This window comes from Passer montanus, unplaced genomic scaffold (assembly GCF_014805655.1).
Source record: "Passer montanus isolate IOZ18808 unplaced genomic scaffold, ASM1480565v1 scaffold1, whole genome shotgun sequence".
Lineage (NCBI taxonomy): Eukaryota > Metazoa > Chordata > Aves > Passeriformes > Passeridae > Passer > Passer montanus.
The window spans coordinates 14132615-14274947 of NW_024356504.1; the positions used below are offsets into that span (position 1 = coordinate 14132615).

Below are 142333 nucleotides of genomic sequence, written 5' to 3' on the forward strand. Positions count from 1 at the left end.
TGCCAAATATGTTGCATAAGGTTCAACTCTGTGGGTTTCCTCCAGAACAAGAATACAAAGATCTTCTGTGGCAGCAGAAACTATTTTCTCTCTCATGGTGCACTAGACATGGGCTTTGGCCTCTTTATTTCCAAGTGAAAACAGAGTTTAAACTTGAGCAGGATTCTGGAACAGGAGAAAGGTGCTTAGAAATGCCTGAAAGTACTAAAAGGGGATTATTTTAGTACTAAGTTCTGAGCTAAAAGCCAGTGTATGCCTGGAGATACTGCCAGCAGTTTCTTCTAGCTGCCACTCCAACAATATCCCAGATGAGGGGCTCCTGACCCTTTCTTGGTGCAGGTCAGTTTTCCCATCACCCAACACCTAAAATCCCTGCTGTGTCCCCCGACTGTTCTCCCTGTACCTTTGGCCATCCCAGCAGTGCCTCTGCACAGCAGTGACAGGTCCAATAAATGAGCCAGGGTAAGCTTATTCATTTTTGTCTTGCTCCACACCTTCTGTGAAGCAGGAGGCTCTGGATTAGACACAGCTGACTGGACAATGGACACATCTAGTCTGGTGGGAGCAAACTACCAAAAAGGTACTGAGGCCGTGCAGTCACAGAGTGCCATGAAGTTTGCAGCTGTACACACTTTGCACATGAGGAACCAAGGGAGAGCATTTAGCTCTCATGGTTACGTGTGTTCCCCCAGTGTGTTTAAGAAACAATGTTTTGTGGACAACATCTTGGCTTATCACTGAGCAACATTTCTCCCCCTCGTTCTGTTAATGGCTACCAAGAGGGAAATATTTGGTATTCTCCATGAGTACTCGTGGCAGTTCCAAGAAGGGCATACTTAAGGTCTGTGGCCTACCCCAGGCATTGTTCAGCTTAAAGCAGCTGCCAATGAGCTAGAAGATTGTATGAGAACATTTGGCAGCTGGGCTGGGTCTGAACACATCTGGCCGGGCAACCTGGGGAAAGTAAGAACAGGATAAGTAAATATGCTGTTTCCCCCATGTTATCTAAACATCTTACCCTCTGCAAATAATTATTAATCCTAGGGAATTTTTTCTTCATTTTTTCTTCAACTCTTCCAGAGTTCCCTAGAAGCTCTTCTCCATCCATGTCTCTCTGACAGATCAACTACATACCACAGGAGGAACTGCCTACTTTGATTCTGACATGGCCCTCCAAGCTTCATTGGTGTGCACCTCACAAGTGTCTTCCTCTGTTCTCCTGCATCCTCATGGATGGCTCTGCATCCCCCTGCACCTCACATATGATAGCTGTGACCAGTGAGCAGGGACCTGTGCCGTGAAAGAGTTAAAGTTCAGCTCCTTGTCCACCCTGCTCCAGTGCTCCAGCCCCTCTTTTGCAGAGTTAATGCTCCACACATGGTCTGTACCAGACAGGTATTTGAGACAAGATAGCAATCAGCTGACGCATTTGGAAGTCACAAATGGGCTGGGAGTGCTGTTCCCTGAGCTCCCCTCCAGTGCACCAGGAGAAAAGGCACCGAGCGTGAAGGAAGGAGACGGCTCAGCATGTCGGAGCATGACGTCTGGTCCTGCTGCTGCTCGGCACCAGTCAGCAGGAAGTAAGAAAGCTTTCTTCAGGCTTTCCTAAATCAAAAGTGTGTGAAGAGCTGAGGCAGGGGAAGAACTTGACCCCTGCCAACAAATATTTACATACACGATCGCTTCTTCCATCCATATCTCCTCAGAGCAACTGAGTTTCTGGTTGAGCCCAGTGCTGAGTCACTGAGGTATAAATTCAATGAATATAAAAACCTTCCTCTGTGACAGCAATCCAAGAAAGCACAAATGAGCAGAAGAGATGGGAAGAAATAATCCCCTGCCAACAAATATTTACACACACCATATCTTCCATATTTCTTCCATCCATATCTCCTCAGGGCAACTGAGTTTCTGGTTGAGCCCAGTGCTGAGTCACTGAGGTATAAATTCAATGAATATAAAAACCTTCCTCTGTGACAGCAATCCAAGAAAGCACAAATGAGCAGAAGAGATGGGAAGAAATAAGAAAACTAAGAATGTATCAGGGCTGACAGCCCCAGAGAAAGTCCTACAGAAGGTATCTCAGCACCCTCTCTCTGCAACAGCTTGCCCCAGCAGCTCAGAGCCATCCCTTTCCTGAAATCCCCACACAAACAAATCCAAAAGATTAATGCTTTTTCCAGAGTGGTGCCAAGGAGCCTTCCTACTTATATCAGGAGACTGGAGAGAGCTTTGCACCTGGCAGGATGAGGGCTTTCGGGTCTTGGAGGGGAGATCCCACTTTATGGCTGGAGGTGAATCACAGCCATCTGAGCCCTCATCCCATGCTGTGAAGGGTGGCAGGGCTGCTGTCTGAGCTGCTCTGGCCAATTTTTACAATGGTACCATTATCCATCAGCCATCTGGCAGGCGTAGCCTTTATTTTTTCTGCATCCAGCCCTGTGTTGGCAGATGTTAGGTGGAAAGGAAGGTTGGCAGGGGGAGATTTTGACATCTTGTCCTTTCTCCCTTTTGCTAACATTCCTTTGGCTTGTAAGTCTGATAGACCAGTGATGGGAGAAGATTGTTATCAGATAAGTTCTTTGCAAGGACACAGTTTTTCATTTCATTTAAGACTTCAATGGCAACATACAAGCACATTTCCCAGGAATCAGCAAGGAAAAGCCTGGCTGGAAAAGCAACCCAGGGAAAACCCTGAGTTTAGGGGTTTTGTTCATTAGGTAGGAATTTCACATCCTCCAAAATATCCTTGAGGGTCACTGATGCTCTTGGTTATTAAAAAACCTCTGACAAGTGTCAAGGGCAATGCAGGGGTTGTAGTGAAGAGGGAGGATGAAGGCCTTCAACAAATTACTGTCACACAGGTTTCACGACCAGTGTGCTGACAGGGGCTAACCTGCTCCACAGACTCATTTCCTGGAAGAAAAGAGTGCATCCTTCCCAAATATGGCTTGACTGCCTCAGCTGAAGATGCTGTTATTCATTACTTCAAGACCCAAAGCAGGGACTGAGGTCCCATTGTTCTCAGCACTGTATTAACACAACAAGGAGGAGACGGGCTCTGGTAACCAAACCCAGCAGGAGAGGGGCTCCATCACACCCAGCCCCACCACGGGGTGGTCTCAGCAGAGCTTCTGCTCTTCTGGGGAGACTGGACTTGAGTGGCCAACATTTCTCTGAGTGGCTCAGTACTAAAAGTGAAGACAGAAGTAAAAACCAGCAGGCAGAGGAGCTGCCCAAGGCAGTTGCCTGCACCACAGAGCAGTGCTCCTCTCCAAACGGGCTCAGTGGCTTCTGCCAAGGGCAGACTCATCGAGAAACTTGTCCAAAGACAGCGTGTCTCGCTCTCTGAGTTTAACGTGATGCCTTTTGGTCTCTGCAATTCCCCTAGCACCTCTCAAAGGCGAATGGATTTGATTTTGGCAGCTGTTCAGTGGGCCACATGTTCAGCTGATCTGGATGATGTGATTGTTTTTGGGAGGACTTTCCAGGAACATTAAAATTGCCTGGAGGATGTGTGTAGCTGGCTGGAGCAGGCTGGTCTGAAAGCAGGAACCCATCCAACTGTGACGAGTTAGGTCCCAGGTGCAGTTGGTCGGTCCTATCGTGTCTTCAGCAGGGTGTGCCTCCACCTCCAGCCAGGACAGACACCCTGGACACACACAGCCCCTGGGAATGGCAGCTGAAAGGAGACACTATGGCCCTGCATGAGCTGTGTGAGTCCTGACTTTGCTCCACATTAATGGCTGAAAGAGAAGGAGCAGGGCTCGGCTTTCAGATTTGGGAAGGAAAGGCAAGCTGTGTCCCTGCTGGAGCAGTTTCAGAGAGGTGGCACAGAGCTGCACACCCTGCACTCAAAAGAGCCCAGAGGAACAAAATATGAGGATTTTTTTTTTGAGTTAGCTGATGTTGAGGAAAATGAAGTGTTGCTCTTTGGAGTGAGATGCAGGGCACTTTTCCAGCAGAAGGATTTTGAGCCTGAACCTCAGCCCAAGGATCTGTCATGAGTAATGGTTGGGTGTCACACTGGCTACCAGCAACCAGAAGCACTGAGACCCCTGGCCTGGCAGGAGCACATTCAGATCAGACTCTGCTCCTTGCAGCAGAGACTAAAGTAGATAATGCAACATAGAGATTTCCACTGTCATACTTATCTGATAACACACCAAAAATAGGTCTTCCTGTCAGGATACCTTTTTGTCCTCAGAAAAAATAAAAAGCAGACAGTACTACTCCAGCTTCTCTAGACAGTATGGAAAAACGAATTTTAAAACCTTCACATTTGACTTGTGAAATTTAAAATGACCAGCAAGTGGAGAATTTCTAAGTAAGGACATCTGAGTAAAATGAGCACAGTCCCAACTGCCTGATCCTTCGTCTCTCAGTCAAGTCCTTCCTTCAGGAGTCATTTTCGCAGAAAGCTCCCTCTTGTCCATCTCTCAGCACCCACCTACAGAACTGTTCAACTGGCCACCTCACAGGAGAGGGCACAGACAGACCTTTCACAGAGGGACACTGAGCTCACATGAGGATACCTTTTACGGGAGTCTTTGGTAATGCAAACCTCACACAAACACTCAACACTTCATTGCAGCCTCATCACATTTCTTCCTTATTTGTAATGGGCTTCAGCAAAACTCACTGTCCATCAAATCCATGTGTCCAAGATCATGTAGTAGGAATCCTGGAGTGTGTGTGTGTGTGAAAGCAATTGCATTTTGCTGCTGGATGTCTTAGCTAAAATGCAAATTAGCTGTCACTCTTCAGTAAATTATGTGGTACTAGGCTTTACTCTGCTTCCCTCTTTTCCCTTGTGTTACAAATAAACATGAGGGAAGGATGGACTCTCCTACACATCCAGAGATGCTGATAGCTCCGTCAGCAGTGCAAAATTTGGCTGGGCCTTTCTGTTTATAATAGCTTACAAATCTTGCAGCTTAAAAACTACAAACCACATGAACATGCAGCTTAATCACTCAGCTCCACATGACTAAGGGAACCCACCAAACCTAAGCACAGCAGAGGAACCCAACAGGAAATGGATGTCAGGTGGGATATGAAAACAGGACTGACAGTCTGGGAGAATCTGACCCCTCTACAGCTAGAAATCTATTCAAAACTGCCTCAGGTAGGAGCCATAGACCATTTCCTTAAAAGTCTGCCAGAGAGATGTCAACTGTCCTCTTTCTTTGTTATCATGTGCTGGTTTTAGCACCCTCAAGTCCAGGGGCACTTGAATCTCAAATACTATGTTCTTCTCTGATGGGTTGCCACAACTGCTACAAAGACTGCTTGCGTCTTGCCCTGTGACCTGCTGATGAGTGGAAATAATGTTTTACTACCAGCAATTACAGCAAGAGAAAACGAATTACTCGTCACAAGTTTGAGCTACAATAAAGCAGTTGATGCTGGGTCTCTCGAGACAATTAATACAGCTCAGCTTGGAGAACAACATGACTGTGAAAGCTCAAAGCCAGCTGGAAGACTGCAAACAGACTAGCAAAATGGCAAAGTCAGCACTTACTACCTTTTCCTGGCTAGTTGCACATCTCATGCCAAAGAGAGGTGACAACCTGCGGTCACTTTACGGGCTTTAATCACAAACAGTGCTCTCAGCAAGAGAACCCAACATCCCACAGCTTCCCTGCTGCAGTCCCATAAAGCACCAACCCAACACGGACAGCCTGCCAGCACCCCGGCTGCACTAAGTGGGTGTATCAAAAATCAGCTCAACACTGTTTCTGTGCACAACAGGACATTTGTTCCTAGGTTCAGTCACCTCTATAGCTTGATCCAGCCTTTGAAAAACATGTGAATGTGGTATTATCACTTGGGCTTGAGCATGACCTCAGGCATGAGAGAATCTGACTGCTGGAAGGAAGACCTGGAGCCAGCACCAAAATCAACGAGTGGAAATGGCTGCAACAGGCCAAAACTACACACAGACACTGGAAACAAAAAGCATCAAAATCTCAGGCTGGTTCATGCAATCAGCCAGCAATTGGTGGGCAAAGCACCATTTTCCAAGGCTGCTGCTTCCTCTCTTTGTCCCTCAGTCTATGTGTGACTAAGTGCTTGCTGAGGAGCTCTGCTCCTGGGGTCAAAACCTGAGATATAATGCAAGGCAGAAACATAACACACTGCACAACTGTCTACCAGGCACATCTGGATGCAGTGTAAACCTCACCTCTTTGTCATTTATTGCTCCCTCTGGGAAGTTCAGATCTGTGCAACAACAACAAAAACCAAAACAAAATTGTGATTAGTGATGTGGAAGTGTTGCTGCAGGTTGAGACCCTGCAAAATATGGACTGGTTTAGATAATGCAGGTGAAATGCCCAACTCTCTCCAACAAAAAGCCCCTTCAAGCATGTTTTCCTTCCTCCAGGGGAAGGAAAAGACACGCAATGAACTGTGAGACTTTTCTCAATGGAGATTACCCCACCTGCTCCCTCCTGGATAAAACCCTGGAAGTTACTGTCTTCTACGGTTTCAATGGACTTTCCATTCTCCTCTCTCCCATCCTTGTCACCTATGATGTCAACTGTGACAGCTTCTCCAGGTCTCAGCTTAGCAAATATTCCATATTCCCAACAATACATCTTCTAAATTTCCCCACTGTGTCCTTTCCCAGCTGTTTTGCTGGACATGATGTCACTCACATGACACTATCCACTCTCATCCTGCCATAAGCATCCCAAAAGTTTATCCTGCTGTCCTGCCATCACAGCAGGTTTCACAAGAAGCTGACACAAGGCTCTCCTCTCCTCACGTGGCCCATATCTAGCAGATTATGTATAAGCACAGATGGCTCTGCACCAGCTGCTAATTAGGGATTGTTCCTTTTCATCTGGTCACTGGGGCTTGTCATGGGCTGGGGCTGCCTGACTCCTTCCTCTTTGATTTCAGAGGGTTTTGTAAGAAGTTACCAGGCAGAACTGACAGTGGATGAGGTTTTCATGAATGCCTCAATTTACATGGCCTGCAGGGTGATCTGTAGCTGTGCAAACACACCCATCTCTCTTCAAGGATCCTGTCCTATTTACACCAGGCAGCAGGGCTAAGCAGAATACACAGAAATGTGACTAAGTCTCCAATCCCCAGGACAAGGATGGAAGTGGATTTAGAGTAGGGATGGCTATGATTCTCCTACCAGCTTACTGGCTCTGTCAAGTCCCTGAGTACAGCAGGTGAATAAGCTCAGCACGTGACACCAGCCAGTGCATAATGAGCCATTTTTATCACCCCCTTCTCAGAGGTACATAATATCCAGGCACCACTCTGCCTGCTGGGGATGATGCACAGGAAAAGTTCAGCACAGAGCAGCTTATGCCTCCATATAGGCACTTTCTCCATCACTGCCTGCCTGTGGCTGTAGAGCATGGGCCAGAATGGTGCTCACAGATCCCTTCTGGGTGCCTTTGAACAGCCTTTCCAAGCCACTACAACTTCTGTCTCACTGCTCTGCTTCCCTCCCTCCCCCACTTGGCCTCTGTGGTTGAGGTAGCCTTGGCCACAGAGATGGGGCAAACAGTGGGCAGCAGGAAAATATATCGGACACCATCTAGACGAACAGAAAGACAAGAGTGTACATTGCACTAGAAAAGCTGTTTTGGAAGTGTGGGGAGGGCAAAGAGAGTGCCCCAAAACCCATCAGTGTCACAGTGATGGAGCAGTGCCTCCCATAGCAACAGAGATGGGAGAAGGAGATGATTTCAAAGGAACGTCAAGCTCCAGCTCCACGGGAGGACCAGCTACAGGATGAGCAGTCTCCTCATGCATGTTAACCCTGTAGCAAAGAACAGGCTTCACAAACTCCTCAGCACATCTGGTCACACTCTGTAATCTGGCGTGGCTCATCCCACTGCCTCCGTTCCCCTTGGGAACATGGTCTGCCGGCAGTTCATGGGAGGGCTGAGCTGATGGTGTGATTCTTTCCTACGTTACCTTTTAAGAGGGAAAATAACCCTCAACTAGGACATCCAACACCTAATAAAAATTACCCTAAAGAGACTTCTGACAATATTCTTTAGACCTTACATTTTAGTTACAAGTTTATTTATTTCTGGTGGCAGGGGCAATTCCTGTGCAAGTGCGGCATTTTCCAATCTGGAAACATCTCTGTGGGCAGAGGAATGAACTGTCTGGTTACAATATCTCACACACATACTCCTAAGATGGCCATGACCAAACCCCTGCCGACTTGGAATAAATGAGACAAGCAAACAGACCTTCAACTCTGCTGTGGAGTAGCATCTCAGCAGGCGAGTGCTCCTTCACCCTTCCCGTGAGCATCCTGGCATCATCAGCATCCCTGGCGTGCAGAAATTCTTCCTCATCAAGAACGTGACCTCATTGCTTCAGCGGCTGCACAAATGCAGCAAGGAGATGGCCTCTGCCCCCAGAGAGTCTATAATCATGTGTAAAATGCTGGACAGGGAACACAGTTTGATTGAAAGAGAGTGTGAAGGAATAATAAGATAATACTGTAACATGTCCTTGGCCTGACTCCCTTTCCTCAGTGTGTTACTCGCTCAACCCTGATGATGTGGTGTCTCATTTACAATTCTGGAAATGCAGGCCATACATATCCTTGTAACTAAAAGATCAAGTACCATATTTTGGAGTCTGCCTGGCACAAGTCAGTCCAGCTTGTCTTATAACTAAATTCCCTTCCCTCCTCCATGCTGTGGTAGTCACCTCCAGAATCCTTACTGGGAATGAGACATGCTATTCCCCAGGCCAAGCTTCAGAAACAGAGGTATGAGCTGGCCAACTAAAAGGCCATGTTTATCATGCCTAGTGTCTAAGACTAAGGAAGTAGAAGCTAACACTTGCCTATGACTGTGGGGAAACTCAGTGTCAGAGACTAGGCCTTCCTATCCAGGGACCACGCCAGGAGATAAAAAGAAGTGTTTTTTTCCAGGTTAGGATTAGTCCTTATTGTATACCTGTTACATTTTTTAGCACATCATTCAGAATTAGTTGTCACCTAAGGCTCAGCTTTGTGAGAGTGTGCAGGCACATACATAATAATGTCCTGTGCTCTGTGCACTTGTGAGTCTTGACGAGGTGTGAGGCGCGTTGGCTGCACATGCAAACAGCCACCTCACGCACAGGGGAAGCCTTTCCAACAAACATAAATGTTCTTTTTCAACCAGTGCATGGCTGGTGCTGCATACAGTGCCCTGGCAAAAATGACCAGTAGAAAATCACTGCAGTGTTCAGCAGAGGGCTTCTGGCACTGTGTGCTTGAGGCGGATCAAGCTGGCTCCCGCTGAGCTGCAGATGTTCAGCCACAGCTTCTGATCCTACACTCACTACCAAGATGGAGAGAAGTTGATACCAAATCTTCACCAGTGGTGTCTTTGACCACTTTGGAGTTACAGCTTGAAGTTAATGCACTGGAGGCCTTTATCTTCAGTGCCATGGCTTGTAGCCTGAGGAACTTGGATCTGGGAGGCCTGGATAGCCCAGGGTTCCTGTGAGTCACTTCTCCTCTGAATTAGGAGGTAGCAATTATAATTAGCAACTTCCAGTTACATGATCACATTGCCCAGACATGTCTTTACTGTGTGTGGCTGCAATGGCAGAAATGTCACGTTTGTTTGCTTGCTTCTGTCCTTCCCCTCTGCTGCCGTGGGGTAACTGCAGTGAGAGAAGGGAAGGGGGTTTATTTTTTTTGGGTGATATAAAGTGAGTGGGGAACAATGAGACCAGAACTGCAGATTTGACCTTGAGTGCTGGGAGAAAACATAACACACGGTCTGTATAAAGTTTCCTCTTGAAGAAAAATAATAATAATAATAAAAATCTTTTTGTTCCTCCACCAGAGAAGACTGTAAAAATTTGCTCCTGCAAAGCTGAAGTGGATTTCACAGCCAGAGCGAGGTCATTCAGAAACTGTTGCCAGGTCAAGTTTTCACTTTGAACATTTTCACAGTTAAAGGAGGATCCAGAACGTGTGAGAAAACACAGCCCCAGATTTTCAACTTTAAACTGCTTGTTGCTTTAACTATAAGATGCAAAGAAGAGAGGAGGACTGGGGACACTGGAGTGGCAGGGCTTGGATGATTTGTTTATCTAGAAAATTTGTGCATCTGATCTTTTGAGTGAAGTTCTCATTGGCTTTTTTTTTTTTTTTTCTTTACTCAATTTTCCAGCTGTGTAGCACAAAGCACGGGCAGGTCAACAGCTTTGCTGAAGATCACAGAGTGAGTCAGTGGCTCTGGAGAGATCAGAGCCAGGACCCCACTGTGTGCCAGCTCTTTGTGCTTCCCTCTGCTTTTAAAATTCATTTCATCTCCAGGTGCTAAAACAAGGTGAAACAGGACAAATTCCAGACTCTGACTTTGGCAGAAGCCTATGAAGGACACAGTGAAAATGCCACCACAATGCTGTGACACCAGACACCACAGACTGAATGGTGCACAGTTATATTTATGCTTAAGGGTATGGGCATTTCCATGTCCCCATGACTTTACAGTAGCTTTTCAACCCACTGGTCCATTTCAACTCAATCTGACAGCACTGCAGGGTGCTCCAAGATGCAACATTTCTACAGTTTTCCTGAAAACTGGCAACCAGATAAAGAAGAGAGCTGGATATTAACTACCCACTACAGGAAAGAGTGACTCATTCACAGCATTGGCCACCAGCAAACCATGCCAGAAAGAGCAGGGAGGGTGCAGGGGGCACAGACCAGAGGTTTGTTGCACTTGGAAGTTAAAGAGGGCTGGGGCTCAAGCATGGCATGCAAATATGCTATGGAACTGTGAGCACACTCCCCAGCACAGCTGTCACAGCATCTCCTAAGCCTTTGGATAGGGACCTCAGGCAAGAGACAGGCCCAGGTACAAGATGGGCTACATCCTCCTCTTCTGGGGTGGGGACATACATTCTGCAGTTCCATAAATGTGATCTGTGACTTGGATCCTCCAGAGTGACATTGAGTGTTCCTTCTTTTTCCTGACTGGACAATTAACCTATTAAAAGCAATCTCTGCCTTTTCCTCCAAATTACTATTTCTTTGTGCTCCAGTTGAACCTTTTAATTTCTGAAACGGATAGGGAAAAAATTATTTAGAGAGCTGTTTTGAGGTATTTGGGGGGAAAAAAAAAAGCCAAGCTTGACTATTTTGCCAGCAGTGGATCTCAATTTGTTATTGTAGGGTCACTCGAAAGTAATGGCTGGCAAGGGTGAAAGTAATTTGCAAGCCCAGAGCTACGCTGATTAATTGTGGCCAAGCTGCGCAGCAATAGTAGGGTCTTTTATTGGGAGGTCACCAAAGGGTACAGGGCTGAACAGAATGGATCATTACTGGAGGGCTGCTGGTTAATAGGAACTATAGAGCTGTTTATGAACAGGGGGCTCGGCTGGTCTGAACAGGATATTCATGAAGACTGTGCTACAAAATGGTTCGTTGTTGTGGTCATGCGCTCTGGGCTGCTCATATTCGTGGGTGCACTTGTGTGGGCATGTTCGGTTTATTTAGAAAATAAGGGCATTGAAGCACTTGTTTTCTGAGGAGAGAAAAAAAAGTACAGAGTAAGAATTACTCCAACTGTGCAAATATTGAAGAGAAAGAAAGGAGAATGTCTCATTGTCCTTTTTACAAGTCTTTAAATGACAAAGCAAAGATGTGAAACGCTGGGCAGAGCTGTACTTGCCATCGCCTGGGGTCCCCAGCACAGCAGAAGGCTGCTAAACCAATAATCTTGCTTTCCTGACCTTGCAGCCTTCTAACAAATCTTTTCTACTTTAGAAGAATTGGTTTCAGAGAACTAGGCTGGGTCATTTGGTACTCTGGTAATGTCCCATTTAACAGATGCAAGGCCAAATCCCGCTCATGCCTTTACTGGCAGAGTCCCATCACTTTTGATGAGACTGCTCTGGCTGAGAGGAGACCATGACACCTTTCCCATTAATTTCACTCCCCCTTCCTACTGTGTTTGATTTTACAGTGCCCTGGAAACTGAGAAACCTGTATGTCCTCAGACATTTGATGTACAGGAAATGTAGTCTCTTAACTAATCTTTTCCCTCAACAGAGAGGTTTTTTTGGGTGGTTTGTTTTGTTGAGTTTTTTTGTAGGTCTTGCCTTTCAGTGCTTATGGAAACTGATTATGGCAGAGAGGAAAAAGACTAGTGATTGTAACGCAGCAGTCAAACACCATGCTTGGTTAAAACTGTAGCCAGGCAGCTCCAGGAACAGAATTCCCAAGCCCAAACTTTATTTAAGGCCACTCTCCAGCAACCTCTTCAGCCAGAAGTGGCTCTTCTGGCTCATCCACCAGCTGGAACAGACGCAGGTATGACTGAGCCTAAGACATCCTGGGCAGGCTGCAGCTGTACCAGGGTGACTGCAGCCTGGGCCCTGGAAGCTGAGCAGCCATCAGCCAAAGCTGATGGAAAAGCTGTGGACTCCAAGGCACAAAAGCCAGGCTGTTTTAGAAGAACACTGCGAACACTGAAGCAGTCACCACTTGGTCAAGTGACCCTGGAAAGGACAGGATTTCTCAACATCCACATCGCTCAGATCTGGGAACATCTCAGATCTTCCACACCTAACTTTAACCATTAAATAGCTCCACAACTACTTTCAACCAGACAGTCAACTTTTAAACATATAAGGACAGATAGGATGGAATCTGCAAGGATAGGCTATTACATGCATTTGGAAGAGCTGTTTTCATTTCTTCACATGGAGGGGGTAAGGCACTGGAACAGGTTGCCCAGAAAAGTGGTGGCTACCTCACCTCTGGAAGTGTTGAAGGCCAGGATGGGGTTTGAACAACCTGGTCGAGTGGAACATATCCCTGCCCATGGCAGGAGGTTGGAATGAGATAACCTTTAATGCCTCTTTCAATCCCAACAGTTTTCCTGTGCTATGACTCTATGAGCGTCAGTAAAGTTGAGGATGAGGTGAACAATTCTAATTGTGATCTCCTCCAAAATCTTTCACCATTAGACTTGAAATATGTTTGGATTTTGGAAGGTTTCAACAGAGAGTGTGACATACAAGATCTGAAAACTCTGGCCATGCTTTGGAAAGATGAGATTTTAAGAGGCAGACAAGAAGGACATCAAGGAAGAGATGGGAAATCAGGCAATGTGCTATTCACAGACTTGGAGACCTCAGAAAAGCATCAAGGATCTGGCAACAAGTAGTGACTTCAGGCAGAGCTAGAGCACAAAGAATAGCTACAGGAGCCAGTCACCTGGGAAAGCTGCTACAGTAAAGTTTATGTTGGATCAGACTGTCCTCAGGGATTTCTGCAGGAAGATTGAAGAGGCTGCTGAAAACTCCGGAAAAAGAGTGCAAATGGGCCATAAAAATGAAGGCACGTGGGAGGAATTATTTTTTTCCTTTGGCCGAAACTTACGCAGAGACTTTTGTTCACAGATGAAGTTCTTGTCCTGAGGAACAATCCATCACTCTGGTATATGAATGCTGGCAGAGATGGCATCATTGCTAGAATGCTTGTTAATTGTGGTCCTTCCAAATGTGACCAAGAAAGGGTTCTCCAGCTTCCTTATGTGACAGGAGAGGGAGATCCCTGCTCCTCTTCCTAACTGCTGTAAATTGCCTGCTCTTCATGGCACTGCCCACTGAGTGTACCCTGTCAAGCTGGTCTACATTTGACTTGAGCCCTCAACCACCTGTTGCCCATTTTGCACTCACTTGTTCAACCTCACGTTCCCATCTGAAATGTAAAAATTAACTGCTCTAGAGGAAGCCAAATATTTTAAGGCATAATTTATACCAGACTTGTTTCAGACAGAGGGATGGTGACCAAAGGTCCATGGATCCCAGTGGAATGTGCAGCTCACAGCTATGGAGCAGCTCTCCTGGAATTTTCTTTTGTAGGAGGGCTGTGCTTTCTTGCCCTGTTGCCATTACTGTCCTCTTGCCAAACAGCACAGAGCAGGCTGGCATTTTCCTGGGACCATTGCGAGAAGTGTCCTCAAAGACGCGATGTCACGTGTGCTGGAGCATGCCTTCCGTCTGAGTGAGTTCCTGTCAGCCTGATATGCAGGGGGAATTCTGAATTAATTCCTGACACCGACACATGCATCCCAACACAAAAATGTCACCCACTGGCACAAGTGTGTTGAGTCACTGCATTCCCCCAGGCTGCAAAAGCACAAGACTCACATGCTCATCTGCTGTTTCCCAGCAAAGATCCATGAGGGTGCTGGCTCCTGCTGTGAGACCCATGTGCTTCACTCAACCTCCCAGTGACTCTTCTGAGGAGTTAGGACCAATTCAAGGCATTAGTGGCTCTGACTCTCCCTCTCCCTCTCTCTTAGCCTACCACAGCACAGCTGTGAAAGGAAAATAGGAAGACTGCAGAGAAAGCCCCATGCCCCAGGTTGTGAAACTTGGTTCACAGGAGGCTGTGGAGATTCCCTCCTCAAGAAAAGAAAAAGGGAGGAGTGCAGGGGGAAAAGAATAGAAATGATGGCTTGGACCAAGTTCAGGCTTTTGATGTGTGCTCTGAGTCTGGGAGTCCAAGAGACACTTGTATGTTGAAGGCCTCACTATTTCTGTGCTGGGCACAGACTCTGCTTTCCCTCAACTCCTTCCTGGATTGTTGCATCTGCTCTAATTTCAACTGCCTTTTTTAGGCATGTGCTCTAATACTACTTTTTATGCATTTAGTTTAATACTACTTGTTATTTCCTTTAATATTGAGTGAAACAATCCTTAGGGCCAGTCTCAACCCTATGGACCGGTGTGTCCCATGGCTGTACATCAGATGGTGGCAAGGATTCTTGCTGGGGTATGCACGAGCAATGCCAGGCAGCAAGCAGGGCAGAAAAGGGAAAGCAAGGGGAAAGGATGTGTTGTTCAAAGGGTGAAAATGCCTCCCCTCACCAAGGAGGTAAGGTGGCAGACTGGCAGTGAGGCTCTTCAGCTCTTGCTCTGTGTACTTTTGCAATTACTGCACAAGTGAGAGAACAAGGGGACCACCGCTGCAAGCCATCTGTCAGGAGTGCCAGGGAGATCTGTCCCTGGCTCACAAACACCACCTGTGTGTCTTTGCTGTGATGTCCATGCCTGTCTGTCTTAAGGGAGCCAGCAACTGGAAACAGAGGAGGAAGAGGGAAAAGGGAAGGTAAAAAAGCTGTTGGTCCTGGATGGGCAGACAGACAGAAAATTATTGCCTTTAGAATCCTGTGGGACAGGTAAATTGCAGGGGAAGCTATAATATGCCATAAAATTAATATCTCTAGTTGAGGCTGTGATTTGACACAGGCAGGAGAGTTATGAATTTTAGTTCAAGAGTCAGTATTATTTTAGTTGACCCTTGAGGATCAGGATTCACAGGCAGGAGGCTAAGTGGATGTTGTATAAAAATGTTTCCCTGCTAGTAAGAGGGTGTTTCTGTTCACCACTGTGTAATACACAGTTTTAGGAAGGGCATTTGGTAGAAGACATAAAATGTATCACATTACAGGTGAGAATGTGTGGGATCCAAAGTTTTGATGTGTCTGAAGTAAGACAGCTCTGAAAATGGAGATAACTGGGTCAATGACAAAATGTGTTTAATGCCTTTGAGGTTTTGCTTCTGATGAGTATTTGGGTCCTCACCCCTCTGACTTTGGATAGGAGAGGGTGTGCCAAGCAGGAAATGTCAAGCAAAGGCAATGAGAGCAGAGAATAACCTCTTCTGCAGTGCAAGGGAGACACTTGTCAGGGATTTCAGCGCTGCAGGAGACTGGGGAGGACAGTGGCCTCAGAAAGAGGCACCAGAAGAAGGAGCTGTTTGGAGAAAAGCCAAGTGCCTTTTGACATCTCTGTTCTCTTCCCCAATTGCTACACCCATTTAAATAAATAAATAAATATCCTCTGACACGTGAGGAACAGTCTGACTTGTGAGAGCTACTCCCAATTGCTCTGTTTATCCACTAGATCCACCCGTGCAAGAGCACGCTCCCAGGAGATCAGAAGGAGGCACAGCTCAGTCCAGAGCCACAAGAAAGCACCCCTTAATACTTCTTTGCCTTGAGCAACAGCTTTAAACAATTACCCCCAGTCCTGTGTCCTGCACCCCACCTCTGCTGTGCTCCAGACCATCAGGATTAACAAAACAAGGCACTCAATTTCAGCCTCAGAGGGGTGGCAAATTGGCAAGCCAAGCTGGGACCTGTTTGTGGGAGCAAGCTCTGTCATTGAGGGAGTGAAGCCATCCACGCTCCCTGCACATGCATGTTGTCCTCTCCATCACACTGGGGACAAAGGTGTCCCAGCAGCAGCTGCAAGTCACAAAGCATTTGTTGTAGAGGAAAAGCAAAGGCCAAAATACACACACAGGTTGCCCTGCAAGAGCTGATCCTCCTACTTTGTCAGCAGTGTAACCGTCTGGAAAAGTATAATTATTATAAATGTAATTAATAGTGATCTGGGAAGATTATAACTTTCTCTCCCCATTCTTCTTTCTCCCTCCCCCCACCCCTTCCAAACTTTCTGGTTGTGCTTATTTTGGCAACCCTAAAATAGTAATTTGATGCAAACTCTGGCCACAAATCCAATGGAGTTTGATAGGCTTTAAATGAGGGGAGGGGGGATAAGCAGGGGTGATGGCTTTAATAACTGTTCTTGGAGAAAGGCCATTGATGTGTTTTCATTACTCGGAAGAAAAAGAAAGCCAGAAAGAAAACAAGTGGTAGGACAGGCATTAGAAAATAACTATGAATAATTATAGAGTGGGGGTAAGGAGAAGTCCAGGGAATTACTTCAGGGATATAATCATGAGCCCACATCCAGGCCAGTTACTGGTGGCTGAGAAGAGGATGTATCCAAGCAGGGTTTGAGGGCCTCTCTGGTTTGGGACCATCTCCATCCAGTCTTGCATGAGCCCGCACACCCATCACAGAACCTGCTGTCCCCAGAGTCTCAGCAGGACCCTGAAATGCTTCATGCATTTCTGACCTTACAGCACACTGCAGACCTTCAGGGATGAGGCTCCATGCATGTGTCTGGGATGGGACAGAGACAGGATATTTTCCTTTCCCATCACGGAAGCTGAGGCTCTAAGCTGCAGCCTGGATTAATTCGGTGAGGAACCTTAATTGTCCTTTGAACAATACAACTGCTCACTGTGGGTATTTAATGAAGGCAGCTGCACACAGGTATCCCACCAACAGCAAGAAATCAAGGTGTGATAGTCACAGGCAGGAGAGTTCTCCTTATTTAAAAGGACTATAAATGGTAACAGCCAGCACTTGTTATCCACAGATCCCAGAGTAGTTTGGATTTCCCTGGAAACTTCAGCAGCACCTCAGCAAAAGAGACAGGATGGTTTCTGAGAACTCTTCAGAATCAGGCTATAGGGATTATGTTTCCTTAACCCTAGAAAGCCTCCTAACAATCCATACCCACTCCTGTCAGTGGTGCAGCCAGACACCCGTCCATGGGACTCTCCATGACAATTACACCTCCCTGCCCTTTGGACAGGGGTTTTGGTGTGTTCCTGGTGGTAACACTGATTCAGGCAAGAACATTTTCAGGCACATGGCATCACAAAAAGAGATGAAAAGCCTATATCCATCTTGGCTCATGCACAGAGCAGAAGGGAATCCAGAGTGGTTGAAAGATGAAAAAAGAAAAAATGAAATCAGCAGGGCTCCAAGAGGGTATTTTCATGCCAGCTCCTCAGGCACTATGCAAAGGTTCAGGAATGAACGTGCACAGAGCAGGCTTGGAGGGAGGTCACAGTCAGGAGTCATCTCCTTGAGGTAAAGTACTCCTCAGTGCTGTTCATGGGGCCAGCAGCAGCTACATGACCACAGAGACAAAGGACAGCCCACCTCCACCCAACACACCCTGTAAGGGACTTCAAGATTCTCACTCAACTCCAAACACATTTTCTACCTTGAATCGTTATCCAAGTACTCAGAACATGTAAAACCTTACACAGGCAGAAAGGAGTATCCTTCTTAGAACAACTCCTTCTTCTAGAAGATGCCCCTCTCCTGCCACAGCAACAATCTATTGTATTTCTATGTCACCCATCACCATGGCACCCACACGCACAGCAAGGTTTCTAGAGCACCTGAGTCCACGCTAGAGAGACAAGGCAAGCCCCTGTATTTTATTTCACTACAAGGTAAATAATTAGCCAATACCTCCAGAAGACAGCAGGCTAGGGCATCTGTTCAAGTTTCCCAGAGACCATCTGAATTTATGCTCTTTCTTTATTTACACTACTTTTTCTGCTAGTTATTGATGATGTTTCTCATTTGTTTTTATTAGATGCAGGTGTTTTCTGCACTTCAGCTGGGAGCACTTTCCCTTTTCAGCCAATTTCAGATCTACTTTGTGTCTCAGTCACCTTTTGACTGTGATACTGGAGAGGCAGAAAAAGAGAGAAGGAGATACCGAGTTTTGCTGCCTCAGCAGATGTGTGTTAAAGTGTTTTAGTGATTCAGCCAGTGTGTCTGCCTGAGGCCAAAGGAGAGGCATTGTCTGAATCTAAAACAATTAATAACAAAAAAACAATGTGGGCAGCATGAAGCGGGGGAAGGTGGAGGTGGAAAGCGAGTGAATCACATGGATATTTCCAGCTTGCAGAGCACCTTGACAAGATCTCCAGCCACTTACAAAGACAGCCCTTTAAATTCATCCTGTCCCCTCTGAGACACAGAAGCCTCAGCAGCCCTGTTGCACAGATAAGGGAAATTGAAGCTTCTTTTGCAACTCATGCCCAGTCATCAAGCACTCTCCCCAGAGCCAGACTGCACTTTTCCAATGCCCCAGGGAAGCAGGTACATTTGTGGTGCCGTGGCCATGGCATGCATGGCCAGTGGGGCAGGGGACTCACAACCCTACTTGTTGCTGGGCCATGCACGGTGCTGCAAGGGGCACCGAACTGCTCGCCCCACACTCAGGTCCTTGAGAGCCACCAGCAACACAATGACCTCTGCTCCGGCCAGGAAGGTGCAAAGGGGAACCTCTGTTGTCTGCTCATGATAAAACATCTGTCTTTTCCCTGTTAGCAGAAGAAATTAATTTTGTCTGTGCTCAGGCAAGAGGAATTTGTCCCCTGAGCTATTTCTGCCTCTATCATTTAAACATCCAGTATAGCCTTTATGCTTCAGTCCTCGTGAGTGTCTCTGAGGAAGGACCTCCCGATGCCCAGGATCTGATGTCCCTCGCTTACTGAATCCCCCCACTTTGCACCCCAAGCTGACCCGTGTGGGCCGTTGGGAGATGGAGGCACCCCAGTCACCCGTCACCACTGGAAATCTTGGCAGCTGAGCCCTGGTAATGTGAAACACAGCCAACACGGCCCCGCAGAACACCCAGGCGCTGATCTGGTGGGGGGAGACTCCATTTCTACATGCGGTTTAAAATTGATACCCCCATGAGGCATGTTAGAAAGCAAAACATTGATGCTGTCTTCACTGGAAGCATCGGTTGCTTTGTTTTTTTAATGACACAGAAAGCTGCTTGCAAAGAGATAATTTCATTCAGCCTAGCCCTTGCTGGATGTGGAAGGAAGTCCTTAGAGGTGACTCTCCAACGTATCCAGTATGCCACCTAGCCCTCGCTAGCTCTACTACATCCACTGCTGCGGGATGGGCTGCGGGATCCTGCTGGAAAGGGGCTCCCAGCACAAAGTTGTGAACACGTGTTGGGGTTATCATCGCAAGCAGGAAGGCACTGTCCAAGGGAAGAACAAATATCTTGGGAAGAAATCACATTTTACTTTTGACACTCAGCGCAGTCTCCATGCAAAGTGAAATACTGTGTCAATATCTGCACCTCCTGCTGGTGTTCATCCCTCCTTTCCACACTTCTGTCTCAGACTTGTCCCATCAGTTCTACTTCTGTTGCTTGTCGTTTTTGCCTCCAAGCTTTGTAGAAGTACTGTTTTTTTCTTTTTTTCAGAACGATGCTTCAGGCACCTGATTTCACAACTATTCAGTGCTTTTTAATGCTTGCTCATGAAAAAAAATTATACATTCTCCTGTATAAGCATTATTTTGCTAATGAGTTTCAGATCTACAAAAATCGGACAGTGGTTTTGGAGGGAGAAGAAAAAAGTATCTTACTTTTGTATCTGCCATTCAGCTCCTAATCCTTCTAGATTGCCTGAACTTTTTTTTATATTCTAAGTGCTTCCAAAACTCACAGATTAGCCCAAACTGATTAAAGTATGTGTTCCATCCTCTTTATCATACCCAGGAAAGTCAGTGCTTTTGCATATTACTGAGATTATCATAATGAAGTGTAACATATCTGATATGTTAAGAACACTAACTGCTTTCCAAATAATTATTTCTCTTTTTGCAGCAGAGCTATATCTAACACACAGAGCCTATAGCAGTGAAATACACTAGAAGACACTAACAGAAACGTTGGTTTCCTCTGAACGCTCTCTGTTCACTCCCTCGAAATAAGAGAGCATGTCTTATAAACATAAAACATGATTGTGATCTCCCCTGGAAGAGCACAAGCCAGGAGAAATGTGATCTTTGTTAGCTGCAGGCTCTCCTACAGCTCGTGGCCAGCCATACACTGCACACTGTCCTGTGGCTGCCTTATGTTGCCAGGGTAGTGGGCGTTTTTTGGTGTCAGCAGAAGATGCCATAAAGACAGACCTGGAGAAGAGCATGGAGAGAGCACAGACCAGGGGTCATCTGCAACTCCATCCCAACTGCTGGCCTCAGTGGTTCAGTACAGGCGGCAGCCCTAAGAACCCCATAGCTGAGACTACTTTCATAAAATGGGGGAAAACCTGCCAAGAGGGTACCTCTCAAGGCTAAAATATTGTCCTTTTCTGGCTGAGGATACAACTCAGTTTCCAGGCAAGCCTTTGTGGATGAGTGTCCTCACAGCACAGGAGTGAAATGAGGGTGGCTGCAAGACAACTTCACGTGACCTGGGTTTTAGCCCAAGAGAAATTTCCCGGACAGCCCTAAGTTAGAGCAGCTTCCCCTGGGATCCCTCGCAGGATCTCTGCCCCGTGGCAATCCAGCCGTGCCCAAGCCTCCCATGCCAGGGCTTGCAGCTGGGCTTGATGGAGGCAGTTCTCTACATGCCTCACCATTTTGTGTCTCGCAGGTAGGAGTGGGAGTGAAACCTCTCCTCCACCCCTCAGACACTCTCACTGTCTCTGTACCAGCTATTAATATGGGGCACTCTGTTTCTTACAGGGCAGATGAGAGAACGAGGAAAGCCATTTTTCTCCTGCCCCAAGCCCTCTCACAAAGTGTTTCCAGATCTCCAGGTGAACAGTGCTCACTCTCTGCCTGGTGGTATTTTCCGCAAAGCACCCAATGAGACCAGTGGCAGATTCTCATAAAAAACAGTGGCAGGATGCAATTAATATGCTGTAAAAGCCCTAAGTGTCAACTGGAGAAACCATTTTAAAGCACTTCAAGATAAAACCCCTGGGGAGTGCTTTTCTTACCTTAAAGGTGCCTTTTTTTTTTCCTTTTTTATTTTTTTTTCATTTAACTGTGATCTAAGCAGAGATTCAGATAGTAATAAATAAAACCTCTGGGAAAAAAACTCTTGGTAGAAAGAAAAGAAAAAAAAACACCCAAACAAGCTTAGAAATGTTGTTTTCTTTTTTTGAAGGGCAATAGGTAACAACAGGAGGAATTTGATCTTTACTACTGAGTCCACATGGGTTAGAAAGGCAGTAAAACAAGGAATACCTGAGAGGTGCAAAGAAAGCCGTAAACTGGAAATTTTGGAGAAGAAGGAGTTAATGCTTTTAAGCAACCATCCGTCCTCTTACCATAGATAAGGGTGCATTCTAGTGGCAAAATCCATGCAATGCAGCTGCACAGATGACTGATCTAAAAAGAAACCTGGGGAATATGAAGCTTTGGAGGAGTGTGTGCCTGTGTGGAAGGGGGGTTGACTTGAATCGCACATAAACCTCAGCCAGAATTAGCTGATCCCTTTGAATTTCCCACTGCCCCGGTAGATGCCCCCGTGCTTGAGCTTCTGAGCAGACTCCCACCCCTGGTTCTGCTCAGCGCCCTGCTCCAGTGTAACCCCTGAGCACAGCTGCGGGGGCTGCACACCCCGCTTTTGGAGATTCCCTCCCCTGCGCTTGCAGCTTCCTCGCTCCTAGAGATGAATGAGAACTGAGGGAGGCAAGTGAGAAGGACCAGGGCCGGGAGAACTGTAACCCTGAGGAATGCAGCGGTGGAACAAAAGACAACAAACCCCAAGCTGCCCAGGACAGGGGATGAGCACTGCAAAGCGCGCTTTTTTTTTTTCCCCTTTCTTCTCCCTCCCCATTTTGTGAGGGCAAGAGGCAGAAGAATGAGCTAAAACGTGCAAATTGGACTTCACATGGCAAAATTCCCCTTCTTTTCTGGCATGCCCTAAGCAACAGCGAACTTTTCCAAAGAGGAATCTAACACAGTGCTTACAAGCAGCCCAGCCCTCCCTCTGCTCACTGTCCGGCCGTGTTAACCCTTGCTGTTTGGAGGTGTCAGGGGCGCACCCCGACACAGGGCAAAGCCTCACTGCGGTTTTAAACCTCGCCCAGGGGCAGAGGGAACGGGAGAGGAGGGCTGGGCACCCTGCACACACAAAGGCTCCTTCCTGGGCCCGGGCGGGCGACAGTAGCTGGCTGGCAGGCACCCAGCCATCTCCTCGGGCGCTCACCTTTGGAGCGCACGGGCGCTGCGCGGGTCCCAGCGCCGCTCCCCGGCACCGCCCGGGGTCCGCACCCCGCCAGCCCCGGGCACAGCCACAGCACCTCACATCGGCCCTGCTAACTCCATCTCCCACCTCCTCCCCAAGCTCAGAGCCCTGACCTCTCCCATCCAGACTCCAGGCTGCCCTGCAACCCAACGGCAACCACTTTGCTTTCTTTTTTTTTTTTTTTTTCTTAAACCGTGAAGATCCCTTGTCTCTCCTCATAATATTATCCTTGATCACTGCCCGGGGTTTGAAGCCCAGAAGTCAGGAGCTGCGCACCCCACCCCCACGGCCCGAGCGCGCACTGATAGGGCCCTCGCTGCTGGCACCTAGTCAAGCTGAGGTGTCATTGGGATCTCAAATTGCAGCGAGGGGCTGGCAGGCAGCCAGAGGCAGTCTATTTAAAAGACAGCCTGTTCTGCAGTATTCAGTCTCTTTAGAAACTTCTCCAGGGGAAAAGTGTTGGGAGATCTACAAAGTGGATTTTTTTTCCTCTTTTTTTTTTCCTTTCCCCCTGATTTTTTACCGCTCCTCTGCCGACTTTGCAACAAAACATTCGAACTTTGCAGAAAACTTTTTTTTTTGTTTTTACTCTTTTGGTCTTTTTTTTTTTTCTTTGCAAATCTTGGAAGAGGAAAGCGGGAGAGTTGAACAGAGCCGATCGAAACACAACTTTGCTTCATACCAAGCTTCCCAGCAGCTCGCTGCGTCGGGAGAGACTTTTCCTCCTGCAGAAGAAGAGGGAGGGGAGGGGAGCTTTGCATCCCCTCTTCCTTCTCCTGCGTTTTCTTTTTTTTTTTTTTTCTTCTCCTCTTGACTGCTTTGATGCATTATTAGCAGGACACTGGTTTTCAAGGAACTTTGCTCCCTTCCCAACCTGCCTCCTCCCAGCCCTTTGGGAAGAGTGTGTGTGTGCGCGTGAGTGAGCGAGTGTGTGAAATCGCCGTCCCACCTCCCCAAACACCCCTGCTCCCCCACGCCTCCCCCTGCAACCTGTAGGCTCTGCAACCCCTGCAGGCTTCGCTCCCTTTCCCCCCTCCTTCCCTCCCTCTTTTTTGCGCTCCCGCGGATCGCGGTGCGAATTCCCTCTTTCGAGGCGAGAAAAAGCTGAAAGGAGAAACGGGGAGGGGGGGAAAAAGGACAGAAAAAGAGGAAACCTAGACGTCCCCCCTCTCCCAACGCCAAAAGGAAAGCAGGAGGGTCTCGCACCCCGAAATAACCCCCAGAGTGGGGCGCCTGCAAGCAGGGGCTGCTCTTTCTTTTTTGAATTTTATTTTTTAAAATTCTTTAATTTTTTTCTTTAATTTTTTTCCTTTTATTTGTTTTTTTTTTGGCCCCCCGAAGGGGCAAACGGAAAGCCAGCGCCGCCCGCTCCCGGCAGCCCCCCGCGCCCCGTCCCGCAGCATCCCCGCCGCGATGCTGCTGCGGCTCCTGGTGCTGCTGGGCGCCTGCCCGGGGCTGTCGCGGTGCCTGGGCTCCTTCGTGCAGTGCGAGCCCTGCGATGCCAAGGCGCTGTCGCTCTGCCCGCCGTCGCCGCTGGGCTGCGAGCTGGTGAAGGAGCCGGGCTGCGGCTGCTGCCTCACCTGCGCCCTGCCCGCCGGGCAGCCCTGCGGCGTCTACACCGAGCGCTGCGCCCGCGGGCTGCGCTGCCTGCCGCGCCAGGGCGAGGAGAAGCCGCTGCACGCCCTGCTCCACGGCACCGCCGTCTGCCTCAGCGAGAAGAGCTACCGCGAGCAAGCCAAGGCCGGTGAGTGATCCCCGATCCTCCATCCGCGGCTCCCCCGGATGCTCAATCGCCTCGCCGGCTCCTTTTCCATCTTTCCGCCTGCTTTTTCCACCCCACCGCCAGCTCCCGGCTGCTTTTTCCCTCGTTCCGGGTGCTCTTCCATGACCCTCCGCTTGCTTTTCCGTCTTTCCGGCTCCCTTTCCATCTTTCCGCTTGCTTTTCTGCTCCCTCCCACTGGCTGCTCTTCCCTGCCCCCGCCGCTGCCTTCCCATTCCGCCGGCTGCTTTTCCATCTTCCCAGGTGCTGTTCCATGCCCCCACTTACTTTGCCGCCTTCCCGGCTACTTTTCCATCTTTCCGCCCGGTTTTCCATCCCCCCCTCCCCCCCTCCCCCGCCGTGTGCTTTTTCGCCTTCCCGGCTCCTCCATTCCCCTGCACCACCACCAGCTGCTTTTCCATCTTTGTGGCTACTTTTCTGCCTTTCTGTCTGACTTTTCTCTTTCTCTCACACAATTACACACCCTGGCTGCTGTTCCATCTTTCTAGCTGTTTCTTCATTCTCTCTCCTCCCCTCCCCCTCCAAGAGCAACTTTTCCAAGCACCCGGTTGCTTTTCCATCTTTTCTGTCTGCTTCTTCACCACCAGCACTTCTCCCGCTGCTCTTTCACCCCCCCTATTGCTTTTCCACCTTTCCAGCTACTTTCCCATCTTTCTAGATGTTCTTCCACCCACACCCACAGTTGCTTTTCCATCTCTGTGGGTACTTTTCCAGCCCCCTAGCTGTTCTTCCATGCCCCCTGCTACTTTCCCCATCCTTCTTTCCATCTGTGCTCTGGTCAAACCTCCTGTTGCATCATTTCACAGCCCCCACCCTGCCTTCCATCATCTCCTCTTGATTGTCCCATCTCCAGTAGAAGGGTTTTCTTTCCCCACTTCCCAGATGCACCCTTTTAGTCACAACTGCATCCCAGTCCTTCCCCAGTCGCATCCTTTACATCTTTCCTGCATCCCTGTCTTCAACCCTCTCCCTGACAACTTTCTATCACCACATCCTCCACCTTGCTCTGGGGCCCGAGCTGATCTCTGCAGATTGAAGTACAGAGGAGAGCAGGGCATCTCCTTTCAACCCGTTCCCAAAGTCCTCAGCCACCCCCAGGTTTGTGTCTGGCCTCACACTTCCTCCTTGGAATCACTACAGCGCGCTCTTTCTGTCTGCCAGCTCTGGACATCTTTGTTGGGCGATGGGCTTTAGCTCAGGGAGATGAAGAGAGCAGGTGCATTAGGGACAGGATATGCGTTTGCACAAAATAATGGTGGTGTGGCTAATAACAGGCAAGAACAGGTTAAAAGCAAATATGAAGGCGAGCATGGCAGCACCAGTGCAAGGCCAAGCTTCTGAAATGTTTGCACCTTGCACGTGACGAAAGCATGAAAGAAAGCGCTCCTTCATTTTGACACTCATTTGACTCCCATTTTTCGATCCTGTAGCTCATGTGAGGACAGATTCCCTGTGTTCCTCCAAATATATCTGTATTTCTGCCATGGTGTGAAGGGGTGGTAGGGAGGGTGTCTTTATGTCCGGGGGACCACTTGGCAAAAAAAAAAAAAAAAACAACAACCAGAAACTCTCACTTTTTTTTGGTCCATTAAACAGTCATTTCTACTTGTTAGCAAGCGTCTGCTTATACCCATGCAATGGGAATCAGTTTCTCCTTTCTAGCACCTAATAAATTGTGATGCTTTTATTATTTTTCCCCTTTGCTGCTTGCAGGCAGTGGTTGCGTTGCTACGCACCATCCTTCAGAGCAAAACCAAATTCTGTGTGTAATAACTTCCCCCCTCCCTCAAATGACATCAGATGTCCAAACTCCCTTTAATCAACTAGAAACAGCAAAGCTGAGCTTGGTTTTTTGAAGGGCAGCTGTAAGATACGAGGGTTGTGAGCCGACCTGCACAGGGAGCAGAGGGTGAGGCCAGGAGCCACGTTCCTGCTGGGGAGCCCAGGAAGCTGGGCAGTAACCGCTGTCAGCAGAGATAGGCCAAGTATCCCGGAGTGCGTCATCCTGGTGTTTATTTACTCTGCACGTGTGTGTGCGTGGCCAGGGGCAGGCAGTGTGGTCGGGAAGGCAAAGCCATGCAGCTGAATCCCAGCAGGAGAGTGGGGCCCGTCCCTGCGCCTGTGTTGAGAGGTGCCCATACAGGCACCTGAAAAAGCTTTGGCACTTGGCTCCCAGCATGAATATCCTTCCGTTTCACCTGCCTCGCACATCCCAAGGAAACTGGTCCTTTAGCAGGTGCTTTGTGTGAAAACTTGAGCCAGGGCCCTTGTAATTCTTCTGCTTTTGATTTTCTTGGGATTCAACACCCATTGAATGGACAAGGAGAGGGACAGGAAAGCGGTGGCAGGTTTGTCGTGCAAACCAATCCTGTGGCACTACCTGTGCTTCCAGTTTGGACTCCCCAAGTGCCGCAGGGGCCTCTTTTCGACAGGTTTTGTTTGCAGCAGATGAGCCTGGATTGGAAAGGCTGCTGCAAGAAGCCACAGGAGACCAGCAGGCTCCTCTTGAGATTTATGCAATTGCAAATAGAAATAAAAAATAAATCAGGAATTCCTGAGGATGGGAGAGGGGAAAAAAAAGTCACTTGGCATTCGACTGGTAGTGTGTGAGAACAAAGTATATTTTCATAGGCATGTTTCTAAGCAACGGGGCAAGAAAAGAAATTAAGTTTGACTTGAACTTTCTGGCCTCTGCCAGTTTGGCCAGCAGCACAGGGACCGTGCACTGGGGAAGCTGGCCTGGCCCTCCCATCTATCAATGACCAAAATTGGCCCTGAGCTGCAAACCACTGAGAAAAAATCAGCACTCTGCAAAATAAACTATGTGACAGTGGTGAGGACTAGATCAAACTGCATTTCTATCTATTTCTGCCCTTGTGCTGGCCAAGTTTAAAATTGCAGATGCTTTCCTCCTTATGGACAAGGTAGAAATGCATTGAGCAGCACTGCAAGAGCCAGAGCCTGGGAGGCCAGGCTTAGCTCTCCTGCAGAGCAGATGTCTTGCCTGGGGACATGCAGGTAGCATGCCTCAGTTTCTTCATATGTATGCTGGGCAGTGGTACTGAGGAATGCTAGAGGTAATGAGCAGAATGTCCTCCTGGTTTGTTCAGAGGTCTGAAATGAAAGTAAGTGTGGGATTAAAGAGCCTTAGTAGGACTTGTTTTAAGTAGATGGGTATGTAGGTACTGACAGGATGGTCCCTGTAGTCCTTCCTCCCACAACAGTCAGACACTGTCCTTTACTGAAAGCCAAACATCACGTCTGCAATTGACTGTTCCTGGTTAAAAAAACATGAATGAGCTTCATTTATGGCACGGGCTGCAGGATTCTGGGTTTTCTCTGTTTTGTTTAGGTTTCCTTTGAAATATACCATGTCTTTCCATTTTTCTCTCCTGTGCTCCTGCCAGACTTCCTCCTGCTGAGACAGCAAGGTCAGGCTGAGCACCAGGGAGCGGAGGGCACAGATTGGAGCCTGCTGCCCTAAAAACGCTCATGGAAAAACAAAGGTTGTCAAATATTTCCTTCTCTCTCATTCCTGCTCTCTTTCTAGAAAGCGAGCAAGACTTGGCAAGTTTCCTTATGAAACCGTGAGCCAACGATAACCAGGAGGGGAAAGGGGAGGGTTTGCAGAATTAGCCCTAAGAAAATCATCTTTGCAGCGTCAGCTGAAAGGTGGAGGAGGAGGAGTGCTGCCGAGCCCAGATTTCCTGCAGCTTGTGTTTGGTGCTGTCCTTTGTTGCTCCCCAACATATTTTCCCCCACCCCATTCCCCCTTCCCGTAGTCGCCTGCTCTGCATCTGGGGATGCTGGTTTCAGGGGTGAGCAGAGGGGATGTGGCGAGGCAGGAGGGCAGCTCCATGCCGAGCTCCGGGGTGAGGGTGAGGGCAGGGGTCATGGGAGCAGGGTGCTCGGGATGCGCTGGCTTCTTGTGCACATGTCACTCCAGGAGGGACCCGGCTGGTGCGAGCGGCAGGTCCATTGTGCAAAGCAGCTCCGAGCTGTCAAGGTGAAAGCTAATATCAACAGGCCTGCAAAACCTCAGACACAAAACAGGAAAATCTCCATTTTTCTTTTGATCTGGAGTTTCAATAACAATATATTAAAAAAAAAAATAGAGACAGAGTGAAATCCATAAGGTGCCAGCAAGAGAGCTGGGTTTCTGCGGTGTGTGTGTTACGGGGGAGGAAGGGATGGGGTGGTTCAAACAGGAAAGGAGGGGCCTTGGCTGGAAGGATTTTTCAGCAGCCTGGTTTCTAAGGAAGGAGAGAGAATATTAAGTAGTTGATCCAAATGAAATTCCTGCCGAGTGCCAGCAGAGTTCACCGGAGAAAAGACGTGGCTCTGTGCGTGCGTGCGTGCATGAGTGATAGAGCTGGCCCTGAGCTTCCACACAGCCCTGGACGCACTCCAGGTCAGTGCAGGGAGAGCTTGCACCACCACAGCGGAGAGCAGGGGCTGCTCTCAAACGGGAGCCTCTGCAAACGTGAGGGATGCTGGAGGAGGCCATTGTGCCTCCTTGTGTCATACTTAAGCAGCAGCAGCAGCAGCAGCATCCTGAGCCCAGATGATCGTCGCGGCTTTGGCACGTCAGTGACTTGAGCACAGTCATGTGCGACGCTTCACTGCGGGGTGTCCCCTCAGGCTTGACAAAAGGGGGCAGGAAAGACTGGGTACCTTCTGTGCCAGCTTCAAGGCATCCCCCAGTGTCTCCTGTCGCTCAGTTCGTCACACGTGTCAGGGCAGGGGGGGAGGAAGAGGAGGAGAGGCGGCACCCGGCGCTGCCGCACCCGGAGCGCGGTGCTCTGCTTCCTCCTAACGACGGCGGGAAGCGCTGCTCGCCCGGCCTGGCAGCCGCAGGAGCAGGAGCAGTTGCGGGAGCTGCTACAGCAGCAGCGTTTCCCTAAACTCTCCATGCAAACTGAAAATCCTGGGAGCAGCCTGGGAAGGGTGGCGGGAACCTCCATCCCCTCCGGGCTTGCCGTGCTCCTCTCAGCTGGGTGAGCCACTAAGAACAGTTGTAGCTCCTTTCCCTGTGCCAACTCACAGGGCAGATAAAAGCGCCCATGGCACAGCAAATCCTGTCCCCCCCCCCTTTTTTTTTTCTTATTTTCTTTTTTAACCCAAGCACTTAGTAGTGCAAATTGCAGATGTAAGTGAAGAATTTGGCTGCAACACACCTGCCCCTCTGTGGGCTGCAGTGCAGCAGGATTAATATGCACAAGGAAGATATGTGTGTGAGCATATGCACACACGTACCCGTGTTCACACGCCCACACACGCCTGCATAAACATTTAATGTGTGCAAGCACACACACGGAGCATTCTTGTCTCTGGAGGCAGAATGGTTTCCAGGCAGCACACACAAACCTCTCTTAGATGCAGGGGTTCTGGTTATGACTGGCACATCGTATTTTGCCGTGAAGATCAGATACTGGGGTGCAGATCAGCCTACCCTGTCCTCCCACTGAGGGCTTGGAAATGAGATGCACCAGGTGAGCATATCAAACAATGGGAGGTGAGGAAGGAGATAGATGCAAGATCTATCCTCCTCTCAGCCAGCTGTGTGGATCCAAACTCACCCCCTCTGTTTGGAGGTGGCTTGTGTTTTCTGGCTAGACTAAGATAATGCTCTGAGAGATTTCTTGAGGGCAAATTTTCCCATGTCAAACAAGCAAATTCTTCCCAGTGAAGGTGTGAAGTCGTGCCTTGCAAAGGACAGCCAGTCCACCTGCCAGGGCAGTGGTCCCTGGTGTCATAGGTGGAAGGAGATGGTGCCAGGGGCACTGAGGTCTCTGGGATCCTGCAACTTTCTCCATGCCCAGGCAGCAACAACTGGCCTCCAGGAAGGTGTGAAAGAAGAACTGAATTGGGAAAAGATGGCACATTTGCTGAAATGCAGCAGTTGAGAGCAGGAGAAACAGCCTCCAGCACTGAGCAGAGGAAGCTACAGGACCCAAAGACATGATGCATGTAGAGGTCAGAGATGATCCAAAGATCATCTTTAACCTGTGTGAGTTCACTAGCAGCCAGCCTGATAACCACCTAGTTGTTTATAAGGAGGTTTTTTATGGGGAAAAAGTCGATATTGTCTGTTTATCATCAGCTCAGGAATAGCCAAAAGTATGAGGAGGCTCTGCTCGTGAGAAGGAGAGGGATACTTGACCCCCCCATGAGGGAATCCTCTAAGTCCTGGCCCACTTGGTCCAGTGAGCATGAGCCTCCACACTGGGTCTCCCCAGGGCAGGGACACAGAGTGGGGGAACAGCTGTGCTGCTCAGCACTCCAGCATCCTGGGGCTGCTCATTTAAGAACACTGGGCACAGTTCATGATTCATGCCTCAGGTCATCCTGGAAGGGTCCCGTCATATCTGGTGACATCCCCCATCCCCTTACCACTCAACCCCCACAAGACACTGTGTTCCTTCAGCTGTGTAGCCAAGGCAACTCTCAGCAAGATGTTGTTTTTGAGGTAGCTCTTTGATGCTAGTGATCTGAGAGGACCCCTTAGCGTTCATGTCAATCCATTGCTTGAAGTTAATCTCAGCAGGAGCCAGCATAATGTGTTTGCAGAAATGTGGGACTCTTGGTGATTGCTGTGAGCAAATTTGCTTTCAAGGAATCCATTTCTCAGCATGTTTTGGTAAGTCTTCTGTCTATGATGTTTCCAGGACAAGTGTGAGAGAGACACTCTGGTCAACAGATAAACTTTCAGAAGGCATGTTAAATTTATCCTTGTGAAGTTAGTGGGCATTTCTTGCGTGCATGTGCACAAGGCCTTGCTGTCACTATTGCCCTCATTCTCCAGACCCCTCTGATATTCCCATCATTTTTCATTGTAACTCCAGCCCAGTGGTACTGTCTCTTCCATGCAGAATGTGGGAATGGGGGGGTCAAACAAACTGGGACAGCATTCCCTCTTAGCCTGGCAGACCTTGATCCTGCAGGATGCTGAGCACCTTTCCTCTAGGGCCAAAGAATCAAAGGCTTTTGGGCACCTCTCCCCTCAGTGGGAACCAGCTGCCTCAGTCCTGGAAGGACTGTGGGGCCAAAGCAAAGGCTGTGGGCTCTGGTGGAGCTGGAGAGCTCTTTGCAGCTTTGAGCCTGGAGGGCTGTTGTTGCAGTTTGGTTTGTTTGCTTGTTGGATGGACACAGCTGGCTTGATGATGGAGATAATTGTTATGTTGATGGAGATGACTTGTCTGGTTGCTATTTAAGGGCAAGAAAGTAATCCTCACAGATACTTAGGGAAAGGATTGCCTAGCTAAACAGAAGAAGGAATGTTTCTTAAAGGTAACTTTGGGGGCAAAGTTGGCTAATATTCATAATTCTTTTTTGTAGAAAAACAGTAGAAATATTTTGTTTTTCCAAATACAGATGGGATTCACCAGAGGACAGTTAAATCAGCAGAGCCATTTATTATTCATGCTTAAGAAATCAGATGTTATGTGTTAGACTAATGATGAAAATCTGTAATTAAATAAGCCAGTGAAAACTATGGAACCTGGCTTTCACTTCCTAATTTAAAGAACATGCCGGAAAAGAAGAAAAGTTTTACTAGGGAAGAATTGCAGAATTGTCTTATATCTGTTCTATACTTGCCCAGCAGTCAATTACGCTGCTGCCACAGCTACATGTCTTACGATATTATTACATGTCTTAAGATGTTTTATTTAAATACAAAGTCACATACAGTCATTGCTCTTACTTGTATGCCCCTCTTTCCTGATAAAATAGTAGATGTGGGTGAAATTTTACTGCATCATTTATTAACCAGTTCAGTGCCCAGTTATTTGGTTTTGTAAAAGCAGCAGTGGCCTGAGGTTGCAGGAGAAACAATAAAGTGCAACAAGGATTTTATCATTCCAGAAAGGCAGATCTTGATCAGTTGTCTTTCATGGAATTTCAGACCCCAAAATGGAGATTTATACCCTTTTGTCCATCAAGAGACCCATGAGGATTTTTTAACATTCAAAAGCATCTTTTCATTGGGTTGGACCAAAAGAAATTGCTAATGAAAAATTAGCAATGAGAAATTGCACTGAGTATGCAGTGGTACAGGGTGGAAAATGGCTAAGAGAGGCAAGATTCATTCATTAGGATCAAGCTTGGGAAAATTTCTCCTTATCAATACTGTCTGAGTGTGAAAGTCAAGCTTCTGGTACTTTTTTGTAGTCCTACTTAGGTGGACTGAGAGATTAAATAACATCCAGGCCTACTGCAGGCAAAGGCTTTCTGAGAGAAGGAGCTATTAAGAAAGGAGTCCTGAGGGCAGAGGTTGGAAATTTCATCCCTCAGAGGTGGTAATAGTCAGGATGGACGGTACATGTGATGATGTGTCATCTGGTGCTGACACAGAGATGAGCAATGGATGATCTCACACAGCTTTTCCATCTGGTTTAAGGCAAAACTGTGAAAGTGAGGCTGAAGACCTGGAAGTTAATACAGGCTAGGCTGGAACTTGCAATCACAGCTGCACACCTGAAATACTTTGGTTTTGAAATACTTTTGGTGTTGTAACAGTTCTTGTCCAACACCTCATGCAGGTGCATCTCTACCTCCACCTTGCTGGGCCTTTTCCTGTCTCTGTGGTGAGCAAGGGCAAGCATCCTGGCAGCACCTGCTTTTAAGTCCAGATTTCTTGATGTCTCACGTATACTGATACCACTTTTCACCACAGTTTTAAAGAGAAGCCCCACAGAGTCCAGGAGGGCAAATTACTTATTCCTTCTCCCTAGTTACACTTCCTCTACTGCTGATGTTGAGCTACCTGCATCCAAAAAGTCCCTGTTCCTGCTTTTTTCTCATGCAATAATGACAGCTGATGGACACATCACACCTCCTTCATTACTGTGGGCACAGGAAGATTTTTTCCAAGTCATCTCGGGTGGTCAGATGATCAAACAACCTTTGGTTTTCATTCAGAAAAGCTTAAAGCATGTGTATTCTCATATTTTTGTCACAAATAAGCCCCATGCAGAAACTGCTGGTAAACAATTCAGTGATGCCTTGCAGGAGATAAACCAGATTTTCCTCACCCTTAGTTAGGCGGAGACTGTCATGCAGTCTCCTCTGAGTTTTTCTTTTTTAATCTTTCCTGCTCTTATTTTCTTGGCAGCTTGGTATGGGTTTTGCCTCCTTTATTGCAACCAATGAAATCTGCTGCTTGGGTGGATTTATTGGAAAAGATGTGAGACTAAGAAAGGCTGAACTACTTCATCCTTTCCAGGAAGGAAGACTATGTCTTGGTCACTCTGATATTGAAAGATGATTTATTTAGCTTTCTGTGGGTCATAATTCAGCTCTCAGCTTCTTCTGCAGTTTCAACATATGGAATGGTGAACATCTGCAGTCTCCAGATGATGTGACCGAAATACGTTTTATCTTCCTATCATCAGTGCATCAGCAACAGGAGCTTCTTGATATAAATCTAGTCCTGCAATACTTCCTTCCTCTCCACTTGCCAGTTCAGTTCTCTGGAAGATAACTTTGTTCAGGAAATGTCAGACTGATATAAGCAGCTATCGAGCAACAGAGTGTCTGCAGTTTTGCAAGATGGTGCACATCAGCATCATTTAATTGAAATTGATGGAAGTTTGCTCATCATCTTACTGGAGGGTGAAACTCTGGAAATTTTCCCAATTCTTTTATTGGTTAGACATTTTTGGCTCTCTCTTGGACAGAAATCATTGTCATGAGAACCCAAAGTCTCTGGCTATGCCACCTGTTGACTCAGACCGTCACCGGGTCTTGGTGTGTCCTGTATGTGCATTGCAAACTCCCACACCTACATGGAGAACTGATTGTAAACAGATTTGGGAAGTCCTTGGAAAGAGACAAAGACAACACCTGTTCAGCCACAGTCTTTATTGTTACATCTCAAGGCAGCTGGTGCCCAAGCTTGGCTCTTCCAGCACAGCATGGGTGCTTGGAGACTGGTGAACTAACAGCTAGCAATGTGTAGGGAAGGAGCTTCCATCATGAAGCTCCCCATATCCAAACCTGCTTTTCTCCTTGCTCTACAGTTACTCTCAGAGAGTTTTATTTTGTGACTGCAGTAAAGAAGTGCAAGTCAGGCAAGCTGCTATGTGCACATAGAAACACAGATCCTTCCTTAAGCTTCCAGTTCCCATAGCTGTACCTCTCCCACCTCCGTGGCATTTGCTGGCACTGCGAAGTCGTGCTGACCCAGAGATCCACTCCTACAGATAGGTCCTGCACTTCCAGAGCAGACCAAAACATGAGCTGGTTCCCTTGAGAGCTCCTTTCCCACATGCTGAGCTGCATTTCTCCCCCATCCAGCTCTCTATGAGGACACAGAGGTCATCAGGATTATGATCTCCCTTTCCCATGAATCCTGTGTGAACCTGGGGGCAGCCCAAGCACCTGATATTCACGCTCTGCAGGTGAGCCCTGGCTGATACAGCAGAATCTGTATCCACAGGTTTCTGCTGAGGAGACATTAATCACCTGAGAAGGAGCTGGTCTTCCAGGCTAGTTCAGCAAAGCCCAAACAATTACTTAAAAAAAAAAAAAAGCCATGGAATAGCACACCCCTCTGCCATCAGTGCTTGTTCTCTGAGGCTCTTCAGGTATTCTTGAGCTGTTCCCAAGCATCCTCCTGGCTCTTGGCTTAATGAAATGGAGATCAGTCCTAGCCTTCCAAGCCAACTCTCTGAATGCTTTTCCATCTCTTCTCTGAGCTTGGCCTTACTGATCCATATCCTTCCCTTAAAAGGTGTCTCAGTGGAACAAGGGAGTGAGGTCTCATCAACTTCCACCATGTTGTCACAGGGGTATAAGATACTGGAATACCCTGGAGCCCCTCTTCCAAAAGCTTGTGTGGCTTTTGAGCCATGGACTGATTGGATTCTCATCATCTGTCTTTGGTAGGTGACTGGGAATGGTGGGGCAGAGTGGGTGTTTCTGGGAGCACTTCACGCTGCTTTGACTGCTAAGGACTTCCTTCCACACTCTGCTAATCACAAGTGTTCTGCTGCCTTTGGCAGCTATTGAAGTTCCTAATTCCCAGAAAATGAAATAGGGTCTGTGTTTTCTTACTACTGCTCCTGTGTCTGTAAAACAGCTTGGCCCATGGGAACATCACAGGTTTCAAGGGGACCAAGACTGAAGAGGTGGTGGGAGTTAACTTTCTTAACTTCAGACCTTTGGAGGACTAAGTGTGATCACTGGTGTCACAGGAGAGGAGACTGGACTTTCATTCCACCCTAAAATCATAACCCAAGCCAGATGATGGGGCTGGTCACAATTTGGAGGGTGCAGCGTCTCTGCAATGACTTACACATGGAGTTTGGCCATCCAGAACACCTCAGTGTTAGCATTTGGGTGTTATGTGACATTGATTTAAGTGTCTGTTGCACGTTGCTGAGACTTGTGAGAGGTGGGGTGGCAGTCCCAGCAGGGCTGTTGTTATTCTGTCCTTCTTGGTGTGTGGTGTCTCCTTTGAGCCTCTCATCACCTGCAAGCATTACCAGCATGCTCCCTTGCCAGTTCCCTGCCAGACGAACTGCACCGGCTTGATGCCAAGACCCCACCAAAGCACAAAAGTTCGTTCAAAGTCCAAGGCACATTGCAGCTGGCTCTCCAGCAGACAACACCCTGGGCTAGTGGAGGAACTGGCTGGAGCCTCCATCCTCAGCCCTGGCTGCTCCGCCTCCAGTGGGTGCCAGATGGCCTGGGGCTGGGCGGCTGCCTGAGCTCACTGCCTGACCTCACCAGGGCGGTGGTCTCAGCAGTGACCCCAGCACAGGCACAGCGCCTGGGCCGCTCCGCTGACCACCCCAGCGGGGCTGGGGGTCGGTCACCACCACGCTGGGGGCTGCGCCTGGGACAGGAATGTACGAGCTGTTCTTCATTAGGCGGGTGAAAGCTCCTGGGCTTCTGCCTGGGCTGAGTCTGGTGGCCTCTGGGGAGCTCAGGAATGCTTTTGCTCAGTTGTACTCTCCAGCTGCCAAAGGGTGCAAGATGAGATGACTCTTCTCTCTTTGCATCTCTTCCCTGCCTGCATTATCCCTTCCCTGCCTGCATCTTGAGAATGCAAACAACAGTGCCTGTCTCTGTGTGCTGACCAGGAAGGAGGCATTTCTGTTTTCTCATCATGGCCACAGGTGCAAGTGCCGGTCAGGGACAAATTTGCCTGCCAGTAACAGGAAGTTTTGATGTAGGTCGAGCATGTCCCCTCCTCCGGAGTGGGCAACAAATGGGAAAGGCAGCTGGGGAAAATACTCAGGGCTTTTTCTAGCCAGGTACCTAAGAACGGAATTCTTGTATAAGCCCCACATGCAATGAGCATCTCTGAACAGAGATGGCCGAGTTTGGGGCAGAGGAAGGACAGGACAAATTCTCAAAGTCTCCACGAGTGACATTTGTATTGTTCCTGTGCTAGAGGTTTAACTGAGATCCCCATTAAGTCTTTCTCCAACACCTTCCTGCTTAAGTGGTGTATTATGTTAGTACCTATGCTGTAAATAATAATGATCATGATAATAATCAAGAGGGCTGTTTAGCAGGGTTGTGCTGTGGTTGTGCATGTACTTCTTCGGTGCATGTGGCTTTTGGGGGTGGTGTTGAACAGGACAGCAAGTCCTCTAGCAGTGGGCTGTGGCTGTAACGAGCACGGTTCATTAGGAGCAGCGGTCAATAGATCCTTTCTGCCAGAAACCAATGAAAATGTGTTACAAAAATTTGAGCCTCCCAGCCATGTGGAAAAAGTTTTGTGTTCCACTCTGTAATGTCAGCAGGCAGCGATGCAGTGTTCCCACACACTCTGCTCCCCTATGTGACTGCACCCACCACCTCACTGGGACCTCACATGGGTCCAAAGCATCTGAAGCCCAGGAGCGCCAGGCTGGGTTTTGATGCAGGGCAGAATCATGTGTAGTCTGCTCTGGGTGGTATCTCTTAAAGACAGCAGCCAGCCAGACAGGAGCAATTTGTGGCTTCCCAGAAACAGTGCCTGGTATTTTGCTACTCCCCTTCCCTTCTGCAGGGAATGGTTGGAAATGGTTCCTGTTAGGGAGTTTCCTCTGGCTAGCCTGGAGAGGGGAGAAGACACTGTGCCTCAGCCCAGGGCATAGGACAGCCTGTGCTCTGCTGTGGGTATTTTCTGCATCCCAGGGCTCATCAACAGCACAGTCCTTTTGGCCTGGCCTGGGTCAAGAGCTTTTCCAGATGCTTTCCCCTCTTTCCCTGGGCAGCAGTGGATCAGACTAGACATGAAGCCATGGAGTGGCTCTGAGTTGAGTTCAGTCTCCTGCCTTGGCTGTAAGGTCAACATCCCTTTGAGGTGACTACAGCCCAGGTGTCACTTCCAAGCTAGCCAGGCATCCTCAGCTTGGCTAGCAATGTCCTTCTTTTGTGTCATTTTTCTGTGCCAGTAAGCTTGGGACCTCTACTGGGAAGTGATCCCCTCCTGAGTTGTGGGGAGAAGGAATGGAGCTGTGTAAGCCACCCACCTTCTGTTTCCCACTGTCCCTCATCTGAGGACACTGTGAGTAGGGTCCTCCTGCCCATGCCCTAAGCCCACAGGGATGCAGCATGCTTTGCCCATGCCTTGTGTCCCCTGACAGGCAGCTCTGCCTCTGCAGGTGGCCACCAGGCTGGCAGGCAGATGGGAGTAGGCGGGAAGGGGCTGTGTGGCAGGCCAGAACCTGACAGTGAGGGAGGAGGAACTCCAGCCTGAGCTCCTTCCCAAGTCTTCAACACGATTAGGGCTTCTCTGGGGAAACAGGGCGTTGCTCCTGCCAGCATCTCCTCAGGCATGGAGGCACAGCAGTGCCAAATCCTGCCTGCCATGAGCCCGCCTGGGGCACACGGAGGGTAATGAATGAGCTGGTGAGTGAGGGTGGGCAGGTGGGTGCAGGAGCTCTGGGGATGCTGATGTGAGTGTCTGGTCTGGCAGCAGTGGGCAGCTGCAGGCTAAGGTGGATGGGCCAGCCAGGAAGAGAAGGGAGGGGCTGCATGGGTGCTGCATGCCCCGGCTCTGCCTTTACCTCTCCTCTTGGCACTGGGAAGGCCCCATAGCCGCTGGCCAGAGCTTGTCAGGAGCTTCTGTCAGAGACCTTTGCCCTTCAGTTTGCCAAAATTGGCTTGTTAGAAGAAGGAGTTGTATCAGCCTTGTTGTTGAAGGAAATTAGGTTATAAAAAACATAAGAGGATGGAGGAAAGGGATCCCTTCAAGGCATCCATGGAGTTATCACTGAGCTATAAAGACCCAAACTAGACACCACTGCTGAGTCACAGGTGAAGGAGTCCCATCACTTCTAACCCTTGTTGTGTGACATCCCAAGCATATGCTCCCACTTGAGGAGGAACACATGCATTCCACTGAGAGTGAAGGGGGGGTCAGTTCCAGGTGCCTGCAGAAAAAAACAGACATGGGTTCGGATCTGGACAGCTTTTAGTGCACATCTGCAAGAGCACAGGGCTCCTGTGGCTCCCATCTGTCCTTGCTGAAAGGGCTCCATGTTAGTCCCCAGCTCACTCTGGCTTGCTGGCAGCTTGCAGGGAGAGGAGGGATAAGGTGCTTGCAGGAGGGTAAAGCTACTGACCATGTGAGCAGTCTGAGCTGCTGCAGACACCCAGTATACGCTGAGTTCTGGGGACTGGACACCCTGTACTGTTTTCCTGACTGAATCCTCACTGCCTTGTATCCTTTATTTGTTACTTGTTTTTATTTGTTTGGATTGCCCTAGGAAGCTGTGCCTCGCTTATTTGTTATTGAGGAGGTAATGAGTTGTGGCCCTCCTGTGTTACTGGGGGGTTGCCAGCACCAGTGTGAAACTTCCCTTTATTACTGTAGGGCAGCCCAGGGAGGTACTCTGGCAGCACCTTCTCCAGCCCCGGACTTGGGTGCCAGAGGGGATTCCTGGGACAGAGCACTGAGTGTTTCACTGCTATAAGAAGGGCTTAGTCACTGCAGATGCCTCCGTTCTTTTTTGCAGACCTTGAGTTGCCAGAATATCTTTTGAGGCAAAGGATGCACTTCAGCTGCACCTTGTATTGTTCCACTCTCTGGGGAGTAATTCCCAGTTTACTCAGTTTCTTCTCTATCCCCTGTCTGTTATCCTTTTAGAGTAGATGAGCCCTGATCTGTGCAGGCAGTTGAGTCCTGCAGCAAGGAATAAACCCCCAACCATATAAGCATTATGGGGCAAAATGGCAAAATTATCCCATCCTGGGGAGCCACATGAGTCCTGGGGATGGTGCAGGGGATTTTTTATGTTGCTCTTGGCAGTTAGGAGGGTGTAGAGTTGGGGATGTTCATCCAGTGCTGTTTTTGTGGAAACAGAAAAAACAAAGGGCCACATTAATAAATAGGTGGCCATGAGAAACTTCCAAATTTTTGCTGGGAGAGTGCAAGGTCCCCTTGGCAAGGAGGAATAGGAGACTTGTACCTGTGGTTGGCTTGAGCACCCAGTGACCCAGTGACACTCGGTCACCTCCGAACCCCCCAGCTGAGGTGTGTGTGACAGTCTGGTACTGCCATCTGCCACTAAGCATCTCATCTGTCCCCCCCACTGGGCATCCTCAGGCATCCCTGGGCAGCAGTGGCATCCTCCCTGTCTCCCTCCTGGTGCTGCATCTGGGCTCCAGGAAGCAGTTGGTCTGCAGAAAGAATCCTGCTTGCCTTGTTGGGGGCGTATATCTGCTTTTATTTTAATCCTGAGCCTTTTTCCCTCCTGTAGGAGGGGATGATCTGGGTTCACTGGCATAGAAATTGCAAGAAAGGCTTTTTAGGGACAGATTTCAGCTACTCTGATGCTTTCCTTCTGCTGCAGTTAGTTTCCTCATAGTCACTTGCTGGTGACCAGCAAGTGATTTGTCATCAACACCAGACAGCTGGGGACCCAGGGGTCAGAAGACCAGGAACCTCAGGACCTTTAAACTGTATTCAGATTTAGTTGAGAAATAACCCTTTTTCACTCTGCTGGTTGTACTAAATGTCACAAGTCATCTAAGTTTAGACTGTCACCAGCTTGCTCCTATATATAACTGCTCAGGGCTCCTGACTGCATCCTGCCAGCAGAGGTTGTGCTGGAGGTCTACAGGGAGATGGGTGCTATGGACAGCACCTAAACATGGTCCCCCTTTGTTGTCAGCACCATCAGTGGCAGTCAGGCAGCATGACTTGGCAGTGTTACCCTTGGCTTTGCTGGCTGGTTCGTGTGTGCCAGCAGATGGGAGCTGGTTTGATCCCATGAGTGGGGCTGCAAGCTGAGGACCCTGGAGATCGTAGCACTTGTCAGCCACATCTTTGGTATCACTGCTGAAATGTCTGCCCAGCCACATGGTGGCTGTGCTGTGTGATTGACCTTGGCTTTGGAATTGTATCATCTTCAAGCATTCCTGGCTTGTGCTCTTGCCTTCTTAAGGCAGGGTGAAGCATGAACTCGTCACTTAATCCTCTCGGCATGGATAAACAGGGGCTTCTCTGCCTCATTTATGTGTCACCTGGCCCTGGAGGTAGGATGAGAGGTAGGATGACTCTCATATTGGTCTTTTTCCACAAAATGATGGCCCTTGTATGTAGAAATGCATCCTAGACCTCTGACTCCTCCATGCTCTCTAGGTACCTTCCTGTCCCAAGCTCAGAGGTCACACAAAAACCTTGTGAAGTCCCACACAGTGGGATAAAGCCAGGGCTGTAGGCAGCAGCTGGGAAAGGGGTTCCTTTGGTTATTCTCATCCTGCTTGGTCCAAAGATCTCCTCTGGGGCTGGGCATGAGGGTCTCTGTGCAAAAGCAAGCCCCACTCATCTCACAGGGACATGACAGTTTGGTACCCCATCCATTGCAGAACGGGAATCCCGGGAGCATGAGGAGCCGACCACGTCGGAGATGACAGAGGAGACCTACCCACCCAAGGCCTACCGGCCCAAGCACGGGCGCCTCTCTGAGCTCAAGGCTGAAGCCCTGAAGAAGGACCGCCGGAAGAAGCTGACCCTGGCAAAGTTCGTGGGCATGGCTGAGAACACAGCTCACCCTCGTGTTGTCATCCCTGAGCTCCGGCAGGAGTTTGAGCTGGTGGGTGCCTTCACCTTCCCTCCATGAGGCTCCCATGGGAAGGTGACTGTGGAGGGCTTTTACCCCAGGGAAATGGGTACTAGTGTGGGGGGACATGGGGGCTTTTGCAGCTGGAGGGTTCTGTGAGGTGCTTCCCTTCTCACGTTTGATCTCCCTGCGTGCAGGGCCCATGCCGCAGGCACATGGAGGCGTCCCTGCAGGAGCTGAAGAGCAGCCAGCGGATGGTCCCCCGCGCTGTCCACCTCCCCAACTGTGACCGCAAGGGCTTCTACAAGAGGAAGCAGGTAAGATCTTCCCCACTCAGGAAGGCTTTTCTCTGCCAATGCCCTGGTGGGAAGGAAGGAGGTTTTTCCTTTGCTGGGTTAGTCTGTGTGTTGCTGCAAGCATCTCCAGACACATTTGGTGGTGGGTGGCCTTGCTGATGGCTCCAAGTGCCATCTGGCCTGAAGCAAGCATCCTGAAGGAGCTGGTGAGGGAGGGGGAAAAATCAGAGAACCCTGGGCTGGGGTAGCAGCAGGGACAGGGATGTGCTGAAAGCAGAGAGCAGGAGCCAGATCCTTCCATGGGGATTGCTGGTGTGAAAGGGCCGAGGCCTGATCCCCAGGGAGGGAGCCACACAGCGTCTGCTGGCTAGCTTCTGATCTCTGCCCTTGGGTGTCTCCCCAGTGCAAGCCCTCCCGGGGCCGGAAGCGTGGGCTGTGTTGGTGTGTGGACAAGTATGGCATGAAGCTGCCGGGGACTGACTTCCTGAGCGGAGACCTGCAGTGCCACGCGTTTGACAGCAGCAATGTGGAGTGAAGCCACCTCCCCTCCCTCTGCCCCATCACTATCTATCCAGACTCCCTTCCACCCTCCCCTCTGCACCTCCCCACGCCCCGGGACTCCGATTCCTTTCATCTCATGTAAGACGAAAAAAGAAAGGAAAAGAAAAAAGAGAAAGGAAGAAAAATGAAAAAAAACGGAAAGGGAAAGAAAGAAAGAAAGGAGAGAAGTAAGGAAAGGAAAAGTAAAAAGAGAGAAAAGAAAGAAAAAAGAGAAAAGAAAAACGAAAATTAAAAAAGAGAAGAAAAGAGAAAAGAAAGAAGAGAAAAGGAAAAAAAGAGAAGAGAGAAAAATAAACCCTGAAGAAACTGAGGACTCGGAATCTACAACAGCCTTTTGACAACAAGGACTCAGCAAGGAAAGGATAGAGCCAGAGACAAACCAGCCATGGCCACTCTGCCATCCTGCACCTCTCCCCAACGCTGCCTGCACCCCTCTGCCACAAGCAGAGGTCACCCTGATGTAGGAAGCTCTCCAAGTTGCTGATTCTCCAGTACGGGTTTTGGGCAGGTTCATTTTTATTTTTATAATTTTTTGTGTGTTAGCTAGTTGATTTCTGAAGGGTCTTGAGAGAAAATCTTGTGGCCACCAGTGTACCCCTTGCAGTCCTCCAGAGTGTCCTCCCCATGTTGCTGGGACTCACTTGAGTTGATTTCCATCTCAAATGACTGCCCCCAATCCAGGCAGATTTCAGCAAGGGAGGAGATGTGGGACTGTTAACTTTGTGTCTGGAGACAAGCTGGGGAGGGAAACACAGATCCTGCAACAGCACAAATACCCCCAGAAAGTATCTGTGGTCTTCAAAAAAAAATTATCACAAAAGGAAATACAGTCTCCCCTGTCCAGTTCATCTTGATTGGAGGGTCTGAAATTTTCTTGGACAAGCAGAACTGACCATTGTCCATCCAAGTGAGAAAGTGTTCATCACCTGCATGCACTTGTGTGTGCATTGATGTGGCTTTCCCTCCTTGCAACGCTTCACCTTGAAATTCGGAGGTTTCAATGTAATATGAAATTAGGGGATATGCTGCCCCTCCAAAAACAAATAATAACCTGCTGGATTAAGCACAGAAGCAGTTATGGAGGAGCACTGGTGCCTGTGGAATCAGGGCCTCATCAACACTGAGGACTGCATCACTGTTCAGACTGAAGTAGCCCTACATGGGGACAGGGGAATCAGGGCCAAAACTCTTCACCACCCTCTGCCACCACGAAGACGACCAACTATGGAGATTTATTTTTTTTTTACACAGCCGAAAATGTGGTTTGCTCCAGGGGCAAAAAACCCCCAAACCTCCACTTTGTTTCATCTTGGTTTTTTGTTAAGGCTGGTTTATAGCTTTCCCTGTGGGTAGGAAAACGCCATCCTTTTGCATTGAGGATACTGCTCATGTTGCCACGGCTGATTCCCACGACCCTGCAGTAAGATCCTGTGATGGGCCCTTGCCTTTAACCTGGGGCCCAGCTCCTTGTTGAGTGACAGCAGCCACTGCTCCATGGAGACCCACTGCCTTGGGCATGCTGGGACAGCCCTCAGCTGCCTTCCTAACTCATTTCTTGTTTTTAACATTTGCATTTGATTTTGGGACTCTCACCTCTTGCTTATCCCTGACAAGGGTCTCCACAATGTTGGTGCTGGGAGGAGATCCTGCAGCGAATGGAAGGAAAGAAAGGAAAGGGAGCTGTGGGGTCTGGGTGCTGTGGTGGGGAAACACACCCGCTGGGAACCACATCCGACTGCCACAGCTGGAGGTGGCAGCCAGCACTGGCCAAAGGACACAGCTGATCTCAGGTGGAAGGTTCCTGAACCCCCATATCCCTTTCAGCTTCCTGGACCTGGGCAGAGAAAAATGGAGGTCCATAGCACCACTGGGGCCCCACCAGTGAGGATGGGACAAAGGGGTTCTGGTGAAGGCTTCTTGCCATCACAGACTGGGAGCCCTCACAGCCTCTCATGAGATGACATTACTCTCCTAAGCATCCCATGGGCTCCCCACCAGGACGTTACCCTGATGGAGGGCAGGACTGGACACCTGTGGTTATTTCCCTCCAAATGACAGTGGGGGCGAGTTTTGCCTGTGGACTTCCACAGAGACCCAGCAGAACACATTTCGTCCTGGGGACAAAGCACCTTCCTATGTTGAAAAGAAGGAAGTGTGCTACCAGTGTGGATGTGCCCCAAAAAAAGCCTGTTGTAGTGGGGTAATTCCATGTTATTGGAGGGGAGCATGGTGGGGGCTGAGAGTCAGACCCCTCCAGGCTCTGCAGGGCTGATGGAGCAGGGTTGGTTTAACCATAGAGGTGGATTAATGCTGGGGTGCAAGTGGAGTGAAGAATGGGGTGAAGACAGCAGGAAGAGGAGCTTGTGCTAACCCCAAGGGCCACTGGACACCATTTTTGACACTGTCCGCTTGCTGATCCCTGTGCAAAACCTCCTGACTGTCATAGGCCAGTACCACCTTTCCCAGGACCCTTCCTTCCTTCTCTCTTCCTCTTTCTTGCTTTTTTTTTGTTTGTTTTTTTTTTTTTTTTTTTAATTTCCCAAAACTTGAAAGCCTTTGGCTGCAGAGAAAGGAGACGTGCCCCGGGATGGGATGGGAAGGGCATCAGACCCCCATGGAACTTGCCTTTTGGCGAGGATACTTTTGCAGGGTGAGGGTTGGCTCACAGGGCCCCATGGTGGTGTCACAATGAGGCCACCACAGATACTGGGAAGGAGCACAGGGCAATGCTCTGTCCTCTCCCTACCAAGCAAATCTACGTGGCCCTGGGAGCCCAGAGTACCAAAATCCATCCCACACAGCCTCCCTCACCCCTGCGCACCCCATGCTGGGATGGCATTGCCTGTCCTGTCCCCACAAACCTGGGGGAAAGGATGATGGACATTTGGGGTGCACCACCCTCACCCCCCAGATCACCTCAGCTCCCAGGATGGGGCACCAAGTGACCCCCCCAGCTGCCCACTCCCTTAAGGATCCCCAGCAGGACGAGGCTGTTCACAGGCTGCACTAATATTTAGGACCGGGGTTGGAGCCTGGGTTGGGCTGGGATTGAGAGTGACTTCAGGAGGACTTGGTCACCCTCTGAGGTGGCAGTGATGAGGTGCTCCCATTCTCAACACCCAGCAGCACCCCTCTGCATTTAGGATGAGAGAACCAGAAGGGGCAGATTTGGAAGCTGGGGAGGGTTGAGGCACACCAGGAGATGCCAGCAATTTGTGCATCGGGGGGTCGTGAGGCTCAGGGGTCTCTGGCTGCGGTATTTGTGCTGAGCCCATGTTGGTACCTAGGATGTGAGCTGGGAAGGAGAGGACAAGGATGGCTCAGGACAGCCCTTCCACCACATCTGCCCAGGGAGCGGCGCTCAGTGGCTGGGCTACCCCTTGTCTGTACTGCAGTGGACTTCGAAAACCACTAGTACAAGAGCATTTTGCACTATTTCTCCGCTCTCTCCCCCCTTCCCCTTTTCTCCACCTTCCCCATGAAAATTCTTCGCTGTTGGTTTTCTTTTTTTTTTTTTTTTTGTTTTGTTGTCATTGTTGATTTTTTTTCCCCCCAAATGGAGCATTGTATATTTAAAGAACTGTCAGTTCACCTCGCTTCCAGACCGCTGTCCTGGCCCTGGCTAGGAGCCCTGCCTGCTGTGGCCCCCTCCCCAGCCCCACCAGCCACCGCCACTGCCACCGGGACAGACGTCACCACGCACGTTACCCACCGTTGTAACACAGTTGTTAAAACACACCAGATTCCGAGTTTCCTGCCTGGTTTTTATCTTTAAGCAATACTCACTACACATTTTACGGTAGCTTTTTATAGCTTTACATACATACGGTAGCTCTGTTGTTTCGTTTTGGTTTTGTTGTTTTGTTTTTTTTTTCCAGTAAACAAGAAATACTCATAATCTTACTGGTGGGAAAAAAAAAAAGCAGTTTGTGAAAAACTGACAATGGAAGAAGAGCTTAATGCTCTGTTTAGCATTTTGTACTTAAAAAAAAAATCTCACATTTTATTAAAAAGTGAAGATTGCTGTATACTATTTATTCAACTTATAATTTATGTTACTCTTTGATCTTTGTCTTTTCTCATGACAAAGCATTTATTTAATAAAGTTATGCATTCAGTTAGCTCGTGCCTGACCCTCGTGGAGCATCTGTGTGCCAGGGCCTGCCAGTGAGCTGCTCCAGCCCCGAGCATCCCACGGCTGCCTGTGTTGGGTCCCTTGGGGGGCTTAGCCAGCTCCACAGGGGTGCTCAGGGAGGTGCAGGGCATGGGGTGGCAATGCTTTAGTGGAGCTTTTCATACTAGAACAATCTGCTAGGTGACTGGTAAAAGTTGCAAGCCTAACTTCCTGCAAGCAGAGCTACAATTTTTTATCTTTTTTTTTTTTTTTTTTTTTTTAGAATTTTATTTGCATGGATGTGGCAGTGCACATTCAACCAGTTTACCAGGGCAAAGTACCGAGCAACCAGTGACATTAAGCCCCTAAATGCTATCTCAAACTGAGCTCCACAGCTTGGGAGCAGACGTGCTGTCTCAGACCTCTTGGGGCTGCTGGAAGACTTGCCCCGATGTCCCAGCGGCAGGAACATCCCTGGAGCTGCTCAGCCCAGCCAGGCCGTGGTCCTCAAACACTCTCTGGCAGCTCTTGGTGGCTCATCCCACTGCCCTTCCCGGTGCTGGATCTGACCCTGCCCCACCGCCCAGGCAACCATCACCCTTCATTCTCCCACTCCCCCCGATCTCCCTCCTCCTGTGCCCCTCTTCCCCTCCATTCACCTGCCAGCATCACCAGAGCTGGGCGGCCAGACCGGGGCCGGAGGCGAAATCATCCCCTTTGCCCCTGCACTGAGGACCGCGGGTTGCCAGGGCTGCGCTAACAATGCATCCCGCAGCTATCTTGCAGCACGTGGAGCTGGCACATCACCCCGTCCCCGATGGACACCCCGTCCCTGATGGACACCCCGTCCCCGATGGACACCCCGTTCCCCCGGACACCCCACACGGCCGAGCCCGGCCCCCTCAGGCAGCACAGGGGGCAGGAGCCGCGCGGCGCCGCAGCCGCCACCAGGCGGCGCCAGGGCCCGCCCGCCTCACCCTCAGGAGGGGCCCGGGCGCGGGGCTGCCGCCTGCAGCCGCGGAGGCGCTGGAATGGGGCTTTCCACGCAAAAAGTTAGCGCTGCCTTCAGCCACGGGCTGAAAAATCACATCCCTAAGGACAGCTGGAGCTGTATACACGTGTAAAAGTAGCTACAGCTATACACAGACACATTTTTACACTAAGGATGTTCTTTATATTAAATATCCTTGTTTATATTGTACAGGTTTTTATACTAAAAATTTTAGGAAGTTCTTTGCTATGAGGATGATGAGGCATTGGACCAAGTTGGGCAGAGAAGCTGTGGATACCCCAGCTGTGGGAGTGTTCAAGGCCAGGTTGGATGGGGCCTGGAGCAGCCTGGCCTAGTGGAAGGTGTCACATAGAGCTCGTGCTTGTTCCCCTTGTTTCAAGGGTTTGTCCCAGCCCTTGAACAGGATGGTGGCCCCAGACACTGCTGGGCTCTGGGCACCTCTGTCACCTCCAGCCCTCTTTGGGCAGCACCTGGCTTGGAGCACCCTTGTGTCCCACCCTGCTACTCAGCATTCCCCCATGGCATCACCTGAGCCACCTCCAGTTCACCCCAGAGGCACCAAACAGGACGGTAATTTTGCTTTTCCCATGTTCTTCAGCCTCCATCCCACCCCCCATAATGCCTGTCCTCTTTCCCCTCCCCTGCAGCCCCCTGCACTCACTGCCTCCTGCCCCCATACAGTTTCCAGGTGCTCCTCAGCATTGGCAAGTCCCTCAACATGTGTCAGTCTGAAATTCATGGCAGGAGACAGAAGAAAACAGAAGGGGAACAAGTCCAGTGGTGCTGCCTCCCTTTGGGAAGTCCAAAGGGAAAACACAGCCAGCTGGATGCAGGAAATTAAAGCCAGCAAAGAGTCTCTCTTTCAATGCTGCAATTTTAATTCAATTTAGTGTGGACTATTTTTTTAATTTTTATTATTATTTGCGTCTCTGTGATGCCCAAACACCAAGCTCTGCTGTCACACTCCCTTTGGCAGCACTTGTCACTCTGGGAGAAGGTGCAGGACCTCTCCACAGCCACAGGGGTGGAGCAGCTGTGGTCACACACAGAGCCTGTAGCTTCCTGCAATTCCCAAGAGATTCACAAGGACCCATGTATAGCAGGAATACAGCCAGGCAAAGGAGTAGTAACACAGTTCCTCCCTGCCCACATAACCAGGGCCATAACAATGAAAAGCTCAGCTCCCATTACTGCCTGTCAGTCATGGACAAAGGATGAAGAGGGACAAATCTGTGTGTGATGCATCAGGCAAAGAAACATCCTGTGAGCAGTGTGGAGGGGAAAGACAACAGTTTTCTGGAATCCTATTTAATTTATTCCAACCTTATGTAGCTTGGCTTTCTTAAAATGGAAGAAGGCAAACAAATAACAGAACTTCCCTATTCCTAAACAAAACAAAGTACAAACTGCAGGTGAGAGCCAGCATGTGCAAGTTTTATATGAAAAAGCAGAACACCCTCAGATGTTAACAGAAAACAGGTAGCATCATTTTTACAGTTACTTGGTTTTGCATGGAGGTGTGTTTTCTTCTTTCATTTGCTCCCATTCATACACATCCACATATGCCCATCCCCGACTTTCCAGAGGGGTTTTTTCCCCAGTCTCCTCCACTGCCACGTCCAAACCCCTGCAAAGGCACGAGGGCCCTAATTTAACAAAGGCCACCTGTGCCCTTTACACTTTGGATCTGAAATGTGGGTCCAAGAAGGGGGACAAGAAACAACAAACCATTTAAGAAAAGCCCGAGACGTTTACTCCAAGGACAGGGCTTTTACAATTGCTATAATAAGGACATCCATATTAAAAAAAAAAAAAAGAAAATAATAAAACCTCCTTGCTTAGGCAATGGGGAAGTTATTTATTCTCAGCATCAGTGTGTTCTGTACAGAAAGAAATCAACAGGTGAATTAACAGCAGAGACACATCTCTCCTCAGCATGTCCAGCACAAAACCTCTCAGAGCACCTGGAATCACTTGGATTTCATCTATACAAATGTGTATGTGGGCAGAGAAGTGTGAGAGTGTGTGTGTGTCTGTGTGTGTGTTTGCATGTGTGTGTGTGTGAGGGCCTTTACAAAGCAAGATATATACTGTAATTTACTTACAAAAAGAAAAAGGTATGTGCTGAATAACAGATGCTCACTTCAGTCCCAGGCAAAAATGGAGGGACAAGGGCAGCTGCTTGGGAACGCAGGTTTTAGATGTTTTGTTTTGTTTTTTCCTATCTAGAAATAAAGAAAAAATGAATGAGAGAAAGAGAAACATTCCCTGGCTTGTTATCCTAAATCTACACACGCACCATTCCACCCAGCCTCGGCAAGTTCATTTTAGCTCCCTCGGCATAAGCTGATCCTAAGAAATACTGTGCAAAAGCCCTTCAAATCCCTTAGAAAAACAAGCATTTAGCTTTGCTATCACCCAAAGACCCCATGCTCCCACACCAGTGGCTGAAGCTGGGCCCCTGTGGAGTTGGCTGTGCCCCAGCACAAGCAAAGGAAGCACCCAAGAGTGTTATTAGGGGACAAGGTGGCAGCTCCCTCATCTTTAGCCCTTCCCCTCATTGCTGCTTCCTTGGGGGAACACATCCCAGCTGTGGTGGTAAGCTCAAGCTGGGAATCCAGGGTCTTTCTTCCTTTCCTCCCTCCTACACCACATCCCATGCCAGGACTGATGGCTGGGCTGGGGCACAAGAGACTGACTGGCAGGACACAAGAGGCAGGTGACAGTATTTACAGTCTTTGGTCTTGGGGAAGAGAGAAAAAGAGGGGGAAAGGCTGGGCTCTTTCAGTTTTTTTACCCTCTCCCACTCATAGCAAGGGGTTTCATCCCCTGGGAGGGGTCAGGGAGCACATGGCACTCTGTGCTGGAGGGTGCAGAAAGATGCCGCAAAGCAGCAGGGAGGGCAGGGCTGCAGGGCGAGGAGCAAAAAAGACCAGTTCTCTGGTTTATGTTGGGTGAAAGACTAAGAAAGCAGTCCCTTCTCCTTGCAAACCCCCCACCACCTTCCCCTCCCCTTATCCCTCCCCTCCCCAGGAACCAGGCAGCTGAGGAAGGAGGGCAGCACCCAGTCTCTTCCAGAGCCTAAAGAGACACGCTGAAACCCATGTAAAATCCAGCACTGGGGCCACAGTGAGCCACCTCCAGCCAGCAAGATCACATCTGTCTACTGGCTCCGCAGGGTGTGTGCTCCCCGGTCCTCCTGCTCATGGGCTGTATAGAAGAGGTGGCACTCGGGGTCCCCGCGGATGGTGGGTGCACCCTGGATCACCTTCCCATGGATGGGGTCCACGCACCAGCACTCGCCACGCTGCCCATTCACCGACATCTTGCACTGCATGGAGAGTGACAGGACACATGTCAGAATCAAGAGAAGGAGAAAACAAACCACTTCCCAGGTCACCCAGCCCAAAGCCCCAGCACTGGCAGAGCTGGGGTTTCTCTGGTGAACTGGCACTAGAGTTTATATTCAGGCAAAATCCATGGGATGCTGCACTCAAGCCCCCCGGGGCCTATGCTGCACCAGCCATGTTACTCCAGCAGTCCAGGGTGAGGGCTGAACCTCTTTCCCCAGGGGCTGTGCCATTCATTCCCCAGACATGGCTCATCTTACAGGCAATGTGCCAGCTCTGCTCCATCCAGCCCTTCCAAGTGTGGTCATGCTGGGGGATCCAGCCAGCCCATGGGCCTCTTCAGGGGTAGGTGGGTGAGGGCCCCAGTAGTACAAAGACAGGAGAACATACCAAGGGAGATTCTCTCAAAGAATCTTTTTTTTTTTTTTAATTTAATGCTTCTGATGAAGGGGTAGAAGTAGCCTTGAGTAAAAGGCCTAGCCATGAAAACAGCATGGGTCCCCTCTAAAGGCTCAGCTATAAGGAATCCTCATATCCAAGCACTATTCACAGATTACTCCAGTCAACCCTGCACCAGCTGTTCCTGCTGTTTTTCCTGGCAGTTTTTTCCCATTCCTCAGCCACTGACACCTGGTGGTTTTACATGAATGAAGCCAGGAAGTCAGAACTCAGATACACAAGTTTTCTGAGTTCTTCTGGGTCCCATAAATACCTTCAGAAGCATGCTGCACCCCAACCCCCACCTGCCTGGAAGGAATCCCTCCTGCAGCTGGGGGACTAGCCTCCATCTGTGGAGGAAAACCAGTAAAGTACAGTAGAAACCTTCCTGACTCCCAGAAGCACCTTCTGCTTTGTCTGCAAGACTGGTCAGTATTCAGTCCCTCTTCCCCCTGCTTTCTCCTGTGGCAGAGCCCAGACAGGACAAGATCTGGCTCAAAGTTCAAGAAAATATACCTGGACAGATAAGCAGTTCTTATGGGGAAGAAGAACTAAACTGATCCTCCATCTCTGGACTGCCTGCAGCCACGTGTAGATATGGATTTCATCTCCACTTGCAAACTAGTGGGTGCAGATACACAGGGGTGTAACTAAACCTGTCCATGCCATGTGCAGCATTTTCTATTTACCCCACACCTGACATCATGCACAGGGTATCAGCCCAGCCCTGAACTATGCATGTTCCATGTCTGCAGATGGTAGGGACAGACAGTGAAGTGAGCCAAGGGCTGCTGCTGGAAGCACAGACAGCCCCAGAGCCCCCACTCTCCCCACTTACCTGTTTGAGATTGTACAAGCCATGCTTGTCACAGTTGGGGATGTGAAGGGAGTAGAGGTGCTCCAGGGGCCCTCGCTCATCTGGCAGCCGCATGGTGGAGATGCGTTCCAGGACCTGATCCAGCTCCTGCTGACAAGGGGTCTGAAAACAGCCCAGAAAGCAGGGGAAAAAATGTATTATCAGGACATTGGTACCACTCAGTATCAACACTGTGGACAATGGGAACACCAGTAAGGATGAACACATGCGCATCCCTAAAGACAAAGGTTTGCCACTGGGTTCTGCTCCAGAGTTCACCACCAGGCACCCAAAATCAGAGTTGTGCATAGACATGCACGTCCCTCATGTACCTGACCTGGCCAAGAGCCAACATAATACCAGGTCCCAAGTCCTGGATACAGAGGAAAAACCTCAGAGAGGCTACCATGGCTCCCACTGGTGGTGACAAGTGACATGAAGCAGGGCTAGTCCAGACAGATCAGGAGAGTTTCCATAAGCATAGCCCAGAGCACACACCTGTGATGCCCAGAAGTACAACTCAAAAGCATGTGAGACTCCATAGGAGTGGAGGGGATGGGAATGGGAGTACCCCAAACCAGCCTCTGGAAGCATCCTTCTTGCTCCACAGCAGCTCCCAGACAGGGATTCCAGCCAAGGCAGTGTGGTTGAAATACGCCTGATGTGAGCCAAACTGAGTCCACACCTCTCTGCTTTTGCAGTGAGTGAGGAGTTTTTTTTGCAAAGGAGCAGCAGCAGTGTGTGAACTCTCAAAGCTGATGGTGCCTGCGTTTTATTTTGAACTTCTGTTTTGCCTAGTCTTTGGAAGGCATGAAGACTCTTTTAAAGCTCCTTTCTGTCCCCATGCTCCCCAGATATTAATACTTTGTGTGTTTACAGGGATGTGTATTGTGGACCCTTTGGGGTGGGTTTCAATCTCCACATTTCCATCCCATCTAGTTGCCTTGACCAAACTTCCCACTAGAGGGAAGCCACGGCCAAGAACTGAGTAACAGACAGGGACAGGCAAGTGGACTGGGAGGTCTTAGAGCACTCTCCCTACTACAGGACAGCCACACAGGTCATCCTCGGCGCTTGTGGCCTCCTTTAACCTGGACTGGGCATGCCCTGGAGCAGTCAGACAGCCCTGCTTCTGGCCCCTCAAATCCTCTTGGGACACTCCTGCTTAGGGAAAAAGGGTGTGAGAAAGTCAATCTATGGGCAAAGAGTATGCTTGCACCCCTGCAGAGGTGGGTGTTCAGCCAGCAGAAGCCCCCCTTCCAGAGGTGAAGCTGCAATGAAAATAATGCCACCTGACCAGCATATCAAAGTTCATCAGATGGTGTGTTCAGCCCCAGCATTGGGCAAAAAATGTTTGCTTCTCCTCTTTTACTTCTCCCCACTTTTTTCTTTCAATTTATTTTTTTCTGTTTTTAAAACAGTTTATTGCAGATGCCACTTAGGCTTTGCAGTCAGCATTTCCCAGTGAGCCCACAGCTGCCCCCCTTAGCTCCCCACAGCCCTGCCCTCTCACCCTGCCTGTCGACAGCCGTGACTTTTTGGAGTCCTCGTGGTTGTGATGGGCCTTGCTGACTTTGCCCATCTGCCGCTGCTGCTCGTTCACCTTCTCCCTCATCACTGCCAGCTCCTTCATGCCCGTCTTCATGGGCTTCCTCCCTCCAGCTCCACTCAGGATCCCCACGGTGCCATCCACGTGGTTCTCAGCAAGAATGCTCTCAGACCGGTCATCACCATTATCTGCAGGAGACGGGGCAGACAAGGAAAGTGTCCAGCTCAGTCAGGCGCTGCCTCACATGTTCATCCTGCCCTGGATCATTTTCAGACGTGGCTGCTTACCAAGCCATAAAATCTTTGCATGCAAAAATTTTAAATTGCATTAGCCCTTTCATCTGGAAGGTGAGAATAGATTCTTTCATTCTGGAGTTATTACCACTCTAAAAGACAGTTTAGAGAGCAGGGGAAATCGCTGCTGGAGAAGTTCTTTCTGGCTTTTCTGTGACCTTCTAAATTACTTCCCAAGAATGCAATTTTCCCATTAGAAGTCCAGTTGGATTAGAGATGCCAAATGTACTTCAGCTCCAACACTTAAAACCACAGTGATTAGTAACAATACCTTGAGTCCATCTGTCATCCCCCAGAGTATCTCCAGGAATACTTACTCAACATTCATGTGCTAAAATAAATTCTCAGCTCTGCTTTCAAAAATACCTCACCTCTGTACTGTGGCTATGTGGCCACCCTAACATCCTTTGGAGATCCTGCCATTTCAGTGATCATCATCCTTGCCATACCATCCTTCTCATTGTTTCTCATACACTGTGTTACTCATTTAGCTTCTACCTACTTCTGCATTTGGCCACTTCTGCTGACAATGGAATAGTCACAACCCTGCCACTGCTAAACACCACAAGATCCCAGCTAGTTGAGCCACTTCAAAATCAGTTAGAAGAAATCTGGGGATTTCTGTTATTTTTCCATCTCCTGTGCTGTGCTTTATGCATTTTCCCAATTCACCAGGGATTTGTGAGAGTAAACCTTGCCACAGCAGGACACAATTGTCACAATGCTGCAGCCACCAGTCTCTTTGGACTTGGCAGTGGCAATGAGGACAGATCTCAATTCCTCCTGTTTTGTCCAGACAGCTAGAAGGTGACAGCTGATCACTCCTTGTTGCCTGCTCTGATCTGACTGAGCAAGCACGTCTAATACTATAGCTAAATATAATATTGAAGCTGACCCTGAATAAAGCTTGGACTTAAGCAAGACCTCCAGAGGTCCGTTCCAGCCCAAATTAGGATTGAACCCACACATGGACATCACCTCCCAGTGCAATAACCCAGGCCAGGCTTTGTATGTCTCGGTATGTATTTCTCTATACAAAACTTCTTCAGCAGCTCCACAGGTACCATACCAGGGGACAGACCAGGCTGTTCCAGTAATGGTGACAAACAGGAAGTGTCTTTCAGTATTGCCAAGGAAGAACTGTAGCACCCAACTTCCCAGCATCAGAACTCTTTGGCACCTCTAATTTCAGCTTTCCAGCATTATGGAACTCAGGCACTTATCTAAAGGTAAAGAAATCATATCAAACTGTGCATGAGGCAGGGCAAGCAATGCTTTAGCTCACGTAACAGTGCTTAATTTATGGATCTCTCCTGCTTCTCCAAGGACCAAGCATACAGAGCATTTACACATGTTGACAGTTCCTTTTTTCAGACTCTGCATGATGATGTTTATCCCTACTGTCAGCACAGCCCTACTGTCATGACAGAGTGAAAAATCGTAACAGAAAGTGTTTTATTTCTGCCACAGCTTTCTAAGCTCTTGTCAGGTATTTCAACCCCAAGCTGGGGTTGAAAAGCTTGGGGGAAAGGAGAAACGGCAAAAAGAGCTTTGTCTGAACTTACTCAGCAAACATGCAGCAAACTGATACAAAGATGGCCCAGGTGGCTCGATCAAGGAGCCATCCAGCCCAGCCTGCCATTCATGAGAGACCATCAGCAGCTGCTTGGGGGCAGAAGGACCATTCCCAGTCTGTGCTGCAGACCAGCAGTAAGGGCACTTCCATGGCTGAAGACTGCATCTGACCCACAGGATTGAAAAGCCACCAAAAGACCCATCCCTCAGTGAATTTGTCTAGAATCTTTTTGAACTTCTTCACAAGTTTCCAGAAATACTAAATGCATTTGGTCTGCAGGTTTTTAGCTGCTTAGGTAGCAACTGAAAAGCAAACACGGGGCAAAACCAATCTGGCAAAGTCCATTACTTTCCTCAGTTCTGGTTCCAGATGAGAATTGAGACCAGGTTTGATAGCCAGATGGGCGAGCTCAAAGTCTAGGCTGCTGTCTGGTGATTGCCATCTGGCCATCATCCTAGGAGTCAGACAAGCAATATTTTGAGCAGGAATATTCTGTTTATACACCAGTCTCCCCATTAATTAAAAACACATAGTGAGAAGAGAGAAGGCCATGAGGCCACCTTTAGAGAGAATTAACTAAAAAAGCACCATGAAGAGATGGGCAAGGGTGGAGAGGCAAGGCTGGCTTAGGAGAGTTTTAGCCTTCTGACCTCTTTTGTGCTCCTCTCCTTGTTGCCCCCCACACTGTCAACAACAGCAGAACAAGGGCAGCAGCAGAGCAGGTTCTCAGACACACTGCAGTCCTCTGCTTCATTCAGAAAAAGATGGTACAAACTGACAGAAAAGCAGCAAACTGGAAGTGATGTCTTCCCCCATCCATTCTCACTCCTTCCTGCCTCCAACTAAAATACATCGACATCTGCCCAAATAAGCACTGTGCTAGTAAATGCAGGCGAGCTGGTAAGCCTCTTGTCGGCTGATTCATTCACAAAACCTGCTTCTGATAATATTTTTGTTCATTTTTCTCACTTTCCAATGCTAACAAGTATCAGCCCAAAGAAAACCACTGATGGGAGTGGAGTGTGCAAGCCAGTGTGGGTGAACACACCCAGGGACAAGGAGAGATTGGTCTTGGCTCCCCAGGCACCATCACAGGAGCAAGACTGGATCAGCAGCCAGGAAGGTCTAGCTGCTATTGACTGTAAGCTCTCCTCTCTAAGGCCAAGTCAGCCATGGTGAGCCATGCCTTTGACCCTGCTGCCAAGCTGGACTGGTCCACCTGGAGCTGATGGCAGAGCCCCATCGCTGCTTTTCCTTCTCCCAAATCTGGTGCTGCTCTTAAGAGAAGCTATCCTGACTTGGAGCTTCCAGGGGTGGCTTCATCACAGGGAAAGGGAGATGAGAGTTTGGCCCCATGTGCAGAGCACTCATGTTTCTTTCGGGACAAGGTGCACTCAAAGGAGAAGGCTGAGAACCAGGTGTGATGGACCACATATAAAAGAGCAAAAGGGCCAGGGAGCAACAAGAGTGGAGAGAAAAAGACTCAAGGTCAGGACAGCACAGAGCATGACACAAGCCAAACAACCCCTCTTACAGCCAGATAGTGCTTTCTAATGCTGCCCAAAAGCTGCAAGTCATGCTTGTTTATTACAATCCATGAACTAATGAAGCCACCTACCAACCCTACTAGCAGGGGATGGGCAGGTATGTAATAGCCTCAAGATACAGAGCTCTAATCTATCTGTCATCCTGACCAACGCCTTTTCACTGACCAATTTCAATTCACACTAAATATATCTGTAAGGGAGTGGTGCCAAACTCCAAAACAATTGTTTTATAGTTCTTTCTTACAGCATGTGGAAAACATCTCCTGTGTTATTTCAGATCAAAAGGTAAGAGAGCTTTGCGCAGGGTGGGACAAGTGTGGCAGGAACCTAAGCAGATAGCTGAAGTTCTTCTGAATGCTGATGCAGAGTCCATGAAACACCTCTCTACTTGCCAAGGAAACGATTTCTTTATGGCCTTTTTCAAGGAAAATTCCCATTTGCTTCAATGGGGCGAGGACTTGGCTGAGGAAAAAGCCTGTTCAAATGGCCATCACTTAACGTCTGTAGGGAGCTGCACCGTCTCGCCAACATTTTCAAAAGCAACTACCAATTTCCAGTGCTAAAATTTTTGGGAATCTGGTTTGAGACCTCTAGGCACCTCTGCCGAGACAGCTGAGAAACAGAGGGGCTGAAAAACAACCTGTCACTTCCAGAGCTACGAGGAAAAATGTACCACACAAAAAAGGCAGCTGCCTCAGGTTAAAAATATATTTTTATCCCTTTGAAGAGCTCTGAAGCGTATCTGGGCAGCAGAACAGGATGGAGCCAGTAGCACTCACTTAGCACAGGAGAGCCAGGCTCTATCACGGGGAGCACACACCATGCCAAGGACTGCAGCCGCCCTCGCCAGTGCCGCTCCTGCTCTCTCTGCACTTGCTTTCCTTCACCAACAGCTTGCCCAGAGGGTTTCACGTGCATTTGTTTATCTGCCCAGGGTGTTTGTACAGTGTTTTAATGCTGATTAAAGTCCCAGACCCATAGAAAGTTTCACCCAAGTGGCCTTCAACACCCTGCCTGAAACCCCGCTGTCTGGGGGTCCTGGCTGTGTCCTGGGCTGCACAGGGCTTACATCTCCCTCCCGCAGCAATCACAGCCTCCACTGGCCAGCACTCTCCTTCTGAAGTCATCTAAGGGCTTTGCAGTTTACTAATTACCCTGTGTTCATACTGAACTGCACATGGTTAAAGAAAAACAAAAAAAAAAGGCACAGAAATATTTGATATTGCTGCCCAAACCATGCATGGAATATATGGGCAAGTCCAGAAGCTCAAGTCCTGGCCTGGCACTGCACTGTGCACAGCAGTGAACACACTTGGGGTTGCAGGAATGCAGCAACCATGAAGAGATTTTTCACCCTAAGCAGTGTCATCTGTCTTATCTAGGTATGGGGGTTTTTTGCATCTTTTAGCTTTTTGTGTTTGCAAGTTCTATCATTTCAGGATAATTTAAATGCCTTATTGCCTGCCACTTTTTATTTTAAGGAGCAGAGCTGCCTGTCCCAGGCTGCCAAGAAGCCAGTGCTTGTCCTGTGCAGCCTGAGAGCAGACAGAGGCTTTAAGCCTGACCTTTCATAGGCACAACAGCCCCACTGGAAGAATTGCTTGTAGGAAGATAGGTAAGGAGCAGACAAACCCCAACCACAGCCCCAGTGACCTCTGCCTCATCAATCTGCAAAATACTTCAAGAAGAGCCCTGGGCAAAGGTGCAACAGCTCTGGTGTGTTATGACTTGGAACTCAGAAACCTCAGAAAAACTTTGCCAACAAGGATTACACTGGCATTGCAATTTCCTCACAGCAGGAGCGGCCAAGAACAAAGCCCACCCCGATGCCCAGGACCTCTGGCCCACACCCTACCCCCAAAAAGGACCCAGGGTTTGCTGATTAGCACTGCCAACCTGTAAAGCACTGAGCCGTGGCACAGCATCCATCCACACTCAGCTGGCAGCAGAGGGAAAATGTGGCAGCACCAGTACATGGTCTGGCCCCATCATCATCAAGCTAGTCTGGACGCAGCCGTCCAGAGGCAGATGAAACCAAAGCACCCACTCAAGTTTCACTCTTCATTTTGCACAGAAGTGCATGTGGAAATGCCACAGAGAGAGCACAAGCAATGGGCTGTGTAGGAGACAGAGCAATGGGAGAAGGGCACACATCAGAGAAGAAGCACCACCTGCCCTGGAACAGCATCTCTCACAGAGGGCAACCATGCATGCTCAGGGGAGGGGCAGAAAAGAAGACAATTACAGAACAATTCTTCCTTTGCTCTCCTCCTGGCCATCGGCAGTTCAGAAACCAAAACTATTTCATCTATACTAGGTTTAACAGCCATTGACAGACCGAAGAGGAAAAAGCTGTGCATGATCCCTTCTGGATTCAAGTACATGAACACCCCCATATTGCTTGCTGTCCCCTCTCCTCAGCCAGCAGCCGTTCTGCTTAGCCTCATCCAGTTCTGCACAGGGAACATGTCATGTTTAAGCTGTTGGTTTGGTTTCAAAGGACTTACAAATTGACAGGTGTCTGTGCCACCCAGCTTTTGCAAGGACTAGCCTGAAGACCAGTCATCCCAATCTCTCAGAAACACAGGCTACTATCATGGCACACAGATCACTTCAGAGCATCTCTCCATCTGCTGAAGAGCTCCCCACGACCCTCTGCCTGCCTGCACTCCCAGGGTTATTTCATCACACCAACCTGCTCAGTAACAGTGAGGAATTGCACACCACATCCAGAAAATTCCCTCATTAGTCTCCAAGAACTTGCTTTACCTCTGTGATAAGCTGTCCACAAAGCACTCTCAGATCTCCTGGGGCCAAAAGCCCTAAGGGCTCTGCAAACACCCTTTTTTTTTTTTTTCTTTTTTTTTTTTTTTTTTTTCCCCTTGCCATGAGATCTTTTCAGCCCATCTCTACTAGCAGGGAAGGCAGGGCTGGGGAGGGAACAGGGAACGGCATGTTCTGGCCAGGGGTTGCTTAGCAAGCTCCTCTCCCTACCCTGAGCAGCTGGCACTGAGGGGTGATCCAAGGGGCACCCAGTGCTTTCCTTTGACTCCGGCATCCTACAGGAAATGCTTTATGCTCCTCCGAAGTGCCAGGGACACTGACTCCGGGCAGCACTGCTTTCAGCAGCTTGCTTTGCTCTCTTTTCTCTGCCTGTTCCTGGTGGCTGGAGAGCTCAACTTTCCCTCCTCCATGCACCTAGGTCCAGAGCCAGAGGAAAACCTCTTACCACGGCACAGTGCCCACAGCACACCTGTGCACCTCTGCACACAAAGCCCTCCAGGACCAAGGGAGAAGCAATGCTGACATGAAGCTGATGTCAGATGAGGACAGAAGAGGGACCGCGATGTCCCTTCCCCGGGGCTTTACTTCAGTCTTTTTTTTTTGTTGTTTGTTTTTTAACCATGTTTGTAGCCTGGTTTCCCAAGGATACAGGACTTGTGCAATTACACAGCCTACCTCTGTGTTTCTGCATGTGTGTATGTTTGTATGACTGCCTGTGTCCCTATTAGTTCTCCTCCCCCTCCACCTCTCAATATATCTACAAACACGTCAGCAAATGCCAACTGCATCTCAAACAGGAACACAATTCACAAAAATAGTAAGTTTCCACCATTTCATGGAAACGTGCAACCAGGCTGAAGAGAGACAAAATAGCAAGGTTTGTTTTGTTAGTTTTCTTTCCAAATTATTTGACTGAAGGGCTGTGTAGAACATTATCAGTCCACTCTGCACAGACCCAGCAAAGCACAAACCACCACTGGGGAAGGTCTGCTCCAGCCCTCCTCCTGCCAGCTGTGAGCCTGCACGTATTATTTGCAACATCCTGCTCTCTCCCGCACCAGCTGTTCACTGTGTGCCAAGAATGGCGAGAATGCTGTTCAGGACCCTCAAAAATGCAGGAGGAGAATGCTTCAAGTCCCTTCATTTACCAAGCTTCCACTTACAATCCTGCTTTTCTTTCACAACTTCTCCCGAGCACGGAGCTACTGTGCATGCCAGTGCACACCCACAGCAGAGACACTCTGGACTTAGCTAAAAGCTGAGGCTGAGGAGCCAGAGGGTCTCATCTCATGGCTGATGACAGTATTTTTGTGCGTGTACTTAACCTCAACATGCGTGAAGGCAGCATGCTCAGGGAAAAGACCTTTAACGCGTTTGGAAGGTTTTGCTGAGTGAGGCTCTCCAAGCTCCCTGCCACCATAAAAGCATTCCCCCTTGTTAGTGAACCGTATCTCAGCCTTTTCAACACAGTTCTACAATTAGCCCTCTGCAAAGCTCCAGCCTTCCCAGCAGAACCAAATGAATTAACTGAAAACTCTTCCCAGCTTAAATTAATTGCACCGCAGCTTCCCAATTTGACATTGACCCTGTCTGTAAAATCCCCAGAGTAGTTACTATTTAGTCATTAGGGGCTTCTGCCTGAGTGAAAGAAGCCATTAATCCTCCCAGACCAAGTCTCTGCTCTCCTTTCCCGCTCACTCACATGCATCTGTGTGGTCTTCAGGCACCCCAAAAAGCCCGAATCAATTTCTAGTATAAGATCAGTGCCTAAATCGTTGGTTCCTATGAATTTCCAGATTAAAGTGAACCAGAAAACCACCTTATTCATTTCCTACAGGTCTAACTGCTGTGTTTGAATTACCTGTATTTCCATAATGGAAACACGGGCTCATCTCTAACCCTGAGTTCAAACCTGTCAGGGGTTTTGCATCCCACAGTCCAGAGTACGCAAGCACAGGAGAGTTTTCCTTACCACAGCCTCCATGAGGGTGCCTGCATGTTCATTACTATCTAGATGATCTCTGTTTGGCACTGGGCTGCTGCACCTTTCTTTCCTGCAGGAGAGACAGACGTTGCCAGAATTATAGGAGCTATGAATCTCAACAAGGCTGATTCCCAGGTACACACTCTGCAGCCTGCCAGGAAGGACTGATGAAGGACTTATGATCTGATGGACACAATCACAAACAACAAACTCTTCAAATGAAATCACACTAAATGTTTCTGCTTCCATCACATATTTTGGGAAAAAATTATAGTATACAGGACCTTTTCAGACTATTCTCCTATTTTTCAATTATCATTACCTTTATAGCTGCAGGCAGCAACAAGCAAACACCATGCTAGCTGGAGACAGACTGCCAAATATCAGTTGGAACCTGCACAGAGATGGACTACTAGAGGAAGTACTCACATCTGTCCATGTCTCCTGGATACGGTGCTTTAGCCAAATACAAGACATCTTGCTTCAAGGAGAGGTGGCTGAAGGGAATTTTGTGAGTTCTTTCATATAAGAAACTAAGGGAGATAGTCTCTGAAAATGCCCTCTGCCTGTTCTGGCTCCTCAAGGATAGACAAAAGCTCACCAAAAAGATGTCCTCTGGCTCTGGAAGCCCAACTGCAATTCACTGATTTGTGAGTAACTATTTGGTGCCTGTTCACAACTCCTGTCAGGATCAGTGGCTGGTGGGGAAGTGGCTCTGGACACAGCATGAGCAGAGGAGCCTGCAGCAGAGTACTGCACCATAAGGGAAGGCTGTGTGCAGCACAGCCAGAAGTCTGACCTTGGACCCTCAAGAAAGGTGGAAAATTCCTCAAAAATAGGAATTAAAAACCCCAATCAAAAAAAAAAAAACAACCCACAAACAAAGCAAAAAACCACTTAAAATGCAAAAAGCTGCTTCATCCTGCCTGTGAGAGCCATCTCTCACCTGTCTCTGGTATTGCTCTGCTCCCTTCTCAGCCACACTGGCTTCTCCAGTTATTATGCATACAAATGGAATGAAATTCAGTCATTTGTATTACCAGTTTTTAAATAACGTCTCACTTTTCCAAAGTCAATTTTCCAGACAGCAGCTCAAGCCAGGGCTCCCCTCACCACCCACCCAAATCTCATTGCACATTTCCTAAAAGTCTGCCTTTTTCAAAACACACTATTATTACAGTAATTTCTTCCTAACTTCTTAGAAATGCTGCCAGAGCCCAACAGCCAATACCATCAGTGTCACCTTAAAGTCTGCTGGACCCACTGTCCTCATGCAGCCCCTGGGCTGTGCACCAACCCTTAAAGCCAACCCTGTTTGCTTATTCCCCAGGCACAAAGCACAGGTGCCTCCAAATAAAACCAGAGCACTGAACCGTAGGTAGAAGAGGGAGTATCTGCTGCAATTTAGTTGAGCCTTTTTTGCCCACAAGCATCTCGCAGCTGCCTCCAGCACTCACAGTCATTATCCTCCCTCCTCATGAGGGCTATTACTTAGTTGCTATATCCCACATTTAAGCCACAAGTTGAGCTGCTCCCAGATTATGTTTTTTTCTCATTTGACATCCAAGCTAAGCAACACCACAATTGTTTCAGGTTATGTCAAAACACTTTGGCCATCTGCTCTTGGGGCAGTATTTCACCCAGTTTTGCAGTCACTTTGCTCAAATTTCTTTAACCTTTGTTTTACCCTTCTCCCAGCTAGAGGAAGAGCTGAATTTGAACCCTCGTGTTCAAGTACTCCGTGAGCAGGGACTGAACTAGGTCTTGCATGTGTATTTGTTATGCACATTTACTATTTATCTTAGTATGTGCACTTACTGAAACAAGGCAACTGCCACTCTCTAAGGATAAAGTCTTCACTGACACAGAACTGCTACTGAAATAACCAGGAGCTTTGACAAAATTAAGACTTTGCAGATTCATCCCACTGCTGACCGGTACATGCGAACATGCAGGAACACAATGAAACATTCAAACTCATGGACACTCTACCAAAAGGCAGCAGTTTGATCTGTAATAGCTGTTTGTGGCATACAAGGGCCATGCACATGCAAGTAATGCAAGGCACCTTTATGGTCCCTCAGTGACTTCCAAACTCCAGAGCCTACAGCATGGCCACATCCATTCCACCTGGTCCTCAGAAGGGGAAGATTCCTCCTCACAGGTGTGAGGGGAGCAGTGCCAGACAGCCTGCTCCTTCACTCTGATGATGTTGCTTTAGTCTCTTGCCTTTTTTCTATAAAGGGCTGGATCTCATTTTGTTCGAAAAAGACTCTCTATTTTGGGCCACCCATGAAGCTGCCCAAATTCAAACCTCGGGAGTTTGTAGACTCCTGCTGAGCAAAAGGCAGGAAGAGAGAGTCATAAAACTGTGGTAGAGGAAGGAAGAAAAGACAGGGGAACATCAGTAGCTGCATTCCCAAGGAGGATGGAGGCATTGCAAAGCTTAAGACACAGACCACCACGGAACACAGTAATGGAGACAAATGTGATAACCCAACTGAACCACTGTAATGGAAGCTGGGATGCACATCAGTCAGCTTTCTATTTAAACAGCTCCAGAAAGCATTTTGTGTATAGCCTGCCAGCACGCTCAGCACCAAGCTCCCTGGTGTGTTTGCTTTACACCTGATCTATACAGCACCCCTTTCTTGGCCAGACGATTTGGATACTACTTCCTGCCTTGGAAGAGATCCAGGCATGTGGCAAAGAGCACTTGAAAAGTGGGATCTGATTATATACATGGTGGGATGGCCCTCAAAATAGAGAAAACCACCCCTGCCTTTGTAAACAATCCAAACAGTGAAACACTGACCTTCTGCAAGGAAGTGCAGGGAATCCCCCAGCTTCAAGAAGGGCTGGCATTCCCATGGAATTCACCCCAAAATGCCAAACACCATAAGCTGGCTTGTGGCACATGGATGTTGACATCCCAACTCCAAACCACCCCTGAACATGATGTACACCTGACGTGGGTCAGCCTCCCCAGCCACAGCCCAGACAGCTGCTCTGCAGCAAGTACTGCTCACACTGCACTCTGCTCATGTTGTACAGCATGCAACAGGTTTTACCTGGCCTTAATCTATGCCATTTTGGAACCCCCAAATGTTCTAAGCAAAATGCAGCAGTCATTTAAGGGCATGCAAGTCCCCCAGCATAGGCTCTGGGGAATGAGCTCACCAAGGGGGGCACTAAACCATCCCGGGAGCCCTAAGGTGGGAGGCTGTCAGTAGGTAGAGTGCTGTAACACACACTGCTCTCAGACCACCACAGCTGGAAAGCACTGTAACCACAGCCATTCCAGAGGCAAGGAGGCAGGAGCCAAGGAGACAGTGGGGAACAGTCCCCAGCTGCTACATACCCCCTTTTATCAGTTCCCAGAACAAAAGCACTGCTGAACTATTCACCATCAGGAAGCAACGGGCACTCCACCACACTTGGTCCATAAAGCTCCACTTCATTGGAGCCACTGTTGCCACATCTGTTAGTGTTTTAAAGCACATACATCTGGCTTAATTGAGCACTTGACTTTATTGCTGCTTTATCTCTATTTTCTGAACAGGCCTTGGGGAGAGGGCTTTGTGTGGCTGAAGCTTGCTTCTTCATTCTTCCTTTTAAATTTTTTTTTCCACTAAATTCCCACCTGAAGCAGGAACAAAAGCCACTGTGACAGCTGCACACAATCTCTGGGGCTGCTTTTAGGAGAGTCTCCTCTCTAGACAATAAACCCCATGCTAAATAAATATTCTGGTTTATGTGCTTCAAAGCTGCAGACTTAAACCCCATCAATTCTCCCTTTCCACTCTGTTTTCCCAGCAAAAAATCAGAATTAGTGACAGAAGGTGGTGTAGTACATGTCAGGAAGAAAGAAAAAGGATCTTGCTGCCCCTGCTGTCTCTGAAACTTTGCCTCTGCCAAGTTACAACAAACAGGAAAAGGAGAATCAAAACACAGCCCCCATGTACCCTCCAACCACCCAGTGCAGGCTGTGCTGGTGCCAGCTACCGCTCACAAACAATCACACTGCGAGACTCCTCTGGCACATCCTTCCAGGTGGCCTGAACAACAGAACAGCCCAGCTCAGGAAGCCTGTATTTGATCCATGCAGTGCTTGAATCCCTTCCAGAAAGTACAAGGGTCCTTCATGCCCCCAGACTGAGGAGAGGTTACCTGAAATGCCCTTTGCCAGCTCCTATATGCCTGTTTCCCTGTGAAACCAGAAGCCAGGCACACAGTAGCTGGGAACATAGAGGAGCACTGGCTGTAAAGTCAGCTGTTTTCCCACTAGGCCACCCTAAGTACTCTGCAGTTACTGGGAAAACAGGATTGGTGCCTTCTGGGGCAAGGAGTTTGGGCACCTTCACTGGCCTGTGGCATCCTCCCAGGGGCCCATGCCCAGCATCCTTCCACAGCTTTCAGGCCATGATCTGGGATGGGCACCATCCCAGACAGTATTTCTCTCCCTGCAGACTGAGGCTAAGACTGCTTAGCTGGTATGGAGTGCCAAATGCACACAAATACATCATGCTGCTTAATACTAACACAGAATGCAACCCACACAAGCAGCCCAGGACATCTATACCTGCTAAAAGCAGAACAACCTGCTGAAATCAAGGCTATTGCAGCTTCAGGGTAAGTGGCTGAAGTGATGCTTCATCACACCACCACACGTCATGGCTGTGATGCAGCAATCCCCACAATCTGTTTCAGGCACCCAGAAGGAAGCTCCTCAGTTACACCATCACTTGCTTTTTGTGCCCAGCAGATATGCTCCCCACCCCCACCAGCCATCTCCCGAGTGTCCTGCCCTGACCTCAGCTCCTTGTTCTCCTGCCTGCCACGTACAAGAGAATCCTCTTCAGCCAGCGTCACAACTTGTGAACTCTGTGGCTTTCAACCCTTCCAATGGAAGCAGGCATCAATGTCCTGCCCAACCCCTTCCTATGAGAATAAGATATTCAAAGCACTGTCAGCTCTCCCAGTGCTGTGTTCCAGTTTGATTTCATGCTGCAGTGCTGAGTCCAGCCATCCTTTATCCCTGCTGCCTGGTATCTTTTCTCCGATGTCTAAACACAAAAGCCACCCTTGAAGCGAGCAAAAAGCAAGGCGTACTAGCAGCAGCTGAATGAGCTCCCCTGGTCCTTCCTGTCCCAGTCCAACAAGACTTCAAACCCAGGAAAAGAAATATCTGAATAGTGAAGTGAAAGAGAGTCAATGTAATTAAACTCTGCACTTCCTATCCCAAACTGGCAATGGATGTTCCTGTGTGTTTGATAATTACTCAGGCACTCTTCTTTCACTAGAGAGGAAAACAGACCTGTCTTTAACAAGACAAACTTCTGGATTCCTTGGGAGGAAGGCAGAGCAAATTATAGTCTCCAAACCTCTCCCTGCCCTCCTCTCTTCCTCCAGCACAGCTCGTACTCACAAAGCAGAGACATCTTTCCTATGAAAAAATCCCTCTTTAGGCTTTACAGTTGAACCCAGCTGGACTCTACCTGTAAGAACACCAGTTCAAGTTAGCTTCAAAAGGACACCCCATCTTCTATAGTTAGGGAAGGCAGAGAATTTATGTACTGCTGTACAACCCACATGGACACCCCCTTCAACCACGACAGAGGGAGGGGAGAGCAGATCAGCAGATGGCTTCTGCAGCATTGCTTCCCAGGGAAACGGAGCAGTCAGGGAATGAGCTGCTCCTCTGTGACCAGCAGCTGACATCAGGAGGGCTGTAATGACTGATCATCTCCTCTGCTTCTGGAAACCAATGACACAGGGACTTTCCAAGCCAGAGGCTGCACATGGCTCATCACATTTCTTAGCCAGCCATACATCTGTGAATTTATATACTTCCTTTTAGATGCCATTTATATATCAAGGCCATTTCCAACTTCTTACAGGAGCGACCTTCATAGTTCAGCTCTGTGCCCTGCTTGATCTTTTCATGGAATGCCAAATGAAACTGAAAAATAGTGATCTTCTTGTTCCTGCTTCATAGCTTTCCCTCAGCCCACAGGAACAAGTCAGCAGAAAGACCTAAACACCACAGTGCTGGCCTTTATACTCCGTTGAGACAGGCTTTGAAGACCCCTTAGCCAAGGGGTGACCTTCAGAATGCTAAGTGCACCTGCTGTGTGCCATGCATGCCTCCAAAATCAACCACAGCCCTGGTGAGAGGCTGGAAGCCAGGACACCTCTTCTTTAAAAAGAAAGAAAAATGCCCAGCCTTTTTGCAACTACAGAAGGCCTTGGCATGAGCTAAGGGCACAGGAACAAAGCCAAAGCACATGGAAAACAGCAGCAGCAGTTCTTACTGCTGCCTAAGTGGAGAGCTGGGACACCACCCTAGAGCAAGGAACTCACTGCAAGCTCCTGATGAGCTGCACAGAGTGCCCTGACACAGAGACCCCTCCAGTGCCACCCCCAGTGCTGCCCCGATGGCCCTGGCCCATCTCCAGCCCATCAGCACTCGCTCTTGTCACACAGTGAAACATGTTGGCTGAGGACCAATGAAAGCACCTTCTAATGGGATTTTTCAGGTTTCAAGGATATTAGTGTCTGGCACAGGCTAAAGTAATTAAGACAACTTCCAAGAGACAATCTGGCATTGATTAACCAGCTATTTACCACTGAACATTACAATTTCCCACTCAAACTCTGCACCAGAACACTTGCTATTTCCTAATCGTTTTCTCCCTTGCCCCATTCCTGTCTCACAAAGCCCAGCTGTGGCCTCTCACACCCCTCCCTCAGCCTCACCATGCTTTGCCTTGCTAAATAAACCATCATGGTGTCAGCCAGACTAAAGCTGAAAGGCTTCCTGAGGGTTAAAGGGAAAAGCAAGTTGTTCTTGGCAAACAGATAAATCCATTTTTCACTGAACAGGTCTCAAGATGGACAGCCACAGCCACATGTGCTTGCAATCATCATATTTACATTTGAGTCTTCCTACTGAATACCAGTAGGAAGAATACCAGAGTAAGAAAAGGCTTGGGTTGATCTCATTTCTACCAGCTTCATTTGGCCGATGCCTACATAGCCACAGATCTCTTCATCATCAAGTTCCTCCAGACTAAAGACATCCCTAATGCCACAAGAGCTGGCTTAACACCTCATTTCACTACTCACTCCTACATCACACAGAAAGCCTGGCTGGAGGAGCAGCTGGAGGGAAGGGTTTGTAGTGAGCAGGGAAGAGTCACTGGTGGCATTTAACACCTCACATGAGGGGTAATGCAAATTTTGCATTCAAAGACAGGATTTGTTACAGGACCAGAGAAGGTAGAATGAGCATGTCCAATTTCAGGGCACTTCCACACTCTCCCCATGTGTAATACCACCAGCTGCTATATCATCCCTTCTTTGAAAGGGAATTAGGAAGGCCTTCTATTCCCAGTGAGTTCCAGAGGAAAAAAATACACCCAGCCTCTGCAGTATGTGAGTCCTTCCCTGCAAAGCTGTATCATCTCTGCTTCTAGTGCCTGCACAGCAGCATGAAAGATGTATGGAAAGACAAGAAATCCGTGGGACAGGACTTTGCCTCTTTTGAGATCTGCAGAATACTATATAAACTGATGGGGCAACATAAATATTTATTATTAAGGAGGTGTAAGAGAAGAGGAGAACGGAAACTTATCAATAATGAAAAGCAAAAGTGAATAAAACCTGTGGAGATAACGCCACACAAGCATCTTTCTTGTTCCTAAAATATATAATGGAGCACCACAGAAGAAAGTAGGACAGATTGGTCAGATAATATACTAGAAAGGAAAAGGGCAACCAGGGAAAATCTGATGACACCTATAGTTAAGTCTAGGAAGACCAAAAGAACTGATAAATATGCTGCTTTTACTGAGATGAAAATTACTGGATTAGACAAACATGGACAATCCAAATAATTACTCACTGGTATAGTTTACAAAAGGGTTGTGATAGTATATCATGTTATGAGTAACCTTAAGGATGAGACCAAATGTTTTTTGTAGTGTTCTAATCAAAACAGCAGTTCACATAACAAAAATCTGTGGTCTGAACCAGACCAGGAAGCAGACTTGAGAATGGGACACTGTCCTTTGGCTGTAAAGCTGTGAAAAATTAACTTGGGAGCATCAGAGATGGATGCCCTAAGAGATGACCTGACACTGTGTGGAATGATCCCTAAACCAAGAACCTCCACCAAAGAAAATGGCAGTGCTCAGATCACACCTACTGCAGCGGAGCTGGGATGGGTCTCCAGATGATGACTCCTTACAAAAGTGGCCTCCGTTGACAAAATTGACAAGGTCAGCCTGAATCTTTAAACTGAACAGGAAATAGAGAAACAACCATACAATGAAACATTCCCAGAGACAGACAAAGGAACAGACTCTTAATACAGCATCAGCTGGTGGAAAATGTGAGAAGTCATCAGAGAAGTCATCCAGACAAATTAACTTGGAAAATGGCAGAAGGCTGATGAATATTTTGCATCAAAACAGCCATCAGCCTCCCCGCAATGTTCCCAGAATGAAACTCTACAACAAACCATAAATAGTCTGGAGTGCATCTTGCTCCTTTGCCCCAAAGGCAGCATGGCCATGCTGGGGAGAGCTTGGAAGTGGAGAGACACAAATGCTTCAAATCTAACCCTCACTGAGTCACAGGAATAAATCAGTCTAGAAAGGCCCACTGTAAGCTGGGAAAGAGCCTTTTGGAGGCCTTAAAGGCATGTGACACTTCTCAGTTTCTCCCCTACCAGCTTTTGTTTCATTTGCAATTAAAGTATCAGAGCTGCCAGCTATCCTTTTCCCTGTTTCTGTCAGGGCTGTTGGCCTCAGACAACATACCTGATACCTCCTCTTGAGCAACCAATTCTCTATCTCTGATCCCAACTTTACCACATTATCTAGTCATTGGCATTGAATAAGGGCTTTCTTTCAAAGCCTTCCTCCACTTACCCGTTTCAAATACTCACTTTCTGATCACTTGCTCTATTTCCCAAATCCCCTTTAATTTAAAGTGTAAGGTCACAAAGTACAGATTTCGTCATTTCAGCTCCCCCCAAAGTTGGAGTAGTTTGGCTTGGCTGCAGAGTAAACTCTAGAGCCTAAAGAAAACAAACACATAGGACACTTCTGCTACTCTGAAATGCTGAGCAATAAAATCTCAGTCAATAAATAAATAGATGGAAACCCGCTTTAGGTCAGAGAATGTCATGCCACTTGCTTTGCTACAATTTAAAATAAAATCAATTTAAAAACCAGGCAGACCAGGGGCCCTCACCTAAAAAATAGTATTAAGAACAACAGCAAAATGATCTCTCAATTCCCTTTGAATATTCAGTACAGTAAAACTTTTTGTGAAACAGGAATACTGCTTCAGCCTCAATCCAATTGTACTATGAATGAAACCCCAAACTCTTCTGAGCGCAATTTTATTTTTAATTTGGTCTTGATCATAATTTGGTCACACTGATCTTTAACAATCACTCTCCCATGACAAAACCTGCCTTCTGCAGAAAGGAGCATTAGCATGGCAGAGTCAGCACTATGCCCTGTGTGTTGACAAAACTTGCTGGGCTCATGAAGAGAACTGAAACACTTTAGAAAATTCTTCTTTTAAGGAAAAAAGTCCTCCCTGAGATTAGTGCAAGGGCCTCCTGAACCACTGGACATGGGAGCCACATCACAGCAACCTCCTTGGGAGCACAAAAGTATCTGCCCTACCCTTGAGGCAGACTACCTGGAGATGCCATCCTAGAATGGCAGTGCTCCAGCCAGGAGAAGATGCCATATTTTCTAGACAGGACATTATTAGGGCTGAGTTATGATATGACAACCTCATGCCAACACTATTTTCTTGCTCGCAGTGCTCTTTCCCCTCCCTGTCTTCGTTTTCCTCCTGTAACTCATCAGAGCAGCCAAGTCCTCCCCATGGCACAAGCTCCCACTCCTCTGGAGCTCCTCCCTGCACCTGTGCCTGCCTACATCCATTTTTCAGGCTCATGACTGCTGCTGAGGGCTTGCCAGCTGCTTTCCAGAGGGCTAACACTTCCCTCCCCGTGGGACACTTCTCTGTGGATACAGGGTGAGCCTGGGTGGTTTCTTCAAAGCAGGATGGAAGTCCCCCCTCCCCCTAGGATCAATTAACACATGCAGGTTTCAGCTGTCCACTGGCAGGTTTCACTAGCAGAAGCCCCATTCATCAAAGTCTTCTGTCTGGTCTTTCACTGCCCATCCCAGCACTCTGTTCTATTCAGCTTCATCCTACTCCTGACCCTCTCATCCATCCACATCATTTATCCTAAAGAGTTTTTCTGGGCTTTCTCTCTTCATAGCAATGAGCCTAACAGTGCAACCACAAGTATTCAACATCATCACATCTACAGCTTCCATCAGGGGTGGTGCTCCTACCCTCTGACTAATTTCAATCAATTTGATTTTTTGACTTTCAGTTCTTACCCTCAGTTTCCAAGATTTCCATGTCCTCATCCCCTCCAACTGTATTTAACAACAAAGCAAAATTTGGTATAATACTGGATCCATACCTATATCATCTTTGACCTTCCAGTTGGTCCTCACTGCACAGCAGCTTCAAGTCTGATTTTATTTATGTAGCTGAGAAACCTGTTGCTATTTGTTTTAATTTCTTTTGCCAGACCTAACGCAGCATGACTTCTGGCAATTTTCATTTTATCCCTACCCTTCCTGACCTCTAAGACATTGCTTTTTTGCCAATTAGTCTTTTTTTCCATTCCATTACAGACTCTGCTTAATCCCAACTATCCTTTTTAAGGTGGCTATTCACCAGCTTTCAAAAAGGAGCCTTTTCCTGCCCTGTTTTCCTCCTCTGCCTAGGACCCCTGGTCCAGATAGTTTCTGCACCTCTGAATTAGAGGCTCTGTATCTTCTGCATTCTGCATTCACGATTCCCTGCCCAGATGACCTCACCCACCAGGTTTTTTCATTTTTCAAAGTTTGCCCTTTCAAAGACAAGTATCCTAGTTCCAGATCTACTTTTGTTTAGGTTTCTATTTAATTTAAAAGGAATCCATTTTATGAGCACTAGGTCCGAGATTCCTCTGTACAATCAGGCCCTCTTAACATCAACACTAGTTACCAAAACAAAACCTAAAATAGCACCTCCATTTGCTGGTGCTCTATTTAATGAAAAAATCTGGGCTACCACATCCAGGCATATCTGTGTTTTAGCTTATTAATAAAACACGTTTGTTAATGTGTATTCCTAGATATTAAGATACATTCCTAAGTTCCCACAGAAATATTATTTTGGAAACTTTTATCTTTCCAATAACATTACAGAGACATTTATCCACATGATCACTGCCATGCCATAGAATTTCCTTAATTTTCTTAATTTTCCTAATTTTCATTTTTAATTCCACCTTCCCCACAAAGGTTGCCTTTCTCATCTTTACACTGCTATAGCTAGGACAGCATCACTACCAGTCCCATATAGGCTACATGCCAGTGCTTCTGGTACCACCAATTCTGGGTCCTTGACTTCTGATCACAGCCACCCAGACCTTCCTCCTTTCTGAGGATACTGTAAAAGAAAACAAAACACACCATCACAGAAAAACACCACCACAAAACCCTGTCACTGCAGAACATTTAAGTCTGCTAATTGTGGCCTCATCTTTGGTCTGTTTGAGATGGGAGTCAGTAGTGTTGGCTCAACATGAGGGACTGTGAATGGACTTGTCATGGATGTCACAGGGCCTGGCACATTTCTTCATCAAAACCAATGTTAGCCAAAAAAAGGGGAAATGCAAATGAAAGAGGATGAATTAGACTAAGACAAAAATGGATTCTGGTAGACTAAGAAAGTCTCAGTGCCCATTCTGTTACTGACTGTGGGACCAAAGAGTTTTGTTTTCAGTACTTTCTTTGTTCCTGATCCCACTCCAATTTTTGTGTGCTCTGTTTCACAGTGAGGTCCTTGAAAGCACTAATGTGGCCCTGGCCATAATCTACTTAAGGTAATTTATGGTGGTACAATACAGCTGACTCCAGGGAAGTCAATCCTGACACCAGGAAGGTCCCATAAACAGTCTCGGAGCCAAGTTCGTGAACAACGATTCAAGAGAATTGGATTTGAGCCCTCCTACCCTGCTTCTTGATCCTTAAGAGACCTTGAGGAATTAATTGTATCACTCTATCCAGCAGTACACATCTATAAAGAAGGGACCATAAAAATCCCATCCTTGACAGAATGACTGTTAGTGTCAAGCTAGCAGATAGAAAAAGTCCTTGTAACTACGGCAAGGACAGACACATAGCTAAAATTAATAGATATTTAGGTGCAAGTCCCTTTCTCTGACACTGACAGTGCTTTTAGTGCCACATAAATAATTCCCCTTTATTTCGTCATGCTGTTATCACCGAACATACAGTTTAAAGTAAAAAGGGGCAGGGGACTGGGGGAAACTCTGATTCCTTTCTCTCTTTAGCCCTGCAAAGGCTGGAGGCCTTCAGCAAAATCCAAAAAAAGGATTGTGGTAATTACCTCACCTGCCTTGCTCCAAAAATTGCCTCTTCACAAAAAACCTCATGCACTGCAGCTGCCCAAACTAAGACAACCCCAGATAACAATCCTGAGCTGTCCATTTGACTTGATTTTTTTCCTCACACTATGCAGATTAAGCTAAACTGACCCTATGCAGAAACCCAGGATATACAGACAACTGCCTCTGAATACTTATTGTAACACAGTCCCCACTCTGGACCACACAGCAGGGTGTGTGGGGGACACACAGATGTTCCCCCACACCACCAAACACAACTGACCTCACTGTTATCTTCTTACCTGCTGAAAAATTCCTATTCTTGCTTGGCATCAGGCACAGGTGATTACCAAAGCCTGGCAGAGGTTGGACATTCCTCAAACTTGGAAATTTCAGTAAAGATTTGGGTGCATCTTTTTTTTTTTTCCTTCCTCCCTCATAGAAAAACAATCAGCAATTTTGCAGAAGGGATTTGCATTTTCTCAACCCAATCATTTTTCATATCAAAGAGGTGTACGTGCCAAAACACATGTGAGCCTAGGCATGTAATGAAGAGGCAAAAACAGTCTGCAACTTGCCCTTGAGAAACATCAGGCAGTAATAAGCTCTTCATTCAGAGTGCTGCTCCCAGGCAGTGAACAGCTTCAGAAGGGCCAAGATTTGGTCCTGAAGGAACTGTAAGACCCTGGGAGCAAAGGTCAGACTCCTAGAAGTGATAAATCTAGCTCTTCACCTGAGTCTTTTGATCAAATACTACTGTTACAAATTCAAATCAGTGTGTTGACCTGAGGTCCCTTCAGGACAACAGAGCACCAGTATACAATTTTCTCTATAGACTAATTTAGAGATAATCTTGTCTCCTAAAGACTTCTTCATCAAAGAACAACACTCAGGCTCCAAGGGAAAGGATGAGCATCCCTAATCGCACTGCTTCATGACTGGATTAGGTGATCTAGATCTTCAGGTCCAGAAGCTGAACTCCCTCAAATCCACCTGCTCCTGCTGAACATCCTGAGGCCTGGCTGATTCAAAGACTGTAATAAGCAGCCACATGATGAAGCCCTCCAGTCCTGAGCCTTTTCTCTCCATAAATTCATCACAGTTTATAAATTCTCTGGAATCAACACTGCACCATCACAATGCTTAGCCCCTGTTGTTCCACAGTGAATAACATAACTCCAGTGTTGGGCAACTTGACTTGCAAAAATCCAGACTGTCTGCTCCTCCCACCCTAAGGAATGCTCTTGCCTGCTCTCCATTGTATGGTCTGGATGGCCATGGGTTTGGAAGGAGGACAAAACAAAACAAAGGGACAATACAGCAGTTTAAGACAGCAGCCTGGTCTCTCACACTGCCATATCACCTCAGCTGGTTATAATCTCCTCCACAAAATGAAATAACAAGCAAATGACTAATGACTGGAAGATGAGTGTGCCTTGCTGAGGCAACACAGCAGGGCAAAGGACCCTTGCCAAGAGCAGTGAGAATCTTATTTCAGTGCTTCCATGAATACAGCTGCCCTTTACCTGTCTCCCCAGCTCCCAGCATGCCTTCAGAACGCTGCTGCGATGAAAAGGAAAAATCCTGTCCTGCTCTTCCACCAATTAATGCCCCCAGATCACCTCAGTTACTCTGAACCCATTTTCCCTCAATGAGCTAGGCCAGCCTGATCCTTGTCCCCCACAGCTGTTCACAAGCACCTATTAGAGACCTCTCAAGCACCCAGAGAAAGCAGCATGAACAGGATCAGCCAGGAAATCCCCAGATGGCCCAAGGGGAGGGAAAAAAGGCTGCATGATGCAACCTTGTACTGAAGTAAACCTGCCCTAACCAGTTCCCATCCAGGGTAGTTTCTTCCCAGGGCAAATTAATTTCTTCCCGAGACAGCTGTTTGTTCATGTGCAGATGTCCAGAGGCAACTGCCTCCTTGCCTCGTCTCCACCACTTATGCCACATCATCAATTATATTTCATGTTATTTCACTCCTTGCTTTGAGCAACAGCAGCTCTTGTTGCAGGTAAGGACACACTTCCCCCTCTTTGTTTCCCCATCTCAGGCCTAACCTTCATTTTAGCTTCTGAGAGTAATATTAACTTCTGACAGACCCTGTTCTTCCTTTCACTCTGATGGAAAAAAAAAAAAAAGCAGTAGTTCAAACTCATTCCACCATTGAAATTCCCACATGGAACCTCTGGGGACTGCACTTTCTGTGGCAGCTTAGTCTGAATTTCAGGTTTGTGTTGTGCTGCATTATCAAGAAACACTTGGAGAAAGAGAATTGGGCTCAGGGAGCTGGGGAAGGAATCAGGAAAGTCTGACAGACATCAACCTGCCATCAGCAGGGGTGTAAGCAACAGCTTTCAGGAGGTTGCAAACAATAGGAAAGAAAAGGCTTGACAAGCCAGAAAGGAACAATTGCATTAAAATGTCAAGATTTTGACCAAAATACTCTTGAATTGGGGGAGGATGAGGCCAGCTTAAAATGTCAAGATTTTGATCAAAATACTCTTGAACTGAGGGAAGATGAGGCCAGCTTTAACATCTCTTCTGCCCAAAATGACAATGGACTGGAGGATTCTCCAGGGAGCAAACAAGAACACTCCCCTTCTGTTCAGGGGTCTGGCATGGATGAATTCTTTCCATTTGGCTTTCCAACATCAAATTTGTAATATTTTAAGTACAAAAATTAAAAGCATCTCTGCCAATTTTCATTAAATGAGTAACAAATAGTTTGAATGGCTCCGAAGATTATTATACCAGGCATGAGATGACTGAAACATGGGAAATGTCACCACTTATGTTTAAAAAAACATACCTAAAAAAATCTGTAGGACCTGACTCCCACAGTCAGTCTAGAGAGACTGACAAGTGACTACACATTTGCCCACCACCAAATCTTGTCCAGCCTAGCATGGAAATACCCAGACACAGTTAGGCTAGAAAATCTACGGGTGCCAGACAGTATCTGTGTGCCACTGCAGCTGGACAAGCAGATGAAGAAAAAGCACTTGGCACATCCTAATGATGGTGCAAGACAAGCCAGTAAGTCTTCAGTGATTGTCTCCTTCTAAGAGACCTAAAGCCCACAGGAAACATCAAACACAAGGTTCCCCTTCCAGTGTCCCGTGCTTTATCTCCTCACAGTCACTGTAGAGTGTGTGACCTTCACGAGGGCAGCACAGACAATGCTCATCCCAGAATAAGATCCAGGGAGGGACAGAATACAGACATCTCTGCAGCAGAGCCTCAGCAACTCTCATCTCCCAGATCCTGAAACAGCGACTGATCAGAAACATCTTTAAATCCCCAGCTGGGAAGGTGACTGAAAAGAGACAAAACATAAGGATGATGATGATATGTGCAAGTGCTGTTATTTGTTATCGACTCAAAATGTTGACAGCAGCTCTTAGCAAGCACGCACCAGTGAATAGTTTACATGCATTAATTCTCTCTTAAAAAGCATGTGTTTAACCCTCATCAGAGACAGCACTTCTCCATTCCACATGAAGCCTCAGGAATTGCCAAAATGATTTAAAGCCCTAGCAAACAAGAGCTCTTGGAAGTGATAATCAACCCCCTCTTGCCCACACGTGACTCTCAAGGTCTGCTTCTCATGCTCTACAGTTTCCAGATGGGACCCATCAGCAAGCTATCAATTGCGCCTTACATGCAGATGAACAGGTAATTAGTTAAATGACCTAATTAATATTAATACACTTGAGTGATAGAACTAACAAAGCTTGATTTTTAAGGAGTTTTATGTATCTTTCCTCAGAGTGTGCTTGTGAGTACATTGCTGGTTCTCTAATGTCTAATACTAGCTGAGTTTCTGCTTCCACCCCTTAAGAGACATGAACAAGGTACAGTCCTACCACCCAGCAACTATTTCCATAAAAGCCATAGGAAACCGGTATCTTAGAGCTCAATCCTTCAACTGAATTTTCCGGTTCAAAAGTTTTCAGGGTAGCCATAGAGACAAAGATAATCCACACGTGCCCACACACAGGCTTGTTTGGAAGAAAGCCAGGATCAAAATGGGACAGGCAGTGCATTGCTTTAAAGCAAGAAAGAGAAGTCTTTACTGAGTGCAAGAGCCAAACAAGGACCGTGTTTGCACTTTATTGCCCAGATGCCCTCTCAACAGAGTTAATATGGCATGGCACACTGTAGAGGTGTTAAAGGAGAAAGACCTGCACTTTGACTGCCATCAGATACTCTGGAAGCATGAAGTATGCATTCATATGATAGGGATTAAGGAAAAAAAAAAAAGAAGAAAGAAGGTAAGATTTGGAAGTTTTAAAGGGTAGGGGAGAGACAAAGAACGGGCACAGTGAACTCAGCCTCGTAAAACACATGCATGCACTCGCCTGCACCAAGCGGGGACGTGGAGCGCTCCGGTGCCAGGTCCTGGAGCAGCACAGGGGATCCTGCCCTCCCCATCCCCGGGGCTCAGGCGGTGGCACGAACAAGCAGGGACAGACACGTCAGGGAGCAGCCCGCAGGGAAGCACAGAGCCAGTTGCTCACTCTCAAAACCTGCGGGCAAGGCTTGCTCAGCGCCTGCCTGCAGCTGCGGCACGAGGGGAGCCAGGGGACGCGGCCCCCGCGCGCTCAGCATCCCACAGCACCCCACACGCGGGGATGGGATGTTCTGCCCCAGACACCGTCCAGGCCTGGAGGTGTTCCTGCATCGCCCTGACTCCAGCACATCACACATGGAGGAAAACTAGGGAGAGGGCTGGATTAAGCCGGAGAAATGAAGTTTGAATTCACTTAAACTAATTTTAGGACCCATACAAAATACAGCAGGCCCAGGGGACCCTTCTGGCTGTCTGGGCCGGCCTCACCACAGCCAAGGAATTCAGGGGTACCTTCTGCAGCAAAGAACTCCTTCCAACTCCAGTGTCTGCCAGTAGCAACGTTTGCCCCTGTGCCCCATTACCCAGGAGACCATTGAACCAGTTAGTAATTAAAATATTCCACAAGTTTTCTGCTCTGTTCAGGATGGGCCAGCTTTCAAGGAATATTGTCAAGGCAGATATATCCCTAAAAAATCCCCACCACACACATCACACCCCCAACCTGAACCCTTCAAAAAAGTAAGAGAGGGAGAGGAAAGGAAAAAGCTGTGTCAGGATGGAGGACACAGCATGAAGGGTGCAAGCACAGGCACATCAACAGCTCCTGGGAAAGAGGAGGGGGCTGAAACACAGCCCGGACATGCTGCTTAGCAGCTGGGATTTAACACTTATTGCAGTAAGAGAAATTAGTAACAGAAATCAGCACAGAGAAAGATGGGGGTGCCAGGCTGCACCAAGGGAGAGCAGCAAAAGTGGTCTTCAGGGAAGTGTTGGTTGGGTTTGTTATATTTTTCTTTATATTTTTTGTGAATAGATCTTCATACTCCTGATCACAGTCCCAGGAGTGTTTACCCTTCCTTAGGTCTTCTTTTTCCATCTTGGTGCATGAACACCCTGGAAACATGAATAGCAAGTGAATTTTTATTATTTTCTCTGCTGGGGCTCCTAGGGATTTGAAAGAAAATGCCATTGTTAATGGCAACAGCTAGCTTTATCAGCTGTAATTCCTACCACTGATCCAAACAGAATATTATAAATGGAAGGAGTAAAATGAAATCCACATCCCACAAACATTTGCCTCACTAAACAAGCTGGTGCTGCTCAGGCATCTCCCCCTGCATGGCTCCTTCAGCACAAGACCACCCCAGTGACCCATTCTCCCCTGGGGAGAGGAGAGGGGGCAACATGTGACAGTGGGTATGAGATCTCAGGAGCCACACTCACCATTTTTGCAGGACAACCCCATCCCCACGCTCCTGTTGCAGATCCTCTGCAAACACCAGGCTCTGCAGGGAGAGTGAGTGGACTGGAGGAGCCTTCCCTGCCATCCCACCTGGGCGCACATTCATTAATTCCCTGACCTGAGAGCAGCAGTGGTGCAATATTTCTCCCTACTCTTATCTCAAACCACAAGCCTTTATTTCTACTTTCTCTCCCCTGTCCAGCTGAGGAGGGGAGCCATGGAGCAGCTTTAGTAGGCACCTGGCATCCAGCCAGGACCAACCCACCACAGATGTGCAGCACACAGAGGCTCCTCTCTAAAATTTAACTGGTGCCAGCAGCAGCTCATGTTCCTGTTGCAGGTGGCAGAGCTCCCTACATCAGGATGAGCAGTGAACACCTCCATCCCACATCTGAAATTGTGTGAGAAAAATGAAACATTACCTCAGCTACCACCCATCTGAGCAGATACTCATGAAGTGAAGGCTCCTGAGATTTTCTCCCGTACCTGTGCACTTCAGTCACACTTCAGGTTGTGACTGCAGAGGATCACACAGTCCTCTGCTTCCAAGATTCCTTCCTGCAAGGAATGCGAACCACTTTGTGGCTTTCCCACACAGATGAAGGGAGGAAAGCCAAGACACCAAGTAACCACAGGCTCTCAGAAAAGAATTCAGGATGAAAAATGATGGCTTTTCCTCTCAGAAAGTGTGACCTTAAATTGGGAAGAATCTAGAACCTCACTGTACACTGCAACCCCTCACTCTATGGAGGGCTGCTGGATCAGGACTGCACCTACGCATTAGAACTCTTGCTAAAGCATGTCAGTCAATGAAGAGATTCAGCAGGAGCCTAGTTAGGCTGGTGGACAAAAGGGAGGAGGCAGGGAAAAACTGTGACAAATTGAAAATTCATTGTGAATTGCGTAACTGCATGAATAATTCCTTTCACGCCAAAAGAGATTCCTGCAAAAGAGGTAGCTTGAAGTAGGTCCCTCAGCTCCATTTAATGAAAGAGCTCCCAGACAGATGGCTGGTTTGGGTATTTGGTGGGGTTTTTTTTGTGGAGTTTTTTGGTTTGTTTTAACAAAAAAATTAAGTTAAAAAAAAGACACCCAAAACCAAACTCAATTGCAAGATGCAGCTGATCTTCTATCAGCAGAGAAGAGCTGGTGGAACCAACCAAACAGGTGACACCGATAGGTTTCCCCACCCTGGCAGGACAAGAATTTGCTCAAAATGCAAAGATTCTCATTCACTTTTGCCAGAGACAATTTTTCACTTGTGAAAACAATAGAAGAGATGCTCATCAGGAGGAGGAAGCAAGATATGAAAAGTATTTTCTCTAAGCTGCTGATGATGCCTCAGGTTTTACTTTTTATGTTTTTCAGATCCTGTGCTGCTTTAGTGTGTAGTTCCAAGCTTCATGTTAGGGGATGGTAAGCTCTCTTCACAGAGTAGGGAGACAAAACAATTCCTTCTCTAGCTGGGGACCAAGGACAAATGACCCAAATCTCAGGCCCAAGAGCATAAACAACAACAGAATGAAGTGAGAAAAACAAGAAGGGTGGGACTTCATAACCTAAAGCTATAATTGGACAATGAACTGCAATATGCAAATGGACCAGAACTTATAAAAGTGTGAGACCTCATGACTGTTCATACATTTTTGTGACTATTTTGGGTTCATCTTGGGTGCAGCCCTGGCTGGGCTCTTGTGCTGCCCAAGGTGTATCCATTGAGGCCTTTTAATAAATACCTACTTTATTCTATAACTCTGTCTAGCCTCTGTTGTAGGTCAGCCTTCACAAGGCATCGCTGAGACTTATGAAAGCATCAGGAAAGAGGAATTGGTGAAAAAAAGAAAGGGACTGGAAAAAAAGTCCCAACAGTAAGATATACTTAAGTTACTGAGTGTCATGCCCAGAAGCAGGGAAACCCCATATCTAAAACTGCAGGATTCAAATCTGGAACCATCCAGCTCAGGAAGGGTCCTATCCCCTGCATCTCCCAACTGCCATGAAAGGGTTAGGCTTTTTCCATTTGCCAAATAGAATTCTGAAATCATCTCTTCTGGCCTTCTTGCAACAAGCAATAGGACAAGAGGAAATACCCTTAAGCTGTAGCAGGGGAGTTTTAGATTGGATATCAGGGAAACTTTCTTCATAGAAAGGATTACCAAACATTGGAATGGACTGCCCAGGGAAGTGGCGGTGTCACCACTAATGGTATTTAAAATATATGGCACTTAGGGACATGGTTTAATGGAGAACTTGGCAGTTCTGGGTTTATAGTTTAAATCAATGGCCTTTTCCAACCTAAATGATTCCATGATTTTGATGCATAAAGTGCATTATTTCCCAAAGACAGGCATCTCAGAAGCAGTATTGCCAAAGAGTGCATCTTGGCCCTTAAGAACCCACACAGATGCCCTGATGTCTCATGTTCCAGTTGAACCCATGCTGCAGCCTTCCTCGCCAAATGGACACTAACAGGGCTTTTCTTCCTCTATCTGGTAATTTATTTTTACCAAACTTTGAAGATGAAAATCACTGGTCAGACCTCTGCTTCACCCCAGAAGCAGGGAGTTGGTCAATGGATCCAAAAACTAGTGGGAAAGAGAAAACCTTTACAGAAAGCCGACTAAAATCCATTCGGTCCTGTGGGATCTTCAGGAGCCAAGCCCACTGACTTTGGAGCTCCCTCCTTGAATTCCACATATTTTATACTATTTGCCTAAAACCAGATCCCCAACTCTCTGCCAAGCCCTCTTAATCCATCAGCTTTGAGGCCAGGACTGCAGCCCACTCCACAAGTTCCTCTTTTCTTCTGCACAGCCCCAGCTTCTCCTCCCCTTCCCTGAACACCACTCCCACAACTGCTTATTACCCATTTTTCTCCTTCACCTCAGTTCCCCTCTTCCCTCATGAACATCATGAGCTCTAACTCCCTACCTAGCCAATCTCAGGTCCCATTTTTTTCAGGAGAGCCTGTGCATCTACCGTGGGCTCCAGGACCCGGCAAGAAGACCAGAGAAAATGACAGGGTGGCAGGCTGGGTAGTTTGTAGGCTGCTGCTTATTGGGAGGGTGGGAGAGTACTGATTCCTTTTTCCCTGTTTGGAGATAGGGATGTGTGAAAGGGGTTCAGGATTGCCTCCTTCTCCTGTCCCTTCATTGGCATAAGCACTTTGGCAGCTTAGTGCTTCACACCCACTCAGGATGGCTCTGAGCACCCACATTCCTAACCAGGAGATGTTGCTCCACATCTCACCCCAGCCCACTCCAGAAAGTGCTGGTGTGGCAGAGCCAAGCCTTTGCATCCTCCTGTCCAGCTGGGCTGGGGCGTGAGCAGTGAATCCCACGGCTGGCCCCCAGCTGGGGAGCAGCTGTGCTGCACAAGTGCTGACTCAGGCGTGAGCAACACCAGCACAAGGGCATCGCCTGCCCTTGGCATCCAGGGCCAGACAGCCGGCAGCCTCAGCCCAGAACACGCTCTGCCCTGGTGAATCACACACCAACCCCGGCAAGTCCTTTCAAGACCCATCAGTCACCAGAGGGGAAAAAAAATTACATGCACACAAAGTAATTAGAGGTGTAACCCTCTCCCCTCCCTCTGTGCAGGCTTAATGCTCCCTTTGTCCAGGCATGTTTGCCTTGCTAAGTCATGCTTCAGGACAACTTTCTTGACAGAAAACAAAGGTTAATTAATATTAAGAAAAAAAAGAAGAAAGAAACAAAAAAACACACAGAAGCCCCTCATTAAAATGGCCACCCTCTCAGCACAGCTCTCTGCTCACTCTGGTCCTTCTTGGAAACAGAGCACTGACCCATGGCAATGACCCCTGCAAAAAAGCCAAACTGCACACAATCAATTCAGGACCCTGTCCAGTGATGGAGGGGTGGGAAACCAGCCAGCAGAGCAGATCAGAGACACAGCAATGTTCAAACCTGACGGCTGTAATCCACCTCACTCACAGAAATCCCAGCCCCACTGACCATTTGCCTCCAGCTAATTCAAAACCTTCTTCTGGCAGCTCGGTGGCAACACATCCTGTGACCTGCTGTAGCTCTGCTACCCCCTGCACCAGCAGCTCTGAGGAGTACATTACAGAGGAAGGGATACCAACTCCACAGATACAGAGACTCTGCTCCCATCCCTCCTCATCTAAGCAGCTGAAACCACATCAAAGTCACTTACAATTTATCACCTGCATTATCAAATGCTTCACCTCCATGGTGGAAGTCCCTCATTACAGCACACACATGAGAAAAGCAGGTAGAAATCTGCTTCAAACCTGCACTCTCCAAGTATAAAAATATCTCTTCCACATACTCCTCCAGTTCACCTCGGACACACATAAGCACTTCTGATCCAGTTGGCTCAAGAGAGGTGGTGAAAGCACACATGCACACGCATGCTCACCAGCCAGCTCATTAAATCTAATTAGACAGTCTTCCACAGGGAATTTTGAAATTCATATCCAGCAATTACTGTGTCCTGTTCTTTCCTCAACCCTCTGGATGTGTGAGCATGATTATTCACCACATGAAAAATAAAAATTAATATGAAACTTCAGAAAGTTGCCATATGTGCACATTATCAGAGGTGCACTGTAATTTAATCAGTGTTCCTGCTTAGAGATGAATATGGTGGCAGCAACACAGGGAAACAACACTCAAGGCTCAGCTTTGGATCCAAATGTCTCCAAGAAACTGACAATATGGAATCATAAGTTTTCCCCAGTAACTTTATAAAAAATTTGTGCTGCTGACACTCTGGTGTGTAAGATGTGAAGCCACACATGCACAAGACTACCAACAATCATGAAGATAACTAAGCCAAAGTGCAAAGGGACTGATTGTTGTTGGACTCAAGGAAAATGTAACAGTCATTTCTGTGTGTGTCCAGAATAGGAAAATTGTAGTTTGGGAATAGGAAAATTTGTAGTCCTTCCCTCCAAAACGTGCACAGCACCAACCTCACCAGCAGCAACAGCTGCAGCCTGACCATGCTCAAGGAGCAGCCTGACTTGGTGCCACAGAGCCATCAGCCTAGGGAGCCCAGGGAGCCAGCACAGCCCTTCTGCCATGGTGCAACGGGACCATCCCATGCAGCCCCATCGAGGCACACAGTCATTTCAGTGCACACACGGGGTACAAGTGGCTGTGTGTCTGTCTGGGCATGCAAACTGCTAATTTCATGTCAGCGACTAAAGACAGAACACAGAAGCGACAGCACAAAAGCCACCAAAACTCTGTTCAACAAAGAAACTGCCGTAATCTTTTTCAGATATACTTTGGGTCAAATCCAGCTGCAGCAAGGATTATGGAAAGGGTCCTACTGGCCTTCTGGGAGCTGCATATGATCTTCATGTAGATGCACTTGCACAGGGCACAGCTAGTTCAGTGCAAGGTTGGCACTGTTCAGTGAGTTTGCAAGCTCAGCTAGTGAACCCAAAGGGTTTGCAATTTCCATAAAGCAAGTTATTTCACCCTTGCTCTTTCATGTCTTAAAGACACACAGGCAGGAAAAAAAAAACAACAAACCAACAAACAAAAATCCAAGCATAACACTAGCAAAAAACAATACACAATAAAACCCTCCAACCTTAAAGCAGAAAAAATTACAGAATACAGTATTATGGATACAACCACAATTTAGATGGATGAATGATGAATATTCATAACATCTGCCTTTGTTTTTCTTTCTGATTGAGTATCTAACTTAGATTCCTACTGTTGACAGAATTACAAATCCTAAAACCTACAGGATGACAAGTATCCACCTAGGGTTAGTGCACAAAGCTACCCTGACCAAGCTGCTTAGATTTAATGATTATTCTAATAGTAGAATTTTGTCAGAGAAACTACAGTTTCAATTTTAAAAAAACATGAGAAATTAACTGTGAACACACAGCACACAAAGTTAGGGAATAGCTGTCAAAACAAGAAAAAAATAAAAACCACAAAAAAAACCACACCCAAAACATTTTCACCAGTAAGATCCTTCAGAAGATCAAGATTCCAGCAAATTCATACAGCCAGTAAGTGACAGAAGGAAACTGTACTAAAAAAAAAATAGTTTTCCATAAATTTTGTGACTTTACATCAGATGACTTTTTGTTGCTTACAATCAGGAACGGCAGTGATATACTTCCAATTGTTTTCTATTTTGATCTGAAAATTTGGAATTATAGTAAAGACTTTTAATAAAAGGAGAACCTGTAAAAATTAAGACGCAATGCAACTAAATGCTTAGCTGTATTACAAAACTGGCTTTGCTCCATAAAAGTGTTGTTTCAGCAAGAAAAATAAAAGATAATAAGACATTTATTCTGGCTACTGAAAAATACAGATGTTAGTCCTAGATCATATCCTGTTACAAACAAAAGCTAAGGGAGGGGAAAAAAACTTTTCAAAACTATTGGAGTCAGAACAGCTTTTTCACAGAGACAGAGAGAAGCAACTTGAATATAAATAAGTGTCCAAAATAGGTCAGCACTCTTTTCTTGGCCACTGAAGTCTGATACTTTTCACTTGAGGTTATCCTGGCCGGTGGTGGCACACACTCTGCAGGGACAGAGGCCAGGCACAGCCCCGGGCTCGCCGTGCCCAGCACTGCCCAGCAGTGAGCAGTGCCCAGACACCACCAGAGCCCACACGCTCTGTGGCAGTACCTGCATTCCCCAGGTGGAGTTGTTTCCACCCTGCCCTCACTCCCCTCCAGGAGTGAGGAAATGCTCTGTGTGCACAGTTTTGACTCCATCAAGCAAGAGGTGTGATAAGAGACAGGGTGTTTTCCACAGCCCCTATGGAGACCCACCAGCTCCACGCATTCAGCCCTGAGCATCCCAGGCACTGCCTGGCAGGAAGCTGCTCGCTGGGCCAGGAGAGGATTGGGCCATGCACCACCCAGCTATCATGTGTGGGCAAAGCCACTGGCTTCCCACCAAAGGTTACAGCCCCTTAAACCAATGCAGAAAGCAATTTTAGACCCAAAAATCAGGCCATGAGGTGCAGAGCCTGCACCTCAGCTGCTCTGACAGTGCTTCCATGGGGAAGCTGGTAGGAGCATCAGGCTGCAGAAGAGCCACAGGTTCTCTCTCCCTCTTTAAGGGAAAAAAATGAACAAGTTATTTCTACAGCACTGAGAGGCAAGCCTGCCAGTCCAGCCTCGGCAGCATTCCTGTCTAGCTCGGCTTGTTTACCACCAATAAAAAGCCCATTAGTTGCACAATGCGCCTGTTTAAAATAACTCAAAAAAAATCATCACTGGCAAATTAGTAAGACATTAGGACATGCAGACACCTCAGCATGCTGTTATGGAAACCACAGAGGAGTCAGACTTCCCTCAGGAGCTTTTCCCAAGGAAGACAATTCCTCAGATTTCTCTCCCTTTGAGTGGGCCCATCTAACTCTGAAGGGCTCAGGACCAAAATGCAGCAGTCACCCACTCAACTGAACCAGGATTTCCAATCAAGCCACTTCCAGAGAAAGTAAATTTACCAGGCTCAAATGCTGCTGGTTTGCACTAATGAGAGCACAAGGTCCTCCCTCACACAAGGGCAGCCATCAGAGAAGGCTGCAATGGCCTGTGGCATCCCTATAACTTCACACCCCTGACCAGGGTCTAAACCAGCAGCAACAGCTGCTGACTCAGCACACTCCCCTCCCCAGCCATCAAGAACCCTGTTTGAAAAGCATTGCTCATGTAAAGGCTGAATGTCTTTTTCAGATAATGCATTCAATCGTCCAGATTTGTATGAATGAAAATGGGATCACACAAACAGGTGAATAAGCACTGAGCTAAAACCTGGGTGAAAGTACAATCTCTGCATATAAGTGACAAAGACATCCATCACCACAGAGGTTCCCCACTATGTCCATCACCTATGTGACAAACAATTCTGCTGCAGAGCCCCCACTCCCCATCTCCAGACTAGAGGACAACAGCTCACTGACTTACACCCAGGAGAAGAGCTCCCCTCAGCTCAGGAAGGAGAAACTAACAACCAAATCCCCTCACACCTAACATATAAATTCAATTGGGACTTGATGAACAAAACAGAGGAGTTAAGAACTAAAACTAAATTAGTACCCAGTGTTTTGGCTGAGTTCATAAGGATGCTCAGTGATTAACTGTGATCACCTCCATCTGGAAATGGATGGGAGCCACTCCCCTCCCAGTCTCTGTTTCTGAATTATGATTTTAAAGCTGCACTCAGGAACAGTTTTCCTACTGCCAATGAGCCCCTTCCACAATGGCTAAACCAGTAATGCCAGCAAGGTTACAGTAAGAAAGAGCTTAACTTATTGAGGTTCCTGCCAGATACATTTTTTAACAAATAACAAAGGAGGATGCTTAAAATCCAACACCACCATGGCCAGTGACCCACTCTGCTCTTCCCTACTGCATCTAATGCATCCAGAACAGTTTTGGGGGAGAGAGCAGGAGAGGTGACTCCACTGCAGCAGATCTCACACCAGCTAAGAGCACCACAATTGTCTGTGCCCTGGTGCTGCCAGGCAGCATGCCAGCACTAACAGCGTGCAGGTGCTCTCACTGCTTGGACAGCATCACATGCACATCCTTGGGGTGGATCCGGGCCATGCCCTGCCAGCTGAGCCACACTCAACATCTCTGGTGCTCATGGCCATGGAAACTGAGCTTCAGCTTGCCCTTGTTAGGCTGGTTCGGGGTGCAGGGCCAGCACAGGGGAGGTGGGTGAGGGTGCAATCCCCAAGAGTCTGCAATAAAGGAGATCTGTGTGGCTGTCGAGTGTGAGGTCTCCTGGGAACAGCCCTTTTACTGGGCTCCAGATGCTGTGGAGTGATTGCTTATATGAAGGCGGGGGAGGCCTCTTTACTGTTTCTCATTTCCTCTTTTTTTTTTGCTTCCCCCCCCCCATTTCCTGGTTTTGTTCAGAAGCACAAGAGAGTCATTCATCATTTTTCTTCCAGCACAAGGAGCGCTCTCACCTCCCCCTCACCCCTAAATCCCTCCCCACCAGGAAAGGGCACGCGTTCTCCAGCCAAAAAGGCTCGCAGCAGGGAAGGCAAAGCTCCCCAGCTCCTGCAAGCAGCTCCAGCACAAAGGGCCACATTCTCAGCTGGGTTTGGTGGGTGCCAGCCCCCAAAGGGGGAAGGCCAGAACTCAGCAGCAGCAGAAATGCTAAGTCAGAGAACGGATATCAGCAGAGGAGGAGAGCGGTTTGCACTGGCTGGAATTATGATGCAAAGCAGAAAGGAATTACATGCTGAGACAACAGACAGCACCTCAGGTAACTGGAGAAAAAGAGCCAAGACATAAAGGTCCACATATGTCTCAGCCCACATGACATAATGGTCACTCGACTCACTGAAACCTGGGAAAACCCTCGTGGACTTGGCTCCCCCACTCCCTGGAAAATGGATGGGCACTGGTCCAAGTGCAGTCCAGGCACTGGATTGGCACCACTTTACAAGCCACCAGCCTCAGGTTTGGGATGGGCTTCCAGTAAAGCCCTGTTCAGTTTGCAGGAGGGGAGAAAGGGGATGGCTATAGATGCAGACATTTAACCCATCCAGAGGGTTTACACCACCCCCAGAAAACTTCATTGGAGGGCTCTGCTCCTAAGTTCATTTTGGTTCTCAGTCACAGCTTCCTGATGGCTTCTCCTTGCCCTGCCTTGGAGAGAGACAGTGCCAGGATAAAAACATCTCAATACAGCTATCACTAAGAGGATCTCTCTGAATGCCCTCAAGGAAGAGAGCGACTAGGAACACCCCAAATTCTTGCACACATTTTTATAAAGAAACCATGCGTTTTCATGAAAAGCAGGACAGTGCAAACACCTGGGGTCTGTTTGGGGCTGTTTGGTTTGGCTAATGACCTGGAAAAAAAACGAACTAAAACTGGACATAGAAAAAACATTCCAGGTTTTGGTTTTGTTTGGGTTTAATCGCAGCAGTAACAGCAATCAAGTCAAAAAGGTTGGCTTATAGTCAAACCCAAGGCTTCTTTTTGGTCCTTTTAGAAGGAAAAGAAATAGAAGATTGTGGTCGGTTCTGGGGCCAGTTGGGTGGAGGGAACCTGTGTGCCAGCAGCTCCACCAAGGAGGCACATTTATGGCCCAATTTCAGCAAGAACTGAAGAGCAATGACAACACAAGCCACCAAGAGTTTGGCGATTTGCGACTAAATTCTTCCACACCCACTGAACCAGAGATCCTGCTGGCTCCTGCAGCTGCTGCTCAGGAGGCTCATCAGGCCAGAGGGATCACTGTGCTCCTCCAGGCTCTCCCCTAAACATCACCAGCTGCTTTTGCCAGATGAAATGTCAGTTTTGCAAAACCCATGTGTTACATTGTGGGAGCCCAGACAGCCTAGGTTCACCTCTCAGGCATAAGAAGAGTTTCGGATGACTTTTCACACATCCTTGGGTCACTGGTGGCGTGTTCTTAGGCATTGCTTTTGAGAGTGTGGATGTTCGCTCCCTTTTCTTTCTTTAAAGATGCTCAAGTGGTGAACATCTTTAGCTGTTGGTCTCCCTAAATATCTCTGCAAGCTTGTTTTGAGGTTCCTTTGTGTTTCCAAGGAGAAATGTCAATATTGCAAAGTTACCAGAATAAAACCTTAGTTTTACCTTTTGTTTTCTTTCAAATGGTTTGGCAGCCAAACCAAAAGGATCGGTCCCAAGCAGGAACCAACACGTGGCTTCCATCATACTCCAAACCCAGAGAGTGTCACCTCCACAGCTCCCAGACATGCTTGTGCAGAGCTCTGCCCGACCCTCCCAACCTGGCAGGAGTGCTCCTTGACGGCTCTTCTCGCTGGATCAATGAATGGCAGGTTTCAGCAGGTCTTCACTGAGCCAGACAGGTCACAATAATCCTGCTAGCACCCTGCTGAAAATATGCGAAGTAAATATGAGACCAAGCATGGGGAGAGAAGATGAGGCTGGCAGAAAGGCAGCAAGAACACAAGAGGAAGAAAGAAAGCACAGCACCTCATAGCAGGAAAACAATAAACTTGTTGACCAAAAAAAAAATAAAATTCAATGGGAAAAGACTACAGGGTTCTAGAGAAAAAAATAAGCAGCAAAGGAAAAAAGGCAAGAGAGACTGGGATGAGCATGCTGGCCTGAATGCACATGGTCAGCACGGTATAATGATGCATATTTTCTTCTTGGCGCTAAGGGGATCCCAGAGGGCCCACAAAAGACTTTTGCAAGTCAAAGGACCAAGCTCTTGACTATTCCCAGGTGGAGCAGCTGCTGAGTCATTCCTTACCCATCAGGCTCTCATCCCACAGAAGTCCAGACTTCTGCTATTGCAAAGAGTATTAAAATAAATTTTTTAAACTCCCAGGGAATTTTGCACTGGAGCCTTTTCCATGTTTTCCTCTCCCTGGCATCTTCAAACTAGGCAACATGTGGCACCATCACCATTTTTACAGCGCTCATCACTGGAGCAACTAGCAAGCTGTTCAGTCTAAAGAATTACCCTCCTAAGGTAAAGTCCCATTACTGAATCTTCCAGGACCAAAGGATAAGCACGCCGGAGAACAACACACCCAGCTGTACCTGCCTCAGTTTCCTTGACTCCCAGGTGGAGCTCTTACTGTGCAGCAGAGGCGAAACAGCCAGTCTGTGCCTGGGGGCTACAGAACCACAGTCGGGGAGGAATGAGATTAATTACATGAATAACAAAAAGCCGGATGCCAGCCACCAGCCCCCACCCCACACAGCTCAGCGGGATGCAGAAGGGAAGCAAGCAGCTCAAAACCCAGAAGAGCTCCCAAATGAGGCCAGTCTTATCCTATTCCAGCTACAGACCTGCATCTTGGCCTTCACAGGGGCCAAGAAAAGCCCTGCACATTTTCTTTAGAAAGGAGCACAACAGTGAAAAGCCCCCAGTAGGAGAGTTTTCCTTTCAGTCTGACCTGGACCGTCCTGTGCATCCGCCACGAGGGCACAGCCACCGGGAGCCAGCTCGCCCACTCGGAGAGGAGAAAAGGGAAGTTAATTTTTGCAGCCAAAAGAAAATAGGGAATTCTTTTCAGATGGCAGGAATGTAACCGTGACATTTAGTCACTTGCTATTTCTGCTTCCCGGCTATGTCTCTCCACAGGAAAGCCCCCGGACAGAAGCACCCCCCAGGCAGCATTGCAACACATGTGTCCTCAAACTCTGGTGTCTAATCCCACTCCTGCGGCCCCCGCTTCAGGTCCTTGGGAAACAGGGGCAGTTTTGGGGAGATTCAGTCTCACTCACCCTGTGCCTTGGCTGACTTAAACAGAGGCATGTGTCTGTCTGGGAAAAGGGGCAAACCTGCAATTCTGGCCCAGGGTCTGACCCCAGCTGAGAACAGCATAGCTCCACTCTCTCCAGGACACGTCAGCCAGGACAGGACGGCAGCACTGCCCTGCATCGGCCCCTGCGCTGGGCTCAGATCAGAGGGGAGCCAACACCACCTCTCCAGCTCTGAAATGTAGCCACTGACCTGTCACAATGGGGAAATCACATTTGCTCGGGGCTGAGCTGTGATGATGGGTGACCTTTCTGATGGCTTTGCAGCACCCCCAGCCTAGCTCTGATCTGCACTCTGATCCTAGTCCCTGCCAGGCTGTGGCTTCGTGTCCTCAAGGCATAGTGCATGCTTCCACAGCTGGAGAAAGGAGAGCATCCCAGCTGGGGTTACTCCAGTACAGGGCAGGCTGCACACCTTGCACAAGGTACTGGTGACAGGCAGTCAGCCCAGCTCAGGTCACGATTTCAGGGATTTCCAAAGCACAGCCCAGTGTGCTGGCTGCTCACAGAGATACCTTTGTCACTGTCTGGCTGTACTAACTACAGCCTTGCATTGCAGGTTCTTTCTGCCACACAACCTGAAGTCCAACCCATCCACAGCTATTTCTTGGGCAAAACTTTGGTAACTTCCCTCATCTGATGGGAGTCCACTGCTTCAGCAGCAGAGTTGCAAAATCTTAATGTAGGCTGCACACCGCTTGTCAGGATGTGGTTTGCATGGCAGTGAGCAGCCTGTAGTGGGGTGTAAACATTCCCACAGGAGCATTCACACACTCAACACTGAGCTTGATATCCATCTTAAACATGATGATTATGGAAGACAAGCAAGCTGCATAATTCAACTGCCAAAAATGCCATTTCATCACAGGATGCCATGGAGGGGATGTGCATTCAAGTTGACTATCCACACACAGGCAGGGAAAAGCAAAAGAGAACTGGGAAAAAAAAATGCACAGCAAAACACAGACTCAGTTAAATATTTATGGGGGCCACTGCATTTCAATTACAAGCAGTTTTTTAGGTCAGCTGAGACGTTTTAGTTCTGCTTGGGCAGATCAGCTCCAGGGGACAGGATACTGCTGACAGCGACAAGCCCTCCTAGCACACCCTGTAGCTAAGGACAAAAACAGATCTGGGCAGGGCTGTGCTTCCACTGGGCACAGCCCAAGTGATGGGACCTCCCTTCTCGCCACAGCTGAAGCCTCAAGACACAGGACTGATGTACACAGACATCAATGTGGGTTTGTCTGCCTCCCCCAGCACTTGAAGTCTCACTGCTGGAAGTCAGGGCAGCTCACCAAATAATGAAGACACCTCTGTGAGCAGCCAGCAGACCAGGCTGTGCTTTGGAAACCTCTGAAATCGTGAGCTGAGTGGTATCAGCAGCATGAGGGGTTTCCATAGCACTGTTTTCACCTCTCAAGGCTCGCTCCATACTCTTTTCATAACTTCCCAATTTGTGCATGGCTGGCTGTCACCTAAGGCCAGATTATGAATGTGACAGACATTTGGCCAGGTTCACTTACTGCCCCGTCACACCAGCACTGCCCAAGCACCTTCAGTGCAGTCTGAATTGGCAAAGGTCAGTTTCAGCATGTGCAGGACCAGCCCAATAGCCAGGAGTAAGGTAACAAATCCTTGAAACCAGCGTGATAAAAAGAATAAACACAAAAATGGAGGAAAGCAGCGACTGAAATCCACAACAAACATTACTAGAACAACAAAAGCTTTCCAATCATCTGAGATTAGAAGAAACTACGTCTGCATTTGCATTTTTTACTCTTTGTACAGGGCATATTTTGTTAATGCTGGAAATTCTGAGTTTCGGTCCTTGTTAGCTCATTTAGACCCCAGGATGAGGGTCACAATCCTCAAGAGGGCTGAGCAGAAACCATACCGCTCTGTGCCGTGGGACCTGCAGGAACTTTATCACCTCTGTTTCGGTCCTTGTTAGCTCATTTAGCCATAGTCCAGGATGAGGGCCACAATCCTCAAGAGCACTGAGCAGAAACCATACCGCTCTGTGCCGTGGGACCTGCAGGAACTTTATCACCTCACTGGTCAGCTTTCTCATGTTGAACTCACTTCATCTAAAAAAAAACAAGCCAAGCCTGGGTCACAAAGGTGGGGCTGAGCAGAAAGGAGGGGTCAGACTCAAAATGAGCCTGTCCAACCACAGTGTCTGAAGCAATGTTCATAAAGCAAACACTGGAATGACCAGCAAGCAGTACACCTGCCCTTACCAGCGGGGCACATCTCAAGACAACATCAGCACTTCTAAAAAGGGATTAAAATAAAAGCACACCGAGTCCACGCACAACATTTGTTTAAAAGCCATGTGAGAGGCGGTAAATTTCTGCAGGCTGACCCCCACAAACGTAAGCAAGGGAAAATTATTGGCTCTGGGCTCCCAAAATATTTACTCAGTCTAACATTACTCTGACTACACTCAATCAAACATTTCCAAAGTCCCATGGCACCACAACTCAAGTGCAGAGCACCCTTCCACAAGTACAAGGGTATTTCCAAGCACTTCACTACCATAAAAGCCAGCAGTGCCCTTGCAAGGTAAGAAACCCTTTCTAATGGGGAGAGGAGGCTGAAGTGCACAGCCTTCCCTGTGCAGCATCCAGGGGTCAGATCTAAACACTGCATCAAACTCAAATTGTGGGAGTAATTACGAAGCCTAGATGAACAGCCTAAACTGAGGAGGGAATAAGAGGCTGAGAGAAGATTGCACCGTGGAGCAGGCGGGGGTGTTTAAGTGGCTGCAATTGATCTAAAACTCGGGTTTAGATCTCATCTGGCCAAAAGCCACAGCTTGGGAAGCACATCTGGTGGAGGATGTCAGTATACTCTGTGTGTTTCCTCACAAAGGCTTGGAATACCAGTTCTTATTTTTAGTACTATTTCCATTTCTTCATGTAATGAGTTCAGTGTTTCAGGCAGCCCTGGAGGAGCAGGAAGGACAAGTCCTGTAATAAAACTAATTAATTCATGTGGAATTTCTAGCCACTATTGTGAAAGTGGACAAATTCCTCACTTCTGAAAAGCTGCCCAAGTGGCCATTAATCTGGCTGTGGTCACAAGCAGGATTCCTGTGGCCTCCTGCAACACCCAACCAGCCCCCGGGACAGAGCCTGCAGAAACCAAAGTGGATGTTGTGATTTCCTCACACCGACTCCCACAACCCGAGTTTTACTAGACAAGACAGTTGCTTCAGAGGGCTCCATGCCAAATTCCTCCCCCTGCCCACAGACCAACCATGCCTCAGTTATGTACAGAGAGATCGAGTCCTTCCTAGACCTCCGAAGGCAGCCCAAAACAGGCATTTTGGCTTTATTCAGAGCTCAACAGACCAGTTGCTTTCCACCTGGCCAGTCTTGGCCATGCTGTCAGCAACAGGTGCCGTGAAAGGAACAGGGCACCAAGTTCGTCCTGAAGACATGGAAAGTTGTGTTCCCACCACCCAGCTGGGTGTGCGAGGAAGCTGAGCTTTACAGCTCCCATCTGCAGGCAGTGGGAATCTGGGCTCCTCTGCAGAGAAAGAATCTCATCAATCAAAATCCCTGGATAATGCACAAGAATTAATGGAATCTGAAAGCTTGGGGTGACAGGGTCTGTGGGGTCTGGCAAGGAAAAAAAGGAGAGAATACACTTATTTTAGTTACTAAAATCAACAACAACAAAACAACTCAGAATTCCCACAGTGAGCTGACCTGTAAGAAGGCACCATTTTGCTCTAGTCTCACTTTTCTCTCCCAGCTCCAGAGTGCTCTTTAAATTCAGTGATGGATTGGTGGGTTAGCCTCTAATTAGTACCTGTACTGCTGACCCAGCATCCTGTCCCAGGAATGGCAGTATTTCCTAAACACCACTAGAAAACCAGATCTTCTGCTCCAAATAATCTCTGTAATAGTCTGTAAAAATCTGGATTTCTGCCTAAACAAAATCCTACCCAACCCACCCCTGCAGAAGCCATAGAAACAGTCCTGTTCATTATGGCCAAAAGAAGAGGAACCCTACAAGTCAACAACAACTCACCAGGCACCTCAGACTGAGCAGCAAGCACTCTTGAAGAAATGGATGTCAGATGCTCACCCTTTTCTAGTTAGAAAACAGCAAGGAGAAAACAAGGGAAGGAAGGCTTCAATCTCCTCACCAAGCCAAGAGAAATTAATCAGCTTGGACTAAGCCTTCTACAACTAGCCAGGAGAGCTGAGACCAGACTTCTGGCTGAAGTCTGACCAGCAACATCATACCAGGAAATCTTGCTGTAGTCTGGAGCAAAAATACTGGGCAAAGCTTTATGAATTTTCATTATATTACAGGACATGTAATCCCACACATGTTGTTATGCAAGTAAGTACAGTGCACTGTGTCAGTGTTGTAGACAAGCTGCAAGGAGGCACAAAGACACCTTTCTAAAATTGCCTCCAGCCAGTAAGGTGTTGAAAATATTATCAATTTCGAGGGAGGACGGAGCATTAGAAATACCCTTATCCCACCTGAGCTGGTTTATCTGCAGAAAACAGAAAAAGCAGGGATTTCAACACAGTCCAATTCCCACCAGTGCTTTGTGTCACTCTCAATTACAGTCCAGAAAGAAATACCAAGAAATCATTCCTTGCAGCCGGCAGAATTAATGGGATCTTTGACTACAGAGAGCACCAGGCAGTGAACTTGTTCCTTCACCAGCCAAGAGGCACAGTGCAGCTTTCTTCAGAATAAAAGCTGCAATGTCAGAGGACAGTTCAAGGCTTATAAAAGCAACCTGACGTCTCCCAGTATATCAGTCTGTAACAAAGGCAAGTAATTCCTGATCCTTTCCTTTCTTAAACAATTTATTTCTACTATAAGCTGATGCAACAAGAGACTTCATCTTCCCACTGGTATCTCACCAAATGACAAGTCTGGCAAAACACTGAGCAGAAATCAATCAATAATGCAATACAAAGAGCAGTCAAATACTGGGCTGCAGCAAAGCTCCGATAGCTGCACACTACCCTTTTTCTCCTCAGCCCTTGCCTAGGATAGCCATCACATACCGTGTTCTTGTAATTAGGTGTCAACTCAACGTTTAATGAGGTCACACTTGGCCAGTTTGTGAATGAGAAACACCTTCCAGCTTGCTGGCAGTGACTGCTGAAAGTAGGCAGAGATAATTCAGTCAGACTTGGTCTACTGAATGTAATTTGTCTTTGTAGAAAGAATAATAAGACTAGATTTGAAATCTGATAAACTGGCAGAAAACTCATCCTTCCAGAAAAGTGAAGATTCAGTTGGGTAAATTTCTTATCATGGCTCTGTGGGTCCGAACAAAGACCAAGACCTGTACGACAAAGCATGAAAATGTGCATGGGGAATAAAGTGGCACACATCAGCTCAGCAGAATAATCTGCACAATGTGTTCAAACTGCTAGCAAGGATTTTTCCTTCTCTCACAAGTCCACAGCAGGACCGTGCAGCTCGGTCAGCCTCCCAGTCCCGCAGCACACTCAGCATCCATGTTGTTGCACACATGTACTACAGCTCCCTCCCCCGGCAAGACACTAATGCAGGCCTCAGGACAAACCTGCCCCTTCTGGCAGATGCAAACAGTCAGAGAGGACAAGTTGGAAAGCCAAGCACAATGTGTTCAGCATGTGCTGCTAAAGGACACAGGGGCACGGATTCTGGCAGCACCTCCCCAGGGGAGAGCTGGGATGAAGATGGGTGGAAGCGATAGTGGAAGCGCAAGCAATTGCAATGGATTTGCATCTCTCTGATACAGAAAGGGTCTGCTAAGCAGACACTTGATCACAGTTACACATCTCATCCCAATTCAAAGAAAGAAAACAAGAATTCTTATGCCTGAAAACCAGTACACCACCAAGCTCAGCCTTCCTTCTGTAACAGAAATGCTTCATACAGCATCTTTACATTCTACCTTGGCCTTCCTCTTACTCTGTCTGCTTAGAGCAAAAGATCCTCCCTGAAGGAGTCCTAGCAGGAAAGGCAGATGTCACCACGTTCAGAAAGCTTAGAATTGTCCAATCCAAATAGAAATACTAAAACTCCACCAAGGAAACTACTGTTTCTCCTAGCTCCATAGCTCAGAACACATGACAAGGAAAAGCAGGTACAGGAATGCTGCTGGCTGCTGGGATGAAACCCTGCCTTCACAAATCCAGCTGTGTTTGTGGATAACAGCGACAGCTGCCCATCGGGCAGATAAATTAGACCCAGATGATACTGCAGCCAGGTCTAGTACAGAGCCATACACAAAGACACCTCTCACATTCCAGTTTTCACTGTTTTGCCTCCTGAATTGTTTATCTCAGCTCAATTCCTGGATGTGGATAAAACAAACCACATGGACTTTCTCACAGACGGGGCTTCTTGCTGTTCCCTTGACAAATACCATACTCAGTGAGTATAAGCCTGAAATCCAGAGGAAAGGAAACAACTGCAAAGGGCAAGAAGGAAACAGATCATTTGCCAAGGGACAGCATGAAAACACATTTCTGCTTTGGGTCAGAGCCTTGAAATCTTCCCAGGCTTCCCTCTCCCTCCAAACCACCATTTTCACACCAGCAGCACTCTCACCATGGCAAACTCCGGTGGGACTGTGGAAGGGGGTAGCATTATTTTCAAGAAGCTGCTTCACAAAGGTGTTATTTATTGTCTTAATACTTAGAAGTTGACCAGGTTAGCTCTTGACCAGACACAGCTGCCACAGGCGAGCATGAAGACCCAGTCCACCTACTGGCAAAGCCCCAGAGGCAATGAGGACAGATGAACTGTGTGGTTTTCTCATTCACCTATCATCCCTACAGCTGTTACTAATTGCATTTGATTTTTAATAATTTCTTCTAAGACAAGGAGCTGGGCAGACATTTGACTTATCCTGGGCAGAGCCACTGTAGTGGCTATGGACATACTAACACACTCCCGTGGATTTGGGTCTTTTAGTCAGCTTCCCTGGCGTGTGGTAATGCCCAAGCTTGCATAAGCCGGGCTGAAAGCCTGATTGCTCACTCGTAACTAACTCCCTCTTGCTCATGTGCTTCCAGCACAGGATGAGGGAGACACTCACAGCCTGGCTCTCCTCTGCTCTTCACCCATGTTTTAGCAACACAGTACTTACAGGACATCCACTGCTGCACTGGACCCACCAACTTGACTGACAGGGTCAGAAGTTGTGGGGGCGGAAGGACAGATACACACATGCACATGCAGATCATGACTGATGCTTCATTTCCTTATAAAAGCAGGAGAAAAGCAGAAGTCTTCCTGGCAATTCAGTAGAAATGAAAAATGCATTCATAGCATTACTGGCATGGTTTTCAAGTTGCTGTTAAAATTCCAGTTACATTATGCCACCTCCAACCTCAGAGTCTTCTGTGTTTTCAAGCAATACATTAAACTGTCTTTTAGCAGCTGCCTGCCAAGGGGAAATTAAGGTTTTGACATCTGACCTGTAAGGAAGGATGTGTGGCATTTGGAGCTACCCAAATAAGGATTTTAGCTGGATGCTAAAACAAGCAGTGTTTTTAACAGTTAACTATTTTGACGCTGTTTTCGTGTCATGGGAGTTCAAAATGGAGACTCTGGTCAGGTGAGTAAAGCAACCCCAGCCCATCGAGTTGAAGTTTGCTTGGAGCCACATTCTTTTCACAGCTCTCCTTCCCTTTGGAAAGGTCACTTTGCCCTGGCACGGACTGAAAAAACACATTAGTTTTAATAAATAAGTGAGATTCCAAAGCAGGACTCATTAGCTAGCAGTGGGTTCTGAGACATATCCCACTAAATTAGTACAAGTATCTCAACAACAGTAATACTACAAACACAATTGAACTGAATAGGCAAAGGGGGAAAAAATTCTCTTAACTGGTCAGCTTTGAACAGTGGCTCAAGAAACGTTTTTTCAGAGTGGAATAAGTTTTATTCCTAGGATCTTGTCTCCATTAGGAGAAAATATGTTCTTCAACTATTCTCATAGCTTGGGCAAGACAATCTAGGGCATTTGCTGACATCACTGAGATCTGCCCTGCTGCACCTCTTAGCCCAAGTTCCCACCTGAAAGCAGCACTTGGTGTCCTGCTGGGCACCCTGCTGCACCTCGAGCCAGTTCAGGTCATTGATCTGAAACTTGTTTTCTAGGACTAACTTGCAGCAGGACTATCTCCTGAACCAGGCTGCTCTGACATAAGGTGAGAGCTGAACCAGCAGAAGGAAGGGCAAAGGACATGGGAGCTGAGAGTTGGACAATACCACACAAGCCCCTGATTCCAGTTCATCATGGCTAAAACAGAAGGCAGGATCCCCACCCTCTGGCTGAGATTGGAGGGTTTGAAAGACACCAGTGCTACCTAAAATGCCTCTCAAATCACACTACAAGACCTTATATGGCCACTTATGTCTACAAGACCCATATGGCCACCTTAGACCTGCTCTGAATAGAAGGTAGCTGCAGGGACAGACATTTTCTGCCAGGACGCAGACTAACACCATGAAAAGACAGTCCTCACTCTGCTGCCTGTGTCCTGGAGGACCTTGGGCACATAATTTACTCCATCTGCAAAACCCTGTGATAATCTTGCTGAGGTGCTGAGAGAATAAACACACTCAAGACCAGCAGGAGCTCTGTGAGCTCTGCACACACAGTAACAACCCTGTCCCCACGTCAGGCGGTTCCAGTCAGAAGTACAGGAATTTGTTACACCATGACCTGAAACAAACTGCAATGGAACATGGTCCAGAGGCACCAAAACTACCTAAAAGGCCCTGATCGCTGTAGATGCTGAGTCTCCACCTCACTCCCACCACTGATGGGGGTTGATGCACTCGCCTCCCCTGGGAGGGCAGAAGTTCTCAGACTGATTTCCACAGACTGCTGCTATTTTGTTCCAACATTCCCAACATCTCCAAAATACCCAAAGCCTCTTGTGCAATGAGCAACATCCCTTGCTTCTTAGCTGCATGATGGTTTATGTTACTTTCCGCCTACAACCATTTCAGGATTGGCTTTACAGACCTTAGTGGAAGACTAAACAATGCTGGAGCCATAGCAGGAGAATTTGCAGAGTTTTATTCCTTGTTTCATTTCGGCAATCCTTCTGCCTCTCATCAGGGACAAAAGAACTTGCCAACCTCTTAATTTAGGAATAGCACGAGCTCTGCATTCCAGTCCTGAATCAGCCAAAGGAGCCTTTTCAAGCTGGAAAGGGGAAAAAGGGTAAATACCTTTAAGCACATTTAAAAAGGAAAAAAAAAAGGCACCACAAAACCAACCACACCAAAAAACCCTCAACACCTGCTTTTTGCAGGCAAAAACTTGCTCTTGGGGCACTCTTGAAACTGGCTTAACATCAGCATTTGAAAGCAAATTCCAGTCCCTGCTCTTTTGGGTGCCAGAGTGCTTTCCTTGTCACTGTTTAAAACGAAAAGCAAACTCAGGTCCCTCATATATGTTTAGCAATCAAGTGCAGATGGGATCAAAGATGACAGTCTGAAGGGAAGAGTATCAAGTGAAGCTGGCAGATTCGGATTTTGTTTTTGTTGTGGCTTTGGTTGGGACTTTTTTTTCCTAATGGCTACAATAACCTGTTAAAAGTTTTGTAATCTGAAGAGCGCAAACCCTTTTCTGGATGTCCAAGCTCCTCTGCCAAGACATGCTCAACTGTGAATATTCCAGCTGCATGTTTCACATCACGCTGGTTAAAGATGTGCCAGTATTTTTATTATTCACCCCCTATGGATATTACAGAGCACCACATACATTATAGGGTTCTTAAAGTGTGCTATTTATGTGTGTATTATCCACACAGATACAAACAAATAAATCACACCCATTGTAAAGGAATAAAGATAATCCAATCAAGCAAAATGCTGAGTGAAGTTAACATAATTCTGAATTAAAATCTGTAAAAATAAATTTAAAAAAGCACTAACTCAGAAAATCACCTCAGCCCATCACTGCAATGCCCTCCACCCACCCCAGCTTTTTGTAAAAGCATAAGCCTGGAAGTCAGTGCCAAATTCCTTAAATCTAAATGCCCTTGGCTTCTTCTGGAGAGTCTAAAATTTATTCCCTTGTCACTCAGATTCTGTAGTCAAGGAAGACTTTGCATCAACATTGCTCTCCAGAGTCCTGGCTCTCCACAGCGCTTCACAGCTGGGCAAGGGAGCAAGGGCAGGAGAGGGGACAGGAGTGGGGACAACAGCAGTCGCAGCCTGGCTGTGTGAAGCAGCAGCTTGAAACGTGCAAAGTTCTCCGTGCTGCTCTTTTTCCTTTACTCGGCTCTCTCCATCTCTCCTCCTCGAGCGGAGGTACCCTGAGGAGCATGCACAGGTACCTGGCTGCATTCCCGTCCTCACAGAGAGGGAAGCCAAGAGGTACAGCCCGGTTCAGAGCGCTTTTAAATCAAGCCTCAAGAGGGAAGGGGGGGAATTCAAAGTCGTGCTGCTGAACTAGTTATGCAAACAGGGTCAAGAGCCCAAGTCACAGCCAGGGAAGCAAAACCAGCAAGGCAGCAGAAGTCAAGGAGGGGTGATTACAAAGTGCTGGTGTCTATTTCCAGAGCTGATTTGTCAATTCTCAACATCCCTCGGAAAAGCAAAGAGCTTGCAGTCGATCGCACGGGAGAGGAGGCATTAATAAAACCCAGCACTGCTGTACCGGCAGCCCGAGGAGCGCTCCCTGCCACGGCAATCACAGCAACAGGTCAGGAGCCTGTTGGTGTCCCTGTCCCCGGGCTGTGCCCCGGGAGGCGCTCCCCTTGTCCCTCCAGTTCCCGGAGCAGGGAGGGGGCTGGCACAGGTCACCTCATCTCCAAGGTGGACTCTGCTGGAAGGGTGGCCATAGGGAACAGGTTCCTCACACAGCAGGGCCCCCACAGTCCCTCAGCTTCCCCTTCTCACCGGGCAGCACACGGTCCTGCCACACCGCCTCTCTCCTTATCTTTGGGGCATCCATCACCCTCAGGGTGGTTTCACTCCTCCACCAAACACAAATCTGAATATTCGCTTCTCTCTGCTCCCCAAAGGACCCTTCCATCCCTCAGCTGTATCTCCCCAAGTTCACTCTTATCTGTTCCCATGGTGGGTTTTTTCCCCTAAAAGATCCCAATCTCCAGCCTGCCCCCTGGAGCAGTCCCTGCATTTCCCCCACCTCCCACCTCGTTACATTCCACCCCTCGGGTTCTTGCCCCAAAAGAAACCTCTCAAACCCCCGAAGTAACTGCGCCCCCAAATCCCCCATTCTGCCCACCTCAGGGATGCTCTCATGCTTTGTCCCCCCTCCAGCGCCCCTTTCATTCCATCCCTCTTTGTGCTTCCCTGGACTTACTCTCGCTCCTCTCCCGCAGGGATCCCTCATGTCTGCCCTCCCGCGGGGTTACTCTGCCCCGGGAGGACCCCCTTGAGGTCACCCTTTAGGGTTCCTTTGTCCCGTGGACGTTCCGGCAGCCCGGCGCTGCCCCGGCACACGTTCCCGAGCGCGCGGTGTCCAGCGCCCACCTGTCCCCAGTGCCCGGCACCCGGTGAGCGATGCACGGTGCACTGTCCCCAGAGCCCGGAGGGCGGACGGCGGTCCCCAGTGCCCGGTCCCAGGCGCACCGCGCAGGGCGCTCGGTGCCCCATCCCCGGTGCGCGGCTCCCGGCGCGCCGTGCCGGACCCGCGGAGGCCNCCATGGCGGGACTGACGGGCGGCGGGGCCGGCAGGTGGACGCGCCGCTCGGCCCCCCGGCGGGGCGGCGCGGGGCGGAGAGGAGAGGAGCGGAGCGGAACCAGGCGGCGTGGCACGGCACGGCCCGGAGAGGCACAGCACAGCACGGTACGGCACGGCACGGCTCGGCTCGGCTCGGCGCGGTGTCGGGCTGAGCGGAGCTGAGCGGGGCCGGGCGCGCCGCGCCGCCGCTGGGTCCTAGAGCCGCCCCCGCGCCCGCCCCCGTTCCCCTGCGGGGGTCGGGGCTGTCCCTCCCGATGGGGAGCGGCGATCAGACCCAGAGTGGGCTGGGGCCGGCCGTACGCAGGGTTGGGGATGACCCAGAGAGGAACTGGGGAGGCTCGACCCCAGTACTCGACTCGGGGCGAGGGCCTGCTCTAGTGGGAGACACGCTCTCCCTCTGGGGATGGGGCTCTGCCCCGCTGAATGCGGCGGGGCTAAACATGAAGGGAGTCAAGACCCGCCTCACAGAGACACCTGGAACAGGGAGGATGGAGATCCCATTCCACTGGAGAGCTGGGGTCGTGCCTCACAGCATCACCCAGTGCTCGGAGAGGGGGAACTGGGTGATCTCCACACCCCCAAAAATGAGGGGAGCTGAGGGTTAACCAAGGGCACACTCTCACTCTGCTGCCACAAAAGTGCCAGGCCTGGCACAAGCAGCTTCATTGCAGTCCAGGTGCCACCATGGGCATGGGGGCCAACACCTGGACTCAGGGACAGTCCCAACGCCCAGCTGCTCACCAAATGTTGGCCCTGGGAGCCATCATGCTTCCATGGGAACAGGACCCTGCAGCTGGGAGAGACCTCTTGGAGATCCAGAGCTCCATGCCCATAAGGATGCCCCATGTCTTCAGCCTGCCTGCCCACAGGGTATTTTGCCTCCTGATCAAATTGCAGCTGACTCAGCACCTCCCGTGTGGCACTGCCTTACAAGGCTGAGCAAAAGTGGGGTACAACCAGAGGCACATAGGCAGAGGTCTCTGAGCATTGGGGTTTTGGTATGAAATCGCAAAAGTGGGGTACAACCAGAGGCAGAGGTCTCTGAGCATTGGGGTTTTGGTATGAAATGCCCATTTTAAACCCTATCACACCTCTTCTCCTGCTGCCTGACTGCCACAGGCTACACAGAGGATTTTAACTACAAGGGGTATTACATAGAGGTGACTTTTTTCTGTAATAAAAACATAGTAGCAGCAAAGTCAAGTGAATGCAACTGAGCTAAAGAAGCTGGAAAACTCAGTTAATATCTTTGTGGGGTGTATGGTTAGAGTCAGGCACTGAGGCAACCTGTGTTCCCTCAGCCACGGGAAAAATGACAGCTTTGGAGCATTTAAAATTTGCTGGTGTAATTTTTTGTTGTTCTGGTTTTATTTTTTTTTTCAAATTAAGAAAAATGCAGAATGCTGCTGTTGACAACTCGCACGACACAACTTTTGGCACAGGATTACTCACGGCTCTGGAGTTATACAACAACATGTTTGTTTGCGAGATTGACGACTGCAGGGTTGGTTGATGGACTGCAGCGTTCAGCGTGCTCTGTGAAATCTGTGATACATCCTGGGACTGACTATGCAGTCCCGTTCCAGTCCCTGGGTCTTCCCAAACAATGACTCAGATTTTACAAGAGTTTAGTCAAGCATGGTCAGTTTCTCTGTCTGCCCATCCTGCTGCAGATACCTTGCCATAGAGGAGGTACCCTAACTTGCTTTAGTTTTTAAAACACACCATTGCTTGTTTGCACCTTGCTTAAGCTGGACACTGATGTTAACCAGCCCCATTTTCACTTTGGAAAGTATCCAGTGGGTTTTGGGTGTCCCTGTGGCAGCAGAACTCATTGCTCTGAGTGCAGGGGACTCTGAAATTCCAAGCCAACCAACATGTTCCCCTGAAATTACAAGCAAATAATGGAGAGATTTTTATTCTACTTCATGTTACAAAGTATCTTTTTTTTATTACAGAACCCAAATTTTAGCCTGGACAACTTGAGAAGGTCTCTTCCAGAAGACAAAAAGAAAAATAAATGCAGTAAAAAAGCCCAGCACAGGATTTGCAATTGTTACTCCTGCAAATCTTGAAGTGGGAAAATGGGATGCACAGCCCTGCATACCAGCAGCCCCTCAAAAGCCTCCCTTTTAAACAGATTTCCCAGCAGATGTTCAATAGAAAATGGAGCAAATTATTTTCACTGCACACTTACAACTTCTCGGGGATAGCGGGAAGGAGGCTCTCGGTACCTTTTTTATGATCTGCTGTTGACTTCACTAATGACTCACATTTGGTTCCAATGAGATATTTTCATATGACTAATGAATCTATATTTGGAGGCGTAAGAGGGTTTGGCTAATTATCTGTTGCAGTCAGTTAAATATTCCAAGTATTCAAAGTAGGTTTTCTTCCAGTGGTAAATGTTATGCCCTCACAGTCTGTCTTCTGGTGCTTTAAAAGAGCCCAGAACTTTGACTCGCACCAAGCTGACATCTGGGTTTCTGCATGTGTAAGCACAAGAGATGGCCTGAACTTAATTATACAGCAAACCAATCCTGTGTTTTTTAGGTGGCCAATAGGTCATTGCCCAAGGGACGATTTAAACCCGATTTTTCAACACGCACTTGATGCTTGCAGCGGCCCATTTTGCTGGGGGCATTTACTGGGGTGCCATTAATAACTCCTGGCAGGGGCAAATTCCTTCTAAGCGCCGTTGTGTAGGCTGCCTGTGCACAAATCATTTTTCCACAGGGAGGGCTCGAAATCTGATGAGAGAAGGGAAGGTAGAGAGGAGGGGGAGGGAAGGGGCTCCGCTGGCTCAGCTGCCTGAATTGCAGAAGGACATTAAACATAATGATCCTGTAGGGAAAGAAACCGTACTTAGCTCAGATGTGGGAACGAGCCAGGATTTCCTGTTCATATGCCTCTTTAGTAGGTGCTCGGGCTGTTCTCCTTTTATCACCGTCATTTTCTTTGTCTGCCACTAAAGCAATAACACCGGTGCAGATACAATGGATCAGATGTTCCCCCTGCCCCTGCTGCTGCAGCCCTGGGCTGGGAGACCTCTCTGTGCTGCTCTGCAACTCCAGCAGAACAATAAAGAAGATTTTACAGCTGTTATGGGGATGGGGGAGGCGGGGAGGCAGAGGGAAACAGCTTGAGTGCCCGTGGCCAGCTATAATTTCTCCAGTGGGTCTTTGCTGACAGTTTTAGGATTAACAAGTGAGCTCTGTTCCCAAGCATTTACCCCTCTGGATAAGCTGGCCTGTTTGTTCTCAAGGGTTTATTTTACCCTACAAAATATGGCATTGCCAAACAGATGTAGGCTTGTTCCTAGAAAGGCAAGTTATAGCTGAAGCTGCATCTCACACAGGCTTTAGCCCTTGGAATTGTTTGGAAATGCTACAGTATTCTGCGACCCTTTTCAGGGCAGTTTTTTCCCACAGACGTGCTGGTCGATTCTTTTATAGCTCTGTCCTTTGTCAGGGATGAATTAGGAAAAATAAACTCACAAACAAAAAGTGGAGGCCCAGCACGGAGATCCTCTTGCTACCAATGATTAAGAAGTATTTTACAGCTCTGAGTGTGTGGGGGGAGAAAACAAAGTGCCCTTCTGCCTTTTTCTTTCCCTCTTTTTTTCTTCATGGGTAATGGGGCACGGGGGAGGGGGGGAAGAAAGAAAAAAAAAAGTCGAGAAGATTAAAACAGTGTTGTAATTATTTTTAAAGTCCTCCTTTTCAGTAGACTGACACAAAGTGCTTTATGGTGGGTGCTAGAGAAAGTCTCCCGAGTCCCAGAGCTGGCATGGTGAGGAGAAGGTGATGACAAAAGGGAGGCTGTGAGGAGGAAGGTTGGGATTGATGTATTTGCACCTCCACTTTCTGTTTGTGAGTTTATTTTTCCTAGTTCATCCTTGACAAAGGACAGAGCTATAAAAGAATGTTGCCTTCTCCCTGGAGATACAGTGAAGCTCGGCCATGAGTAAAAGGTATTGGGAGGTAGGAATTGCCTCTGGCTCACAGTGAAGCACATCAGAGTGGGATGACAGGGAGTCTTCCCTCCTTCATCCCCCATTCCTTCCCAGGGGGTGCCAGGGGAGCATGACCAAGGCCAGAGTCGGTAGCAGGGGCAGAAGGAGCTGTGCCCTGCCCTCTGCCCCTGGAGAGGGGGCCTTTACTCCCCCTCAAAAGGAACACTAAGCCTTAAAATCCAGGCTGTTGGATCCAGCCATGGAACTGGCTCTCTGTCCCTCCTTCCACACTCCCCAGGACTGTAGGTCCCAGTGCTCCAGCCCCTTGCTGCCTTGACCTGCCTTCAGGCACCCCAGTTCAGTAGCTTTGCTCATTGAATTGGGGTGGTGCAAGTGAGCTCAGCAGAGCCCTGCAGGGAGGAGGGAGGCACTGGCAAGACCCTCCTGTTCCATCCTGCCCACAGCTGCTGCCCAAGGCAATCACACAGTAAACAGCAAGCTTTCGAGGAAATAAATGCCCAGAACTGAGTTCCCAGCATCACATCTTCTCCCCAAAACTCATCAGCATGTTTCACACTTCCATCAGCACTAGTTCTCTGGAGCCTGGTTGGCTCCCGTGCAAGGGTTTCAGGTACCCCACAAGCTCCTGCAGCTCTGATCCACACCCATAGCTCTGCTGCTCCACAGGTCACACTCAGAGGTAGGTCTGGGCCTGCCTGATGCCCCAGGCACCCCCCTCCATCCTCATATTGTTTTCCCCAGGTGCATCAGCAGACCCAGGGTTCAGATGTCAGCAGAAGGGTCAATTATAGGCCACTTTATTTACATTCACCCTATCTGAAATGTTTTTAGAGCAGCCCTAAATGCATTATCTTTGAGCCTGATCCAGTAATTATGAATGCTTAGGAATGGTCCAGGCTAGTTTGTTTAGGTTTCTCCAGCACTGATTAGAGATTAGCAGAGCTGAAACCACCTATTAGCTGGAAGGCATAAAGCAATGGTGATTCTCATGCTAAGGGGCCAGGTGCTCAGTGCTTACCCATCTCCCAGGCACCACTGCTCTCCTGCAGGGGTGCAGGGCAGAGAGGCAGGGTGTCACAAGTTTGCCTGGTCTGCAGTTGTCATACAGAGCAGAGGCCACCCCAGTAGTCACTCCTCACTCGTCCCTAAGCTTCCCTTAAAGATGCCGTCATTATTTTCAGGTGTATAAAACACTTTGAAGCCAAGCAGCTGACCACGAGGAGGTAAGGAAAAAAGGTTCAGTATTGACCTAGGTAGATGAGGCACAGTGACTTGGCTTCTAGGGATGATCAGAATAAAGCAGAGAGGATTTTTGTGGAGACTGTCCTTGATTTCTGCAGGTACCAGGGCTAATTGCTCTTGGAAGAGGGCCTGGCAAGGAGATGTAGCTGAGGGAGGGGAAGAAAGAGCCAAGGTAGTAGTGCATCTTTGCAGAGATATTCCTACTTTAAATCTGTTTGAAGTGGGCCTTGGGTGGCTAAAGGACCTGGAACTGTATACAGCTTCTTTATTGCAGTTTCCCAGTAGCAGTTCTAAGGATATCAGCAGACTTGTTTACAAAAACCCTAAATTTTCAGTGTCTTTACAGACATCACAAAATTCCAGCTGTAACTTAGAGGGAATGGGGACTAGTACTGTTCGTATTTGGTAACTAACAGCCCTTACCTGAGGACCTGTTCTTTTGGCCTCAGAGACCTTCCCTCTCCAGACACTCAACCATAATTTCCCTTCAGTAGTAGGAATGCTCCTAAAAACTCATGTGCCTGGGTGTAAGAGCCACCACAATCCATGTAGTCACACTAGTGTAGTGTGACTAGTGTAGTGTGACTACACCTACCGAGTCCTCCAATCATCCATGGTTTCCATAGGGATTTAGATCCCAAGATAAAAGTTGGATTAAAAATCCCTTTGTTTCAGTGAGTCCAGATGATAAAGGGTCCAGCTTCTTGCAGAGGGCTGGGACAGCCTCCCAACCCTTGGAATAGCAAATGGACAGTATCCCCATGACAGATATGAGAACCCAAAGATCCTTTTGACATTTGCATTGACAGGCTTCCCATCAGTGCCTGGTACCCCTTGAGCAGGGCAGCGGGATGAAAGCATTTCAAAGCACACACAGATGCTTAAGAATTTTGTTAGCAGCATCAGCCAACATTTCCACTTGCTTTATATTTGCTGTTGGAAAAGTAATAACAGCTTTGGAGAACCTACTCAGGAGAGAAAACAGCTCTTTTCTAAGCACCATGCTGGGACACTGCTTTGAGTAACAACATTGCATGCAGGAATGGAGTGGAAAGGGGCTGCAGCCCCAGGGAGAGAGGGATTGCTTACATGAGTCCACAGAAAGTGCTTGGATTGAACAGGATGAAGTAAAGGAAAGTGTAGTGTGACTACATACTAAGAAAGGACTCCAGCTGCTGGTCTCTAGCTGCCTATGTCAAAGCCTCCTCAGGGAAGTAACTTTATTCGTCTCATGGGACAAATAAAACAAGTACTGGAAGAAACACAGGGAACAGTCGTGTTTTGGCTGGGGCAAGACAGGCCATTCAGATCTTGACTCAGAGCACAGAGCTCTCCTAGGGCAAGAGAAGTGTTTGAAGGTACACTGACATTTATGTCTAGCACAAAGGAAACCCCAGCACTAAAAGTCCCCTGGCTGCTGAAGAACAGGAGCTACTCCAGGACTAGGGAACACACAGGACTGCAGTGCCTTTAACCCCTCACTAACTTCTTAAACAAGAATTTCTCCAGTCTTATTTCCCTGCCCTGGCTCTACACCTCTCTTGACTCATTTCTGGATATGGGGCCAAGGCAGAGGACGATGGAGCCAAGAGCTGAGGGGACAGAGCATCTTGAAGGAATAGTCCTCATCCTACAGCTCTCCAGGACCTAGACAAACTCTATCCCACCTTTCACCCTGCTCAGTAGCAGAAACACTTGTAGAGGACCTCGGGGCAACACCAACTCTACCTTTCTGCCTCCAGACAGAGCCCCCTGTCCTCTTCAGCAGCAGCATAGGACAAAGACTGAGGAACTAGCCCTGTAGAAAAGTGTCCAGGGGCCAGCAGAAAAGCACAGGGCCTCAACTCACCATATTTAATCATGTGCTTTAAAGCACACTACCTGTCAAGACAGGTGTGGGAGGGGATGATCTGGATGATCTCATCTGAGGGTAGCACAATGAGCCCTCCTGCACTGGTGCAGCCCTGCTGAGACAGCCAGGCAGCCTGACACTCCTACAGCAGTGAGTCTTTCCATTTCTTCAGGATGTTTATATGTACCAGCCTATGAACACAAGCACTGACATGCAGCCCACAAGCAAGACCCCTTCTGCAACGTTCTCTCCAAGCATCACTGCTAGTTTCTGGCTTGCTTCTCTGGACCCTCGCTGTGACAGAGGAGGAGCTGCACTAACAAACTCTTCACTTTCTTGCTGATGTGGACGCCCTGCCAAAGAAAAGGCATGACTAAAGTAAGAAGGTTGGGCCGCCACTGCCCAAGGCTGTATATTCCTTCCATCCCAAGAAAAAGTCCCCTAGTAACTCCACAAACCAATACCTCCAGGAATCCCCCACCTAAAACAAACAGATGCTGTGCAGAGCACACTGTTCAGCTAGACACTTGCAGAGTTCCCCTTCAGAGCTGCAAAAGGTTGCTCAGCATCTGTTCTGATCCAGTTTTGAGTGTCTCCAGCCACTCTGGGCTAAACCACTTTCCCTGTGAAATTATTTTGTTTTTATTGAGACTTCACTCACAGCAGTTTGCCCCTGTTGTTTCTTGTCCATTTGTGGTGCCTCTCTGAGGAAGAGACCTGCTCCATCCTCTCTGTACCCTTCCTTTGGAGAGTCAAATACAGCAGTTGGCTCTTGCCCTCTCTTCTCCACGTTGAACAAACACAGCCCACAGCCTCTCTTCATCACTTGCCATCACATGCTAGTAATTAACCAGGCCTTTTATTAGAGATTCTTGTATCTCATTCAGCAGTAGAGCATGATTTTAGGTTTATAGCTCTGTGTCTATTTCCAAGAATATTTTACTGGCCTGATGTACAAAGATGCTTAAACCTTAAAATGAAGTAATCTCTGCTGCAGAGCAAAGCTTGCCAATTAACCCTTCACACAAAATCATTACAGCTAAAATCTCAACACATGAGCACCAGTGTAGCTCAATGGAAGGGCGGGGGGCTTTTAGGAAGATAGCAGGAGGGATCCAGATCATGGGTTTGCCTGGACATCAGAGCTGCGTGAGCCAAGCTCTATCAAGTTGCTTTGAAAGCAAGCAGACATTAAAGCTGAGGACGCTCCCACTCAAATAAACTAATTTTGGATTTTAAACACGGCCCCACTCTGCAAAGCAGCTCTATAAAAATGTCATTGTGGGACATCCTGTTTATTGTCTCTCACAGATTCCAGATGACACCCACCCCACCAGAGAGAGCTGTTTTCTAATGAGCTTTCTGCAAGCACAGGTTCTCCTCCCTCACCCACAAACTCTAAAACAGAGGATCCAAATCTACCTGCCCCCAAACCCTGTGCAATACCCTGGCTTTTGAGATATCCACCCAACCAGGATCTGATCCATTTTCTGCATCCATGGGGGATCCATCCTTCTACAGCACCCAGCTCTCTCTGCTGTCCCAGTGGGCACTGCTGGTGTGGCTGCAGGGAGGAGCAGGGAGCAGTCAGGAGCAAACACACCCTTGTCTAAGGCAATAAACCAGTTACTCACTCTTTTACCTACCAGAACAGCTGTGAGCTGGATTAAAGCCTACTTACCTTCATTACTGGGATTTTCCAGAAGAACCTAAGAGAACAAGGAGCCTGTGCACTACAAGCATTCAAAGAGAAATGAGTATATGATTTCCTTCAGCATTTTTAACTCTCGCAGCAGGTACAGCCCAGTGCTGACCTTTTACAGGAAGCAAATGCACAGCAACTGGTGCTGGTTTCCCGCAGTGTCTTTTGAGAGTTGAACCACATTTTAATTCCCTTTGATGATGCACACACGCTAACTTGTGCTGAGAACAAAGAGGGAGCATCCCAAAATAAAGGACAGGAATATCTGCTTCTCTTCAAACTTGCTTTGTTTATTTTTTAATTTGCTGATTAAATCTTAAATCTTATCCTCAGCCAGGTGTAAGGGTGAACAGTGCACATTCCCAGAAAGGAGAGGACTTGATTAGAAAGATTCTGTCCTGCAGCACATGGGACTGTGGAGCTGCCAGCTGGAACAGTAACAGGTAACAACGTGAATGTCTGGATGTACTATAGCAGTAAAGGAGCAGCAGGAGCCATTTGAGTAATGTTTGTGCTCACGTTGGGCAGAACTGCTCCTTGCTTTTAGCAGGCTGGGGAAACAACAGCTTCTCTGGGGAATCAGCTTTCAAGACCCCAGGGCCTGTGATCCAAAGAGGATCCAAAAAAGAGGAAGATGTCTTCCAAAACTGCAGGAAATAAATACAGGAAACAAAAAAACATTTAAAAAATACTTCCTGTATCTAGTCAGACTGAAAAATAGCTAAAAGTTTTGAATAGAAGATCATGCCAGTACCAATCAGGACACCAGTGTAGAAACAAATAAAATATGGTGTTACTGGCCAGGAGAAATGGAAAGATGAAGGCAGGTGAAGACGGGGAAAAAAGGGGTTGGATACTGTGATTTTGTCTGCTGAGAGCCTAGAACAATCCCAAAAGATCTTCCCTGAGCAGGGAGCATTGCTGGGGGGGATTGCAGGGACGGGATCGCTGTCTTAGCTCGCTTGCCCTCTGCCGGATACCAGGAGCTCCTGGGTAGAGTCAGCTCTTTACAGTCCAGTGCTGCCTTTCTGCAGGGCTGCATGCACTGGGAGTGCAATGGGAGTGGGCAGGAAAAAGCTGAAGAGAGAGCTAGAAACTGCAATGGATACAGAAAATGATGGAGGGCGAGCTGAAAAAAAAAATCACAAAAGGATAATTCTTGCCATTTGTGTTTCTTTTGAATTGCCCACTGTCTCAATGAAACAAGATTTTTCTAGCTCAGGTTCTCAAGATTTGTACACTGTCTCCCTGAAGGACATTACCACTGCTTTCTGCAGTATCAACATGCCTAGAAGAGGTTGTGAGGAGGATACTGCCATCCTTCTGTCCAAGCAGGACTACCCTGCCCCATGGAGAGGAGATGGGGGCACAGCTGGTGTTATAAAAATGTCCAGCTTTCAAACTCCTCCAGCAACTGAGCCAACACAGAAACAGCCCCAGCCCAATGGCTTTTGTGAGCCAGCCTGACCCAGCAGAGCATAAACACAAAAGATCTCCTAGGAAATAGCTTTTGTATCTCTTAATTTCAAGGGACAGGTCAGGGCAGGTAGCTGCATGGAAGCCAGCCAGGATTGCTGTATACCCACACCACCAGCAGCCTGCACATGAGCTCCCACAAGGTTTAAGTCATGGTATGTGGGAAAATGGAACCTCTCTACACAAACTATTTACATCAAAAAAATCAACACCAGTGATAAGCACCTGGAGAGGTTTGAGAACAAGCTCAGCATAATCCACATGTCACTGAGATATTGCCTGCATCCTCCCAGGCAGGTGGAGTCTTTCTTAGGACACCTTGAAGATCCCCCACTACTGAGAATTCACTGGAAAACCCATTCTGGTGTGGCAGAGATGGGACTCAACCATGTGGCTTCCTGTACTCAACACTGTCACTTGTAAAATTACCACGTTGCCCTCTATACCCACTTTTCTCCCACAAAAGCAAGTAGATGCTTCCACTCCAGCATGACAGTAGCCTCTCACATGAAGACAAGGGCTGTCACTTCATCAATGTTGACATTGTGCCAATAAACACAGTCATTATTCAAAGAAGGGCAAAAGCACCGTGAACAGTGTGAAGTGTTTGGTAAACCAGTTCACCACATTGGTCTGAACTGGGAAGAACTGTGAGAGATCAGCCTGCCAAATCCTCTGCTGGAGTCCTTCCAAATTACCCGAGCCAGCCAGGAGAGCACTGGCTGGGAAGCTGATGGGATGGGGTGTTTGCAGGCAGCTGGACTTCCCTGTGTCTAGACTGCCTTGGGGGCAGGGGGGTTGTGCTCTGTGACTCACCCACACACCTGGCAGCATGGCAGTGGCCTCCACTCTGCCCAGCAGCTGGGCTGGAGGAAGTTGTGTGTGTGATCCCAAGGAGATCCACTCTGGAGCTGGGCCTGGGTGCTGCGGTGCTCTGGCTGGGCACCAGGCAGTCTGGCTGCAGCTCCATGGCTGGAGCACACAGACCTGTTCCATCACTGCTTCAGTCCATGAACTGTTCCTGTCCATGTGCCTAATCCATGGGATCACAGGGACATGACTCTTCTGCCTGAGCTTGTCCCCAGAATGGGACTCTTCTGCTAGCCACATTACTCATGCACCCACACATGTCCCACTTAAGGTCTGGAGCTTGGCAGCCAAGATCCAAGCTCACATGCTCTGAATTATCAGAGGCACTGGTTCAAGACACCCAGAACCCTTTGGCAGGTCCCTTGAACATGAGCAGGTCAGAGTTTTGGCTGTCTGCTTTCAAACCCACTCTGGAACCGGCACCATGGCTGCCACAGCGAGCTTGTGGCTGCCACAGCCAAGTGTGAGCCCAGGAAGACTCACAGGGCTGTACTTCTCACTGGGACAATGAAGCCACCATCCCCTGGAATGACAGTGAACTGTCCCCAGAAGAGAACAGTTGTGCTGGTGTAACTGCAGTGGGGATTCCAGTAAGCTTAGCTAAAGTCACTCACATGTCACATCACGTCCCACCCCTGACCCACATAGCTCTGTGGGTACAAGTCTGTACCAGTGCTCTGGCCAGAAAAATTAGACATAACAAATATCTTTTTAAAGAAAGGGGGAGGAACATTTTTCAGGCCTAGGGGGTAGAGGGTGTTGGCCTGAACTGCAGGAGAAAGTTCAAGGTCAAATCCTCCTGCATTCAAACCAGCTCCTCCAGCAATGCTATGCAGCACTTCCAAGTATCAACCCCTGTTCTAACATCATCCATACAAGCACCTCTCTGATTTTGGCACACCCTTATTTCTGAAAAATGTCAGGCTGTAAATCAGTTCTGCTCCTAGCTGGTAAAGTCCTCCAGGTAAGGGCAATATCCAGATAATACCTGAAAACCTGACAGAAAGCCAGGTGCTGCTTCCTGGTGATGCTGCCAGGTTATGCAGATGCATCAGTCCATGCTTCTCATTCAGGATCTAAATGGAAGGTTTGACCCTCATAGTTCTTGTTCTCACCTCTCTTCCAACACTGGAACAGACAGGTGGACAAGAAGCTCATAACTGAAAGACCCTGGACCACCCTCAAGGTACACCTGTCCAAAACCCCTTTCCCAACACAGATTGCCCAGTCTTAATGTAGGTAGTAAATGTCCCAGCCAACCAAAGGGCCACTTTGTGGAGTGACCTTCAGTCAGATGAGCTAAAACCAGACTGAAATCCTGTCTTGGGCCTCACTGCCAGCAGATGAAGTTTTATGAGCTGGTTTTCTTGGTTTGTTTTGGGTTTTTTAAAGTATTTCACTCTTCTCATTGGAAGAGGCAAGTGGTTGACTGTTGGGAAGGAAGTGATGAAGGCCACCCCACTCACAACGTTTGTTGATTTCACTAATCTCTCCCAGCCTCTGCCACAGGTTAGATTTGCAATACAAAATTATCTCTTCAAATATGCTGACAACTCAGCAATTTGGTGAACAGTATTTCCTGCAATGAAACCTCCTCTTGTAGGTGTGATTCCTCCCCTGAAGATATGTCCTTGTGTACTGCAGATTAATCTCTGTCCCATGGGCAGGATATTCCTTAATTTTTATTATAGTAAATTATTTCCAGGAAAAATACTCTATAAGGCAATTAACTGTGCTACAGATGCTAAAAAATGCATCTTGTATGGCTCAAAGCAATTAGCATGGTCATTTTTCTACTCTACCCACTTTCAGTTCCTTGCCACCCTTAAAAATGATTGAAGAAGTTGTATTATAGAGGTGTGGCAATTTTGCCTTGAGGCCTTTACCTGTTCTTGAATTCAGTTAAATCCTCCACAGAATATTTTTTCAGTACCCATGACTTCAAAGCGCTCTTGTTAAGTGCATCCTTTATAGTGTTCCTCACCACATAGAGTCCCATGGACTTCACAAAGATTTTGGGGAGCACTTGGCAGCCCCTCTGCAGGGTTTAGCAGAGCCACACAGCTGGAGGGGCAGCTCTGGACATCTCACAGGAAAAAAACATCCGCAGAGCAGTGTGCCAAAAACTCGTGCTTCAGTTCCAAGCAAGAAAATCCCATAACAGAAACCATGCCACAAACATCTGTGCTCTTGCCTTGGCCAGGTGAAATGGGCTTCTAATTGGCCTCTCCCTGAAAACAGTCCAGGGCAGCAGTCCTGAGGATTGTGCAGCACAGATGGAGCAGTGGTTTTGTTCCTCAAAGTGCTCCCATCCAGGCAGTCCTGCTCCTATATGCTCACCAGCTGGGCTTGCAATGGGCCACCTTCAGGCCTCCTAGGTCACCCAGGGTCACCTTATCTCCCTGAGGTCTGTCAGCCCAGGTCTGTCTTTGGAGGAGGTCTGATGGGCTGAACCATTTGTGCTCCAGGCTGCCCACAGAGACCCACCTGGGGCTGTCTGGAACACAGGGAACAGATCCTTCCTGTGATGGCTCACCTTGTCCTGCAGACTCAGATCTCCTTTTGCTGGGGCCTGGTGATTAGAGAACTGTTCCCAGTGCCAGCTTCTCCTTTGTTTCCTGGCTGTGTGCTGGGACACACTGGCTTCGTGTTCAGATTTTTCAAATATTTTACATTGTGGTTTTCCATGCAGTGCTCAAGATATTTTGCAAAAGGCACCTTATAAATTGACTCAATAAATACACATAAAACACCATGTTTAATCCTTCCTTTCACATTCTTCTCTTCATTATTAAAATGTCCCAAACCTACTGATTCCTTCCCCACCCTGTGTTTAGGCCAGCCCAGTCCAACTTAAAATACTTTTGGCTTCCACAGGAAGACTGGAAAATGACTATTTTGTTTCAAGAAAGCTTGTTTTGGACTAAAATCAGGCCTTGTTAATGGTCAAAGCAAAGAATGACTGTACGGACTCTCACATCAGGTGCACAAAATAATCACAGCATTGGTGGTGTTTTCATGCCAAGGGACATGCCAAGGGACATGCCAGTGCCATACAGCAATGCCTCCACTCAGCAGCCCTTCCTCATTGGGGCACTCTGAATGGGAAATCATACGTACAAAAGAAAAAATTCTGAAGGATGGAGAGGCTAAAGGACATACATAAGGTGAGCAGTGTGGATACAGCCCTGGGGACAGTCAGGGCCTGCCACACCTTTGGAAGCATCAAAAAGGTGCCTGACTGTGATGCATGAGTCCTAAAAAGTGGGTTCAGCCACTCCAAAAAGCAGGTGAGATGGGCATTGGTTTAGAATTACTTTTGAGGAAGATCTATCAAACCTGCTTTTGTTTCCTCATTTCCTCATTTGTTTGCACTTTATCCAGCACCAGGGATGTTCAGCCATCCAACTCTCTGCTTTCATTAGTCTCCAGGTCCCATTTTCTCCTTGCATCCCATCTCTGCTCAGCACCAAGAGCCCCTGGTTCAAGTACCAAGGACCAAGGTTCTCCATGCATTAAAAAATGAATGGGCTGAGGAAACAAGAAGTGGTGAAGGTCAGACTGTGATGGCGGCACTTTATCCTGCACTGACCTGTGCTCTGCACCTCAGAGGTTTTCTTCAGCAGCTGAGAGATGGAGAGCTAAGTATCAGAAGAGCATTTTGTATATCATGGGTAGTACCTGAGCATTCAGGATTTCCCCTGTCACCAGGGGACAGAACCTCATCTGAAAATACACGAACTAAGCTTTGCTATCTGCAGCACAGCCACAGGGCACAGTGGGAGACTCACACCACCCATAGGGGAGGAGGGCACCCTCACCTGACAGGGCACAAGTCCCAGAGGATGATATCCATGCTCTTTAACAAAACTGCAAATAAGGTCTCATCAGGTCACAGGTCTCTCGGAACAGCTGAGAGACCACACTAGCCCAGATTTTGTCCTGGAGCCCTAACCCTGTGGTTTAACTTTCTTAAGAGATTTCTCTAAGGATCACAATGTTCTGGACAAAAGACCTTTGGGACCTCTTGGGTAAATGTGGGCATTTTTTGTATTCATTACCAGCCTCTGGCTGCATTAATACCTTAGCTATTTCATCACAGGCCTCTCATGCCTGTTAATATGTCTTTTGGACTCATTTCAGCCCACAAGCCTTCCAGTTCCACAGTTCTGCTGTACAGCCTTGCCCTTTTTCAGAAGAAGCTGAGCGCTGTGGTCTGGAGGTTAAGGCCCTGGAGACTTGTGCATGGGACAGCTGGCTTCCATGCCTGGCTTGCTACAGCCTTTTACCCTTTGCATCCCTCTGAGCCCAGTGGAGGAATTTTGGTGTTGGAAAGAGGGGGAATTACCTGTGCACGAGCGCATCCATCTGCATCCAACGTTCTTGCTTCTTCATGGATAACCCCAAAACATCATGGTAGCAGTGAGGCCAGGCAGAACGCTGGCTCAGCCAGCTATATCCAATACTTGAACAGCTTTAGTGCAAGACCTGAATAAAAGGGAGATCAGGCTGTTTTGTGTGATAAATGGACAGACTCATCTTTTGACACAAGTCTATTTAAAGATGGCCACGCGCCCAAATGGAGCTTTGTCTTCAGCATCTGAAAGGGAAAGTCCTTTTCACAGTATTTTTCTGGACTTTTCTTTGCAGAAATATCTTGGTCCAGGGGTCAGGAAGAGCCTGTGTGTAGAGTCAGAGATAGCAAACCCAGACCCGTCCACTTAATGAAAACCAAGCCTTGAGGAGTGGGCATGATGATGACCTTCAGTGCCTTCTGTGGGAGGAAGATGCACAGAGCAGCAGAGAACCTGCTCCCTGTCCAGTCCCTGCTCCATGAGCTCCTGGTGGTTTCCCTGCTCATCTCCCAAGGCAGATGGAGATGATGCATTGGAGGTTTTGTTCCTCTTCAAGGCTTTTAACAGTACTTTAATGAACAATTAGCAAAGCTGTTCAGGAAAAAAAAGGTTGTTAAAATGTTGCTTTTTGCTGCTAAAAATTGTCTTTATGCTTGATTTCTTTTTAATATGTTTCTCAAGTTTAAGAAATAAAACATACAAGGTTTTCAGCAAAGGCCTATAAATTTGATTTAAAAGAAAATAACCTCAGAGTTGGGTTATTTGGTCAGTTTCCCATGGAAAATCTATGGGAAAAGTCCTCAGAGAGAGATGTACCCTGTTGAAATGCTTAGTTTCACAAAAAGGACTGGTTTTCATAATAGGAAAACAATTTATGTAAGAAAATAAGAAACATATCTGATGAGAGAGTTCATATGGGTTTGTCTCAATAGGAGCCACTAGATCTGGTATTCTTATATTCTTAGCCTGTCACACTCTTTCTGAAACTGTCAGTAAAGGATCTTGAATCCTATAACCAGGTAACTAAACAAGATTGACATGTCTTTGCTCTTTCCATTATAGGCATGGATTCGTTGTTGTTCTTGAAGGCCTTCATTTGCAGTATTCAACAATTTAACAATTGCCCCATGCCTTCTGCTCATTAATTACATCAGTGAAAGGAATGTATTTGATTTGATGCAGATTATATCCATCTACGTCAAAAAACAACATGAGTGACACTTTCTAACATGAACAATGTATTCGGCAATAAGAGAAATGTCACAGTCCTTTCCAGGATGACAATAAACTGATAGATCTTGGAGTTTTTAAAGCAAAGATAAGGTAAATTAATTCAGATTGTTCCTCCCCGTGCCAAGTCTGAAGCTGATGCCTTGCCAAATCTACTATAGAAGTGCAAATTGGTGAGGAAAAGCAATGAAAGATATGAACTTGTCACTTGTTTTCCTGTTGCTCCAGACAGTATTTCAAACCACCTACTCCAAAACAGCTGCCTCTGTGGCACACACATCCTACCCACAGAGAAATCCTTGAAGGAAGTCTTCCAACATGGTCTACCCAAGCACTCCTTTGTTCCTCAGCTTTCACCAAGGGAACAAGTACAGGTCTCTCCTGAGAGTGAGCTGCAGGTGATGACTTCAAGGTCCTTACCTATGGGTAGTAGTACAAGGAGGGAGGAACTGGAAAGGATATGGAGGTGCCTGGCAGCCCAGTGAAACCTCTCACAAGGCCAGAGGGGCAGATAAACTGACCTACTGCTATCCAAAATGTACAGCACTCCTGCCCTCACTTTTCGGGAAAGGACCAGAGGTAGCACTAGGCAGACAATGTCTGGTTCAAAAGAACTGTCTGACCACACTTTTACCCATCAGCAAGCTCACAGGATATCCCTCTCTGCTTGACTTTCTTCCCATAAATGTTGTTGTGCAGGTCCAATCACAGCAAATAGTTTCACAGTGGTGGCTCTGGAAACTTAATCCATTTTTGCCTAGAGGAGAAGTCATCCAGTTGAGCCAGCAGAAGTTTCAGTGCAGCCAGGAACAAAGAAAGAGGAACCTGTCTTTTACCAGTGCCCTCTGCAGACACATGTGTTGGGCTGAGTTTTGAAGCTGGGGCTGAAGTACATGGGAAAGAAAATTACTGAGGGCAAAAGACAGGAGAGGAGAGATTCCTTATGAGATCTACTCTTGCAGCCCTGAAAAATTCTAGCTCTGGAGCTGTTCAGAAGACTGGATGACCAGTGTCCCCTTCATCTTACCTGAGCCACTGCTCAGCCAGCTGTGGTGGAGCACTTGAGATGACCAAGACAATCAGTCCATTAAAAAGAAATGGTCATCTACATTTTGGTGAGGGACTCTGTTCAGCACCAGGCTCCTGAACAATGCAGCTTGCTGCCCAGGTATTACTCTCCCTCTGCCTAACCCATAAGCTCAGAAACCAGCCAGAAGAGACTAGAACAATCACTCAGTCTGAACTCTTACACAAAACAGACCACAGAGCCCGCCCCAGTAATTCCTGCATGAATACACTGCAGTCCTCTGGAGCCACTGGGAATACAGGGATGGAAACAATAGCTTCGAAAGAACAAATCAAACTTATAAAACAAAACAAAAAGGGGGGGATGGGAGCAATAAAAGTCACTATGAGTCAAGGAGGTAATTATGTGTGATAGCAGGGTTCCTTTGGCTGGGGACCAGCAAGAGACACTGTCTACATCCAGCCCCTGGGATGAGCATGACAGAGCAGTTTGAGCTGCAGAGAATTAAGTCTCCAGACAGGAGAAAGGCAGCCATCCGAGACTGGGCCAGGCCTAACTCAGACACGCACAAGTCATTAAGCTAGTGTCTCTTAGCTAATTGCACACACAGAGACATATCCTGCAAGGAAAACAGCCTGAGAAACAGCCTCACGGAATGGGCATTAAACAAACGCATTAAGCAGGGGAACAGTAATCCTTCCTTGGTGCCAGCAGGGTGTGAGGCATTTCTCATCCACAGGACCACAGCCATTCAGTCATGCTCAGCCCACAGGAATCCCACAGAAGCAAGAAACTGCAAGAAGCTACAAGCCCCCCATCCCTGCTTTGTGTACAAAGGCTCAGGGCAAAGAGGAAGAGATGTGGCTGACGATACAACACACCTCCCTGGAAGGGACTGTGAGCCCCAGGTTTAGATTCAGTAGTGAAATCATGAAATGTGAGCAGCAGAAGGAGCCCAAGACTTCTGGGTATTTGCAGTTCTGCCTGTTTGCTCAGTGATTCAACACAGCATTACTGGGCTTCTTAGAAAAGGGCCATGAGTCATCCACACCACTGGTTCCTTCCCTCTCCAGAAAACCCCCAAACCAAGAGAGTGAACATGGGAGAACAACAGTTTTCTGAATGGAACCAGTTGGCCTCCCAGATTCCCCATCTTTTCTCATGTCAGTTATCTGTGAGCCTCAATATCCTCCAAGCTGAAGTGGAGGATGCATAGCCTGATGTCCTCAAATGTCAGTGCTTGAGAGTTAAGAGCTGATGGTTTTTAAAGTCAAAACCAGAAGAGACATCAGAAGGACATTCTGCTTTCCCTCCTTCAAACACTGACAGCTCTCCTCAAGCCACTTCTGACAAATGCTTGCCTAATCTCCAACTTGGAACTTCCAAATGTGACGTTACTATCACCTCACTTCATCACTGTGTTGCCATCCTTATTGCAGGGAAATTGTTCCTATCACAGAATTTCAGAATTTTATTGCTGGAAAGGACCTCTGAAAGGCTCTCCTCCAATCCCAACTCAAAGCAAGGCCAACCAGATCTACTTGGCCAGAAGATGTCCAACCAAGACTTAACACACTGCTGGAGTTTCAGTCATCACTTGTCAGGTCTGCAGTGAATACAGAGAACCAATGAGGCCATTTCACCTTACAGCAAAATATCTTGTGTATTTCAAAACAAATGTTTTCAAAAAGGCTTTCCTTCTTCAGATCCTTTAGCCTTTCCTCATAGGTCATGTTTTTGAGACTGATGATCTTTTATCCTACTTCCCATAAATAATTGCCAGTCTCCAGCCACACAGATCCTCGAGCTGCCAACCTCATGAAGACTACTGTGACTGTAGATGAGAAGAGTCAGATGCCTCCATGGCTTCCTCCATGGAGAGGAGAAACAGAAGAAAGGCTTGCAAAGCAGAAAGAGCTCATCATATGCTCTGAACACCAGTCATCCCTTGGCTCCCTTCGCCTCACATCTCTGACAACCTCCAGCATGAAGATGTGTGAAAACTCCACGTGCTCAGTTCAGCTGTTGTACTTGCTGTGCCAACATCCATGCTTCAGCTCTTCCCCAGAGCTAACACCATAAAAGAGTGGAAAACCTAACTCATGAGACCATAACTGTTACTGTTATCTAACTGGACCATGCTAAAAAAGAGGAGACCTCTTTTGTGCCATGAACAGGCTGAACACAGGCCAACTGCTGACCAGCAAACTGGGAGGAGAGACACTTCTGGCAAGATGTGTTCCTCAGGATACAGAAAAACTAGGACCAGGTTTCCCTTGGCTGTAAGCCCACACATGGGTATCCCCTGCTCTGCAAATTCCTTTGTGGCATAACCCCCATCCTCTTCCCAGTCCTATCTTGGGAGGTGTGCTTCACCATCCCTCCTTGCCTGTTCCTATCCCCCAGAGCACTTTTTACTTTCCCAACCATGAGAAAAACCCTCACTCGACTTCTCTTCAACCTGCCCTAGTCCTGTGTACTCACCACATCCTCCCCCTCCCCAAACATATGCCTTTTAGGACCAAGAAATTCCTCTGAAACAGGAGGTGCTTGAGGACAACAGGACTTTGAAAAGAAAGGGCCTTGCCATGTTAACTAGAGGTGCCTGCCAGCCAACAGCCCAGCCCCTGAACACACAAGGAATTTTGACCTCACATAGTGAAATTTCCTAGAACTTTAAACCTTTGTTATTGTTGTTGTTGTTGTTGTTGTTGTGTCATCATCATCCTCTCTCTGGCTCTCTCTTGCTTTTCAATTTTCCACTTGGCAACCACGTTGAAATGATGCAAGGGAGCAGCCGCTGCCTAACTGCAAATTATTAATTAGCTGCCAAGGAGTCTGTGCATGACTGCACGCAGGGAAAGGGGGGCTCTGTCCTACATTACAAAATCAACCGACTGGCTTGGCACTGCTTTTCTGCCCAAAGATATAATTTAGTGGTGTCTCCATTTGTTCCAGAACTGATTCCTAAAAGAGAAGGCACTTGCATGGTCTGCTAAGGGGGGAGAGGGGGAGGATAAAACCAAAACAACACCCCGCCCTTGGTGACCAAGAACTGATCCTTTAGCTGTTGAAACTCTTTCAGAAGAGCCTCAGTTGCTGTTTGAACAAACACTAATTGTTCTCAGCTAGGGGCTGGCTATATATAGCCTGAACAGTCCATTCTGCTGTGAAATATCAATCTGATAAAACTGGGAACCACTTCAGGTGCTCAGGGCTACTCAGGTCTCTAAGTTTTCCTAAGACTTATTGCCACCCCAGTAGGAGCAGACACCCCTCTGCTGAGACAGCATGTCTGGCCACATGTGCCCTCCTGAACTGCTGCAACACAACTGAGAGTAGGTTTGCACAAGCCGTGGCTGAAGGCACTGAGGTTTTCGGTGCTGTACATACACTTTGCCCTAGACACGTCTCTGCTCACAGAACCTCATAGTTTAAATACTGAAGACCAACAAATATCCCAGGGGGGATCTGTTCCAATGGGTAATTGCCCTTATTGTTAAAAATTAACAACAAAACAATAATCGTAGACAGCTGGGCCTTTCGTGACTTTTATAGCAACATTCCCACAGCTCCACAAGAGACATTGTTTGGGATTCACAAATAAATTTTCACCCCAAATCAGGATAAATCTTTAGTCAACCATTTCAAATACCTTCCCAAGAGGGAATGGTCACTTCCCATGTGGCTCACCATGGCATATCTTCCTGGTGTGCACATCTCTGACAGCAGGGCTGGGGGGCTTCAATGCTTGTAGGAGCCAATCTCCAGACAATTCTTGTACCCCCAGAGCTGCTGCATCCCTCATTTTCTTTGTGTTTTAACTCACACCATTTCCTGGCCTTGACACTGACAGAGACTGGTGAGCCTTTGGTCACTCCCTCCTTCCAAAAGATCATCTGGTGGCAGATGGTCCAAGGCAAAGGGAGGCTCGAGGGGAAGCGTAAGCATACAAAAAGCTGCAGCCAGTTCATCTTCTAGGAGGCAGGCAGGGGTGACCAGGAGATGGACTTGAACTGAGCAGAGAAACAACCCCAGCTTCTGCAAGCCAAGCTGGTACCTAGGAGAAGCCTGATGGGAAGGGAGGTTGGTCAGCTGCGATGATCTGCATCCTACAAAGCCAAAAAAGCACCCTTGGCTTGCAATGCTCCAAGTGCCAAACCTGAAGTGGTCTTGAGACTGTTATGTGAAGGCAGACCTCAGCTACACCCTGCTTGTCTCAGGCTTGGGTGTCTCCTTCTTCTACCACTCATAACAATTTGAATTTCTGCATGCCAGGAAGTGCTAACCAAGGCTGAGGGTGTGGGCTTGCAAAGCCTCCTGCAGCTCCCTGAGATGCTGTGGCTGATGTCTGACACCCCACAGCCTGACATGAAACCACAGCAGGGTGATGCAAACCATCACATAGACCCTGTCAGGATCAGCAAGAACAGCCAGTGCCCAATTCCTGCCCTGAGAATCAGAAACTTGGTAGTCCAGACCAAAAAACATCCCTGGGGAATCTGCTCCACTGATTAATCAACATCACACTTAAAAATTAATAACAAAATAATAATAGTAGGCAGCCTTTTATAGTAACCTTCCCACAGCACAATGAGGGACATTGTTTTGGGTTCACAAGCAGCTTTCAGGACATTTACACGTCTTTATCTCTTTTTCCATGGCTTACCTCTTACCTGCTGGACCAGCCTGCAATAAATCTGTCTGGCGAAAAGTACACGGGTTAGCATGGCAAGGTTTTGGTAGCAGGGATGGCTTCTGTGATAAGCTTCCAGAAGCTTCCCCTGTGTCCAGCAGAGCCAATGTCAGCCAGCTCCAAGATGGATCCATGGCTGCCCAAGGCTGAGCCCATCCACAGTGGTGGCAGCACCTCTGGGATAACTGATTTAGGAAGGGAAGGGAAAGAACTGCACAGCAGCAGTTGCTGCCAGAGAGAGGAATGAGAACATGTGAGAGGAACAGGCACCCAGGTCAGTGAAGAAGGAGGGGCAGGGGCAGGAGGTGCTCCAGGTCATGGAGGAGGGAGAGAAAATCAGTTGTGCCTGGGAAAGACGTGAGGGGTGGGAGGAAGGTGTTTTAAGAGTTTGGTTTTCATTTTCTCATTACCCTACATTGATTTGACTGGCAATAAATTAAACTTCCCCAAGTCAAGTCAAGCAGCTTTGGTGGGCACCTGGCAGCCAGCCAGAGTTGGAGCACCACACAGACACATGCAGCAAGCTTGGTCCCAGCTTGGGTGAAGATTATCATTCCTTCACATTCAGGGATATGGAAAGAGTTGCTCAAACCAGGCTCATAGCAACCTTTTAGACGTCGCACTCAGAGTTATGTAAAATATTTTTCCTGCTTTGGTAGCTGGCAAACTTTGTTTTATAAGACAAATGGAATTTATTAATGCAAAATATTTATCAAGTCTTTTTACTTTTTTCCCCAAGGGAGCAGAGAGGTTGACCAGGAGTCTTTCATCTTTGTTGGCTTCTGAATGTTAAAAATGCAGTTGATTTAGAGCAAAACCACAAGTCGGAGTCTGTTTCATTTCTATGCAACCCCTTTTTCTGAGAGTGATGGCAAGCTCTCCCTTTGACAAAGGTACCACCTTCCTGCTGTGATGGCAGGGAGGGCTCCTGAAATGTCTTCTCAAAGGCTTGGGTGATCTCCGTGCTCCAGATGAACAGAGGTAGCAGGCAGCACGCAGGATCCTCTGCGCTCAGCTTGCCCCAGGGGGCTAAACAAGAAGATATTCCATGCCTTAAGGGCCTCACAACATGGAGAAGAGTCCATGCAAGGTGAGAACTCACCAGAGAAAGAAGGGATGCAGTGGGAAAGGGCAGGAGAGTACATTGACCAAACAAGGTAGCCTGATTACCATGTACAATCACTTCCTACCCTTTGAGAGCAAAAAAGTAACACAACCAGCAGCTCTACCACCATTTCTTATGCCTTGGATTCTCCAAGTAAGCAATGTGAAAGGACTTATCAGTGGTTAAGGTTTATATTGTAAAACCTCCTCACCTGCTAAGCACTGGTACAGTAATAATGGTCCAAACCAAAGTAATGGACAGGCTGCTGATGGGCTCAGATAACAAGTCTGGTTTTAGGGCTGTGAATTCCATATCTGTTTGATTGTTTACCATCTTCTATCTTTTCCTTCAACTGTTTTGTTCTTTGTTTTGGCAGGTACCAGCATAGTCTTCACCTGAGGTCCCCAAGGAGCACCACAGCATTCACAGCATTTCTGTCAGAGGTTCACCTGTTTTGGAACAAGCATCTCCTGCTTGCTACAGGAACTTGCATTTCTTTGTTTCATATTCCTCATGCAAAAAGGAAAATACGTCTCCAGCTGACTAAGGTTAAAAATTAATTGTTCAACACCTAGATTATTTATTTGTTCCTCTTCTTTCCTTGTGTTGGGTTGCATTCCCCCTTTCCTTGGGTCTAGTTTTCATTTAAGGATTTTTTAAATGTTCCCTTTACAGATTTGCCTTTAATCTCAAATCTAATCCATCACAGTAATAGTAGTAGGGACCGCTTCAAATGCATAGTAAGGGCAGTTTCAAATGCAACTGCTTGAATGGAAACAGACATGACTGATAGAGCCCTAGATCCTATCTTCAAGCAATCAACCTGGCCTCACAGCTGGGATATCAGAGACAATCCTTCCTTGCATCAGAACTTCTTCCTTCAAAGGTGAGGCCCAGTAGTGGGTGGCAACTTGGAAGAAGAATATTCAGTGGAAAAGGCAAGTGCCCTCTTGGCCCATCACTTCACATCAAGTATATTTACTTGAAGGAATCAGGTTCCCTCTCCACACTTGCAGAGAGCTGAGGCTGTTCCAGAGTTGCCTGAAGGGCAGAGCAAAGCTGTGACTTGCAGGACATTTGTCTCAGGGTGGGGAAGGACTGCAAAATAAAACACTCCTCTTTACAATAGGAGGTTTAATCAAAGAAATGGAGAAGGGTCACAGAGCAAATTCCTGAAACTAAACTCATGAGTTATAAATAAATATTCCTCAGTGTGAACAGAGGAATAACACCTTCAATAACACCCACTGCTCATTCCAGGCTGCAGTGTGGAAACTAAACTCATGAGTTAGTAAATAAATTAGTTAATAAATATTCCTCAGTGTGAACAGAGGTCCCTTCAATAACACCCACTGCTCATTCCAGGCTGCAGTGTGATGCACTCAGGCTCTCTGGCCCCACAACTCAATTCCTCTGCAGCACCTTCCCTGCATCCCACACTGAGCATCCTCTCCATGAGGAGGAGGTAGGACTGAGCACAGGGAGGGGAATCCAACATCCCAACCTGAGCACAAAGGCTTGCTCCCAAGGTGTGTCCATCAGATGATTGAAGGCCAGGAGAGCAAGTCAGGGGCAAAGCTCTCCAGATGCTTGTGCAAGATTGTCTGCAGTGAGGCCAAAGGGAGCTGTGTAACCTCATACTGATTGAGGAATGCCGACGTCCTAGGGTAAGTTTCCTTTAGGGAGACATTGAGGTTTTCAGGGGTGCTGCACTGGCTTCTCACTGCTGTCTTTGCTTTGTAAATTCCAGATGCCAGAGCAGGGTTGCTCTTTGCCTGGGGCAGAGGGAGAGGAGCAGCCCAGTCTGAAGCTCTAATCTATGGGTCCTGCCCGGCTGCAGGCACCACCTCCAGGGCTGCTTCGGCACCCGGATAAGCACTGGGGAGGAAACAAAGGGGAAGCATGACAGCCTCATTCACTTGCTAATAGGCTGCTGGAAGAAAGACATCAAATCTACAATTACCATGCAAGGACACAGTCCAGCTTGCTAAGAACAGAGGAAAAGCAAGAATGGCAAAGGAGGAGAGGAAACGGATTAGGTTTTCCACAAGCACCCCAAAATCCACGCTTCCTACTCAACAGGAGCCCGAGAGGTTGAGCAGGGCTGTGACACCAAACTGTTGAACACGAATCAAGCACTTTTTTTGGCTCTGGTTAGAAAAATCCTTTCTTGCAGAGCTGCCATAGTTCATGTGCTTAGAGCAACAGTGTACAAAAAGAAGGGTTGGGGCTTTTTGGGAAGGAAGGTGGAAAAAAAAAAGAGCACAAACCCTGCACTGGGAAAGCCACACCGATGAGCTTGTTAACATTTGAAGAGACTGCTTGGCATGATTCCTTACACAGATTCCTGCCAAGAATTTGCAAGAGGAAAGTATATTTAGCAATCCAAGGCATGCCAAAGCCTTGACAAGAGAAAAAAAAAAAACTTTTTGAATATGTGGAATAGCAATTAGACATTTTCTAAGCAGCCATTTTCAAAATGCATCCAGGCATCTAATAAGGGCACCTGAGGCATATCCACAACTCTGCCACACTCCATGGCTCAAAAGACATCCGCTGAGATCAAATACTCGGAGGGAGGATGTGTTACCGATGGCAACTGCCCACTTCCACAGCACTGGGGCCAGTTTCAAGCAGGAACCTCAAGCCCTTGGAAATACACCATCTCATGCCACTGCAAATCATTGTGTAGCATCCTTTAAGGAATCATTTCTCCAAGGAAAGCTGGGAGCCCCACTGCATAGCTGGGTAGCAGAGAGTTGTCACCCACCCACTTCATCCATAGGAGCTGGGCCAGCTCTGTGATGCAATTTTTCCCCATTTGGAGCTGCTGAAAATCTAGGTAGGATGAGCAGCAGGTGGAAGCTAGGATAATACGTAAAATCAGATAGTGTCTTGCAGCCCATTAAAGTGCTGCTCACATCATTCTCTAAATCTGGCTGCTTCTCTTGTTGTCTGCGTGTTCTGAGCTGCATGCAAAGCCAGCAATAAACTTCATCACTGCTTTCTTTCTAGGGAGAGACCCAGAAGATAGTCCCAAGACAGGGTTAGCCTGCACCAGGAAGGTGACTCACCTGCATCAGTCACTCTTGTTTCTGAAGTGCCATTGCAATCTCCTTGGGGTGCAGCATGGAGGAAGGAGCTTAGGAGGGCCATCAGCAACCCTTGGTTGTGCTCAAGGAGGAAAGCAGCTGACCATACAAGAACAAAACTTTTGATGGTCATGAAAGTTAGAAATCACACTGGAATATGCTCCTTAAAACATGGTGCCCACTGCTTATAACTGCCAGGCTGTGTTACAGTCAAATTCCTAAGACACCAAGCCAGAAGGGAGCACCTGCACACAGGCTGAGTTCACACCACCCTTAAATCAGGACATGCAGAAAGGGCAACCAACTCCTGTGGCTGAGGTTTCTCATTCCTGTAAGCCCTAAACCCCCAGTCTTTAATGTGGGGCATAACACCAGTGGTGCTCCCAAGGCTTAGCATCATGATCCCCTGCAGACCAAACAGGGTGTTGGTGACCAAGAGGGGGCAGGAAGCACAAAGGGGTAAAGCCAAAGCAGTTATTTTGTTTTGGAAACAAAGAAATACTTAACAGAAATCAGAATGAGGAAATCTGCCCTGAGCTTGTTCAGTTTTTATTTCCAAGTTTCTTTGGACTCCTGAAATACAAGTTTCTTTTGGTACCTGAAATGCCACACTTCTTACAGCTACCATCCCCTTAGGTTAATATCCTTGATCCTGAAAGAAAAATCCCATGGGTCTGACACATTGCTCTGAGAACGAGGTCCCCTTCTCACTTACTCTTCAAAAGCAACTAAGATAAACTAAACTGCACAGCCACATCTACAGCACATTCAGTCATATTTAAAGTCAACATTTCCATCAAATCCTTCTCCAATTCCCAGAGCTGTTGTAATCCAGATGGGTCTGGATTACCATAAACTCACACCTTCCAGGACAGGTATCAGCTCTCTGCTTCTACAGCATCTAAGACAACTCTATCCAAGTTTCTGACTAAGGCTTATCAGCAAATGTACTGAAAGCAGTAAGCAATGTTGTTTAGAATTCTTGTTTTCACCCTAGATTTCCAGGGGAAACAACAAATTTGGAGGCTCACCTGGCCGAATCACATAGTTGTCAATACAAATTTCTCCTAGTATATACACAGCATTTGGACTGAGCACTGACACAAATTCAGCTTTGCTAGAGGTGACAAATAACTACAAAATCCTCATGTCCAACCTGCCCGTTCCTATTTTAACCTCCTGATGCCTTTTGTCACAGGCAATCGAAAAGACTGCCGTGGCCTGGAGGTGTCCCCATGGCCTCCCCCGCCATGGGGGAGCAGGAGCCCGGGTGAGCAGAGCCGGGCGGGAGGGATGCAGCGCCCGCAGCCCCGCAGCAGAGCGGCAGTGGCGCCCGCTGGCCGCTCGCTGCATTGCCAGCGCATCCTTCCTCGCCTCGAGGATTCACCCGCACAAAGTGCCTCTGCCGAGGAGCACGCCGGGGCACCACGGCACAAGGAGCCCAGGGGATCTGCGGGCACAGCCCATCCCACAGGGATGCAGGTAGGACCACACAATCCAGGTCAAAATGATGGTCTCGCATCCTTATCTTCTCTTTGTATTTCTACCCTGCCCAGCTTCCACTCTCTGCAAATATAAATCCAAAGGGTAACTAATAACCTCCTCGACAGGAATAGAAGTCATTTCAGATGAGATACCAGAGCAGCCGTCCTGGGATATCAACATAGTGAAACATATCCTCTGCACCTGTTAATGAATAGCCATTCATACTTCACAGCAGTTGAGACAGCTTCATCAGAAACCTGTACTCCAATTACAACCTCTGCATTAATGAAGAAAGCACAGAGGTGTGCAGAGTCACGTCTCACCTCATGGAAACGTGGCCCAAGCACACTGAATCAAGAATAAAAAGCAACGCATAACCACACTGTCCTGCCCATGAGAGGAAGCAGAGGGGCAGGGGCTGATCTCTGGTCATCAGTAATAGAACCCAAAGGAATGTAATTAATTTGTGTCAGGGGAGGTTTAAGCTGGATATTAAAAAAAGGTTCTTCACCCAGAGAGTGGTTGTGCACTGCAACTGGCTTCCCAGGAAAGTGGTTATATCACCAAGCCAGTTGGGATATGAGGATATGCAGACTGATATGAATGACACCAGATACCTGAATATATAAATTGACTTTAGTAACGGAAGTTTGAAGCACCAAATTAAAAGAAAAACCAAAAAGTTTGGAAAACAATTTCAGGGTCACTGAAGTCAAACTTGTGAGCCACAGACTTTTTGCAACTTGGGAAAAAGTTCCTACTTAGGTCCAGCTTTGAATTAATCTTTTGAAGATGTCAGGCTCATTAATGAATCATTATTGCTGCGGCTTATCATTACCCAAATCCATGTAAAGCTTAATTTGGAGTGAGAATAAGCAACCCCTCTGCTACTTCTTTGCTACTTTTCCTCTAGCAGAAAAATTTGTTTATAAATTTTGTTAATAACCGAAGTTATTAACAAGACTTTTGTTTTCTGGCCTGTATTGTTAGGGATGGGAGATGCAGCCACCAAAAAAAACCCCTGATAAAACCAAATTGAAAGTCACAAGTCAGACCATAAAAGATACTCCAGCATCTTGACAATTTAAATGGATTATTGGGAGGCAATTATTAACTCAAACAGCAGCTTTTTCACCAAGACTGAATGTCCAAAGGATTAGCTCAACTGGTCAGTCACAAGTCAGACCAAAAAAGGTACTCCAGCATCTTGATAATTTAATGGATTATTTGGAGGCAATTATTAACTCAAACAGCAGCTTTTTCACCAAGACTGAATGTCCAAAGGATTAGCTCAACATGAAAATTTATTGTTGCAACTCAGTGTGGATTAGGTGATTCAAACATCTGGAGATGAGTGTGAGATTCAAATTTTTTGAATTTGAAAGACGTAGTGAGAGAAGTAAAGAATTATTAAAATAATTTTTATATTGTATTCTACTTTGATACAAACACAGGTGTAGTAAATGAAATAAGAATTATTTTGATAATTATTTTCTCTACTTCTCTCACTGCTTCTTTCAGGTTCAGAGAATGTGAATCTCACACGAGAGGCACACAACAGAACATGCCACAGGCTGTGGTACACAGCTATCTGTGGGTGGTGCTGAAGGATTAGCAGCACCAGCCAGCAGCAGAGCACGAATTGCTTTTACCATTACAGTCAAAATGCTCTTTTTCTCTCCATCTTGCTGCACATGTCCCAGGCCCTTGAGGAAATGGGAGGGCAGAGAGATGTTTTATGTGCTCTCTTTCCCCCCACTTACATCTGCCCATTCCTGCACTTGTGGAGCTCTATGCTGTTCCTTGAGGCACAGATGTGAAGGACATACCAAGATGAGCCAAGCTTCTTCAAGTTATTTAAGCTTTCCTCAGATTCACCTCAGCGCATTCAAGCAACAAAATGTGCAATTAACTAGAAAGGAAGTGTTTTTTAATGGCTTCACCAGTAACCAGGGCCACTCAAACTACTGGATACCACTACTACTGTCTCCATAGTTACACCTGTAAATACAGAACAGTGCACTGGGTTTGCATGGCAAGGTCTTGGCAGTGGGAGGGTGACAGGGACAGCCTCTGGGAGAAGCTGCCAGAAGCTTCTCCTGTGTCTGACAGAACCAATGTCAGCTCACCAAGGAGGAGCCCATTGGCAGTGATGGTAGTGTCTGGGGTAACAGATTAAAGGTGAAAAAAAAACAGACATCAATTACAGCCAGAGGGGGGAGTGAGAGAGAGGAACAGGTCTGCAGGTACCCAGGCCACTGCAGCAGAAACAGGAGATGCTACAGGCATCTTGGGAGACTGAAATTTTCAGCCTTTTCAAAAGCAGCTGGTGAGGTGCACAACTTTAAACAAGCTTTTGTTTAGCAACAAACTGTTTTTGAGGCAGATGAGGGAAAAGGGCATTAAGAACCAGATCCTGGGAGATGGGAAAATGCTTTTGGTACCTTGGGAGACTGAAATTTTCAGCTGGTGAGGTGCACAACTTTAAACCAGCTTTTGTTTAGCAAAAAACTGTTTTTGAGGCAGATGAGTGAAAAGGGCATTAAGAACCAGATCCTGGGAGATGGGAAAATGCTTTTGGTAATGCAAACCCTCCCTTTTACACTACTGGCTGAGACATAAAACTCCTCCTCCCTTCCCCCCCTCCCCTGGAAGGTATTGGGACATTCACATGCACACGGAGGCATGGCAGCATTCATTCCTGGCTCAGCTAGGATGCTGTAAGGCAGCTGTCATGGCTTGGTCATAAACCATCAAAAATCCCCAAAGCACCCCCAGACCCATTTAGGGCCCAGACTGCACATGACCCACACTGTTACATCAGAGTGGGAACCCCACCCCTTCAGGGGAAGAACCTGGGCATTCACTCCCACCACACCTGGATACTCACCCAGCGAACTTTTGTGCTTCAGGGGCTCCCCCACCTCCCACAGGCCAAGACTGTGACCATCACCTAGACGAAGGGACACTGAAGTCACCCACAATCAAGTCTTGTCACTGGATCTATGAGTGGTGGTGTTTTTCATATTTTCCTCTTTTTTACCCATTTGCTTATATATGTATTTTTTATACTTTTATGCTGCAATTTCTATAGCTGACCAAAACAGCTACACACCTCAATTCCACTGCAAGCAAATTATTCTAGAACAAATCTGCCATCCCAGTCCTGCAGCCCAGGAGGGTTCCATGCTGAAGCAGGGCTGCCCAAAGGGGCTGTGACACTGTAGGGGGCCTTCAGTGCAGCAGGCCTGTGGCAGGACCTGCGCCCTGCAGAGAGGAGCCCATGCTGGGGCAGGTTTGCTGGCAGGACTTGTGACTCCGTGAGGGACCCATGCTGCAGCAGAGGAACTGAGAGGAGCCCTCCCTCTGAGGAAGCTGGAGCACCAGAGTCAGCATGTGATGGACTCAGCCCCCATTCCTCCATCCCCTGTGCAGGTGCTGAGAAGGGCAAGAAAATCAAGAGTAAAGTTGAGGCTGGGAAGAAGGGAGGGGTGATTGGAATTAGCATTTGGTTTTATTTCTCATTATCCTACTGTGATACAACTGGTAATAAATTGAACTGGTTTCCCCACGTCAGGTCTGTTTTGCCCATGACAGCAGCTGGTGAGGGATCTCTCCCTGCCCTTATCTCAACCCACAGACCTTTCATTCTATTTTCTATCCCTTGTCCAGAAGAGGAAGACAGTGATAGGGCAGCTTTGGTGGGCACCTGGCACTCACCACACATAACAGACAGGATTTTTTGCAGAAAAGACAAAAATTATTCCACACCATCATCACCCTTTTATTGATAAAAGGACAGATCTTGACAGCGGAGAAAAAAGGATGTTTCACAAGGAGATCAGGAAGTAGCTTCTACTGGTCCTTCAGTTCCTTCAGTCTTCTGATGGCAGATTTGACTGTCACTGCAGAGGTGGTACTGGAGGAAGAAGCAGTCATTTGAATGTGGCAGAACAACTGTGCTGGTGCTGTTTATTTTTGAGAAAGCACTTCTCACTTCAAATTGTTATCATCTGACTGTGCTGTCAAACAGGGTCTAACTCCACTTTTATTTTCCTGACAACAAAGCGTAGGCCTGGGTCCACAAAGCACATGGAACTTCAGAGGCTACAGCCCAGCCCAAACCCCCCAGTCATGCACTGGCCACGTGCACCAACGCGTGGGCTCGGATCCCTCACGACTGCCACGCGTGGGGCAGGAGTGTCCTCTAACAACTGTGGGGGAAGGAGCAGGGAAGGGGAGTAAGCAGCAGCACCCTCACAATAAAGGTTATTATAACGCCATTATTTTGCTTTTACAAGGAAAGAAAAACATGAAAACAACTTTTCCTGGAATAAATTTGGCTTTGCTTATTGCAAAGAATAGCAATCAAATTGACTTTGATCCACACCAATCAAATTTTAACAAAACAGGCAACTTCCCCCATTATTATCTCAAGACAGATCTACTTAATGATTAGCAGATCAAAATTTAAAAAAAAGACAGAAAGTCAAAAGCTATATTATGCCACAGCTATGTGAGAATAAACACTGATTGGAGCTTCTTCATCTCCTTACTTGTAAGTCCAGGCACCACCAGCAACTGTCTTCATGCAGGATCCGCAGTGCCAGATACCCACAGCCTTCCTCTTCATTTTGGTCTGAAACAGAAGAAAAAAGGAAAAAAATAAAGTCACTCTCCATCAGCTGAAAAAGCCAAACAAGAAACTTCAGGCAAGGCCTTCACAGCACTCCTATAAGCCAAGTTTAAGACAAGAAAGAGACAGGCAATCCTTTTACTCAAATCCTGCAGACACTTCTGAAACACTTTTCCATTCAGATACGACCTGGATCATTTCCCAAGGCATAATCAAAACTTCAGCTTATTTTGAAGGAGAAAAATCGCAAGGGGCTACCTTGGTTATCACAATTTATATTCTCAGTGGTTTGGTGCCCATGTAACACCACTGTTCCCAGGACTCCCTGGGCAAGCCCAGCCTGCTCAACCCAGACCCATTTCCAAGAGCACCTGAAGAGTGAGGGGTGGGCACAGAACTCCCTCCCCCAGGCAGGTGCCCATCACCTTGCAGAGGTGACAACTGGCTTGCCCACACCTAGGCCTGATTTAGGCAGCTCTGCAGACAAGACCATCCACATTCTCACTTCAATATAAAAAACCCAAAAACCCAACAACAAATCAAAGTAAAAAACCCATGACGAAAATATTTTTAAATTTCAAGACACTTTAAAGATTCCTACTCTACAGATTGCAATAAAAATATCTGTGCAAAGCATAAGCTGATGGACCTTTCAAACTGTCAGAAACTAGATTTAACAGCAAATTTTAATTATGTACACACACAGTTAAGATGAATTCCTATCAGAAATTCTTCCCCATCCAGAGTTATACAAAACACAAAAGAAAGCAACTGCCACCAGGAGTTTAAAGTGGGAAAAGCAACCTCTGTTCCTCTGCCAGGTATGCTGTAAAAAGTTACTAAAAGGGAAAAAAAGTCCAAGTCAAGCCTTAATTATGAAGATAACAACTGTGATGCTTTAATTATGTCAGGTCTATTTTATTAATTATGTAAAACATGTAACATGGCAGCATTGCTCACTCTTTTTTATCATGAAATGTAATAATGTTTGTTTTCCTTTAACTACTACTAAACATACGTGTGAAATGCCTACTCTCTTTTTCAAGGACTCTGACAGCAGCCCAAAGCTCCTGTCTTGGAACCAGGCACGTTTCTCTTCAGGGCAAAAACTACTGAAGCATCAAATCTCCTTTCTAGCATCAGTAACAATGTGATTTTTGAAGACATTTGAGGGGGAAGGGGATCTCTCACCTTGCCGCAGAAGGAGCAGGTGTACTTGGCGTGCTGGCTGATTTCAATCTTCTTCACCATTTTCCTAAGGGATGCACCGTACCGGGTCCCATATTTACCCACGATCCCGACCTTCTTGGTGCGCTTGGCCTGTTGGGAGGCAAACCAGAATGAGCTCCAGCTCTACAGGGACAGCCTTCTCCTCGTTGCTCCCCTCTCCCAGCACGGCAGCTGAGTGCTCAGCACCCTTCAGCCGGGCTGCCGCCTCCCCTGCCGCTGGGAAAACAGGATTCACAGCGTCGGGGAATGGGTCAGGCTGCAAGGGACCTCCTGGCCCAAGCTGCCTGCTGAACAGCACGGGCCCGTGGCACAGGGCTGCATCCAGACGGGTCCCGAGCATCCCCATTGAGATATACACTCCTAGGCTATTTTAGCTATTTAACTACATATATTTATATAATGAGATGCCCTCTCAATCGCCTCTCTGAGGCTGAACAGGCCCAACTCGCTCAGCGGTGCTCGTGGAGCTGCTCCAGTCCTCCAATCCTCCTGGCCGCCCTCCCGGGAGCATTACCGACGGAACGCCACCGGGCTGCCGCCGCTGCAGCCCCTGCCGGGGCACTCCGGGCCGCCGAGACCGAGCAGAGCCCCGTCCGTCCCGGTGCCGCCGCTGGCACGGAGCGCTGCAGCCTCTCTGTCCCCGGCTGCCATTCCCCTCACCCAGGCCGCCTCCCTCGGCTGCCCGAACCCAGCGAGCCGCCGTCGCAGCGCGGGGCCGGGGCCGGCTCGGGCACGCGGCTCACCTCCAGCCCCAGCCCCAGCCCCAGCCCCGCGCTGTCCCGGGCGCGCCCCGCGGCGATCCCGGCGCGGATGGCGGCGGATGGCGCCGGACGGGCCCGGCCGCACTCACCATCTTCCGCCGGCGCCGACGCGGAGAGGGAGAGGGAGCGGCAGCGCGCAGGCGCGGGCGGGCCGGCGCGGGCGGAAGTGACGTGGGAGGAGGCGGTGCCACCGAGCGTGAGGGCTCCGAGAGCCGGAGGCGGGCTGCGGAGCCCGCTGTGCACCGCCGGAGCTCGGAGTCCCGGGGAGCCAGCCAGGGAGGGCACAGCAGGAAAGGAGACGGGGCAGTTCCATTCGCCCACCTCGTTTTTAAAATAGGATAAACAGCAGGTCAAAACAGGGACAGAAAACGTGCCCAGAACTGAAGAAAAAGTAAATTATATAAATAAATAAATAAAATCACCGAGGATGAATTCTTAATATAAAACATACCAGCCCTAAACCATGGGCTTTCAAGAATTTCGGCATCAGGTCAGGTCTTCACCTGATTTCCCAATTTCCTCGGGGTTACCCACTGCTGCAAGCACCAGCCCTGAGAGCCCTCGTGGGCTGCTTCAGAGGCGATCCCCAGCACCAAAACACGGAGGGAAAAACACACCAGTGCCACCGAGCTGCGATGCCTGTAAGGGGATTAGCAACTCATTAACCTCCACTAGGAAATGTAATCCAGTCAGCCCGAGAGCTTTTCCATGCGCAGCTACGGCTCATCCCCTCCTGCCAGGAGAGGGCCGGAGCTCCCCAGTCCACCGAGAAACCCCAGGTAATGGTTGCAGGTTGTTTTCCTCCATACCCAGCCTGGCTGCCTCAAGCCATGGCAGCACTCTTCACCTGCAGTCTGTTTAGTGAAGAGGGAATCAAGGAATGGAGTGTACCCAACACTGTGTTACCTTCCCTGGCTGGGATCTGTACTTTAAGAGATCATGGACAGATGTCACATCCCTTCTTGGCTCTTGCTCTAAGGGTTTGAACACCAACATTTTAAATTCCCTCTGCCATGCCAGGCTCCTCATTCCCTGATCATCCCTGCAAGCTCCCTGGGAGCTGGTGGGCCAGAGCAATGTTTGAGATGAGGGCTCAGCAAGACTTTAGGCAATGGTATTTTTATCTCCTCAGCTGAATCAAAATTTCATTTGATATATCCTACAAATGTATCTGCCCTTTTCAGATCCTCGTCACAATGATGACTCACAGGATGCAGCTTTGATACCAATGTATTAGAAAACAGAAAAAAGTAATTTCCTTTGGCTGCCTAGTGACGATATGGTTAAAAAAAAATAAACTGTCAGCAACACATCCAGAGAATATACTGCTGTTCTCTGGTCTTATCTACAGAGTTCAGGTTTGCTGTGACAGTACAGCACATGGTCACATCCATCATCCACCAGTGTCACAGAGAGCTCTGGCAACAACCAAACCCAGCCACCCTGGGTGACAGCTGCTCCCAGCACTGCCAAAGTCGACACACATTTCCAAGGGACTGAGAAGATGAAGGACACAGACAGTCCACCTCCTTGAGCTCTTCAGCTCATGAAGATAGCCAGCCTGGGGCACACAGAACACTTAGAACTGCTCCAGCTTACTGTTTATGTATTTTAACCTGTTGTTGCTGTTTTAGCATCCTTCTTGAAAGCACACCTTTCTCCAACACAGGTGGGAGCACTGATGCAGGTGTACAAGCAGGCATCCAGCCACAGTAAGATGCTCCAAGATCCAGTGAGATGGGTCCTCGCCTTTCTCTGCTGGTTTTAGGTAATGCCAAAAAGATACAGCTCTATCATCTTCAGCTGGCAGGTGCAGGAGGCCCAGGAGTGCTCCATGTTCCTGAGCCTGCTGTGGGTCTCACTGGCACCCTGCACACTGCCTTGCAGAGGTTCTTCAAGCCTTGGAGATCCTGTCTGAGCCTGCTGCCAGCTGCCCAGCCACCTCCTCACCATACAAATGAGGGACTAATGGTGCCACTGGGACAAGGCCTGCAGTCTCTCCAGCCCCTAGAAGTAATCACTAACAGCACTTTCCTGCTAGGTTCTTCTCCCCTTTTTCATGTAGTAAGGATAAAATGGATCTCAGGTGTATTTGAAAAACCTCTGTATCTGGGCAGCAAACAGCTGAGATTTTATATGTCCTAACAAAGGGAAGGTTCCTCTAGCATTTCCTCCAGCAGGGCTGGGATTTATCAACATACAGACAAGATGAATCAAGTTAATAAGAAGCAGAATTCTCCAAGGGTACATTCAGTGTATCTCAGAAAAGTACTGTTTTGAAACAGCTGCAGCTTTACAAAGAACTAGTTTTATAGGAGACAACAATATTGGTACACAAATAATGCCTTTTGCATATTTTTTTTTTCACTCAGCAGACAGCAACATTTCTCAAGACCCCTTACTCAGAACAACCCACTTTGCAAGTAGAAAGATCACTCATCCTACAGACAGATTAAATACTCTGTGTTCAAGATGACAGACATTTAAAAATGTCAAAAAGCACGTATTCATCACCTGGGCAGCTGTTGAAATAAGAGCAGTGATGGTTAACTCAGCCTCAAACCCAGAGATAAAGCATTTCCTCCAGCTGCCCAGTTACAACACCCCTTGCTACTGCTCACACCCCAAAGCTCCATCTGCAGTCACAAATGAAATGCAGTTCTCCACCCAGCACAATTGTACACGCAGCCTGTGGGGCATTTCCATGACGACACCAGCTGAAAATGGAACAATCAAACCCTTCAATGCAGGAAAAAATACCTAATGTTACCAGGTTGATCTTACAGCACAAACATTTTTCTTCTCTGCCTTGCAAGAGAGGTATTTTTTTCAGTGTCTGGTACTTGCACAGAGCCGAGCACATCACCTCCACAGCACGTTAGCTACTGGCCTCCAGGAGCTAAATGTAAGCCTTCAGTTTGCCACCTTTTCTACAGATCAGCTGTAAAACACAGCTAAGTGGGAGAAGGAATGCTAAAATACAGAAAGCAGGAAAAGCTTGAGAATCACAACTTAGAACAACTTATTATTTAAACAAGAGCAGAACTCTCTTAAACAAGAGCAGAACTCTGCCTGTGTCCCCTTCTCATTCACCTGCAGAAATCAGTCAAGTCTTGAAGAAACACATACCCACGCACCCCACCTCCCTGAGAAGTCAGGGTTAATCCCTGGCAGTCAGCACAAGCTTCCCCCTCCACTGATAGAAGAAGTACTTGCCATGGAGCAGGTCCTAATATTCACACGAGGCCACAGATGAGTGTGCAGAGGCAGACATGTGCCTAAAAGAGGTAATGCACAGCTACATTACTTAGCTCAAGGTGGTAACTTCCTCTTTTCCCTCCTCTTCCCCATCACCACAAAACATCAAGATCTGTTTGGATCTTTTCTCTTCATGGCCAAACAGAATACCCAAGAGCCAGTCTGTGAGTGATCCAAGTAATGGCCCAATTTGCCAGTGAACAA

At 47.8% G+C, this 142333-nt stretch overlaps 3 protein-coding genes across 5 annotated transcripts; 1 reads left to right on the forward strand and 2 right to left on the reverse strand.

Moving 5' to 3' along the window:
- The first annotated feature begins 23137 nt into the window (after positions 1 to 23137).
- On the forward strand, positions 23138 to 46448 carry IGFBP5 (insulin like growth factor binding protein 5). Its single transcript, XM_039721699.1, has 4 exons — positions 23138 to 24424; positions 41276 to 41502; positions 41667 to 41786; positions 42169 to 46448. The coding sequence occupies exons 1-4, from the start codon at positions 24094 to 24096 to the stop codon at positions 42298 to 42300; spliced, it is 810 nt and encodes a 269-aa protein (XP_039577633.1). The 5' UTR covers positions 23138 to 24093; the 3' UTR covers positions 42301 to 46448.
- Positions 46449 to 48744: 2296 nt separating this feature from the next.
- IGFBP2 (insulin like growth factor binding protein 2) lies at positions 48745 to 84461 on the reverse strand. 3 transcript variants are annotated; one of them, XM_039721823.1, is made up of 4 exons: positions 84343 to 84400; positions 53610 to 53833; positions 52079 to 52219; positions 48745 to 50783 (listed from the first exon to the last, which is right to left on the reverse strand). In XM_039721823.1, the coding sequence occupies exons 1-4, from the start codon at positions 84383 to 84385 to the stop codon at positions 50616 to 50618; spliced, it is 576 nt and encodes a 191-aa protein (XP_039577757.1). In that variant the 5' UTR covers positions 84386 to 84400; the 3' UTR covers positions 48745 to 50615. The 3 variants fall into 3 exon arrangements, with proteins under 3 accessions (XP_039577757.1, XP_039577847.1, XP_039577933.1); XM_039721913.1 differs by having other exon boundaries at positions 50616 to 50783; positions 84333 to 84461; XM_039721999.1 differs by lacking the exon at positions 84343 to 84400 and adding an exon at positions 80138 to 80174 and having other exon boundaries at positions 50616 to 50783.
- Positions 84462 to 136004: 51543 nt separating this feature from the next.
- On the reverse strand, positions 136005 to 139182 carry RPL37A (ribosomal protein L37a). Its single transcript, XM_039702131.1, has 4 exons — positions 138961 to 139182; positions 138072 to 138200; positions 136801 to 136883; positions 136005 to 136163 (listed from the first exon to the last, which is right to left on the reverse strand). Exons 1-4 carry the CDS (start codon positions 138961 to 138963, stop codon positions 136100 to 136102), a joined length of 279 nt encoding a protein of 92 aa, XP_039558065.1. The 5' UTR covers positions 138964 to 139182; the 3' UTR covers positions 136005 to 136099.
- Positions 139183 to 142333: the final 3151 nt, after the last annotated feature.

Excerpts from the sequence above, each read along its gene's own strand:
- RPL37A (XM_039702131.1), bottom strand. Across the intron at positions 136,884-138,071 it reads CCTGCTCCTTCTGCGGCAAG|ACCAAAATGAAGAGGAAGGC; the intron begins GTGAGAGATCCC and ends CTTCTGTTTCAG. Across the intron at positions 136,164-136,800 it reads GGTGGTGCCTGGACTTACAA|TACCACCTCTGCAGTGACAG; the intron begins GTAAGGAGATGA and ends TTCTTCCTCCAG.
- IGFBP2 (XM_039721823.1), bottom strand. The coding sequence starts at position 84,385 with ATGAGGGACTTCCACCATGGAGGTGAAGCATTTGATAATGCAG. Across the intron at positions 52,220-53,609 it reads CACGGCTGTCGACAGGCAGG|ACCCCTTGTCAGCAGGAGCT; the intron begins GTGAGAGGGCAG and ends GGCTGTTTTCAG. Across the intron at positions 50,784-52,078 it reads GCTTGTACAATCTCAAACAG|TGCAAGATGTCGGTGAATGG; the intron begins GTAAGTGGGGAG and ends CTCTCCATGCAG.
- IGFBP5 (XM_039721699.1), top strand. The coding sequence starts at position 24,094 with ATGCTGCTGCGGCTCCTGGTGCTGCTGGGCGCCTGCCCGGGGCTGTCG. Across the intron at positions 24,425-41,275 it reads CCGCGAGCAAGCCAAGGCCG|AACGGGAATCCCGGGAGCAT; the intron begins GTGAGTGATCCC and ends CATCCATTGCAG. Across the intron at positions 41,503-41,666 it reads TCCGGCAGGAGTTTGAGCTG|GGCCCATGCCGCAGGCACAT; the intron begins GTGGGTGCCTTC and ends CCCTGCGTGCAG.